Source organism: Delphinus delphis, chromosome 3 (assembly GCF_949987515.2).
Source record: "Delphinus delphis chromosome 3, mDelDel1.2, whole genome shotgun sequence".
Taxonomy (NCBI): Eukaryota; Metazoa; Chordata; class Mammalia; order Artiodactyla; family Delphinidae; genus Delphinus; species Delphinus delphis.
In genome coordinates, this window is record NC_082685.1 from 42,982,281 (window position 1) to 43,126,459 (window position 144,179).

Genomic DNA, 144,179 nt, shown 5'->3' on the forward strand with positions numbered 1-144,179 from the left:
CTAGACTGAACAGTAGTAGTTGATACATCTCTCCTCCCTTGGCTGCCCTCAGAAGCAACAGAAGCCATCAAAAATGAGAAAAGGAGGCCCTGTGGTCCATGTCACCTTTTTATTCACTTGAACTGCCCATCTTCTGCCTTCAACATGATCGACACCCATGCCTCTTATCGAAACTGCCTCCTAGGGGACCGTGACATTTTCTTAAGTTGAGGAAGATGCGGGAAGAAGAAAAACAAGCCCAGAGGTCAGTCAAATGTGCTTTTTCCAGCTCTGGCTTGAACTGCGCATTTCCTCTCAGCTTTCAGATGTCCTTTGGCAAGAAGGGAGCTTTTGTCTCTCGTCAAAACAGACCCAAATTCTTTCTCCCGTCACGTGCCTGGCCGAGCCAGTAGGCTGCTCCGTAACGTGATCACCTTGGCCAGCCTCCCAGCCTACCGACTAATAACAGGGTGAGGCGGCAGCACAGCGACAGCAGCTGCCAGCGTCGGGGCTGAAGGAAGAGAAAGCGGGCTTGAGCTGTGCCAGGACCTTGGAGGAGCTGGGACACAGCCCACTGCAGAGGTGAGCGGGAGCTGCTGGGCAGGGAAGCTGGTCGCCAAGGTCAGGACGCGTCCAAGTTCACTTAAAGAAAGGCAAAGCATACCCTTCTCACCTCTGCCACCTCTCTGTCCTCTCCACTTACAGGGCAGGTGAGATCTGCCTCTGAACAATGTCCTGGGATGTTTTCTTAGTACACAGAGTCCCTTTCTGTCTCACTAATGTCTGCCGTCCTCTGCCCATGTTTGTACAATCTACCTCCTCTGTAGTCTTGTTTTTCTAGCAATTGACAGGTAATTCTGTCAAATGGACTCGCTTTGGCTTCAAAACCACATGAAAGAGAAAATCCCAAATCAGAACTTGAAAATCCTACTGGAAAAAGACTGCCAGGAGGCAACTGTGGTTGAATTGCTTCTCCTCTCTAACCTGCCAGGGTCACCTGGAAGGGATGGGGCCAATTACAACAGTCTTAAAATCGCAAAGGCCCCAGGTCGATGTGGGGACTAGAAGGTGGACAACCATGTCAAAGCTGTTTTGATCGACATACCGGGATTTATCAACAGATGCTCCACTTTCAGACTTGCTGATGTCCTGGTGGTAGCTCAGGAAGGATTCCCACAGAGGTTACAGAGGGAGAGGAATACAGTGTGTGTAGACGGGTGTGAACAATGGGCCACTGGTTTTCAGGATGCTATACAGGTCTTTGGGGGCATAGGGCAAGCAAGACAAGACAGAGACTTGTAGGGTGCTTCAGTTTCATATGCAATTCCAACTAACTTTCGCTGGTTGGGATATAAAGATTCAATTCAATTTGGTAAAACAAATGCTCTGAGCGTTAGCTTCTGACCTTAGAAAGGTAAGTGTGTAGTATAGGAAAAGGTGCTGAAACGTTCAAGAGCAAATGTTGGACACATTCTGAGGGCAAAAAATAAGGCTTTTAATTCTTTTACCCTTCTTTTGTTTATTCAACAAATATTTCCTGAGTATCTGCTACATGCCAGGTTTGTGTTTGGTACTGTGGATCTCGTAGTAAACAAAATAGGCAGGCTTTCAGCTTCACGGGCATGCAGTCAACTGGGGCAGTAAATCATAAAGGGTATAAGTACCCAAGGCAAAAGCAGTGAAGGGAGCATTGCTAAAACTGTCCAAAGGGAGTAATTTTTTGTCTCAAAATTCAACCTTTTCCTTCATGCATTTTACCTTCTTGAATGAGTATCTTTCCCCTCTGTAAAAGTCTCACGTACGTACAGACCTTGGTCATAGCAGTTCCTCGAAACCCTCTTCATCAGAGGCTTTAAGCTAGAGGCAGGCTGTTCAGCTTTTCCCAAGAATACAAACAGCCTGAGAACAGAGGCTGAAGTAATGGGAGTTTCAGTCCTCAGGAGAGTAGTCCTCTCCCGTATGAAATAGAATTTATGCTATTCTGAAAACACATGTGGCACCAGGCAAAGCGTTAGGAAGCCTGGATTTTGCCAGAAACTGTGTGGAGTTTGGAACAAGTCAGTTCTGCTATCTAAGCCTATCTCTTTAGCGATAAAAATGGAAGAGGTAGACCAGATGGTCCATCAGGTCTTTTTTTTTTTTTTTTTTCTGATAATTTCATGAGATATTTACAAAGAAACCATGCACATTCACATAAAGATAATATATCTTGTACCTATAAAATGGGAACCTTCATCAACCATGCAGAATATCCAGGAAGCTAGAATCTGAAAGAATCAGGCTGCAGACAAATACAAATTAAAATTAAACTGTCTACTTCTCCCACCCTCATCCCATTCCCCTCCCCTGTCTTCAGATTTTTTTAGGTTGTGAACATGCACTATAGGCTCACTGTGCCATTTACCTAGATTGGGGATTCTGCAATAAATCATTGCTTTCAAAACAGTCAGAATCATCTGCTTTCAAAACAACCAAACTAAAAAGTATCTAATTTGGATAATCTTATAATATCTATCGAAATCCCTTTAAGGGAGAATCAATTCATTGTTATTAAGTATTAGAATATTTACTTTTAGTGCATTTAATTTCTTTCTCTCTCTGAATGCATTCTCATCATAAATGTTATTTCATATCCTCCTCCTACATACTTTCTCACTTGGAAAATCAAAGTTATATAGTATTACATTATTAAATAGGACCAAGAAGCATGTCTTATTCATGTTTGTATCCTCTGTAGCTAGCATTGTATCTGGCACACAATAAATTTTTTTTTTTTAAAACACATGTTTAGCTGGTGGCATTTATTTTTTTAATTTATTATTATTATTTTTTTTTTTTTGCGATACACGGGCCTCTCACTGTTGTGGCCTCTCCCGTTGCGGAGCACAGGCTCCGACGCGCAGGCTCAGCGGCCATGGCTCACGGGCCCAGCCACTCCATGGCATATGGGATCTTCCTGGACCAGGGCACGAACCCGCGTCCCCTGCACTGGCAGGCGGACTCTCAACCACTGCGCCACCAGGGAATCCCTAATAAATATTTCTTGAAAGAATGATTATTATCTTAGAAAAACCATGCTCTATTTTACCTTTTGTATTAAAAAAAAAAAGCACACACACACAATATCTAATCCATTGTTTGTGGCTGATAGAGGCTGATCTCATTCCTTTGTGTCCTTTTACAATCCAAATGCCCACCCTGCATTCACCAACATCAGCACATTCTATACCTTTTGCAGACTTAATCGGTATAATGAGCACTGAATTCAAGTTCTGCCACTAAATAACTGTAATTTGAAGCTGAATAATGAAAATTTCTATGCCTCCATTTCTTCAAATGGAACATGGGGGCATCAGAATAGATGAGCTTAAGACAACTTCTAGCTCTTAGATGGGAGACTTCAAAAGGTAGAGAAAAAGAGAGGAGGTACCATAAAAATGTAATGATTATAGTACCTTAACATAGTAAATATTTAATAATTGCTATTGTTGATTTTGTTTGCCAAAATTTCTAACTTGAACAATACCACTGGCAAACAATGTCAAGGAAATTCTTTGGGTGAAGACACATTGGCCCACCATGTTTGAGGTCCCCCATGGAATCTTTCTGACTGACTCTATTCAGTTAAAACTGAAAACAAGTCTACAGATGTAGAGAGGCACAGAAAACAAGCTGCTTTATCATAAAATATTCAGAAGAATGATACGGTTGTGTAGCTTAGAGGAGTCAGCTGCCTAGACAAACATCTCAGGAAATAGCATGTGGGCCTATTGGCTTAGCCGAAGAAAAATGGCATATCAGGAAATGTTTCATTGCTTCTAATGAAGTCAGATGTCAACAGATAAATGCTATGACTCCTGCAGCCATAGGGCCTTCCTACCACCAAAAGATAAAGAGTCACTTTCCCTTTGACCTGAAGGCTGCCGTTCCAAGGTCAAGCTTAGGTATCAGCCCCTAATCACTCAGTCTCAGCAAAGCAGTTTCTATGGCATGGACACAGCAGGCATCAGCACCCTGCCTGTGGCGTCAACAGAGCCGCCTCCTCCCAGGGTCTTATTGTACTGACAGCCTTCCTAGTCTCACTTAGGTGTTTAATTTTAATACCTACTTAATACTTTACATCCAGCCTCCATCTCAGAAGGGTTTGAGATAGCTTCCAGTAAAAGGATATACACAGAATAGTTGCAGAAAAATAAAAACTGATTAGAACCCATCAGGCACTCAATAAATACCTTTTATACTGTTTTGATGTGGGGGTGGGGGGCAGTGATCTGTAGAAAAAAGAACCAGGTGCTTTACTGCTATTGCTTTGCTTTTGGACCATGTAAAATCATTACCAAAAAAAAAAAAAAAAGAAGAAGAAGAAGAAACAGGGCACTGGTCCTTGTCATAGTTACCTTTGATAATCTAATGAATGCTATGAATATGAAAAATGAAATTTCAGGGGAGACAAAGATTTCCCAAAGCCCTTAAGGAACTGCAATTAATATGATGAAGAGTAAAGTAAAAATGAATTACTCTGTGAATCTTCAATAAAATATTTCCTATGAATGAGCACTGAATTCATTTAAAATTTTTTAATATTTCTGTAATTTTCTGAATAGGTAAAATATACTCATGGTACAAAATTCAAAAGGCAAAAAATAAGGCACGTGGTAGAAAGATAGCCTTCCTTCTGCCTTGACCCCCAGCCACCGAATTCACCTCACCAGAAGCCACCACTGTAACCAATTTCTTATATATTCTTCCAGCAATAGTCTAATATTTTATGTACTATTCTATGTATACATAAACAGCACACACACACACACACACACACACACACACACACACACACATGTTCCACACATTACTTTTTCACCTACGAGTTCTGGAAAGTACACACAGGGCTGCCTTATTCCTTTAATGGCTACAGAATATTTCATTACTAGATGTACTATAATTACTTAACCAACGCTTTATTGATGGAATTCAAGGTGTTTCCAATTCTTAGTCATTAAAAACAATGCCACAATGAACATCCTTGGACACACATCATTTTTTATATACTGGATTATATAAAAGGAAAAAACAATCCCAAGAAGTATAATTGAGCATTAAATTTAACTCTGAAATTACAGGCAGCCAAAGCAAAAAGGGGTGAGAAGGACCAAAATGGATTGCCTTTTTGCATTCCACAAGTAAGCATACCACTTCTTCCAAAGAGGAGAACTTCTTTTAAAAAAAAAAAAAAAAACTGATTTTTTTTATTGAAGTACAGTTGATTTACAATGTTGTGTTAATTTCTGCTGTACAGCAAAGTGATTCAGTTATACATATATATACATTCTTTCTTTTATATTCTTTTCCACTATGGTTTATCATAGAATATTGAATATAGTTCCCTGTGCTATACAGTAGGACCTTGTTGTTTATCCATTCTCTCTATATATATTAGTTTGCATCTGTTAACCCTAAACTCCCAATCCTTCCCTCCCCCATCCTCCTCCCCCTTAGCAACCACAAGTTTGCTCCCCAAGAGGAAAAGTCCTGTGCACTAATTTCTTTATAAGAATTTATCAGCTGTATTCTCATAAAAAGTGCACTACTTCATTTGGGGAACTAAACAACGGGGTAAGGAATATATTCGACGGCAGTTTTGATATTCATGTGGCAGATTCTTACATCTATCTTGATTTTTTTTAAAAAAGTATGATATAACTAAAACCCAGCATTCCTTGGATAAGCTAAAATGCAATTTAGGAGGAAAAGGCTTGGTTGTAAGGTTGGAGACCACGAGAAAGCCTGGGCACTGTCCTCCTTTAAAGATTTCTTGGGCATGCCAGATCTCCTGCCCTACTCAGTGTTTTCTTAGCTCTGGACCAGAACTTAGGCTAGCACTTTTCATATGGATTTTTGAAATGATGGGTTCATGTACCTAGACTGAGACTTTGCACCTCCAGGAATCCTTGTACATAGTAAGTTCTTCGTAAATGTTCCTGGAAGGAATAGAGGAGCTTCAAAAGGTCAAAGACCGTGTCTTATTAGCTTTGCAAGCTCTTGGCAAAGATAACGGTGATGATAAGATATCGGGGAAAAGCTAGATGAGACTTTGACTTGTAAGTGAAGTTCCTGTGGCATGGCACGGCAAAAAGAGTCCTGGTAGCTAAAGAAACAAACAGGCAAACAAAGAAACAAACCCCAAATCCCCTCAGCTTCCCTCCCAAACAGGATGGATATCTCGACAGGGTCCACAGAGCCTTTCACACTTCCTAACAAGCACTGAGGAGGGAAATGCATGGTGATGTGAAGGGTCTACCTTTCTGCACATGGTTTGCAGATATTAAGATCTCCAAGTCGTTCCCAACTTGAGGTGTTTCCTTTCATATTTGGTTCCTTGTCATTAAGACACTTTACAGGCTTAGCCCCCAAAGTACCTAGCACAACTAGGTACTTAAAGATCTGTGCTTTCTGGGACTCCAGGCAGAAGGCAAACTGCCAGATTGAAAATGACCCTGCTTCATCCCAGAATTCTACCACTGTGTGAAAGGTAACTTCATGAATGGGCCCGTATCCATCTTGAGGATGTGGGCCAAACTTGGGAATTGGGCCAATAGGAATTGTTCAGCACAATGAAGATGGAGAAAATCACTTTTTTTTTTTTAAATCACTACTTAAAGGAGAATTCTTAAGGACCTACTGTATACCACGGTGAACTCTACTCAATACTCTGTAATGACCTATATGGGAAAAGATCTAAAAAAAGAGTGGATGTATGTATATGTATAACTGATTCACTTTGCTGTACATCTGAAACTAACACAACACTGTAAATCAACTATACTCCAAAATACAATTTTTAACCTTTTTTAAAAAGGAGAATTCTTGGGAATCCTTATAAATTCAGGTTACTGAGTAACATCTGTGGTCCCCGATGTGGGGCAGGGCTGTTTACCATAGTTTGGGGCTGAGACTTGTCATCCTGAAACGCTTGTGCAGTTATCCTCTGGAAGCCTCAGGCGGTACAGAATATGACTATAGAGCACCCCTAACACTCAGGTAAGCAAAGGAATCCTGACTGCCCTCCTGGGTCAGAACAGGGAGTGAATGCCTGCAGCTTCACTTTATTCCTTCTCTTCTGTTGTGTGTTTTTCTTTCTTTTTTATTGAGAAGTCAGCACAAGGTAGAGCTCCACACCTCCAAGCTACAGCAGGTTCTCCTGCTGCCGGCCAGGCAACAAAGGGTGCTGGAGGAGGGAGTGGAGGTGACAAAGAAGCAGGCCTGGGGGGGGGGGGGCTGGGGGGGCTATAGTGCGGCTGAAATCCATTCCCCTGCCTCCAGGTAGAGACTGGGCTGACACTGCACCAAACATTCAGGTGCCTTTTCTTAAACCAGATGCTATCTCCCTGACCGGGAATCAAACCTCCCGGTATTCCTCCCTGACAGGCTTTTCCTCTGAGCTGACTGCCTCCCTTCTGCTGTGACGTGATTCACAGTGGAGCTGGTGAGCAGCTTATCACCTCCCTCTGCTGTCCTAACTTCTCAAACCCCTGGAGGCACTTTATATGTCACCATTCCTCTCTTCCCTTTTCCAGCCTAAGTATTCTGTAAGAAATGAGGGTCAAGGGGAAGCTGTATTTCCTAAGGTCAAAGCTGGTAAAAATGCATCTAGAATAATAAAACCAAGCATAAACATCCACAAAAGAATAAAACATCCTTAGAGATATTGGAAGCTGGGCCTGATCCTGGCTCTGCCATCTAGAAACTCACCTGGCCTCCTTTCTCTAAGTTCTCTCACCCTTGTCACATGGCAGGACGATGAACTGTAACGCTCCTCTTCAGCCAGGTCATGACACTATTCGATAGCGACAATAATAAGTGTTGGTGAGGATGTAGAGAAGTTGGAACCTCATACATTACTACTGTTGGGAATGTAAAATGGTGTAACCACTTAACGTTCCTCAAAAAGTTAAATATAGTTGCTATATGACCCAGCAATTCCACTCCTAGGCATATATCCAGGAGAAATAAAAACGTGTCTACACAAAAACTTATGCAAAATTGTTCATAACATTATTCATAACAGCCACAAAGTGGCAACAATCCAAATGTCCATCAACAGAGGCATGGATAAACAAAATATGATATATCCATATGACAGAATGTTATTTGGCAATAAAAAGGAGTGAAGTACTGATAGATACCACAACATGGATGAACCTTGAAAACATCATGCTAAGTATAAGAAGCCAACCACAAAGGACAACATATTGTAGGATTCCATTAATATGAAATGTCCAGAATAGGCAATTCCACAGAAACAGAAAGTGGCTTAGTGATTATCGCGGGCTAGAGGGGGGTGAGGATAGGGAGACAGGAAATTCATGGCTAAAGCGTGTAGGATTTCTCTTGGGATAATGAAAATATTCTAAAACTGACTGTGATGATGAATGTACAACTCTGTGAATATACTAAAAGCCATATATATGTACACTTTACATGGGTAAATTGTATTGTATGTGAATTTTATATCAATAAAGATGTTTTTAAAAAGAACAAATACAATTTTAAAGTCTCCTCAGCCTCATCAGCAGACCATGTGGCCAAACTTTTGGATTTTTGTCACGCTGGCAGGTGAGAAATAATATCTTATTATAGTTTTAATTCACATTTCTCTTATTATGGAGGAAGTTCAGCATCTTTTCCATTTAGAGTCCATTGATATTGATTTCTTTTTATTATATACTAAATTCCCATGTATATTTTAAGGTCTATTTGCAGACTTTCTAATCTGTTGTATATGTCTGCCTACTCATGTGCTAGCACACAATTTCAACTATTAAAACTTTATGATGGGGCTTCCCTGGTGGCGCAGTGGTTAAGAATCAGCCTGCCAGTGCAGGGGACATGGGTTCGAGCCCTGGTCCAGGAAGATCTCACATGCCACAGAGCAACTAAGCCTGTGCGCCACAACTACTGAACCTGCACTCTAGAGCCCATGAGCCACAACTACTGAGCCCACGTGCCACAACTACTGAAGCCCATGAGCCTAGAGCCCGTGCTCTGCAACAAGAGAAGCTACTACAATGAGAAGCCCGCGCACCTCAACGAAGAGTAGCCCCCGCTCTCAGTAAGTAGAGAAGCCTGCGCACAGCAATGAAGACCCAACGCAGCCAAAAATAAATTAATTAAATAAAAATTAAAAAAAAAAGAAAAAACCTTATGGTGGGACTTCCCTAGTGGTGCAGTAGTTAAGAATCTGCCTGCCAATGCAGGGGACACAGGTTTGAGCCCTGGTCCAGGAAGATCCCACATGCCACGGAGCAACTAAGCCCCTGAGCCACAACTACTGAGCCTGCGCTCTACAGCCCGCAAGCCACAACTACTGAGCCCGTGTGCCACAACTACTGAAGCCCGTATGCCTAGAGCCCGTGCTCCGCAACAAGAGAAGCCACCGCAATGAGAAGCCCGCATACCGCAACGAAGAGTAGACCCCACTTGCCACAAGTAGACAAAGCCTGTGTGCAGCAACGAAGACCTAACGCAGCCAAAATTAAAATAAATAAATAAATTTATTTAAAAAAACCCTTTATGGTAAGACAAGTAGGGGGACAGTCAACCAAGTCAAGCTGGGCAGCAACTCAGGGTAAGTGCAATCCCCAAGCACCCTCCCACCAAACCCAGCCACCGTCCCAGGCTGTCACCTTCACAGAGAAGTCATGGCTTTATTTCAAATATGGAGAAACACAAAGTTTGTTGCAAAACACTTAATAGAAATGCCAAGAAATGTGATAAAGAAGAGACTGAAAAAGGCCAAGATCTAAAAGGTCATTCAGATTGGCACAGAGAAGTCACAAGAACACACTCCAAAGACACAAACCATCAGAAAAACCTAGCACTTAATTTTGTGAGAATAAAGCCTAGGGTAAATGCTGTGGCAGCTGGAGACCAAACTGCAGTAGCAGTAAGCAAAGGCAAGTCTGGCAGGTGTAGTCAGATCTTTGGATGCTACATTGAGGAGTATGAACACGGACAAAGACTTCTGCCTTGACGGACAATTTGAACACCGGTTTGAAACATTGGATGTTCAAATGCGACAAATGGAAGACACAATGAATAGCATTTCAACCCTAACAACACCACAAAGCCAAGAGGCTATGTCTCCTCAAGAAACACACCAACAGCAACAACAACAAAAAGAAACAGCAGATGGCACTGGCCTTGACCTCACTATGGAGCCACCGCAGGGTCAGTCAGGTGGTGTTGGCACAAGAACAGGATGAACTGTCAGAGACGTACCCACATCCGTGATCAAGTGTAAGGTGTAAAGAACTGATGCTTCTGAAATATTCCCTGGGTGTATTATGTATATGAATGTGTTACACTAGAGTTACGTTGGAAACACTGCCTGAGTCAGCATGCATACTTGTCCACAATGCTTTCTTTTGGCTTGCTGTACCTTGAAAATACACTGGAAAATTCCAGAAAGTTTCTACCTTGCCAGATTTTATAGTTCTGTGCAGTATGTGTGTAAGTGTGGAGGATATACTTTTGTAGATGTTTTTGACAGTACAGAACTAGCTTGTAGTAAAAGGAATATCGTCCTCAAAACTTAGATCAAAACTCTAGTACCGGGCTTCCCTGGTGGCGCAGTGGTTAAGAATCCGCCTGTTTGGGCTTCCCTGGTGGCTCAGTGGTGGAGACTCCGCCTGCCGATGCAGGGGACACGGGTTCAAGCCCTGGTCTGGGAAGATCCCACATGCCATGGAGCAACTAAGCCCGTGCGCCACAACTACGGAGCCTGCGAGCCACAACTACTGAAGCCCGCGCACCTGGAGCCCATGCTCCGCGAAGAAAGAAGCCACCGCAATGAAAGCCTGCGTGCAGCAACGAAGACCCAATGCAGCTGTAAATTAATTAATTAATTAAAAATATTTTTTAAAAAAACCTCTAGTACCAAAGTATTGTATAATCTTTAGAATAAAGGTTTTTATATTTTAAGTCAAAAAAGTTTATCTCTGTATGCATTGACTTGTGATGCATAAAAATAAAAGCAGGGAAAAGCACACTTAATATGTTGACATGGCTATAAAAAGAAACAAAATTCAGTTATTTGTAGTGAGGTGGATGGACCTAGAGTCTGTCATACAGAGTGAAGTAAGTCAGAAAGAGAAAAACAAATACCGTATGCTAACACATATATATGGAATCTAAAAAAAAATGTTTCTGATGAACCTAAGGGCGGGACAGGAATAAAGACACAGAAGTAGAGAATGGACTTGAGGACACAGGGAGGGGGAAGGGTAAGCTGGGACGAAGTGAGAGAGTGGCATGGACATATATACACTACCAAATGTAAAATAGATAGCTAGTGGGAAGCAGCCGCATAGCACAGGGAGATCAGCTCGGTGCTTTGTGACCACCTAGAGGGGTGGGATAGGGAGGGTGGGAGATGCAAGAGGGAGGGGATATGGGGATATATGTACAGCTGATTCACTTTGTTATACAGCAGAAACTAACACAACACTGTAAAGCAATTATACTCCAATAAAGATGTTAAAAAAAATATGTTTACGTGGCCAAAAATATCTCATTCAGCATATATTATGGACAATGCCATTTTTTATCCTTTTTGTTTCATTTTGCTAAGTAGAGATGCAATTGGTTTTTAATCTGTGTTCACCACCTTTTGACATCAGAATTTTTATTCAGTTGTCTAATAACTACTATTTGGATTCCTTAAAATAACTTTTATTTTTCATTTGATCATTATCTTTATATAACCAGGAAAATTCTGCAACATCACATCAGAAAATAAAAATGATCAAGCCTTAATTTCTCTTATCTTATTAGATATTGGTTTTATTAAGACTTCCAGAAAGATTTACCCTGTCATACTGTCAAATGGAGATCTCAAACGCGTTTCTAATTATTCTCCTTCTAGCCAGTTCTTGTTTGACAGCATTTTAGAAGGAGTTTCATGCACCGCATTCCTATCCATCTACTTGGCCATAGAATTGTTGACCGGTTTCAGAAAAACCTTGGTTGTTGTTTTTAAACTGACAAATAATAACAAAGAATACACAACTGAACCAACTCAAGTTAGAGCTACTCTTTAAGTTCTGGTTAAGAGTCCACTGATATTCTTTTATCTCACAGGAACAACTCTTTACTACCTTGAAGAAGTGAGAAGAGCATAATTAAGTCTTTTAAAAAGCCTTATAATGTGTTTTAAGACTTGCTAGACCTAGTATCCCTCGTGCCCGTCCCTCCTCTACTCTTCTGCTGTATTCCTGGCTATTCTTGCTTATTTGTTTCTCCACGTAAATTTTAGAATCAGTTTGTCCGCCAGGGTTTTTTTTTGGTGGGTTTTTTTTTTTTTTTTTGTAACTCCCAGGTGATTTTAATGAGTTGCCGGCATTAAAAACCACTGCTGGCCATTCACCTTGACTCTCTCTATTCCTTACTTCCTTGGTTGCATGTGAAAATGACACCCAGGCTCACCTGTCCTTTTTCATTCCAGATGAAGGGAGAAGCTGGAAGTGTGCCACACAATGAGAAGCAAAAGCAGGTAAACGCGGGCACCTCACCCACCAAACTGGTGAGAACGCAGCCAGTGACCCTTTCCACATCTGCGGCTGCAGCATAACTGACAACACGCCCCCAAGGTTTCGGGATATAGCTGACACATCAGTGAAGTGCTCGCTTCAGTAGCTGAGCAGAATCACTTGACTCCAGCTGCCTGATTATAACTCAAGCCCCTTTGCCTGCATGAAGGTAGCTGAAGAGCCCCGTAGCTGTCCCACCAAGGTCTCTTGGCCCTTAGAATGCCCCAGGCTCAGGCCTTTGGAACCACCCCTTTCTACAGCTGCTCTGGGGACAAGAGAGGCCCACTGAGGGCTGGGAACTGGGGGGTGGGAACCAGCTGTTGAGCCCAGATAACTTCTGTGCTGCATGCTCCTGCCCTTCCCAGAGACCTTTGTCCTGTCACTTTACCTGGCCCTCACGCTGCTAGAGAGAGAAAACACCACGATCCCTGAAAACACATCTAATCTTACATGTGAAATCGAGGTTTTAAATTTGACTTGGCTTGATCTGATTAAACTCAAATGAAAAATTCCTAGTGAATCTGGAAAGCTCAGGAAAAGGGTCCTTTGAATCCTAAAAAAGGACTAATTGCAAAAGCCCAAGATGAACTGTCTGGCAAATTTGGGGGTGACCTTTGAGCAGCCTGTATAAAAGAACAAGTTTCTGTGGTCTTGGCGATCCAGCCCTTAACGGGGGGAGACAGAGAGAGAGAGAGGGAAACAGAACGTCATTTTCAGAGCTCAGAGAGAGAGAAGGTCATTTTTCAAACCTCAGGACCCGAGTAGACCTTTAAAAACATTTCACTAGCCATGGAAAACGACTTACTAACTTCTGATCAAAAGTGGGATAGGGTAATCAGAGAAGAAAAGAGTCAGTGCAGAGTCAGGTTGCTCTGAATGAGTCAGTCAAAACGGTCTGCTCCTTTAGATCTCCAAAGGCTGGATTAAAACCTGGCCCCCTATTAGATCAGCTTCCCCTACAACAGTGTATGTGACCTGGTTCACTAACTGCACACACGTATAGGGACCACCACCTCCAGTCCTCTCCCACGAAAGAATATTAGCAGACTGCATCTGGGCGTAGAAACATAGGCTGTGATGGACATTTGTCACTCCTGCCCAAGGTACTATAGAAATTGGTGACACACCTGGCAGCCAGGGTTTTCCTTCCGCAAGTCTGGGACCTGCTGGTTGACCATCGAGCTCGCAATGACCACTGTTTTAGGCTTTTGGAGGAGAACATGTAAGGACCGCCCAGTGATGGCCAGCGGTCTGTTCTTTGCCCCTAGAAGCCATCATTGTCCCGTTCAGCTGGCAGCCCAGCCTAATATCTCTGGAAGGCAGAGGACATATTACAAGTCAGAAAATATGTTTATTTACTCTTTTCTTCAAGGGCAAAAGGGTGATGGGCATGGGAAAATAGGCCTGGCTCAGGAACACAGTTGAAGTCCCTGTGGCCTCATCAAGGATTCTGCAGATCCTTCTGTGATGGCCATCCCAGCTCCGCCTGTCCATTGGAATTAGCTGGGGACCTTTAAAAGACAGGGAGGCCCAGCCCCACCTCCCCTGCCCTGGCAGAGACTCTTATGTAATCGGGCTGGGGAGTAACCCGGATACTGGGAGTTTTTGAAAGCTCCCAGGTGATTCCAATGTACAAATAATCTGCATCTCTGTTCAACAAGAAGACTGGTCATGGGAACATATGTATATGTATAACTGATTCACTTTGTTATAAAGCAGAAACTAACACACCATTGTAAAGTAATTATACCCCAATAAAGATGTTAATAAAAAAAAAAAAAAAAAAAAAAAAGAAGACTGGTCATGAAATCCCATGGCTCTCGGAAGGCTCACCTGTCCTTCTCCGGGTGACGCAACTGCATACTAGATTCTCTGGATCAGGTTTGCTCTCTTCCCTCCCCCAGCCTTAAGCTCTAACTTTCATACTCACCTCCGCACACAGCCTGAGAGCTCTTGATAAGGAAGAGCCTTCCCACGGAAGTTGGGAAAAGGTCAGCAGATGCGCCATGGTGGCACGATCGAGATCCTGATGCCACCTCACTCCTGCCGGGCTTCAGCAGTGAGCTGCGTGTGAAGGCAGGAGGCTTGCTGGGACCTGACGCTTTCTTGTCCTCCCCTAGGAGGGACACATCTGGGGCTCCATGAGGAGGACGGCTTTCATCCTGGGCTCTGGCCTTCTCTTGCTTGTGGCCCTCTGGAACTCAGTCACATGGTGAGTCTTCTCGGCCAGCTCTGATTCGGGAGCTGGGGGCTGTGCGGTGGCGGTCTATGGGCAGAGCATGGATTTAGGAGCTGTCCACCCACCAGTCTTCACCCAGAAACATGAATGAGTTTTCTTTCAAGGCATCTTCAGAGATTTTGGGGTGCTTCTGGCTACTTCTGGCAAGCCCAGTGGGAGAGGCTGCTGTCTACGTTCGAAGGGAAGGAGTGGCTCCTCTACATTCTAGGTGAGATTCCCAGACCACCAGCACTTAGGGTTTGGGTACATGGTTATAGCTTAATTCTTTTTCTTTTGTTCTCTACTTTGGGCATCTCAGTTTATTACCCTAAGGAATGAGGACTTAAAGTTTAAGGCAGTGGTAACCCCAGAGTGCTAAATTTGGGGGTTAATATGGAATGGATGTTTAAGGATATCTAAGAAAAGAAGTTGAGACACCTCCTCCATCCCCCCAAATAGAAAAATAAAAAAAGAAATCGTTTGTGTGAAAACGAATGCTTGTGAGAGCAGTAATCCTGCTTCTAGATGTCAGGTCCACAAGTGCAAAGGGCTGTTCTGTCTCATGTGAGGCTGTGTCCTTGGACCTGGTGCAATCTAGCTGGCTCTTGGGCCTTGACAGCAAGTGTTCACTCAAAATGTATTTACTGACAGTGCCAAAGCCTGAAAGCAAGCTCAAAACATAGTAGAAGAAAAAACCTATTTTAACATAGGTATTTATGACAGCATTATCTACAATAGTGACTGTCCGCCGTCATACATTCATTCACTCACATAATATTTATTAAGTTATTCTGTGCCAAACTCATTTGTAGGATATAGAGATATTTAAGATAAAATATTAAGGTAAAATGTCTACCCTATTAAAAAACTATGTCACCGTTTGACTGGAAGAAAATTAATAACTACAAAACAAACAAACCTCAACCAAAAACACTTTGTCACAGTCTAGAATGGGAGATTAAAAAGTGTCAGTTGTCACAAAGCAAACACAGAAATAAAATGTTTCTGATGATTGCTTTCTTCTAGGAAGAGAACTCCGAAAATGGGCTGAATATTAAACATGACAGGTTAATGGAATCTTAAGCACTCATTGAAAAGAACAATGCAGATTGCAAATATACATGGGGAGCGTGGTGGGAAAACATTTTATATGTTTCTGTTACGATGATGGGAAAACCACCTATCACCTCAGTGATAAGCAAATACCAGAGAGAAAATATATTTGCCATTTGAAATGTTAGAACTGGAAAACAGTTCAAGATCACCTCTTGTGATTTTCATTCGGTATATTCCTCCAGGAGCCCTTGGATTGACACGTAGGCAGGCACCTCGAAGGGTGGCCCGCTAGGCAACAACCAACCTAAGTTTTTTTTTTTTTCAAAATAAAGTTTCTTATTTCTGAGGATAAAAGTAAATACATGCTCACTTAAATAAAATAAATAAAAATCACACAATTCAAATAAGCATAAAGAAGGTGAAAATCACCTACCTCTCATATCCACGAAATAAGCACTGTTAGTATACTGCATATTTGGTTAAATTTAAAAGACATCTACTATTTTTTTTAATTTATTTATTTCTGGCTGCTTGTTTTGGATCTTCGTTGCCGCACACAGGTTTTCTCTAGTTGCAGAGAGAGGAGGCTAGTCTTCGTTGCGCTGTGCAGGCTTCTCATTGCGGTGGCTTCTCTTGTTGCGGAGCACAGGCTCTAGGTGCTCGAGCTTCAGGAGTTGTGGCTTGCGGGCTCTAGAGTGCAGGCTCAGTAGTTGTGGCTCACGGGCTTGGCTGCTCCTTGGCATGTGGGATCTTCCCAGACCAGGGCTCGAACCCGTGTCCCCTGCATCGGCAGGCGTATTCTTAACCACTGAGCCACCAGAGAAGTCCCGACATCTACTATTTTTTTTAACTTTTTTTCATTGAATTGATTATGGACATCTTTCCATATCAACTGATGTAGATTTGCTCAATATTGTAAGCTGTCCTGTCTATTCCATTGTGTGGAAATATTCTAATCAATTTAGTCCATTCTCTGGGAATTCGAGTGGTTAGGACTCCGTGCTTTCGCTGCCGTGGCCTGGATTCCATCCCTGGTCAGGGAACTAAGATCCGGGACATTTAGGTTACTTAAATGTTCTACTGTGCTTTTTTTTATTTGCTGAGATGGGCATTTATGTGCACGAGTGTGTGTATGTCTTTTCTTTCTTCCCCTCTTTCTGTCTTTGTCTCTCTGTCTCTGTCTTGGTCTGTCACTCTGATCTTTTCCTCACTTCAGATACTGCCAAACTGCCCTGAGGATGTTTGAGCCAATCCCATTTCCTCACAGTGCTAGCCAAGTATTTTTCAGGTATCAACTGCCACACGGCACAGTGATTGATGGAGCAAGAAGGGTACTGGAAGAAGAATGCAGAGACAGAGAATTAAGTTAAACAGCCTTGCTCCTTGGAATATTGCAATTAGAGGAGGCGGCAAATCAAGGAAAAATAAATTTAAGAGTACAAGAGTTAGGTAACACTACAACGTCACTTGAATAACTGCCAACGGGGGTGGACAAAGTGCTTATTTGTTCACAGGAGGAGAACAGAAATACTTGGGATGACTTCATGGAAAAGTGGGAAGTGGGGCAAAAAGCCCTATCTAGATTTGTGTTGATCGGTATTTTCTAAAATACCCGGCAGCACATCAGTTCTATCGGAGGTTAATGGGTGGGGAGACCATACGACTTATCATCGAAATGGGACATTGTGAGAATAAAGGAGGGGTTATTAATCATGATGGATATGATGGATACATACTGAAATTGTCCTGGGCAGACAGGGACGAATGGCCAGTCTATTCTCAGATGTTCTGAGAAGACAGAGTGCTGGGTAAAGAAAAGCCTGAGAAAGGTTGAATTTAACAAAGTCAAACAGGAATTCTCAGAGCTGTGACCACACTTGTCTGGACCCTGACTCTCCAAGAAGGTAGGGTGTGAAGACTGTTTTAACCAAGGAGCCCCTTGAGAGGTAGGTTTTCCACTTTGGAAAATGCTCACTGGATGCCTGAAGTACCCCTGCTCATGTCATCATAAGGTCATGGGGATTGGGGAACCCAAGTGCCCGTGGTGAGCTGCACCATACCAAACTCCTCCTCTGCTTCTCCCTTTGCTTCTCCCTTCCTTGGCTATTCTTAAAGGGCTCAGTGGGCACAGACGCCCAAATGTCAACCGAAATTCATTTCTGTTTGGAGTGTATCATACATCTTACCATAGTTTTGTGTTGTTTTTTTCTCCAACCGCCTAGAAGGTTGTTGTCCCCGTTCTACAGCTAAGAAAAGAAATAGAGACACTCCTTAAGTGACCCATTCCAGTCCCCACAGCTGGTTTGTCACCCCAAGACTGAAGGCAGGCCCCCAGCCCCGAGCACCCAGACACCAAGGCCCTGGCAAGGGCCTGCCTACGACGCAGCCTCAGTTACCACTGAGCATGTGTTCGGGGAATACGTGCGCCGCCAGCTCCTGAAGTTGTCCTGACGTTTCCTTCTTCTTCCCAACCTCAGGTGCCACCCAGGTGCCCGTTCTGCTCTTCTGGACCGTCAGTGGACTTCTACTGGTGGTTGACACAACTGGAAAGCCTAACTTCATCTCCCGCTACCGAATTCAGGTCGGCAAGAATGACCCTGTAAGTGTTGCTGCAGCTTCTCCTGGTCAAGGCACAGAACGCAGGGGCTAAAGCCACATTCTCCAAATTCTGCTGGCTGGCCCAGGAGAGACCGGGGCGGGTGGGAACCAAGTGATTCTGTACAAGGCTCCCTCAGGTTAGAAGATTAGAGAGAGGAAATAATATGACATTAGCCAGCCAGCCAAGACTAATGTCAGTCAAAACTAATCTTCTGGCTCCCAGGCCTGGCTCTCTACCTGCCTGTGCTGGCCTACGGCACTGTGGCCAGCATTTTAGGAACAGAAATGATTGTCTCAGCCCAGCACTGGACCGAGTCCCAGATATGTCAGGTAGGTCTCCACCTATCCATGGGAGAAGGGACAGCAATAACTAGATGCTGAAAACACGGATAACAGCTGCCCTTGTGAGAGAGGGACACAGCTGCTGAAACAACGCATAACCCCACTATCATATTAATTGTGAATGTGTCGGTGGTGGTGGTTTTTTAAGCAGGTCCTCCTTCCTGATTATTCAGTACCACCAATAGTACGTAGGTCATCCATGGTAAACAAGGCCTGGACCTTGCTGACAAGGAACTCCTGGCCCCGAAGGAGAGAAAAAGCCAAGCACGTATCTTGGATGGACACAGGCCGGGGAATTGAGCCCCACTGTTCACTGCTCCCTGAGCCTGGCTTGCCTGCTTAGCGCTCTGACAACCTCAGAAGCCTTTTCTTACACAACAAGGAAGAAGTTGATTCTTAAACCCAGATTTTTTTACCCCAGCTCCACCAAAACCACATCCTCGCTTCCTTCCCAGACAAGACAATCATTTTCTTTTCTTTTTTTTTTTTTATAAATTCACTTATTTATTTGTTTCTATTTTTGGCTGCGTTGGTTCTTCGTTGCTGTGCGCAGGCTTTCTCTAGTTGTGGCGAGCGGGGGCTACTCTGCGTTGCGGTGCGCCGGCTTCTCATTGCAGTGGCTTCTCTGGTTGCGGAGCACGGGCTCCAGGCTCTAGTTGTGGCACGTGGGCTCAGTAGTTGTGGCACACGGGCTTAGTTGCTCCGCGGCATGTGGGATCTTCCCGGACCAGGGCTCGAACCTGTGTCCCCTGCATCGGCAGGCAGATTCTTAACCACTGCACCACCAGGGAAGCCCAGACAATCATTTTTAATTATCTGTCCAGGTGCCTGAGTGAGTCACCTCAGCTCTCAGGGAATTCTACCCAGGCCAGCACTCTAGAAAGCAGAGTGGCTGAGAAATAGTGCCCTTGATCCAGGCTTTCAGGACCATCCCTTCCTGAACCAGAGCTACTGGCCTGGCTCACAGTTCCCCTCACTTGAGACGGCAGGGGCCTCCTCCATGTCCAGCTCAGCAGGCAGGGACCAGAGCCAAAGGGTTAAAAGCGGGGCTTGTTCCTTGAGAATGTTTCACCTGTCAGACCACGGAGGTCTCCTTACCAGGCACCACTGACTGAATGCGTACATTCAAGGCCAAGTACTGTAAACATCTTCATCATTCAGAAGAGAAAACAGAGGCTCTGAAATGTGACATGGCTTAGAACCATGATTCACACTCAAGTTTTGTGACACCAGGGCTTGTGCCCTGAACCACCAGGCCACATCAGCTCTCAAGAGAATCACCTAGCGCAATAAACTTCACAGTCTACCATGAATGGAGGGCCACACAGGGAAGGTCTCGTGGCATTTGGCAGAAGCTGAGGTTCAGAAAGGTGCACTGACTAGTTCAAGGTTAGACTGTTCTTGGAAAGCTCGTCTCATCTGCTCCTACACTGTGTGCACCTCAGGTAGTCACACAAGTAAGAAGGAAGCCCCAGATGCCATTTCATCTTCGGCCCATTCCAAGAAAGTCTGACCCCTGACCTAAGACATCAGAAACAGGTCATCGAGTGGGACCTGAACGCAACGGCATTCATAGGACACCACCAGCCACCCCCGCCGCCCGGCTCTGGGTACCCTCCCACTCTCCCGGACTGGATGGCTAGTTCACGCCTCTCCTCCCTCCTCAGATCCTCAACACCTCTGCGCGTCACCTCCTCCCAGAGGGTGGCCTTGCTTCAAGCAGAAGACAGCTCCCCCAGCCGTGCACCACCGCAGGCTGGGGGCAGCACTTGCGCACACGCTCTGACTGCCCACCTGCTGCAGCCCGTGGCCTCTCTCTGGTCCTACTCCAGCCCGTTCCTCCACTGTCTGCACGCTACACCCAGCACCTCTTGTTTACTCCAGCAAGTTGCTCCAGCAATTCTTCCTTCTCTTTCTTTTGTCCTTTTTTTTTCTTCCTCTTCTGGATTTTACTCTCTGGCTTATTACAAACCTGCTATAATTTTTCCCAGCTTAAAACCAAACCAAAACCAAAAACCTTGCGTCCATCTCCCATACTCACTCCCACTCATATTTTTGGTCCCCTTTGCAGCAAAGCTCTTTAAAGGGTTGTCTATACAGTTTCTGATTTCTCCCTGTCCACTGTCTTTTCCCAAAATTTCAGAATTATGAAAAATTGAAAACACGTATACAGAAGTGGAAAAGGTAGTAGTACCCTGATCACTCATTTATATACCACCTAGATTCTCCAGTCTTGTCTTAAACATTTTACAATATGTGCTTTTTCTGTATATAAAACTATAAATATCTATGCATCTATAATTTTTTGCTTCATCATTTGAAGCTAAGTTCAGACACCATAAAACTCTAAATCCTTCAGCCTGCACCTCCTAAAATAATCACAAAACAATCCTCTCACCTCCTCTAGAAACCTCCTAGCGTCAGGCCTTCACCTCCACCGCTCCACCACGATTGTCCTGGGCTAGGTCACCAGTGCTCCTGTCGCAGGCTTGTCTCATTAGACCTACCAGGGCCGTCTCCACAAGTTGCTCATGCCGCATCCTGTTGTAGCTTCTTATACCGGCTGCCAAGGCCCCCCTGTGTCCTCACAGCTCGCCACTCACCCCTTCACAGCCTCCTTTCTGGATCCTCCCCAGCCTAACCTCCCCACCCTGTTTACGCTGACGCCCAGGGCACAGCCTCGTCGTCTTCTGTCCTCATCCCCTCGGCGTCATTACTTTAAATAACCGCCTCAATGCCAACAGCTCGCCAATTTACCTCTCGAGCTCAGAACTCTCTCCCGGTGCAGGACTAAACATCCAAATGCCTCCCTGACATCTCCAATGCAACATGACCCAAGGAGAATTCCTGCTTTCCCAGCCCCCAAAGCCTTTGATACCCACAGCCTCCCCAGTCTCAGCTGGGGAGCCTTTCAGTCCAGAGGCCTTGGAGTCACCCCTGACGACTGTCTTTCCCTCATACACCACATCCAATCTATCAGGAAACCCTATTGGCGCAATTTCCAAAGGGATCCAGGATCCAGCCCTTTCCCACCACCTCCATTGCCACCATCCTCTTAAATGTGTACTTTAGCACTTCTAGTCTTCCCGTTTGTATTCTTGGTCTCCTACTGTCTATTCCCAGCACAGCAGCCAGAGTAACCCTGTAAGATCCTGTCACTTCTCCGCTCACAACCTTGGGATGACCCTCACTTCTCTTGGAATAAAAGCCAAGGTCCTCAAAGTGGCCTACGGGGCCCTGTACGCACTGGCTCCTCCCTGCCTCTCTGACCTCCCCTCCCACTTCTCCCCACCTCACACCTCACTCTTCTCCAGCCAAGTACGCCAGGAGTGTGGCCTATCGTGGAGCCTTTTCACCAGCTCTTCCCTTTGCCAGAAGACACTTCCCCCAGATACCTGTTTCCCTCATCTTTGTTCAGATCTCACCATCTCAGTGAAGCCTACCCTGACCATTCTACTTAAAACGATAAGAGTATAAACTCAGTGAGGGCAGGAATCTTTTTGTTCACTGCTTCCTTCCCAGCACATAGAACACTGCCTGACACACAGAGGGTGCTCGATATCAGCTGAGTGAATAATCGCATGTCACACTCACCTCCTGGTCAAGGCTGCTAGAAGAGGTGTATGGCTTCCTCTGTGGTGCTCTCAGACCAAGGCTGCCCAGACCTGGCTTCACCATGGGAGGAATTCTGGTCCATCAATACATGCAGGACATGGAAAAGGCAGAGGAACAGGCAGGCCTGAAGTATGAGGACCACGCTGAACCCGGCCGCACCTAGGAGCAGAAACCCTCCAGCTTGCAGACAGTTCTCAGGAGGGAATCCCCTTTGAGAATGCCAAACCAGTTCATCGGGACCAGCAAGTGACCTGTGGAGATGGGGCTATTCCCAGGAGCTCCAGGGCTCTGACAAAGGGAAGGGTCAGGGGTCACTGGTTCCCAAGGAAACGCTGGCTGTAGTCTTGAGGCTCGAAGGGATGAGCACGTAAGGCCAGCTCTCCACAGCGCTCGGGGGAGAATGCGCAGGCAGCCCCTCATCCTGACAGCCCCACCCTGAAAACCAGCAAGACCTGCTCACAGCAAGCGGGACAAGAGGCCAGATAGCAGCTCCCTGGCTCCCACCCAGGGAGGCTGGACCACACGAGGAGGCAGGCGACCCTGATCTCTGCACCTGGTCCTGGTCAAGGCTCTCTGGACGAGCAGGGACCAAAAGGCTGAAGAAGGAATGAAGCTGGGAGCCTTCTCCAAGCACCCTGGAGGCTCCCCAAGATGCCTGTCGGGAGTCCGTGGGGTTGGGCCTGGCCAGAGAAATGGGGAGGACGGTGGTGGAAGCTGCAGAAGCAGGAAGGAGCAGGCAGCTTCAGGCAGAAACTAAGGCCGGGGGAGGGGAGTTTCCAAAGGCAGGGCATTACCAGGCGGTTCCATCCCTGGGCCGGGCAGCACTCAGGGGTTGCTGGCTACAGGCAGACATCACTCCTAGCATCCAGCCCCGAGCGAGGGCCTCCCGAGAGCTGCTCACAGAGGAGCCTGGTTCCTAGAAGGGAAAGACCTACTTCCCACACTCTCATCCACCTCCTTTCTTCCTTCTCCCCCCCCCCCCCCGGGCAGGTGGACCCCATGAAACTACGCCAGTCTATCCACACGGTTCTCTTCAACCAGTTTGTGATCTCTTTCCCCATGATGGTCTGGCTCTATCCCATCCTCAAGTTGGGGGGCGACCCCTGCCGCCGAGAGCTACCCACCTTCCACTGGTTCCTCCTGGAGCTGGCAGTCTTCACGCTGACTGAGGAAGTGCTGTTCTACTATGCACACCGGTGAGCGCTTTCCTTCCTGAGCACAGCCAGCTCCTCACTCTCCCAGGTTCACCCACCAACGGGGGTGAAACCTGGCCTCCTCGGAGTTGTAGGGGTGCGACCAACAGCACCTGGCAGCAAGAGCCTCCCGCTAACTAGCTAACACGAAGACAACTCTTCGCTCCACCGCTGACGATGTGCGACCACCGACGAGGGTCCGGGATCTCCGTTCATGTGTGTGGCAGGGCAGTTTCCCATTCATCCCCTTGATTGAATCCTTTCTGGCCATCCTCCCTATTTTACAGCTCATACAACTGAGGTAGAGAGAGGCAACGTCACCAGAAGAACTCACAAGGCAGGGCTGTCGGAGGACCAATCCAGTGTGTTTTCACTGGATGTGAAACTTTGCTCCGTGGATATAACCCCAGTTCCTACCTTTGGTTTCTCGTGTTCTGGTGGGGCAGGGGGAGAGGGAGGTTGGCCGATTTATCAACTGTTAACTCTCTTCCCAGCCTCCTTCACCACCCAAAACTCTACAAGAAAATCCACAAGAAACACCACGAGTGGACAGCTCCCATTGGTGTGATCTCCCTCTACGCACATCCTATTGAGCATGTGGTGAGTAGAGCTCGGCTCCCCCAGAGGAAAGGGCAGCGGGCGCCAACCCCCTTCCCTAAGGTAGTCTCCTGCACAGAGCGGGATCACACTGGCTCTTTCTTCTGCCCATTCAACAGCTACCATTTGTTGTTGGCATATGCCGGGCGATGCTAGATGCCCAACATAAGTTATCTCATTTAATCCTCCCAACAACTGTGTAAATCCTCATTTTGCTAATGAGGAAGTTGAGGTTCAAACAGTTAATAACTTGTCCTAAGTTTCATGTCTGAAGGAGTCCAGCAAATCAAGTCCAGAAACTCATTCGGCTTCCCCAGATCTGGGTCAAGAAGTCTTCCCGGACACCCACCTGCGTCCCCTCCATCCCCTTGGGCCCCTCTTCGAACAGCCCTCTCCTTGCAGGTCTCCAACATGCTGCCGGCGATGGTGGGTCCCATCGTCATGGGATCCCACTTGTCCTCCATCACCATTTGGTTTTCTTTGGTCCTCATCATCACCATCATCTCCCACTGTGGCTACCACCTACCCTTCTTGCCTTCACCTGAATTCCATGACTACCACCATCTCAAGTAAGGCAACCCTCCCCACTGTGGGTCTCTGGGCAGTAGCCCCCACGTTGACTCCTAGAGCTCCTGACAGCAGACACCGGTGTCTCAGTTCAAATGCGGGTCTAGTGGAGAGCGAGGTCTGCAGGTGGGGACAAAGGTGACCATCCTGGGACCCAGATCACCTTGCCATTCTCTTTCTGTCTGATATTGGATCTTCCTGCCACTATGGGTCTTTAACCTGCATTTAGGTCCTGGACCCTTTGAGGATCTAGTGTAAGCCATGGGCACTACCAGGAAGATGCATACATGCATAGAATTCCCGTAGGCAATTCAACAGAAGCTGTCTGTGCACGCTCGGAAAGCCTCCAGGCTCGTCGGTGTGGCCTAGGAAACTCCTGCACCAGAATCACCTGAGATGCTTTCCTCAAATGCAGCCTCTTGGGTTCCACTCCAAATACACTGAATCAAAGCATCTGGGGGAGCAGGCCTTGGCACCTGCATTTAGTTGTGTTCCAGGGGATTCTGATGGAGGTGGTCCCAGAACCTACCTGAACAAGCTGGCTTTGCCCCAGGTTCTGAGTTGTGTGCGTCGAAATCACAGAGAGCTTTCCAAACGAAGAGCATAGCTTTTCAGTCTGGAATGGCCCCAGGAATATGTGCACCACCGCCTGGGTTAACCGGAAGCAGGTGGGCAGCATGGTGGGGATGGGTGTGGGATAGGAGGGCTCAGAAATGTGTGCGAGGCTGGCACAGGTGAAATGAGCGTGAGCTCGCCCGCCTACAGCACCCTCCTCTCTCCTCCAGGTTCAACCAGTGCTATGGGGTCCTGGGAGTGCTGGACCACCTCCACGGGACTGACACTGTGTTTAAGCAGACCAAGGCCTACGAGAGACACACGATCCTGCTGGGCTTCACCCCGCTCTCCGAGAGCATCCCTGATCCCCCGAAGAAGATGGACTAAGACACGGCCCGAGTGCCATCCTAGCCGTGCCCTCTGCACGGTCTGCTAAGGTGGCCCGAGGCCTCCTGGTCGCACCTACCAACTCGCTCCTTCAGCCACGCACTCTGATGACAAACCACGAGGGCAGGGGGGAGGTCAGCCTCCTGGAAAAGCAGGCCCAAGGAGGGGACCAGGGCTCCCCCAACTACCCCTATCATCCCAAAGGGGACCAGGGATTGGCGTAACGAAAAAATATAGCTCCTTGGAATGGAGACCAGTCAGAGGGAAGAAGCCACTTTGACAGGGCTCCTGGGGGGTCCCCCTGGTCCTCTGCTGTGGAAGGGGAGAGGGACACCAGATGACTCCTTGGTAGCCCTGCCAAGACAGAGAATGACAAAGGTGGCAGGAGGCCGTGTGGCTCCAGCCATAGCTCCTCCTGATGCCAGGGGGTGGGAGAACCAGAAGATACTGCTTTGCCCCTTCCTGTCCCCAAAAGCCTCTCTCATTCTGTACTCAGGCCAGGGCCAGGACACCCTGGCAACGGTTCTGGGATCAAGTCCCCACTGCTTCCCGACACACACGCGCGTACACACACACGCACGCGCACACGCACAGACACACAGCGTGATAAAGACCCCACTTCAACTCTGCCCCACTGCAATTGGACATCACCCCTCTCTGAAAATACCAATCACAGGAGCTCCTCCTGTGATTACAACTGAGATACCAAAAAGAGGCGCAGACCACATCTCAATACCTTCAGCCACAGGCGGAAACCAAGGGCCAAACCCTGTGGCCCCGCTCAGCTGGGGCCCCCTTTTAGCCACAGAGGGTAGGGTCAGAGTTGCTGACCTTTGGGGACACCCAACTGAGGCCCCTAATTAGGCTCTCTGAGGCAGGACCAAAGGAGCTAGAACCCTCTTCCTCCACTAAAGCAAGAAATACACGGCCGCACAGCGGGTAAAATCCTTATTTCCCCCTCAAATGATGAACCAGTTGTTTCAGCACCATTTTTACAGGATGACTTTAGCAGTAATGCCTTTTCCAATGAGACCTTATTGTCTACCACAAAACCACAGAGCTGCCCAGGTGGAAGCAGTCCCCACCCTGGGTTCGCTCAGCTGCTTCTGACATTGCCAGGAACCCTGTGGCTCCCAGTACCAACGTGAAGACACTGATTTGCAAGGCCACCATTATAGTTTCCAAAGTCTGATATTCTCCTGAACATTCAGTTCTCCTCTGTCCAGAAAACCACCCGCTGTAGTTTTACAAAATACTTTAACATCTGATAGGGCCACATCTCCAGGCAGAGCTATCAAAGAGGACGACCTCCTGCCACGGGCCCTATCTCCCCAGAGGACCTGCCCAAGAGGCCGACCAGGCGCTTAGCAGGCAGCGTCCTCCTCGGGCCTGGGTGGGCCCAGCCCCCTCCCTGGGACCGCATGCCCTTCGCTTGAGCACAGCTCCTGGTGCACCAGTGCTGGACGTGCTCATAGCTGCTGACCTGCACCCACAACCTGTCCTACGAATAAACAAACAGTTGGAAAACAGTCCCTCTTCAGTGCACTGAGCGAGGGTCGGGAATGAGGAGTGCGGAGGAAGAGGAAGAATGGCGGTCTCTCCTTTTAACATCTGTAGACCTGGAGGTACTGCTGGGGCGCAGAGGGGCGAGGGGCCTCGTTCTCTCACCCTTTTTCTTAGGCAGGTCGCTGGGCCTGGCCCCGACACTGGTTACCAAATAGCCTCAAGGAAAGGTCGAGGTCTCAACACTGGCAGCAGAGAATGTGCATGTGAATGGAGAAAGGATGGAAAACAAACCCGTCTCCTTTGCAGTGGATACTTGGGTTTTTGTCTCCCTACGTGAGTCGTTCCGGCATCACGACCACACGGTGTCTGTGCGCCACAGCAGCACAAGGAAATACTCTGTGGCTTCTTCCAGAGTATTCCCAGCAAGCTGTGGAAGGAATGAATGTCTTCCTCTTCCCAGAGCGGCCCGCAGAAGCCCTGCCCACTGTCTCCTAGCCTCACCTTTGGCCCCTGCGGGCCATCGGTGCTCTTAAAGTTCCTGTTCACCTGACACAAGGTGGAATTGTCTGGAAAACCATTTCAGATGGGAAGTCAAGTGCCAGGCCCAGGAGACAAACAGCTGTCAGGGAATGAGTAAACAAGGCTCACGTTCAGTTTTGTAATGACACCCCAAGGCCAGGCCGGCATTCAGACCGTTATCACGGCTGGTGCCTGGCCTCACGGGCCAGGGAGAGGCACCAGCGGCTCAGGGGCCGGTCCCGGTGGGAGCGCTCATCCTTCCTTCCCCGGCGTCAATCCTCAGGGCTCCGTGGCCGACCTGGATTCCACAGGGCCAGAGTGTTGGTCCCTCCTTTATACCCCGCAGGGAAGTCTGTCCAGTGAGGAGTCACAGCAACTTGTATCTTCCTGGCTGTGCCCTGACACCATGCCAAGCCACAGCCAGTGCCTGAAGTCCTGGAATTCCAGCTGCTGGAATGGTGTCGCTCTGGTCTGTGGCACTGCCTACAGCTGCCCCATCTCACTTGAGACACGAGGCGGACATGAATTCGAGGCTGGCAGAAGCTCTCCGTATCTCCGAGGAAACACCTGGAAGCACTAGCAGCCGTAGAAGCTGTGTCGGAGCCCCTGCCCTGGGCAGACTCCCCGACAGCACAGTGGCAGAGCCCCGCAGAGGTTTCCTGTGCACATCCCGAGCGCAGGCTCCTCTGCATCTGCGGTCGGAAGGAGAACCAGGCTCCACCCCACACCCCCAACAGCTGCACCCCTCATGGGAGACCAGCCAGGCTTTTGCCTTTTCAAGTTTTTATTTTTATACATTTTTTTGTATTAAAAAGAAAAGCATAATTACCACAAATTACAAACGACTAAAGCAGGACTAGAATAATGAATGAATCACTTCAGCCTGGAAAGCAGATACTCTCAATAATATTAATGTTATAATACAAGCTCATTCAAGTATTTTACATTTTTTTGTCCTTGTAAGTGTGATATCCTAGCACATGGTAAAGATAACGTACTATGAGCATAAGGTGGAACCTTCTCCGCAAAGCCGGTGACAAGTTTTCCTCTCCAGTCAGAAATGGGCTGTATGCTCTTATCTTCTCTGCCTCTGCTATCAACACGGCTGAAGGAGAGGGTGGGGCTGGGGCACATCCCGGGCCCTGCGCACACAGGAGAGACCTGGGGCCCCCGCTCAGGAGGCACCAGGCGATTCAGACCGCTCTACCCAGGCTTCTGGCAAAAAACCACCACCCTCCCTATAAGCTAGTTGTCCTTCCTGCCCCTCCTCCCCACTGCCAGGGCTTTCTGAGCAACTTTCTTTTCAAAAACCAATCATCAGGAAAGGGAAAAAAAGAGCTACAATAGAACAAAACAAAAACATAACAACTTTGACACGGGGGGCTCTGCACCTGGATCTGAGCCCAAGGGGTCCAGGCTGGGGCAGGGTCGGGCAGCCCCTCTCTCCTGGTAGTGCCTTTACTCCCAGATTCAGGAGAGCACGAGAGAAACCTGCCCCTTAGCAGGGCCGAGGTACACAGACCTTCTGATGTTTGATGCCCAAAGGCTGTGTTGGCATGGACCAATCTTGGAAGGGAACAGGATGAACAGAAGGATTTGGGCAGGCTGTTGCTTTGTGTCTCCGATCTTGGATCCCCATGGAGGATGGTGCTTGTCACAGATACATCGGTCCTAAATTCAAGTGTCTTCAGAAAGTGAAGATGTAAACTACTCTTTGCAACATTAACTCCGAACATGTTACAAAAAAAAAAAAAAAAGGAAAGAAAAAAAGGAAGAAAAAAGCCCCCCCAACCCCAGCCTGTGTTGAGATGACGTCCTCACCTCCCCACCCAAAAGGGGCTTCCTCTTTGTGGGGTGTCTGTGGGGAGGATCAGGGAGAGGATGGCAGCCCCCTGGCCTGGGAGTAAACTCTAGATAAGAACAGCCTTTCCCCATACTCCCAAGGCTTCCTTGTGCCCCCAAACCCAGCAGAGGACAAACACTGAGGTTTCTGTGGTGCTGGATACAGTACAGGGCCGAGCAACCCAAAGGAAAGAAAGAGGCAATGAAGGGAAGGAGGAGGGCGTCCAGTGTCTGGCACATTGTGGAGCAGGCACCAGATTGGGCAGGGAGAGGCCTCAAACCCCACTGTCAGAGCAGAGACCAGACACTCATCCTTGGCTTTCGAGACAACCGGCTCACAGGAACTAAGATGGGCTTCCCCATACTAACTGCTGGGAGGCCAGAGATGGGGGAGGGCACAGGCCAAAGCAATGAGGTGCCCAAGACACAGGGCAAGCCCTAGCCAGCCTGAGATACTGTCTCCGACTCCCAGCTTTAGGGCCCGACAGAGGAAGCAGTTGACAAGGGCCAAGAGGCGTGAGCACATGACCACCACCACCCTGTGGTGAGCGTGTTGGCATACCCGCACCCAGCCCCGTTTGTGAGGGTCAGTTTTGGGTCACCCTCCCTAGCTCTGGATGCCAGGAGACTCCAGCCATTCCACTGTCATTCACAGCCCAAGTCAAGCAGTCAGTGGCTGGAGAAGTCAGGTATACTCTATGTCCACATATACCTTCCTGCCACAGGGCTTCTCCAACTGGCAGGACCCCCCCCCCCACCCTCAAAGCCTCCTCAATCTCTCGTTCCCAGGCCGGGTCAACTGGAGGGTGGGCAGAGATGGCTTGCAGAGGGGGCGGGGCGCAAGATGGGGATACCCACCCGGCCCAAGGGAGGAGAACGGCATCTCTCTCCACCTTTTAAGAGACAAAGCCTCCTCGAGGTCTCAGAGATCTATCAAGGGAACGCAAGAAAGGTTTCCAAGCCTCAGCTGCCAAGTGTTCACCTTTCCCCTCTGAGGTAGGGGAGACAGTCAAGCCGAGGACGAGTGTGTCCCAGATCCAGGCCAACGCTGTCCTCCAACAGTCTGAAGCAAACTTGGCCTTGGCGTTCCAAGGGTAGGATGAAGGGTGTCACGGCAGGACGGGCCCTGGCGTGAGGCAACAGCAAGCAGAGCAAGGACACGACAGTGGCAGCAGTGTACAGACACGGGACGTCAGCTTCAAATGATGCAACAGCGGAGATATTCTGGGCACGGCTCTGATCTGAGCCGCCCCCAACTCTCTTGCCTACAGGCAGGAGGCACTGTACATGCAACTCAATCCAGAGACAGATTCTAGTCAATCCAGCCCAGGCACATCCAGAGAAGGTGGGAGCTCTTCGAGTTGACTCCACCGAGGAAAACAGGCATTTGGGTATTTCAGATTCCCACTCCACAATAAGGCAACTTTTAAAAAAATACTATTTCCAAGAACAAAACAAGAAAATTCCAAGGGTAGGGGAAAGACATCACTTTCTGTGGATTAGGTGGGGGTTTTCTGATGGTTTTTTTTGGTCTTTTATGGTCGATTTTGTCTTTTTTTTTTTTTTCTTTTCCATTTTCCCAAGGATGGAAAGGTCAGAGAAAAATAAAATAAATCATCTTTCAATAGTCTCTTCTGGTACGAGCAGCGTCTCTCTGGGCTGGGGAGTAAGGGGCATGGGGGGAGGGGAGTGGAGAGAGGCCGAAACCTTCCCCACCCCCACTCCTAGATCCTTTGGTTTCCTTCTCCCGGAAGATGGCAGGAGGGCGTGGTAGGGACAGCAGGGAGAGAACAAGGTGATGGCAAGCCCCAGATGATCAAGGGGCTGGTGCTCGTGGGGCCCAGGGACGCTGCCAGAGCCTTCTGTGAAACAGTGCTGGGCAATGGGGCCCACAGGGCCTTTCTGTGGGCTGCATAGTTGGCTGGCGGGGGAGCAGGACGCAGCTGTGGATGGGGACCAGGGTTGCGGCCTACCAGCCGCGGGCAGGGCTGCAGAGTGATTTTGGTAATCCAGACGAACTATCAATAATTTAAAACTTGATATATATATATGTATATATATATATATATAAAAAAAATTTCCCCCCTTACCCTCCCCCCCCCCCCAGAAGAAGCTAGGATGTGAAGAAGAGCCATGGAGAGAGAAGAGGGAAGGGGTGTGTGGAGGCTCCTGCCCAGGGGCGCCTCTGATAGCCCAAATGGTGTACACGCTGCTACTCAGCACAAAGGCCCATCCTAACGACTACAGGCCTGTCCCTTCTCTGTCCCCTCTCCTGGGACTGGGCACCCCCACAGACTCTCACCTACCCCCTCCATCCCTTCTCCCCACAAAACCCCAGGGCTAAAGGGTTTTTCACTTTCCCAAAGTCTGTGCGTCCGAGTGCTGGCTTGTCCATTTAGCGTCTTCTCGGATGGGCTGGCCGGTAGCTGGTGTGGGGGGTTGGCCGACCACGGCGGAGGGCCTGCCGGAAGACTGGGAGGGGCACCGCCTCCTGCCCTCGCCGCTGCCACCTCCTGCTGCCACTGGGTGTCGCTTGTGGTTGCCCTCCTCACCCATGGGGGGCTGCAACAGAGGAGGGAGTCAGAGGTGATGAGGGAGCACTACTACCCACACCCCCTTCCTTGCCAGAGCTGTCTAGAGACCCCCTAACTTCCTACCTCCCAGTGTAGATGATGAATAGGTTTATGACCCTAAAAGCTAGTCACCCGTTTCATTAAGCACATCTCTATGCCAAGAGGCCAAGCCTTGTGCTGGTTTATGCACATTCACTCCGGTGGTCTACACCACCCTTTGATGTAGACATGACCATCTGATTTCACAGATGAGGACAGCGAAGCATAGAAAAATAATTTGCCAAGGGTCCCAGAGCTTTTAACTGGTAAAGACAAAATCTGGACCAGGCCCATCGACCTCTGAAGCCCAGGCCTTTATCCATACAACTTTCTGCTCCCCTTCTGAGAAGAGGTCACTGCTCAGGAGATGGTACATGGAACGTGGCATGCAATATGCTGCAATGCCTCCGCTCAGAAGGCCCAGATGCTCCTGGGGACCGCCTCACGCCCCTCAAGGCCCTAAAAAGGACACTGATCTTGAGAGTCAGACCGGGATCCAGTCTAGCCTCACCACTGCCAAAGATCCTGTAATAACCCCGAGGACACTTCCTTCCCTTTCTGGGAGCCAAGAGTGGAGCCCTTCTTGCTCTACTCCCAATAGGTCTTCCTATTCTCTGCCCATGTACTCCCCGCTCCAGGCCCAGAAAGGAGGAAGACCTTAAGGATGGAAGACAACGGACTCATCTTTTTGTCAGGACACCTGAGCAGCGCTGCCACTATCTCACTGGCTGGCCATGGGCTCCAGTTCATCCACTGCTATAGTGATGATAACGGTAACCCTGCTTGCTTCATATTATAAAGGTTAAATGAGGTCAGTGTAAGTGCCTAGCGCTATCAGTGTCAATTTTTAAATAAATGTGAGGACTATTATTTACTTCTATTTGCTAAAAGGTTTCAAGGGAATAAGATGACTGGCATATCCCTACTACATTATAATCTCTCTGAAGGAAAAAGTTTTACTTATCTCCGGAGTCCCTGAAGCACCTAGCACGGAAGAGGAACCAGCAGTAATAACTTTGACCCACCACTGGATGTCACTGTCGAGTCACTGCTCCAAGAAGATGAAGTGGGCGGAGCAGGGAAGAATCGGACATATTTTATAAACTTCTGGGGTTAGAACTGACCTCCCCCAGAAAGACATTTACCTTGGGTACTCATCCTGATCACCTCTAACTAGGGCACAGCAGCAAGGAGGGTTAGAGATAATAGGGAAAGAACATTATGATGGTTTAGCCACATCCACCATGGGAAAGGGAGGAAGGAGCAACCATACACCCTCCAATTAGCCTTCACTGCCCAACTTCTCACACCCTCGGTTTAACAAAGAAACTGAGGTCCAAATGCGGGCAGGAAGGGTCCCTGAGCTAGTGGCACAGCTGGGATCAAAATCCAGGTATCCTGATGTCTGGTCCAGTTTTCTTTCTAGGACAATCAGGGTGGGAAAGAGGAGAGACATCCACTCACATCCACTCGGAAGTCTTCAAGACGTCGGAATTTGCCGAGGTATTCTTGAAGTTTGGGGTCAATGTCCAAATTTTTGGCTTTGGAATATTTCAAGAAGGCCCAGAACTTCTCCAGCCCATACAGCTGACCTGCAGGGAAAGAGGAGAAAGAGGTAGAGAGAGACTTGGTTCTGCGAAGTTGAGAATTGAGAGGCTCAGGAGAGGGAGGTATGACATGATACAGACAAGCCCAGGCAGAGCTAGGGGCCGAGAAGACTGAGATGACCAGGGCTCGCAGAGCCCCAATTCTTTGACTCTTACCAGCTTCATAGTCCTTCACGGTTTCCTCCTGAAAGTCCTTAAATATGTCCAGCCGGAACTTCTTTTCCAGGCCATAACTGTAGTATCGAAAAAGGCACTCCAAACCATATCTGTAGAAGAACACAAGCCAGTGAAATTGGGACAGTTTCTTTATCTGTAAGACAGGAAATGCACCTGGATGATAGATGAACTATGAAACAGTTTAAACACATGGATTATTGAGAAAATGGTAAGCATACTTTGAGAAGGCTAACATTTAATGCTAGTCTAAATGAGTCCAGCATTAAATGTTTGCCAAGGGTCAGCAAACTGAGGCCGAATGAACGACAGCATCCTGCCCACACCCATTTGCCTATGAAATATCACTGGGTGCTTTCTGCTACAAGAGCAGAGTATTTGAAACAGAGACTTTATGTCCCACAAAGCCCAAGATATTTGTTGTCTGTCCCTTATGCAAAGTTTGTCAAGCACTGGCATGAACTCTCTGCAAAGCCATTTGACCATGCCAATTAGTAGGTTTCTTCATTTACCTCAGAAATTTCAATTCTAGGAACATACACCAGGGAAATGACCAAAAATGTAGACTAAGATTGTATAGATGTACAAAATTGTTCATAGCAGCATTATTTTGAAAAATTTAAATGTCTTAGAGAAGCAATTAAGAAAAATCATGGTAACTTAGTACAAAAGAATAATATAATCTATTAAAAATTATAATGGGGCTTCCCTGGTGGCGCAGTGGTTGAGAGTCTGCCTGCCGATGCAGGGGACATGGGTTCGTGCCCCGGTCCGGGAAGATCCCACATGCCGCGGAGCAGCTGGGCCCGTGAGCCATGGCCGCTGAGCCTGCCCGTCCGGAGCCTGTGCTCCGCAACGGGAGAGGCCACAACAGTGAGAGGCCCGCGTACCGGGGGGAAAAAAAAAAAAAAAATTATAATGTAAATATACTACTGAGAGATGTTTACAATACATTATAAAGTAGAAAAAACACATTTCAAACTGCTATATGTAGAATAAACCCACTGTTGTAAAGAAATATGTAAAATGTATATCTATATATGCACACATAAAGTCTGGAAGGGCACAGACTACATATATTAAATATTATTGACACTGGTTATCTTTGGGAATTGGGATTTTCAAATGATCTTGTCTCATGTAACAACTTCTGTAAGAAGGCAAAAAGGTTAAGTATTTTAACAACATGGAAAAGTGCTCATGCTTATAAATGATAAATAAGACATAAAAGGCATTCCTTGCATGACCTAAATACACATAATATGGCAGAACGTTAACACTGGCTGTCTCTGTACTGAAGGACATTTTCCCCCAGCTTCTTTAAACATTTCTGTCCTTTTCAAATTGCTTACAGAGAAAACATTTTACTTGGGAGAAAAAGTGTCCCTTCAAAGGTTTTTGGGTTTTTTTTTGAATAGCAAAATGTTGAAAGCAACCGAAGTATCTATTAATAGGAGACTAGTTAAATAAATTATGGTACATCTATACAGTGTAAGACCATACAAGCTATAAAAAAAGAACAAGAAAGTCATTTATAAATGGATACAGAATGACCTCTAAAATATAGCCTTAAGTGAAAAAGTGAGGTGCAAAATAATATCTAATGGAGGCCATCTCTTGTGTAAACAAAAGAGGTGTGTGGGGAGACTCCCTAGGTCTGTTCTTGCTTACATAAGCAAAGTATTCTCAGAAAGGACTCACAAGAGTCTAACAATACTGGCTGCCTGTGGGGAAAGGAACTAGACGGCTGTAAAACTGGGATAAGGAGACTCCTCACTCGCTACATAACCTTCCGACTTCTTTGAATTTTGAATATATTACTCATTCAAAGTAATAATTTTTTACAAAGTACATGAAATATATATACAATAGATTTCCAATTACAGTTCTGGAAGTAGACCCAACGGAGAACCCTCACCACGCCCCCAAGCCCCAGCCAGAGCCTTCACCCCAATCCCACTCACCTGTAGCCTTCTTTGGCATCCTCCAGAGCCAGCTGCTTGAACTCCTCATACATCTTTTTGTTGAAGTGATCTCGGAGGAAGAAGGACCAGAAGCGGAAGAGAGTGTTCATCTCCTGAGACTGGCCAATGCCCAAGCGTTTCCGCTCTGATTGAGGAGGAAGGAGGAAAGATGTGTTTTAGAGCCAGGCTGCCTGTGCTTCAGGGGACAAATGATCCTGGGGCTCAAAGACATCGGTCTTTTCTCCTCCCAACTCCCTTCCTCATCACCTGCCCCCTTAAGTGTTTGGGGAAGTGTTTATTGAGGACTAACTACCCTGCGTCAGGCTCTGCTGCTGGGCACTGGGCCTGAGCACCCCCAGAAGTAGGTGGCATCAGCTTCAGAACCAGGTCATCCTGGTCTAGCTCTCCACCTCAAAGGTTACTGCTCTCAGTGTAGTTATATAACAAGGAAAAGCATGAACAAATAATTTGTGTACTCCAACAAATTATATTCTTCACTATATCATCAGTACCGATTATTTCAGCAGTCCTACAATGTTAACGAGTAAAAATGGTACCATTAAAAAATGTATGTAAAACACCCAAGAAACAAAAGGAAAAAACAGAAAAATCTAATATCACTAAAAAATTAAGAACCTTTGTTCTTAAAAGGACATGATCAACAAGGTGAAAAGACAACCCACAGAATGGGAAAAACTATTCGCTAATTATGTTATCTGATAAGGAGCTTGTACTTAGAATATATAAAGAATCATTACAACTTAATAATAAAGACAAACAATCCAGATAAAAAGTAGACAAAGGATCTGAACAGACATTTCTCCAAAGAAGACATTTCTTACAAATAGCCAATAGCACATGAAAAAATGCTCAACATTATTAGCTCTCAAAACCGTATCAAATCAAATCAAAACCATAAAAAGATATCACTGCATACCCACTAGGATGGCTATACTCAAAAAGATAGACTATAACAAGTTTTGGGAGGATGTGGAGAAATCAGAACCCTCATACACTGCTGTTAAGAATATAAAATAGTGCTGCCACTCTGGAAATCAGTCTTGCAGTTCTTCAAAAGGTTACACAGAGTTACACTATGATATGACCCAGGAATCCCACCTCTTCCACTCAAGATAAATGAAAACCTATGTCCACACAAAAACATGTACAGGAATGTTCAAAGCAGCATTACTCATGATAGACAAAAAGCAGAAACCCAAAATGTCCATTGATTGATGAATGGATAGACAAAATGTGGTACATCCACAGTGGAACGTTGTTTGATAATAAAAAGGAATGAAGTTCTGATACATGGTACAACATATAATGAACCTTGAAATTATTATGCTAAGGGAAAGAAGCCAGTCACAAAGGACTACATATTGTATGATTCCGTGTATATGAAAAGTCTAGAACAGGCAAATCCATAAAGACAGAGAGCAGAGTGGTGGTTGCACAGGCCTGGGAGGAGGTGGGGAGGTGGGGGGGTGGGGAGTGACTAGTAAGGGGCACAGGGTTTACTTCTAAGGTAATGAAAATGTTCTAAAACGGATTCTAGTGATGGACGCACAACTCCTAAATATACTAACAGCCACTGGCTGCACTGTACACTTTAAATGGATGAACTGTATGGTATGTAAATTGTATCTCCATAAATTACACACACACACACACACACACACACACACACACACACACACACACACACACACACACACACACACACACACACACACACACACACACACACACACACACACACACACACACACGAAGAGGGAAGTAAGGTAGATGAACCAAGCATTTAGCAGCCTTGTTTTGCTGAATAAAAGGGGATTGAGTGACTTAATAACTCCAAGTGAGCATTCAGACCGACTCTGAGCATCTTTAGAAACAACCTGACAGAAACCTACAGTTAAAAGCTATCTCCTCTGTGATGAAAGGTAACAGGTGAGAGCGTCTAGAGAGGCTCTCCTTGCAGTCTCATCTAGAGCAGGGGTCAGCCATCTCTTTTTCTGTGAGAGGCTGGAGAGTAAGTATTTTAGGCTTTGCAGGTCACATATGGTCTCTGTCATAAATTCTCTCCCTCCCCATCCCACAAACACTGAAAAATGTAAAAAACTGTTAGCTCCAGGGCTGTACAAAGATAGGCTGCTGGCTGGATTTGGTCCACAGGCCGTCACTGTTCTAGAGAATATATGCTGTCTCATGCACACCCTTTTGTGACACTGGTGGTCTTGCCAGACCCAGGAAAATTCTTGGTATTTTTTATATCAGTAGAGAAAGACCAAGGAACAGGAATGTTCTAAGCACCAGATTCTTTTTGCCTCCTGTATTCCAAAACTACCTGGCTATTATGTCCTATCACTTCTTGCTCTGAGGTTAGAGAAAATAGTCACCTGCTCCACCAGCCCTTACACTGGATCTAAGTAGTGGTCCAGGAAGCTCAGCCCTCTCCCTCTGTGCTTCTTACCGTTAAGGCAGCGCCTACGATACTTGTGGTAGACGTGTTGTGTGAAGCCGTTTTCCTTGAGCAGCTCGTGGGAAGGATGCTGGAACTTGGGCAGCGATTGAGGGGTACAGCCATAGCTGCCAACCGCAGGCGTGCCTTCTGAGGGGCTGGAGCTATAGAGACCATGAAACAGACAGTGTCACCAGGTTCCTCAGACCTGCCAGCCATCAAATAGGAGGGGCCTCTCTGGTCTCTTCCAGCAGCCAAGATCCAGCCTCTCACAGTGCAACAAACAAAGAGGCCCAGGTACTGTGCTAGGCCCGTAACTTATCATATATATCCATGGGTCTCACTCTTTGTACCGACCTTTGGATGCTCTTTTAACAAAGAGGTCACTGGGGCTCACAGAGACTGGGAGTCTTGCCCTGGGTCACAGAGCTAATATTTAACTTCCCAGATCTGTACAGTGCCCAAACCTGAGCTTTTAGCCATTTACTTATCCCGTGTTAACATTTGACTTTCCTTAATGAGCTGTAATGGGTTAACCCAAACGTATTTTTCTTAAAACCATGCCTATCTTTGCAGGGAGTAGACTGCACAGGTCAGTGGCTCCCAAATCTTGCTTTGGAACTGAGAACACGGGGGTAGTTTTCCTGAGAAAAAATAAAAAGGAATCTGGGCCCTACTCCCTGAAGCTCAGTCAGGAGATCTAGGGTGGGGTCCAGGAATCTGTATCTTTATTCAACTCCCTAGCTGTTGTGAGGGAGGCAGCAGACACCCACTTTGGAAATCAACTGAGCTGTCCTGTTGAGAGAACGCCGTGTGGCCGCCACACTTCAGAAGGCAGCCTCCCTCCTCCTGGGGTCTGGATTAAGCTCTCTAGACTCTGCTCCCGTTTTTTGGATTTGGATGAGGGCACCTTCCTTAAGTTTTCTTTAATTTGCAGACCAAAGACTTTCTCTCTTCTTGGTCCCATCAATGTCACGGCTCTGCTGCCCGCCCTGCAGTCAGCCTGACCTCCCTTCCCCACTGTCCCATACCTTATGGAAGCAGTCCGGGGCCTGTGCTCGCGGGAATCCATCACCCAGCCCACGTGACTCTCCAAGGGTGGGTTCGAGCTGTGTCTGGTCTTCCTTTTCCGAGGCATCTGCAAAGGTCAGTCCGGGACTCGTTACTAATTGTACTCATTCAACACTGAGGAGCATCAAGCATTTGTAGGACTAAGATTCCCTCCTAGGTGTGAGTTATCTCACAATTTATAAAGCATTTTCATGTCTATTTTCACATGATGTCCACAGCTGTAGGCTAGGAGCTGACACGCCTACTTCACAGATGAGGAGATCGAGGCTTGCTGGTGACATGATCTGCTCAAGGACCCACACCTGGTCAGTCCTCCTTAGGCCTTACCATGGCTACATGCGGCCACCACTCCCACGCCCAGTCCATCTTGCAGATGTGTCACTCAATCCTGGTGGGCCCACCAGCCTAAGAATACGGAGCAGGTGGGGGACGTGCCACTTTCTTGGCTCAAGGCAAGAGAGAGAAGCAGAGCCCTGGAATGCAGTGAAGTGAGCCCAAGACTCTTAGCAGCTCAGCAGGAACGCCTCACCTTAGCATCTAGCGTCCGACCTTCCTTCACCACTGGATAAAACCGTGACGTCTGGCTTGAGTCTTTGAGCTGCGGTGTCCGGGGAGTGCGAGGGGTCCTGGCGTTGCGATAGTTTGGCGACTCTGGGACAGTGGTTGGTAGAGAGCGGGCAATGGTGGAGGGCTCGGGGGCACCAAACAGCTTGTTGGCCAGGGCGTCAGTGGGAACTGCAGAGGCAGAGTGGGGACAGTAAGCAGAGGTAGGCCTGTGAATGCCTGTCCCTGTAAGGCCCCGTCGGACAGCTCCAGACCCTCCCACCCAGGCCAGGGTGGCAGGTGTCACCTCTCACCTTGCTGGAAGCGAGGTGGTCCAGGAGGGACCTCTTGGTTGGGATCCACAGGGGGCTCAGGGGTTAGTGTGTCAAACTGCTCCCGACTGATCATGTTGACTTTCTTGAAGTTCTCGACTTCTTGCTGCAGAGGATACGAGATTGGGGTGGGGCAGCGGGGGAGGGATGCTGGTAAGAAGACTGCCCTAGCCTGTTTAGGAATCAAGACATGCAAGAAGCTGAAGAGGGCAGCTCCTGCGACCACATACATGGAATTCTGGTCCCCAGGCTCTCAGCTGCCCCGTCACTATGCCTCAACCCCAGGTACCCAGGCATGGGTGTGCTAACCCAGAATGAGGGAGTACTTGCCCAGCCCTCTCTGCAGCAGCACTGAGGTCAGGACTCCGGTTCCCCAGGAACGTGCTGTAGACTCCCCCACCCCGATTCTCTTCGGGCAATTCTCTCATCTCCACCAAACACACTACTACTCACAACAGAGGCTCACCAAAGGCCAACCGACCCCCACACATACCCACTCTGTAAACACCTACTATACCAGTTTTGACTGTTCCCAGGTAGCAGTGATTTTTTAAAAGACCTATCTTTCCTCCACATTTCACCCTCAAAGCAAGTTCCTCAAAAGGCTTTTAAACTTTTATATATGCCTAACAGAAATGACGATCCAAGTCTTATCCTATTCCTCACCAAAGTGGCTAGCCAACTTAAGACATTAAACACGGACGCTCAAGAAGCAGAGTGACCAGCTCTTACACTGGCACAGTCCACCGTTCACGTCGAGCATCACCCCCTTTTGTTAGAGGAGGATGCTGAGGCTCTGTGCCCAAGGTCACACGGCTCGTCAGCCTTCCCCTTCCACACGTTACAGGCACCCCAGGCCCCACCACCACTGCTAGGCCCAAGACTCACCTTGATCTGGGAATACTCGGGTTCAAACTTCTCAGTCCACAGGTCCTGCTCGTAGTAGAAGAGCCCATCGTTAATGACCTTGGCCAGCTCAGCGCTCATCTTGGCACGCGAGGTGTGGTTGCCTGTGCGGTCCCCCCCCGGGTGCCGGCGCATGTAAGGTGGCGTCTGGGTGACAATGAGGATCTTGTTGACATCCCGGTCATCAATCTCATAGTCAGAGTCCTCATCAGACCAGGCGGTAAAGGTGTTCTTCCGCCCATCCATCTGCTCCATTTCCTCGTCAAACAGGAAATCCAGTTCCTCTTGCTCGTCTTGATCCTTGGACATCAGCTGCTGAGAGGGCAGCTGCTGAGGCAGAGTAGTCGGGTGGAGGAACCGGGGCTCCTCTGACTTCTAACATGGGGGCAGACCGAGGAGAAAGGGAATCACCAGGGAATCACCTTATACCAGGCCCTGTCGCTGTGCCCTGGGAGAAGCCCTGACCCCTCAACATGGGACTGTTACAACTGCGGCCCTGATAATGCCAGCAAGTCACAGCTGTCAGCCTCGGAGTCAGCCTCATGGAAAAAGGATGTCCCGTACGAGTCCAGGCTTCTCCGCTCACAGCTCACATCACAGTCACTGATAAACACTGAGATAACAACTTCCCTGCACGTAGGAACTGCACTCTCATTTACCTCCACAGCACCTGGCCTGAGAGTGGGTACAAGTTCAACAGGTTGATTCATCCATTTGTCCATCCCCAACACCTCCCAATAAACTGGAATCTTCATCAGGCACGAACCACAGCTGCCTTGCCTTCCATCCTATCCAGTACTTAGACTGGGATCTAGCAACAGCACATGTTCAACTACTTGATAAATGGGCAAGTACCCACTGGTACCAGGCCCTGTATGAAGACGCTAAAAGCAGAAAAAGAACAAGACCAGGTCCTTGAATTTATGGAGCTCTCAGTTTAGTGGGAGAAGAAGTCAACCAACCAACCAACTGCAGTGTGTTATGGTGAGGACTATAAATAGGCCTCGTGGAGCACATAGGGAGTAGCACTTAACCAGCTGGGGGTGGGAGTGGGGACAGTCGGGGAAGGCTTCCCAGAAGAAGTGACTATGAAAGGACGCGCATAAGTAAGCCAGATGAAGGCAGGGACAGAGACAGTGAGAGGCAAAAAGAAAACAAACAAAAACACAGCATGTCCCAAAGGCAAGAGAAAACAAGACTGTTTTCAGCCAAAACAAAGTATTCCAGAGTGCTGATAGGCTGAATTTATCTGAAATTTTGGAAGTAAAGCATCTGTCTACCCCATAATATATATCTAAACGTCAATTCCCTGCTGTGCAAAGCGCTTTCTGTATAAACTCTAACCCTATTCTCTTTTGGAAGGTTCACGATAGGTCAGGTGGGAGTCGGGGCTCGAATTCTGGAATGGGGGCTAAGCACGGGTCCACCTTTCCAAAGCCTTTGCAGTCTGCAGCACTGAACTGAACTCTGTCAGGTCCTTGTGCACTTACTACCCTACCCTCTCCTCATGACTCCAGCCTAACCTCTGACACTTTCTGGAAGACCGCAGCCAGAACAGGCTAGGAAGTCGGGGTATAAACAGGAAGGGAGGAAGAAGGAGTTGAGGGGGGTGGTCACAATGGAAAAGGGAGCACAGAATTCCATAAACCCAAAGTCCAAGGTCACCTCTGAGGCCTCCTCACAAGCCCCAGACCAAGAAGGTCTCCAAAGAAGGGATGGCAATGGGCAGGTGAATGGAGCAAAAGTCTGCTCCTGAAAAAGGGGCAGTAATTTTAGTTTGAGATTGAAACACTTCTCTAACAGGGGACTAAATGTGAGCTATTCATATATTGCTTTACTATTTCTAGAGCAGTCTAATCCCTCCTTACTTCCATCCGAAAACGGAGAAAATGAAGCCTTGAGATATTAAAGAAGCTTCCCAAGGTCAGCAGCCAGCAGTGACAGGAGACCTGTGTTCTAGTCTAGACTCTGTCCAGACTGTGTGTCTGCTCCCCATCCCTTCCCTCTTCAGAAGGTCTGAGGGGCTTATATATGGGACAGTGAGGACAAATTCAGGGGGAAGGCACTAAAAATGCAGCCCCAGGGATTTAGATGGGGTCAAAAGAACAGCCAAGGGACTTCCCTGGCAGCCCAGTGGTTAAGACTCCACTTTGCCACTGCAGGGAGCACGTGTTCGATCCCTGGTCGGGGAACTAAGATCCCGCATGCCACATGGAGTGGCCAAAACCAAAAAGAACAGGCATGTGTTAAGAAACACTTAATACTTAATGAGACACTGCTGCCAGAGGCTGCATCATCTCCTCCTGTGAAAAATGCCATTCAGGATCTCACGGAGCTAAGGTTGTCCTGAGGGGTGATCCCCACTGGAAATGGAAACAGGCCATATCAGCCTTCCTGCGGTCACTGGTGACCTCCAGCTCGCATTACAACCCTGAGCCACCCAGCGTGCCTGCCAGCCTCTACAAGCCCAGGGCTCTGTGCCTTTGCAACACCCCTCCCCACACTCCAGGCCAGGACCCTAGAACTCAGGTGCGTGGCAGGCCTCACTCACCTTGGGTCGTGCTGGGGAGGGCCGAGGTCTTTTCTTCACTTCAATCCAGTTCTCAGAATCCAGGTCAGGGAGGCTGGCAGACAGGCCCTTGGGCAGGGTCTTTAGGTTGCTGACCTCCTCTGTTTTAGTTGGCACTGGTGTGACAGCACGGGGAGAGCCAGGCGCCGACTCTAAAGGGTGGAAAGGGGAGATCCTCATCCCTCCAGCCCTCCTCCTGATGGCCAGAGGACAAGGGCCACAGGGAGGCATCCACATGCCAGCAGGGTACCTACCTGTCTCCTTCTGATAGTGCTGGCGGGGCACAAACTCTGGGCAGTTGAGAAGCTGGGAGAAATCAGTCTGGGAATAATCCACTATTGGGGGACCAGGAAGAGGCCATTTCTCTGGCTCCTCCCTTCGGCGGACTTTTTCATCAACGATCTCCACCACCTTGCTGTCCTTTAGGGCCTGCAGGGGAGAAAGAGGGAGAAGATGCAGAGGAAAGACATGGACGGACTGAGATCTTGGAAGCTGGTAGATGACTGAGCCCCATGAGCTCAGGGATAAGTCCAGTGCTGGCAGGAGTATAAGAAAACTGGTACCATCTTCCACGACCAGCGGACGGGTGAGATGTTCAAACTTGTAGGAGGGTACCAACATGAAAAACACACCTGCCCTTTGACCCTGCCATTCTACTTCCAGGAATCAGCCCCAGAGAAATACTTGCACAAACAGGTGACAACATAAGATCTGGATACAAGGCCATTCACAGCAACACTGTCTGTAAAAGGAAAAAACTGGAAACTACCTACGCTTGCCACCACATAAGCAATTTAAACCAATTATGGCACATCCATTCAATGGAACACTATTCAGGCTTTAAAATCAGCTTCAAATGTGCTGAGGTGGTAAGAGTCACAAAAAAGCAGGTGTAGGTCAGTGAGTTTAAGATCCCATTGGGGGACTTCCCTGGCAGTCCAGTGGTTAAGACTTCACCTTCCAGGGACTTCCCTGGTGGCGCAGTGGGTAAGACTCCACACTCCCAAAGCAGGGTGCCCAGGTTCAATCCCTCGTCGGGGAACTAGATCCCACATGCATGTTGCAACTTAAAGAGTTCACATGCCACAACCAAGGAGCCCATCTGCCTCAACTAAGGAGGCTGCCTGTCGCAACTAAGACCCAGCGCGACCAAATTAATTAATTAAAACGAAAAAAAGACTTTGACTTCCAATGCAGGGGGTGAGGGTTTGATCCCTGGTGGGGGAGCTAAGATCCCAAATGCCTTGAGGACAAAAAACCAAAACATAAAGCAGAAGCAGTATTGCAACAAATTAAATAAAGACTTAAAAAAACCCAAAAAGATCCCATTGGTGTTTGAATTTTTTGGTGTTTGAATTTTTAAGTAAAAACATACAAATGCACACGAATTTTTCTAGGATTCACAGGTAAAGTGCTACAGGTGTTTATCTCTGGGAAAAAGGGTGAAAAATGGAGGGGGGAGAAGAGTTTCCTTTTAAAAATCTTTTAGGGGCTTCCCTGGTGGTGCAGTGGTTAAGAATCTGCCTGCCAGAGCAGGGAACACAGGTTCCAGCCCTGGTCCGGGAAGATCCCACATACCACAGAGCAGCTAAGCCCGTGCGCCACAACGACTGAGCCTGCGCTCTAGAGCCCGCGAGCCACTACTGAAGCCTGTGCGCCTACAGCCTGTGCTCCGCAACAAGAGAAGCCACCGCAACAAGAGAAGCCCGCGCACCGCAACTAAGAGTAGCCCCCGCTCACCGCGACTAGAGAAAGCCCGCGCGCACAGCAACAAAGACCCAATGCAGTCAAAAATAAATAAAATAAAATAAATGAATTTATTAAAAATTAAAAAAAATAAAAATCTTTAAAATGGAAGAGGAAAACATTTTAACACGTGACAACATACTGTGTTGGTGAGGCTGAGGAAGAGGCACTCTCATATACTGCTGGTGAGAATGCAAAAGGCACACCCACTAGAAAGGGAATCAGGTAACAGCTAGCAAAATTACATATGCATTTGCCTTTCAGTTCAACCATCCCACTTCTAGAAATCTACACCAAAGACACGGGCTAAAACATGAAAAGATTATATATATATATATGCACCTGTAAATAAGAATGAGAGTACCTTTCTTCTACTACTACTACTACACGGTCAGCTCCCAGATATATTAAGAGAAAGCAAAAAAAGCGTGAAGAAATACATGCGCTATATGTTACCGTTCATCTAAGAAAGGGGAAGTATATAATACCCACAGAGGCATTTACTCAATTTTTTTAATAGAAAGATTCAAGAAAGGTTGCTTATAGTAAAAGAAAGGGAAAAAGGTGTAAATAAGAAAATTTTAAGTCGGGCTTCTATGAACATACCATCTGACTTTGGAACCACATAAATGTTTTCTATAAATGTAAAACAAACATGAAGACGTAAGAAAGCAATCCCCAAAACGTGAAAGCAAAGCGAAGCTAATGAAACTAATATATATTAAGTTAAAGAAACAACCACAAAAAAATTATTTCAAGTTGAAAATAGTCACTGACTGTATAAATAGGAAAAAAAACTTTTTAGGAGTGGGAGAGGTACTATAAGTATAATGTGTATAAACTGTAGAGTAAAACAAATGAATAGTTATGGTAATGTTGTTAGGAATTAGGATTTTTGGCATGGGAGAAAGTAGTAGTTACAGATTAAAGATACTTGGGGTTATGTGTATAGACCCTATAGAAATTTTAATAGAAATTATCAGTACAATCTCATGATGTATTTTATTAAAACAAACAAACAAAAAGCTCTAGAAACATCGACCAATCAAGTAGCAATAAACACCGCTACAACTCAAACTGTGTTATCTAAATACCAAAAACACCACTTCCCCAAAATAGAGGACCCAGAGTTCCTTAAAAAAAACGGCCAATTTCAGACCTGGGACAGGAAATGTACAAGATGAACCAGGGTCCCACTGGCCAAAGACACAACAATTTGATTCAGCATAATAACTACAATAATTTTGAAATAAACAAAATGTTTGAACCTACAAGTTTGTAATGATATTAAATGATACTAACACAAAAAAAACAAACTCGAAACGCACTGTTCACCTTTGAAGGTTATTAGGGATCAGCTCATAATTCTGAAAACTGGTTAACAAAGGAAAAGATCAAGCACTTATCTGCCCTTCCTGTACGAAGTATATACTTCTTGGTAACCAAATAGTTGATAATGCAAAGTACCTCCTTAAAGAGGTATTCCAGCTAACAAATAAAGACAGATTGACAGAATATAAACATTTTGTAGTCCCTAATGAAGTAACAGGCAGTGATTTGCAGTTTATATGGCAAAAAAGAGCACCAAGTGAAGCATTAAGTGACATCTGAGAGAATATATCACTATCTATAAAGTATTCTTGACGAGGAGGGAAAAAAACAAACAATCAACCAAAACCTGAATCTCATCAGGCTTCTCAAGAACCAATTTACCAAAAAATCTGGAGTACAGAAGAACATGTGAAATGATACCACTCTGTCCTATGGAAAATTCTACAAGATATACAATCTAGCATATTCAAAAAATAAACTGCAAGGAAAAAGAGAGGGAGAGGAGGAGACTTAATAAGACAATAATATTGGTCTTATCTGGATCCTGATTCTCATAAACTACGAAAACATTTTTGACAAGTGGGGTGAATTTGCAACTGATGAGATATTTGGTGATATTAAAGAACTGTTAATATTTTTACATGCAATAATCATATACTGATTTTTTTTTTTTAACAGGCCTTTATCTTTCAGACACAGATACTGAAACATGGATGAAATGTCAGATTACCGGAGAGTTCCTTCAAAGTAATCTGGGAAAGGGAACATGAGGAGACAGATGGAACAAGACTGGCTGGGAGCTGATAGATGCTGAGGCTGGGTAATGGGCTCATTATACCATTGTGTCTACTTTTGTAAATTTTCCATAATAAAGGGATGGGTGGGGGGAGGAGGGGGGGGAGAGAGAGAGAGAGAGAGAGGGGGAGAGAGAGAGAGAGGGGGAGGGGGAGGGGGAGGGGGAGGGGGAGGGGGAGGGGACGGGGAGGGGACGGGGAGGGGACGGGGAGGGGACGGGGAGGGAGAGAGAGGCTGGCCAAGCCTTGGAATCTTAGGGTAAGTAATGAGATGAGGACTCTTCCAGGGTTTTCTGCCTTGGCCCAAATTCCAGCTCCTTAAGTAAGGACCTTTCTTTCCTCTGCACCCCAGCCCCAGGGAGAGAGACATACCGCAAAAATGAGTGAAATGTCAGTGGTAAGGGCCTGTACTCGGTGGAAGGACGCAATAAGTGTGATGGGAAGGAAACCGTCAGCATCCATTTTCCGTCGCAGGAAGAAGTCTCGCTCTAAATTGTCCACGCTGAAGTAGTATTCACTAGGTGGAGGGGAGAAGAAGTATGATTGCTTCATCATTTGTGAATATGCCTTCCTTGTTCTGTACACTCCAGGAAGCTCACATAGCCTCTGACCAACCCTGTCCCTACTGTACTTACAGTCCTAAAGGCTGAAAAGAGATGATGTTATCCTTTCATGGCTCCCTAACCTTGGGTCAAACTTCTCTCTGCCCTTCAGCCTCTTTGTATGCCTGACAAGCTCCTCATCCTCCTTTAAAACCCAGTCCCAATACTGTTGGTCACTTTCTCTTCTGTTCCTGAGCCACTTATCACACTCTTCTGCAATGATCTACTTCCTTGTATGGCTCCCCCACTGGACTGAGAAACAACATATTAGAGAGGTTAGGAGTTAAGGTTTTGCAAATCAGACAGAAATAGACTCAAATCTGCGCCTTGTCACTTACCAGTTAGGCAAGTGACTGGGCCTGTATGCTCATCAATAAAAAGGGGATAAAACCCAGCTCATAAAAATTAAATAGACAACCACAGGACTAAATAAGAGAATGCCTATAAGGCACGGAGCACTGAGCCTCACCAATAATGCTAGCGTTCTCAATGCTGCCATTACAAATAAAGGGATAAAGTAGAGCAGAATCTAGACATTTTCTCTCCTTTTAAAAAAATTAACTAATTAATTTTTATAATGGTAGTACAGTTCTCTCAAGTTACCTTTTTCAGGTCCAGCCAGAGGCAGCAACTGCTGCTAGCACCAGAAGGGCCTGCACAGCCCTACTCTACCAGGCTACCATCCTCGGGCAGCCCCCAATCCTACCCATGTCTCCAGGAGGAAGGCGCCTGTCCACTTACATCTGGCGTTTGATGTAGTCTTTAAGCAGCTCCTGGTCCACGCTGTAAAGCTCAGTGCTGCTGACATTGTCAAAGTAGTAGGTGATGTTGTTCATGTACTTGGGGGTGCGCGGCCCCTCTGCACCGTCAAACTTTCGGTAGCCGAACTGGTAGTCAAAATGGGCTAAGGGGGAAACGGGTATCATGAGGGAGAGGATACCCCTGCCCGCCCCCCACCGCACTCCCTCGGACATCCCGGAGCCCAAAGGGGCCTCACGTACTTCGAGTGCCACCCCGGCCGCGTCCCCGGCCGCGACCACGCCCCCGTCCACGGCCACGGAAGGAAGCCCGCGCCCCACCAGCCCCATCACTCTTCACACTCGATGTCTCATCCTGGTCGTGCCAGGCAGGCTCCGATTTGGTCTCTGGTTGCCAGGCTGGGGTGGGGGGGGCCACGGGCACGGGCACGTAGGTGGCAGGCTCAGACCCTATGGGGAGAGGGGGCGCCGGGTCAGGCCTGAGGAGGAGCCTCATGCCCAGGCCCTCCGTAGTGGGAGGTGCATACCTTTGATCTCCCCGCGGTTGGCAGGTGTGTGTCGTGGCTCTGGCGGGCGAGTAGGGCGAGAGACCAGTTTCTCTCTGGGCACTTCAGGCTTCATGTCTATTTGCAACGGAACCCACTTGTGTTTGTTCCCTGGAGGACAGCATGGGTACAAGAAAGGCTTGAAGGAGAGGTCCCTCCTGGCCATCCCTACCCCCAACACTTCTGTCCCTGTCTGGGGTCTCAGGCCTGAATCACCATCTGGTGACCTTGGGCAGATTCCTTTCCCTCACTGGACCTCATTTTCATCTCTAAAATAAGAAGGTGGTGGACTTCACTGTGATGGACACTCTCGGTTGACTCCTAATATCAACTTCTCCACCGTCAAGAGAACCCCCTCTGGAACCAGACACATGGCAGCCCAGAATCAAGACTGCACCTTCAGGCTCCCTTAGACACGTGCCGAAATTCTACCCAGGGGAGCTGAGTGGAAGCAGTCAATTCCAGGGTGAGTCCCTAAAAGGCAGGGAGCTACTCCCCCCTTTCCCCATCCTGCTAGGTGGAGTGAGTCATCTGGAATGAGAAGAGCCAACACACAGCAAGACAAAGGAATCAAAGAGCTGCACCTGGCCTACTTCCACCCAGCTCTCAGGTGAGAGAAATAACCTTCCATCCTGGTCAGACCCCCTGTTCCTCTGGATATGTATGAGAGCAGCCAAACCTGTACTCTAGCCAGTTCAGCCAGAGCAATGGGAATTCCTGCCTTTTAAATGAAATCTAACACGGGACAGCAATACATCAAGACACACAAAGAACACTCTGAGGCAAAGACCCCGCCCCCGTCTTCTGCACTGCTAGAGCCCCAGTGCTGAGGACAGGGCTTACCAAATGCTTGTTAAAGAAAAGGAACTGATGGACAGATAGTTGGAGTGAAGCTTGCTGACCCAGTGGCCTACACCCATCAGCCTCCCAAGGACGTCTTGCGGGGGCTCCTGAGGTTGCTCCAGCAGCCCTGGCGTTCCGACATTTCTTGGTTCTGCCCTACCACCTTCTCCCGAGTCCTGATCCAAGCCACTCACCTTTCTTCTTCTGCCCGCCTCGCTGGTAGTCCTCATCCCCGTTCTTCTCCTCCCCCGATTCATCTGATTTGGTTTTCGGGCTCTCCTTACTATCACTCCCCTCTCCTTTCTCCTGTTCCTTCATGTCTTTTTTGGGTGGCAGCTTGCGGGCAGGCTGAGACTTGTGGGACTGTGGCTGCAGCGGGAAGTAGAGGAACAGGGAGGTGATGTGAGTCTGAGAGCCTCTTGGGATGGGAAAGAAGGGAGCTCCCTGTCACTGGAAGAACGGGGTTGAGGAGCTGGAGCATGTGACAGCAGGTTGGGCTGCATGGATTCTAAGGTCCTACTTTCACACCTGAGATGCTTTCGCTGGCAAGAGTTGTCAAACAGGCAGGAGGTAGAGGACAACCTGTCTCTCCAGCTTCCTTAAGTCTAAATGACAGAGACAACCCCCAGGGCCGGGGCTGCGGCCTGCAACGGGCAATTGTTTTACTCCCTACAACAGGATCACATAGTTCAGGTCACCTGTGGGACGGAGGAGATGCTGGCCCCTGTTCTGTCCACACCAACCCTGCTGTGAACTAAAGGCCAGTGTGGCCAGAGCCAGTGAGGGACCTAGCTGTCAGCCCAGAACGAAAGTGCTGGGAAGGAGAGGACTGACCAGGAGTCCATCTTCTGCTAGGGCTCAGGAAAGCTACATAAGCTTCCCCATGACCTGTGGTGTGGAGGCGGGTACCTGGCCTAATGATCACCTACAGGCAATCCAAGTGTAGTGATGGAGATCACAGGCTTTGAAACAATACAACACACCTGACTTCTAATCCCCACTTGGCCATCAAGGGCTAGTAATTAACCGTCCCCAGCCTCAGTGGCCTCATCTGTAAAATGGGAATTACTGAAGGACCTATCTAGAAGTCACTGAGGGTTAGATGAAATGATGAAAAAACAGCACTTGGCAGTCCCTGACACACAGCAAGGGCGCAAAGAATGATTCTTAGCTATTTCAATGTTGCCCATATGATACCAACCACTCCTCTTAAAAAAACAGAAAGGTAACAGCTGAGGCTCTGAAAGCTTGAGGCCAAATGTGAACATGTAGACAGAATTCAAACCTGCCCATCCCTCCCACAGACTCACCTGCACACTCTTGTGGGCTATCTCTCCAGGTGTTGGCCAGTTGATTGCATCTCCAAAGTCACCAACCTGCAAGGCACATTCTATGAGGGGTAACCCTGCCTCGACCATTCAGGCCCTCATCCAAAATACAGCTCCACTGAGAGATCAGAGGCCAAAATCAGTCTGTCCACGAGGACCATCCACAATGTACAGACCCAGAAAAAGTGCCCCTCCTATTCAGAGAGAACCCAGAAGTACCTCGCAGTCCAGAAGCACTCACTACAACAGAAAAGAGGCTCCCACCTCCAGGAAGTCCCTGCTTGGGTTGCCAACTCCTACTTCTTACCTTGCTACCTTTGCGCTGTTTAGGAACTGCTGCCCTCACCACCCTGGCCGGAGCAGCATGTTCTGTGGGAACAAGAAGGGAGGGAGAGTTACGCAGAGCCCATGGGAGGGGCCCACAACCACCTCCTCAGCCTCATCACTACCCCACTCCACCAAACAACCTGCAGGCTCCCAAAGGAGGAAGACGCGGTGGGGACGGGAAGGACACATGCTCAAACACCTCTTTCTGAAGAAATCATGGCAAGTGCGATCATGGAAGCAGCAAGCAGCCGAAACCCCGAGAACTCAACTCGGAGGACCCTCACCGCTCTATACCCTCTTGTGAAAAAGGGAACTGAGTCCATGCCAGGGTTTGCTCTGTAATTCAGGGCTCCCGAATCGACCCAGATTCCATAAAGGGATCTGAAAGACCCTCTCTGGCTCTAACATTCTAGAAGTCTGTGTGTGAGCAGACTTAGGAAGGCAAGATACAAACCCTAAGTGGGCAATCCAAGGACCTCTTCTAAGCCCCACATGTCAGGGCCAGCCCTGTCCTCAGTGACCTGTGGTCAACAGAAGAGTGAGCCATTCAGAGAAGATGTGCCTGCCTTCCAAGTTTCTAAAGAAAAAGTGAGACCCCCATTTGACTCAATGGTTCCACCTTTAGGGATTTATCCTAATGATACAAATTAGACAAGTGTTTAGGGTTATGTGCAAAGATGCTGAAAGGGCTATTCATAATTTCAAAAAAACTGAAAACAATACATGTCCAATAGCAGGCAACTGGCTAAATAAAAGTTCAACAACGTTTAGAATGGTCATAAAAAGATAACGATCTCTACTGATATGAGAAGATAAACACAATAAATGAGAAAAGTTATAACCCTAGTTTTGTAAAGTAAATAAAAAACGTATACGTACACATACACACAGTAGAAACTCTAGAAGGAGATATAACCGAGTATTACCAGGAGTTAAGTAGTATGTTTACAGTGATTTAATTTTGTTTGGGGTTCTCCAGTAGTTTCAACAAGGGCAGACCGGGATTTTTATTTTTTTATTTTTTTGGCTGCACTGCATAGCTGCAGGATCTTAGTTCCCCAGCCAGGGATCAAACCCACACCGCCTATAGTGGAAGTGCGGAGTCTTAACCACTGGACTGCCAGAGAAGTCCAGGGGCTTTTTAAAAAGAAAAAAAAAAAAAAAATTTTTTTAAGGCAGTGGCTCTAATAGGTCTGACCCTTCCTACACCTACCCTTATTTTTCCAACTTGGCTCTGAAGACCAAGAGTTTCTGAACCCTTCCTCCCCCAGAGATCCACGGGAAAAGATACACATCCTGGGGCTCTGCTCACCCACTGCTCGCCCGTCACTTTGCCTCCATTGTTGGCCAGCCATGCCAGGGGTCAGGAGCTGCCCCCAGTCCCTGAGCAGAGAAATTTGTCCGGCTGGTCTCAGAAGGAACGTTCTATGCCTTGATCAGACGCGTGTACCCTTAACGAGCAGAGAGAGTCCTTTCCTGACTCCTAACTGTGAGGCCACTGCATTCTTGGCTTCTACCCCATACCGGAGCCACTGCCCCCTCGAGACACCCCATATGCCACAGGAGGGCTGGGGCTCTGTAACCCAATCCACAGCATCCCCCATTCCCAGTGCTGAGCAGTGGAGAACGAGAAAAGCCCTCTCAGTCCCAAGAGGATGAAGCCCTTAGGCCCAGAGAACTACTTACTCCACACTGATTTTCTTGCTAATTCTGGTTTGGCCCAGAGAAGGCTAATACCACCTAGTTCCCTGACTAGGACCAGCAGGGGCAGCCACGAGAAGATCACCTCCCTCAGCTACACACGAGCTGTGACAGCAGTCACTTCTGCAGGGACCCAGCCTCCACACCCCAACAGCACCACCTGCATGCTACCAGAACGAGAGCATGCCCAAAGGCCTGCAACATCAACTTCATCAACACAAAGTTGGAAAAGAGGATCAGTCAGAGGGCCAGGTGTTCCTGAAAACTACTGGAAAAGGTTTAAGGCAAAGTTTTTCAGGTCACTGTCTATTTCCTCTAATAAAAACTCTTTCAAAATTGCGAGGCATCAGATCCTGTAATCACCCTGCCTGACATTCTGTTCACCAAGATCACAAAGGGACATGGTAAAGTACTAAAAGTTCAGTCTCCAATTAATGGGAGCGCTAAACTGCCACTGAAAGAGCCCACTGATTCCCTACTCCCCCACAATCCCAAGCTGACCAGGGGAACGTGACAACACGGGGGTTAGGGGCACCCACCCCCGACATAGTCGAAAAATCCAATCACACATCATGTGGTGCTTTTACTGTTGAAAAAAACCACATATAAGTGGACCCACACAGTTCAAACCTGTGTTGCTCAAAGGTCAACTATATTTTCTATACTGCTTGTTCCAGAAAGATCCTAAAGCTTATCTTTTGGAAAAAAAGCTACCTAGAAGGGCCAGATCTAGGAGGTCTAAGGAGCGGGAAACTAGGGGAGGTTTAGGGGGAGAAAGCACGTGGGTGAGTCAAACTCATCGGGTTGTGGTAAAAAGAACTGGTAAGAGGAGAGGAAAAGCTGGAAATGAAACAGGGATGAGCGTAGGTGAAGTGAGATGGGGCCGGGTAAGATGGGAGAAGGCCTTGCAGGATGGGGCTGGCCAGAGGGAACTACTAGATTTCAGGCCTTAGTGCCAGGAGAATAGGCGAAGGCCAAATATTTATTGTGGGGCTGGCATCATCTCCTAGAGATGAGTCAAGTATCTAAAAAGACTGAATTTACCCTGATTGCAAAGAACTTCTACCTTAGGGAACAAGGTAATTTGTAGGGGCTTAGGGGCTACATTACTGGAGTTCATACCCACCTGCTGCCATACACCTGGCCATTAGGTCAACCCCCTCGGAGGAGTCCAACCAGATCCTAGGCGAAGTGCCCTGGCTCTGCGCTCTCACTGCGTTGTGTTAGGTGCCCGGTTACTTATCCACCATGCAGCCCACCCCACCCCTTAAGAGCAAGTACCAGGGTGCTTTCATAGCAGTGATCCCAGAGTCTAGCTCAGGACCTAGCAACACGGCTGACGTTTGTTTAACGAACGGAGAGTTCACACACCCATCTCCTCTAGGATTTCACACTAGAGAAGAAAAGAAGCTTTGCTTTCCAAGTGCTTGTTCCTGAGTCTATGGCCTTAACCCTCAGCTGGAGCCTTCCCCCCGGCAGAGAAACAAGTATCCTAGGCACTGCTGGATCCCAGGGGAACCCACGTCCCAGCCCTGCCTTGACTCCAGAGGCAACTGATCACCTGAAATCAGTCTTGGGTCCTAGTCCAGACTCCAATACTCACCAGTTGTATAGCCTTGGAGATACTACATACCACCCCCTTCCTGGGGCCTCCCTCACTTTCCTCAACTGAACAAAGGAAATTCACACCTAGAGGTAGAGGGAAGAAAAGGTAAGATCTCAACCAATGAGACTTCTCATGAAAGCAGAAGAGATGCTAGCAACAAGCCGTGGTCATAGTATTAACGGAGTGAGCACTTACTAGATGCCATGCACTGTTCTGATGCTGAGTTAGTTTCTCTAATTGGTCTCATTTTCCAAATGAGAAAACCAAGGTACATGGTGGAAAGATTATTTACCAAGATCACAGCTAGCAAGCAACAGAACAGGATCGGAAGCTAAGCAATCAGACTCTAAAGCCTGTGCTCTCAGCCACTTGGAGGACGGTCCAAATTACCTCCTCATCGTGGCCAGCAGGGCAGGCCCTCAATGGCTGGGCTGCAGGATATCATTCTACACACTGGAGAAAACCAAGGCCCACTGCAGGGAAACCTAAAAGGTCATAGAGCAAGACAAGCGACACTCCTAGGATTGGACACTGGCAACCTGACAATCCCCTCTCCTGCACCCAGAGAGAGGCAAGGGAAATTGCCACCAAGCAGGCCCGGAGGAAGCCCCACATGTGGCACCCCCCAGTCCCGTGAGGAGAGAGGCGTTCAGGCCTGCTTCCCAGTCCCTCCACCTCAGCATCTGCCCCAGTGAGGATGGGGGTCGGGGGCGGGGGTAAGCATCCAGCTGACATGGATTCTGCCCCCACCACTGCCTGAACTACAGCCCAGGACCCTCACTGTGGAAGGCAGAGACACCATTTAAGGGCAGGGAGTGAAGCCAGTAGGAGTCTAGATTACATCACCCACCTGTGCCCGTCCCTCCCAGGCCAGCCTGGGGACAGAGTAAGAAAAGCCTGATGTATTTTCAGCTGTCATCCAGCCTGGGGGTGTGGTGGAGTCACAGAGGAGGAGGCTGGGGACCCGGTCTTTTCATCCCATCCTCACTGATCCCAACGCCACCCCCACCCCGGCAGGAACACTCTTCTACAGAATAAAAAAAAAAAAAATGCTGTGTTAACCATCCTCACCCTCTCCACTGATTCCTACCGCTGCCACCACCTCTCAGAAGCCTCTCTCTATCCAGCCTTCCCACCCCAAGTTCCCCCAGACCTGCAGGTGAAACACGGGAGGGGGCTGAAGGATGCCCTTATAGAAAGAACTGGACAGAGAAAAGAAACCTTCGGAAGGTCCGCTCACCTTGAGGCTTCGCTCAAAGGAAGCTTCTGAAGAGTCTGCGTCCCTCGGCCTGGGAGGAGGGGCAGGGGCAGCGGGCTCTGGTCACATGATACCACCTGGCCCAGCCCAGCTCAGGCTCAGGCCCCAGTCAACTATCTATAGCCTGCAGTGACTCTCCCTGCCCCAGACACGGACTCTGCTGTCCTGGGGTGGCTGTGGTCACTCCCGCTACTGGTACCAGTCCCTGAAGTCCTACCCCAAAGCTAATTAACTAATCGTCATCACAGCTGAAATATATCAGCAGGCAGTGAAGCCTCTGGCCTCCAAGCACCAGCTCCCTAACGCAGCCTTTCCGAAGAGCACATTTGGTTCTAGTTAGAACGGTAATCGTAATCACCACCTTTTACTGGGTAGTGGCTAGGTGCCAAAAACTGGTTTAACTTGCTACGTGTAATTTCACATAATTGTTTCAGAAAGACATTCCAGTTGTTCGGAAAATGAAATTGACGGAAGAGACTTGCCCAGGGTCGCACAGTATGTATTCTGTGTGACACACAGATCTCAGCATAAATTCTTCTCAAGCCCTTCCCTAATTGCCCAACTAGCAGCTCTGGATCAAGTTCTAATTCAGTCTATCATGTGGGATCTTCAGAGTACTCATTAGCCCCTGAAATGGTTGCACTTTTGTGCATCTCAACCCCACTAGACTAATCAATTGCTGAGTCCATATACTATCCACGCAAAATGCCAAAGTACTTCACATGCAGTAGCTCATTTATTTTTCACAACCACGCTAGGAGCTAGGAGGCAGGTAAGATGATGAAGACTCCCCGTTTACAGCTGAGGAAAATTGAGGCTCAGAGAGCCCACCTGCCTAGTAGGTAGCAGAGATGGATTGAAACCCAGGTACAGCCTGACTCCACCTTGGGCTTCACCAGCCGGCAACGTGCTGGATGTGTGGACGATGACTGGGAGTTCCACAAGGGTAGGGATCTTTTCTGCGTTTCTCATTGGCCGCTGGAACCCAAGACTGCAGCCTGTACATGGCTGGCCCACAGTAAATATTTGCTGAATTAAGAAATCTACATCAGCATGGGTGCTTCCTGAAGGACTTTCCAGAGCGTTCTTTTCTGGGAAAAGAGGTTAATTACCCCTTTGCATTATGTCTGAACAGCACAGCTCTGCAGCCTGGCAACTGCAACCCCTCTGGAGTCTAGACCTCTGCCCTGTTCTCCTTCAAGTTGGAATCAGTGTGCTTCAACCCAAACACCAGACGTCAGCTGTGGAAAACAGAACAGAGAGTGTGCAGCAAACAAAACAGCACAGGAACTCCCCAGAGGTCCCAGACGTAAGCCGCCAGGCCCCAGGCTACACCATAAATCACAAGGCTGGCTGGCTGGTTGGCTGGCATGGCAAGCTGGGAAGCACAGACACCAGCTAAGAGGGCAGCACCCACTCAAGAGCAGTCACAATGCCACCCATGAACACAAGCTTATGTTGCCAGAGCTTCCGAGTTTTCAAGAAAGGTAGAAAAATAAATTTGATATGGAAGGGAAATTTTCTGCTTTCTAAATATTGTTAATGAATTCACATTAAAAAACAAAATCCGGGCTTCCCTGGTGGTGCAGTGGTTGAGAGTCCGCCTGCCGATGCAGGGGACACGGGTTCGTGCCACGGTCCGGGAGGATCCCACATGCCGCGGAGCGGCTGGGCCCGTGAGCCATGGCCGCTGAGCCTGCACGTCCCGAGCCTGTGCTCCGCAACGGGAGAGGCCACAACAGTGAGAGGCCCGCGTACCACAAAAGAAAACAAAAAAACACCCAAAACCTTCTTCAAGCCACATCCAGCTTGTGGGCTCCTGCATGCTCTCCTAAGCGCTGCCTGAGGAGCAGGTTAATCACCCAGCAGCTGGGCCCTGGATTTCAGAGCCAATCTTCAGGCAGGCTGCAATGCTCTGCTGCCCCACTGACTCCACCGTCCTTCTGTGGGAGGCTGCTGACATCAAAGCTGGTTTTCCCTTGTCCCTGTGGTCACCCACCACACCTTAGTAATGCAAACTCATTTTTACCGTCCTAAGTCTAAGGCATTCTCTGCTGCACGAGGCTTCTGAATCTCCAAGAAATTACTGTGGATTATCCCTGTTATTGGAGTGAAGAGGCTGGAAGGGACCTGAGAACTCATGCCATTGTACAGATAGGAAAACTGAGGCCCAGGAGTGACCAGGCTGTGCCCAAAGTGACCAGTGAATTGTTGTGGAGCTGACAGTAAACATCGAGTTTCTGCCTAGTGATCCCGAGCTTTTCCCACAGGTCAGGAAGCCAATTTTCTCACTCAACAAAATATGCCCTGTGCACAACTACACGCACTCACAGGATGGAGAGCAGGGCCTCAGGGACCCAAGCATTCCAGGCACCACTCCCCACAACTACTGATGGTGCCTATAATAGAGTCCCAGAAAGTCCCCGTTTTTAAGAACGGCTTCTCACATGGAGCTGGGATACATAACAGAAAAGGAGGGGCACTCTGGTTGAAGTGGATCTGCAAGCGGGGCCCCACTTCTACCAGCGACTTAACTTCTTTGCACTTCTCCAGGGAAGGCTCTTGGCTCCATCTGGAAGACGTGGGGCAGGCAGGCTCTAGAGGTCCTAACCAGCCATCTATCTAGTGTGACAGGTTGGGTACCCTCACTAACCCTCAGTTTCCTGCTCTCTCAAATGGCTGGGTCCTAACAGCTCCAGCCCTGCAGGCTGGGGACACTCGGTAACAGGGAAAACTCCAGCAGAAATGGGAGAGACTTGCCAAGTGTCCCAGAAGCACATGGGGAATTGGAGTTCTTGGGTAAAGACTAGTTCCCCCAATCCAGTTCAGCCAGATTGGCCCTGCTCCCCAAAAGCCGCTGATTTGTCCCTGCTGCTGAGTTTGGGCAAGCCTTGGAGGCCCCTTCAGTGCTACTTATTATACTCCAACTGGGTAAGAAAAGAGCCCTGGGACGCCATGGACATGGAGACAGGCTGCCCCACCAGCAGACTCCCCGCCCTTGCTCACTGGTGCCCTATTTCACTCCCTCCCCCTTCAGCAAATGTAGAGGGGATGTGACCCCTACACTACCACCCCCCGTCCCCGCCCCACCCCACCCCAATTAGGCTGTTGGGCTAAGAGGCAGGACAGAGCAGCTGTTAACAGCATAGACTCTGGAGTCCACATGAGAATGCTCTAACAACCAGCTGCCATCAAACAAGTAACTCATAAGGCCAGGGGAGAAGGTCTTATCTGACCAACTCCTCATGCAGCTTGTAACTCGATAGGCATTAACAGGGCCACAGAGGAATGAAAGCCAAGCAAGCAGGTTCATCAGGAGGCAGAAAGGCACCCTGCATGGAAGATCCTAGAGTAAGACTTAACCTCTCATTTTCTGAAACTATGATAGGGGTTCAGGGTGGCTGCTAGGTAACAGGATTGTTTAAGAGTTTAAATATGGGCAGAGTTAAACAGAAAACTACCATAAATGCATTACAGTTATTTTTTTAAATCTCTTTGAATCAATTCTTGAATCTGTCTGGTGCTTTAAAAAAATTTTTAAGAAGGATTACAGTTGCCAGATTTAGCGAATTTCAGATAAACAACACTAATTTTTTAGATTATGTCCCACGTAATATTTGGGACACCTTATACTAAAAAAAAATATTTGCTGCTTACCTGAAAATCAAATTTAACTGGGCATGGTGTATTTTTAATTGCTCAATCTGGCCACAGTAGGAAGGAAGGACCATTGCCCCATGTTCCATGACAGTGAGTCAGTGTCCAGAGCACGGGGCTAGGAGCCGGGAGACTGACGCCAGTCCTGGTGCCGGCACTACAGCCCTCGCTATTGGAGCTTGGAAGAATTCCCCTCTGGGTGCCTTCAGTTTCTCTACTCAGAGGTCTGTTCTTGGGGTGTGGGGATCTGGTCATCTTCAGTCCTAACGCCCTTTAATTCTACCCTCACACTCACTGATCACCCTAACCCCAACCTTAGATGAAACCAGCTTTCCAGGGGTACAAGCTACCTCTGAAACTACTGCTACAAAGGACTTGGGCCCTAAGATTTCAGGATGCAAAAAAATTATCTATCTTCTGAGAAGCTTGTCAAAATGCAGATTCCTGGGTCCCACCCTCCAGAGATTCTTGCTCAGGAATGGTGGAGCCAGGAATCTGCTTAGTAATTCTAAGGGTGGTTTTCTCTGGACACACTTGCAGTTATCTTGATAGACCAAATGCGTTTCACCTGCTAATTCTGATAGGGGTTACTCAGAACCACACCACCGCATTTAGTATTTTTTAATTTTTTTATGGAAGCACAGTTGATTTACAATATTGTGTTAGTTTTAGGTTATAGCAAAGTGATTCAGTTATATATATATATTTCAGATTATTTTTCATTATAGGTTATTACAAGAAACTGAATATAGTGCCCTGTGCTATACTATACAGGAAATCCTTGTTGCTTATCTATTTTATGTGTAGTATTGTGCATCCGTTGATTTTATACTCCTTCTTCATCCCTCCCCTTCCCCCAAGCTTGTTTTCTGTATCTGTGAGTCTGTTTCTGTTTTGTAAATAAGTTCATTTGTATTATTTTTTAGATTCCACGTATAAGTGGTATCATGTAATATTTGTCTTTCTCTGTCTAACTAACGCCACTTTAGTATGATAATCTCTAGGTCCATCCATGTTGCTGCAAAATGCAGTATTTCTTCTTTGTTTAATGGCTGAGTAATATTCCATTGTATATATATCCCACATCTTCTTTATCCATTCATCTGTGGATGGACACTTCGGTTGTTTCCATGTCTTGGCTGTTGTAAATGGTGCTGCTATGAACACTGGGGTGCATGTATCTTTTCGAATTATAGTTTTGTCTATATACCCAGGAGTGAGATTGCTGGATCATATGGTAGCTCTGTTTTTAGTTTTTTAAGGAACCTCCATCCAGTTTACATTCCCACCAACAGTGTAGGAGGGTTCCTTTTTCTCCATACCCTCTCTAGCATTTATTTGTAGACTTTCTGATGACGGTCATTCTAACCCGTGTGAGGTGATACCTCACTGTGGTTATGATTTGCATTTCTCTAATAGTAAGTGACATTGAGCATCTTTTCATGTGCTTATTGGCCATCTGTATGTCTTCTTTGGAGAAATGCCTATCTAGGTCTTGTGCCCATTTTTTTGACTGGGTTGTTTCTTTTTTGATATTGAGCTGTATGAGCTGTTTGTATATTTTAGAAATTAACTCCTTGTCAGTTGCATTGTTTGCTAATATGTTCTCCCATTCCATAGGCTGTCTTTTCATTTTATGATTTCTTCTGCTGTGCAAAAAGCTTTTAAGTTTGATTAGGTTCCATTTGTTTATTTTTGCTTTATTTCTTTTGCCTTGGTAAACTGATCTACCCAATTAGTATTTTAAAATCAGGGCTGTGCTTCTTAAGAACTGGTAGTGGGTACATGGGTCCTTGTTTCAATGTTTCCTTCTTTTACATTTTTGTATTAAATAATACTTTCTTGAAAAGAAAACTAAATTGCAGAACTATTCTGGTGGAAATGGAACCCAAGCCCCCTTCTCACTCTACGTCCCATTCAGCTGGAGTCCCTGAGCAGAAGGCTGTTATGAAAACCCCTCAACTCATGCCTGTGGAAACTGGGACCAGTAAGCTAGCAGACTGGCAACACCACTTCCACAATCTAAGAACACCAGAGGAGGTGGGGGTGGGTGACCTTGGTTAAATGCAGATTCCTGCCTTCTCCCAAGCTCCAGAAAGCAGTTTGCCAAGAGGGCAGAGCATGAGCATCTGCATTTTTTAACAAGTTTCCTGTGCAAGGCTGGTGCCAATTAATGTTTGAGAACTGAGCTGCCAATGAGTGAGACTGGCGGTAAGGGACCCCCTGGTCTCCAAGCCCCAGTCCAGGGTCTCATATTTATGGACAGGGAGTGTAGACAGGAATTAACCGGCTCACAAGAGCAGGAAGGGAGCGTGCTTTAATTACACACACAGACAGCAGCCTGAGGAGGGATGTATGAGGAACTCACCACCACCCAATCTCCAGCATCAAGAACAAAGATTGGTCAGGCCAAGAAGCCACAAGCAGAGTGTCTGACAGACGTGAGCTCACAAAAAAATCAGCGTGGGCTGAGCTCGAGGTTGAGTTTTACAGTGAGCTCCCGACTATGGCTGTGCCAGAAGAATGAAGGCTTGAAGGGACCTGTCTGCCTCTTCCTTACAACCAAACAGCTTCTACTCTTCCCCCACACATCGCTGTTTGCGCACCCAAGGCCCTGAGGTCTGGATCTGTTAAATAATAATGGCTACCACTTACTAAGCATTTACCTCAGGCCTCCTGCTGCAGGCCTTTTGTGCATTTTCTAAACCTCGCAGGGGCAGAGCTATCCCAGTTTTAGAGGAGACTCAGATGCTAGGTGGCTAGCCAAAGGTCACACAGTGAGAAGGTAGCTGACCCCAAGGACCTGAAAGTTCAGGCTACCCTAGGCCTCTCAGCACTGCAGGAGACGACACTAGGTTCTTGAGGTCCCAAAGGGCTCCAGCTCAAGCTGACCCTACCATGGACTGAGGCCATCAGCACCAGAATCCACTTCTCTGAGCCTATTAGCTCACCTGCCAGGCGAGGACAATGCCACTCAGCATAGGGGACAGGAGCAAAGCACAGCCAGGAATCCAAGCACTATTAATTGCGAAGGCAACGCTCTAGGGTGGTCTGCAACCCAAAGGCCTGGGCTCTGGCTGCAACAAGCCCAGGAGAATTTTGCCCCCTCCAGCAGATCAGAAAGGAGAGCATGAAAGAAACTGCAGAACCCCCATCGGACAAAGGACAGACAGGAGGGAGAAAGGGGTGTAGAAAAGCAGAGATTTTGTGTAGGCTCTGCACCAGGGCACAGGGGAGAGCTGAGGAGAGCATAAACCAGCCATTCAGATAAATTACCCTTCCTTATCGTTGGTGACCAGGGCTAATCAGCTCGTAAGGTCTACCTCAACCATCACTGCATCTAAATCTCACAATTTCAGTTTGAGGTAGGAAGGGTGGAAATGGTTCTCCCCATATTACATAATAAGACAGAACTGAGACACAGTGAGCTTCCTGGCCTGTCCCAAGAATATCAACTTGTTTTTGAAGATGCCAGCCCTAGGCTCCTGCCACTCTTATCATGAAACGTCACCACTGACATGAGGGATTTTGTGTGTCAGGCACTGGGGAAGTAATGGTAAACAAGACAGTCCCTATTCTCTGAGGGCTCAGTTTATATAAAGTCTTAATCTTAACTCCACCTGTAATTGGTTGATCTCAACTGCCTGGGATGCTGTACTGAGGATCCTCAGTAAACAGGCTCAGGAAAAGCCTGTGATCAATTAGCCATGTCTTTTGTGGGCATGAGAAGGGACAGCAGTCACAAACGTATTTATAATTCCAGTTTGGTAACAACTGAAAAATGCTCTTCATCCCAACAACCATTTAGCCCATACTATGTATTATGAATACAAAAATGGGTAAGACTGCCAAGGGTCCAGCCCATGAAACTAATGACTGACATGAGAGCTGACATGGGTGCTGGTGGATTCAATGTACTTTCCCTCCAGGGACCACTCTGTCCTCACCCCCAGGTAAGACCTGCAACCCTTAGGCCTGGCCTCTCCCAGAGAGATTAAGGCAAGGCTCAGGAAGAACAAACTGCAGAAACACAAGTGAGAATTATGGAATGGGCGCCTCTGTGGAAAGCTCACCTGGCTGCTACTTCCCCAAGGTCAGCCCGGATCACCCCACTTCACTACCAGCAGCAGGGCAGTGCAATGGTTAAGAAACAGCCTGGGCTCCAGAGTCCCGGTTCTGCCAATCCTACCTCAGCGACTCTGGATTTCTGTAAATGGGAACAGAGTTTCTAACCTACTGGGATTCTGCAGATTAAATGAGTTGATATTTGTAAAGCACTTGGGGAAGCACACAGGAAGTACTCATTACTCGTTAGCTATTATTTGGAAGTTTATACATATCGCTGATTAAGGCCTTTGACAAATTTTTCCACCCCATCTCACTCATTGGTGAACCTGTTAAGTTACTTGATCCTGGCTGTTTGAGTGTTCCTCACCCCTCCTAGAACCATGCTTTACACTCTTTATGTTCTATCTTGAAGAGCTCATCAGTAAGGTAGAGTGGAAAGGGGCAGGTGCTGCTGTTACTGGGAAATTGAGAGCATTTCTGAGCAATACCTCCTCCATTTGGGCAGGCCTTCCCCGGCCTGCTCAGGGTGTGTCAACTGCTGGCCCAGTGTAGGGGAGGGAAGAGAGCTGAAAGCTTGTGTCTGGAGGAACAGGAGTCACAGCATCTGCACTGGGTCACCTTGGGGCACGTGCTGCCAGACCTAGTCCTCTTCTAATCTTCACTCCTACAGCACCAACCATTTGAAGGGCCTCCTATTTCTCTATCCTTGAAGAAACAAGGCTGAAGGAAGAGAGAACTAGCATGGGCATCCTGACTCCTTTGGTGCCACCCGGGAGACGTTGGCTAACAGATGACATCAGCTTTCTGCAAAATGAGAAGCGACCAGATGGCTTCCAAAAGTCCCTTTGGACTCTGGCCTTCCTCAACTCTAGGATCTGCAAAAAGCTGCCACCTCAGAGTGGCAATGGCAGTGACGATGCAAGCCAGGGGCTGGGACAGGGAAGACCTGGAATGGCAGAGACCATCCCAGAGCAACTGCAAGCCCAGCCACAGCCAATGGAGAACTTTAGCAGCCAGCCTCTCCATTCCCAGCCAGGAGTCTGGCATCCCCAGGCTGCCACGGCCCTCACACTCCTTTCCCCAAGAGAACCTCCCGCTCAGTAGACAAACTGCTATCCCCACAGCTCCTTGATCAAGTCAAGTATCTTTCTAAACAAATGATTATGCAGCTACTACTGAGCCCTTCAGTATGATCTGTCACTGTGCTAAGTGCCTCCTTTGCAATATCTTAATAGAAAGACTGATGCTTGGGATTTCCCTGGTAGTCAAGACTCTGCCTTCCAATGAAGGGGGTGCAGGTTCGAGCCCTGGTCAGGGAACTAAGATCCCACATGCCTCAGGGATAAAAAACCAAAACATAAAACAGAAGCAATATTGTAATAAATTCAATAAAGACTTTAAAAACTCCCACATGCCGCGGAGCAACTAAGCCTGTGCGCCACAACTATTGAGCCTGTGCTCTAGAGCCCGTGAGCCACAACTCCTGAACCCATGTGCCACAACTACTGAAGCCCGCGCGCCTAAAGCCCATGCTCCACAACAAGGGAAGCCACCGCCTACGCACCTCAACGAAGAGTAGCCCCCCGGCCGCCCAGCTCACTGCAACCAGAGAAAGCCCATGCGCAGCAACGAAGACCCAACACAGCCAAAAATAAATAAATAAAATAAATTTTTTAAAAGGTCCACATCAAAAAAAAAAGTAAGAAAGGAAGACTGATGCTTATCTTCTTTTTACTCTCCTTAATTTCTTCCATATTAGTTGTGCTTTAAAGGGGTGGGGGTTGGGGAGGGGGACTGGCTCTGCCAGTTTTTAACTCTCACCCTGGGCAGTCCCTTAATCTCCATAAGCCTATGGAGAAGGAATTTCTCCATAAAAGGGGGCCGATTACCACCCACCTCAAGGGTACTGTGAGATAAGAAGTGTTCTGTAAAGTCTAAAAGGCTATCCCAAACGCAGTACCAACCCTTGGAATCTAAGGACTTGATGAGTAAGACTAGACCCCAGGAGTAATCAAAGGATGGCGGCTTAGAATCCTCAGCTCTGGCAGGCCACCTTGGGCCGTGTCCCGCCTTAGGGCAATAGAGCTTCCAGGAGTATAAACCAGCTGCCTCCAAGGTACCTGAAACAAGCCCCTCCCAGCCTGTGGAGACTAGGCTCAGGGCTGCTGGATGCTACAGTGATGGGGGAAAAAGGCTGGATTCCCTGGATCCACCCAGTCTTCAAAACCTCAGTCATCAGGAATCTGATTACCTTACCTGAGGCCCAATCCAAGGTCTGCTGCTCAACCTCCTATGAGGGGGCAGGGGGTGGCCAGCAGCAGGCTAGTGATTTGCCTAGAATGCAGCCCCATTCTACAGGCTGAAAAACTGAGGCAAAGATTTGGGTGTGGGGGAAGAAGGAAAAAAATGACACCAGGCTCCTACAAACCTCAGACCTGCTAAGAAATGAGGTTCTTGCCACAAAAGCCGCCTGGTGTGAAGCATGTGTCCCTGCACTAGGGGGACAGCACTGTTTGACAAACTAATCAATTATTGAGAGATTTCTAAGTCCTGACCTCACCCAGTCCAACCCACGTTCCTTTCTGCACTCACTCTGGCCCTGCTGGTCTTTTTCCCATTGCTGGCCAGCTTCCACTTGGGATGTGCTGTGGCCTTTGGGGGTATCCCAGGGCAAACCCAAGTGGAGGGCTCTTCCCACCCCTCCCGGGCTTCCCCTTTGTACTTTGGCTAGTCGCAAACCCAAGCAGTAAGCTCTTGGAAACCAGCCGAGAGTGATGGAAAGAGCACTGAACTGGGCATCGGAGGGCCTGTATTTTAAACAATGCACCCCTGTACAACAGCCTCGGTCAGTAGCTTCCCCTGCGTGGGCCTGCTTCCCTCAGCAAAAGGGTGGTATGCATGCACATGTGCACAGGGTACGTGTGAATTCTGGCCGGGCTCAGTGGTCTCAGATCAACTCCAGGTGCCTGCAGGAGCAGGGGCCTCGGGTAGAGAGTGGGTGTGCGCGTCTGCCAGGCAGCAATGTAGTACTGGTCAGCTCCTTAACCTTTCTCACCAGGAAAATGTAACCTTCCTTTACCAAGGCTGCTTTGAGGGTTATAAGCAACTTTGAAAGCCTATGTTTTTAAGTGGGGGAAAAAATTTGGCTCACAAAATATCATGATCCCATTTTTTTTAAAGGTGTGTGTATATATACAAAATATACATATGTGTGTGTCTGTGTGTGTGTGTGACTCACAAAGAAAAATCTAGAAATGTGCTGTCCAATACAGCAGTCGCTAGCCACATGTGGATACTGAACACATGTAACGTGGCTAGTCTGAATTGAGAAGTACTTTAAGTGTAGAAGACATACCAGATTTCAAAGACTTAGTAGAATCAGTAATTTTTTATACTGACTATATGCTGAAATGATAATATTGTGATTATCCTAATACTGTGATATTATTTAAGTTGATTTCACCTGTCTTTACTTTTTAAAAATGTGGTTACCAGAAAAGTTTTAACTGTATACACGGCTTGCATTGTATTTCTATTAGGCAGCACTGATCTAAAAGGATATGGTTGCTCAGTAGTATTTCTGGTGGCTGGTGGAACAGATTATGAAGGGATTTGTTTTCTCTTCGCTAAAACACATTTGGACGTTTTTTCTACAATGAACTGATGCTGCTTGAATAAGGTGAAAAGATTTCCCCTTCGAAAGAAGTTAAAAGACCGAACACAAGGACTTCCCTGGTGGGTCCAGTGGTTAAGAATCCGCCTTCCAATGCAAGGGACGCAGGTTTGATCCCTGGTCAGGGAACTAAGATCCCACATGCCGCAGGGCAACTAAGCCCGCGCACTGCAACTACTGAGCCCACGCGCTGCAATGAAGAGCCCTAGTGCTGCAACTAAGACCCAACGCAGCCAAAAAGTAAGTAAATAAATAAGACCCAACACATAATCGTATTTTCCATCCGCTTTGACAACCCAGAGCCAGAGAACCTCCCAATGCCAGTAGAGAGCAGCCCCCACCCCTCCCACTGGCCCAGAGGCCATGCCCGAGAAACCACAAGGTCAGCAGGGCTCTTTCCAGCAGGCTGCATGTGGCCTGACAGAGCTGAAGAGGAACATCTCTGAGGGAAATAGGGCCAGGGCTCCCCAGCAGGATCAGAAGTTCCTGGGCCTGGCTCACACTCACTGAGGGTGGCCAGGGCAGGCAGAGCTGGGACCTCCAGGCTGGGCCACTGGGGCCCACACAGATTCCTGCTGTCTGAAGATTGTGTGGGTCCTCTCTCCCCAAGAAAGTTTTTCAGGTGAGATACGTATACTTCTGTGGTCTGGGAGAATGCAAAGCCAGACGGTAAGTCAGTCTGCCGTGAGCTGGAATCCCAGCTGCTAACAAACCACTATGCAGCCTTGAGCAAATTACTGAACCTCTCTGAACTCCTTTTTTCTGGTCTGTAAAATGAGGGCCATGACTGTAGCAGCTGGATCCCACAGGGATGTGAAAATGAACCAAGATCATGAACAAAATGTGTGTGATGGCTCAGAAGTTTGTTAATCACGGGAGACGTGGAAGCTCTCAGGCAGTCTGGCATGGCTCCCTGGGCCATCTGTCTTCAACAAGGCAAGCTACCCATGAGGCAGGTTCTAGAACACCTGGCTAAGCCCAGGGACAAGATAAAGGCACATCAGCAATGGATGAGAAATGCACTCATGAGCATGGGATCCAATCCCTTCATACAAGTCGTGAGAAATGAATGTCCAGCCAGGAGAAATGTGAGAGCGGGGCTGAAATCAGAACATGGATCTCCAGACTTCCAGCTCTGGCAGCTTGCTCTGACCCCACCCTGAAGTTCTTACCTGAAAGTTTCCAATAAGAAGTCAGGAATGGAAAACTGTGACCAAGAGAGCCCATGTCGGGCTCATTCCCTATCTCCAGGCCTCCCTGTGCCTGATGCCATGCTGTTCACCCACACGCTCCCTCCACCTCCACCCCGGAGCATGGAACCTGGGAGAGGCCAGGGGAAGCAGAGAAAACACTCATACTCCTCCGGGCTCTGGGGCTAAGAGACCCAGATCCAGGGGAAATATACCTGCCTGCCTCAGGCCACCCTTCTGATTAATGGACACAATACAACTGATCTGACTTCTGGACAGTACGAGAAGAGAGGAGCAAGTAAGAAATAGCAATCACAGAACGCCCTCTTTAAGTGGCCTAGTCTGGAGGAGGGGGGACAGGACAGGACACTAAGTTAGTTGGATGGCCCAAGTCACTACGCCATCGTCTGTTCCTTTCCATATCTTTCCTGGATGCCTGCCGAAGTCTCCGAGGGGCCTCCCTGCAACTAGCCGGGCCTCTTCCCGCCCCGACCCCAGTCCACTCTCCACAGAATGGACAAACCCTAAAGCAGAAGCCGGATCATGTCACCTCCTTCCCTGCTTTTAGAACAGCAGCCAAACTCCCTAAGCTGGCCTCCAAAAGCCTCCGTGTCAGTTGCTTGGAGAACTCTAAATTCATCACCACCTAGTACCTGCTGTTCCTCCAGGCTAGAGTGCTCATCAGCAGGCTCCTTACCGACCCCACCTGGCTCACCCTTAGAGGTATTCCCCGACACCCTGATTGAAGCTACCCTCACCCACACAACGCCCAACACTTCTCTATTAGTTTGTTTCTTTCACAGCACTCACCACTATCAGAAACTGCCAAGTAGTACTAGAGATGGTGGCAAACCGACATTCCTCCCATTGAAAAGCAGGGCCCATGTCCCCTCCCCTTCATTCTCAGCAGGGTCTGTGGCCTCTACCAACATCACGTGCCAAAAGTGATATTGTGCCAATGCTCAGGCCCAGCACCTTAGAATACTGACCACAGCTACTTCCTGTCTCTTGGAGCAGCTCTCCGGGAGCCCCAAGCCACTATGTAGTAAGTCCTACTACTCTGAAAACACCATGCTGGAGAGGGCACCTGAAGGCACTCCAGTTCTAGCTGAACCCAGCCATCTCTGTCAAGGTTCCAAACATGTGAGTGAAGCTGTGGTGGGCCCTGTATGTAGACCAGGACCTGCCTGCCACCTCTATCACTACCACAAAGAAAAGAAGAATCACCTGGCTGAGCCCTGTCCAAATCCTGCCCCATAAATCAGTGAATAAAAGGGCTGTTTTTGATATAACTAGTAGCCTCCCTTTCCCCACCCGCAACCCCCCAGTGAAGATGGCCGTGTGTCCTGCCCCCCATCCACCATACATGGTGGGGTATCACTCCAAGACCTTGCTTCAGACATGTAAGCTCCCCATCCATTAAACCACTGATGACTCTGTTGCTGACTCTGGGATCTTTCTTCAGTCTTGAAGCTGGGCAACAGAGGCCTTCAAGGCCTCCAGGGTGCAGCCCAACAACCAGCAAAGAAAGAAAGATCTGTGACAGGCTAGTTAATCTTCAGTCTTAGCAAACACCAAAATTACAACTAACTGCTGAACTACCATCGACAAAAAAGACCCAAAACAAACAAAAAACAACGCTGGAACTTACCAAAAAAGATACCCTACATCCAAAGACAAAGGAGCCACAACAAGATGGTAGGAGGGGCACAATTGTGATACAATCAAATCCCATACCTGTCAGGTGGGCGACTCATAAACTGGAAAACAATTATACCACAGAAGTTCTGCCATAAGAGTGAAAGTCCTGAGCCCCACGTCAGGCTTCGCAGCCTGGGAGTCCGGCAACAGGAGGAGCCCCCAGAGAATATGGCTTTGAAGGCCAGCGGGGTTTGATCTCAGGATTCCACGGGGCTGGGGGAAATAGAAACTCTACTCTTGGAGGGCGCACAAAAGGTCACATTCGCACCAGGATCCAGGCTGTTTTTGGGGTGATTTGTTAGGCAGCAACAGATAACCAGAACTACCTTGCTGGTTTACATTGTCACCCCACTAGAATGTAAACTATGTGGGCAGGCCCCTTCTGTCTTATTCCCATCAGTATTCCCATGGTCTAACACTTAGTAGGTTACTGAAATAAATGTGTTAAATGAATGATTTTCACTTTGGTGGCAGCCAAGTTAGTTCCTTCCAGGCAAACAAAGGTTAGGCTCAAGCCCTGGTGCTTCTCTAGATAAGCCTGAGGACTCTGAATACTCAAGACAATCTCTCTAGGGGAATTCCCTGGCAGTCCAGTGGTTAGGACTCTGCACTTCCACTGCAGGGAGCACGGGTTCAATCCCTGGTCAGGCAACTAAGATCCCGCATACTGCGTGGCCAAACCCCCCACGCCCCCACCAAAAACAGAGACTCTAAATGAAATAGTCCTGGGCTATAGTGCTCAGTTTGGCTCAAATAAACCTCTTAAAAAAAAAATGACAATCTCTCGAGATGGGCTGGCTTCCCCTCTCACTGACCTTAGTTGATACTTTGACCCTGGCCTCCACCAGTCCTAGGTTCTAAATCTCGGGGCCAGAAGGGGGTTCTCAGCAACTGCCCAAACTAACGAGGTACAGAACCTCCTCAACAACATTCCTGCCAAGGAATGAGCCACCACTTTTTGCACGCTGCTGGGGGCGCTCAACAACTTTCTGGGGCAGCTCACCTTGGCCCAGAACTTCCCAGAAGCCTAGGGCAGAATACCCCATGCCTAGGTAGAAGAATCCCACAGCCTTGGCCAACCTCTTGGGGATGACACTCTAAAGCTGGTCCAATCAGGTGGGGAAAAGCAATCCCCATTAGATAAAATCTTTCTCAAACTAGTCTTGACCTCTGATTTGATACATAGAACTTAATCCTAGTGGGAAAGGACCTTGAAAGGTCTTCTGGCTCGACCACGTTCATTTACAGAAAAGAGAAAGAAGTCCAAAGAGGTTCAGTCAGTCACCCAAGGTGTCTTAGCAATTGAGCCAAACATCTGGGACTAGAAGGCTGGTCCCAAATTCTCCTGCCCAGAGTTCTCTGTCCTAGGGCTCACACCTGTGGAGAAGCCTCTTTGCAGTGTCTGTTGCCCCAGAGGGAATTCAGTGCTCCAATGAGCCTTAGTTCCATTGCCCAAAGAGCAGGATCATGATGCACAAGGCCTCTAGCCAGCATCTTTCCCCTTTCCACCCGAAACACAGTAACATCTGCCTTAGCTGCTCTCATACCTGAAGGGTGTTTGAGCTAGAAAGGGCCTTAGAGATTGCTATCAAGGATGTTACACCCATTTCACAGATGCAGGGAGGGGAGTGAAGTCTCACTGGGGCCTAACATAACTGCAAGCTCACGCCTTAGCATTCAGACAGCTTTCTACTGCTGCTCTGGGGCCTCAGGCCACAATGCCCAGTGGTGTTCTGTCTCCCCATCACACCCGCTCTCCCTCAGAGAGGTGGGTACGGAGACCCCTCCAGGGACTGCATGCAATTCCTGCCCTTAGCCTTAAAGTCTTCCCCACCCTTTACTCTCAAATTCTTCTCGAATAAGGATGCTCTCAGCTTGTGGGCTGGACAGACTGCTGTCCTCCCTCCTTTGTATGATAAAATACACAAAGACTGAGCCCATAGGCCCGATGCAGGCATCCTCGTCTAAAGGGAGCTAGATCCTGACACTGGATAGTAGTCATAAAGGAACAGAGGCTCAGTGTGGCCAGGTCTTCTCATTTTTTTTCATAACAGCTTTACTGATATTATTCACATACCATGCTACTGACCCATTTAAAGTGTACAATTCATTATTATTATTATTATTTTGGTATATTCAGAGTCTGGCTTTTAAAAGAGGAGCTGCAAATCTCCAGGTTTCCAGATACATTTTCTTGATTTTAAAACACAGATGATTACTTTCAACTGTTTTTATTTATTTTTTATTTTATTTTATTTTTATTTTTTGCGGTACACGGGCCTCTCACTGTTGTGGCCTCTCCCGTTGCAGAGCGCAGGCTCCGGACGCACAGGATCAGCGGCCATGGCTCACGGGCCCAGCCGCTCCGCGGCATGTGGGATCTTCCCGGACCGGGGCACGAACCCGTGTCCCCTGCATCGGCAGGTGGACTCTCAACCACTGTGCCACCAGGGAAGCCCTCAACTGTTTTTGAGTGAAGGGTAATCAAACGCTGTCAGCAGGCTGAACTGGAATTGAGGCAGTAAAGGGAGTGGATACCCATTTGTAACTTCTACCTTTCAGGACAAAAGCTCCATCATGGCTTTTGTGTCTTATTTACCCCTGAATTCTGGAGCCTGATAGGTAACAAGTACTCAAAAATTTCGGAATGAACAAATCTAGGAAAGTACTTTGCAGATTTACAGCTGCAGAGCCCTACAGGAAACTGCCATCCAAACTCTTTAAATACTATCACCATGTCAAGGAACCCAGTACCTCCTGTGGCAGCTGAATCTGTCGGGGACACTACTGAAAGTTACTACTTGACCAGAGCCAAAACCTACTGACCCTCCACCTCCCACTTGCCATCAGAGCTTTAGCTGTAGGGCCACTTGAAGCAGATCTGTTCAAATGCTGTAGTTCAGAACAACCGGCATTTCCACCCACCCCAAGCTTTGATTCTCTGGGAAAAATAATCCTAGTTTCTTCAACCATCCCCTCCCTCTTCACAGTAAGGTGCATGCGTCCCAGTGAGCAGCCACCTCTTGTGTGTTCCTGATTTCCTGTCTCCCCCCACACTCCCTAGAAGCAGCATCCAGCCTCCCACACCCAACCATGTCCAAACTCCACCCCTACACTCGGCTCCACTTTGGACAAAACCTAAACTAGGCTATTCCATCCAGATAATTGGCCTCTCTTTCTTGTATCACTGTAAAGATATATGAAGAACAGGAAAAGCACAGACCTCCACTCCCCAAGCAAACCCAAAGCTGCAGAAAGATACCAAACATGGAGCAGGAAGGTTTCACTTCAAAGCACCTGAGGGGCTCCCTGGTGGCGCAGTGGTTAGGAATCCACCTGCCAATGCAGGGGACACGGGTTCGAGCCCTGGTCCGGGAAGATCCCACATGCCGTGGAGCAACTAAGCCCGTATGCCACAACTACTGAGTCTGCGCTCTAGAGCCCGCGAGCCACAACTACTGAGCTCGCGAGCCACAACTACTGAAGCCCGCGCGCCTAGGGCCCGTGCTCCGCAACGAGAGAAGCCACCGCAATGAGAAGCCTGCACGCCGTAACCAAGAGTAGCCCCCGCTCACCACAACTAGAGAAAGCCCGCATGCAGCAACAAAGACCCAACGCAGACAAAAATAAATAAAATAAAATTTTTTTAAAAAGCACCTGAGCTGTTCTCTCACAGACATTCTACCACTAGGGCACTCTCAAGTGCCACAATATGGGCTTCTCATGCAAGATTATAGCCCCAGTGATTCCTTAATTCCCCTTCACTATGGAGTTGTGTAACAGCCTAGGGCAGGGTAGGAAGAACTGGCTCTAAGTGACATGGGCGGCTTTCCTGTGTATGCTCAGGACCAAACAGCAGGGATAAGGGGCAGAGAGGACCCAGGAAGACACAGGAAGCCTGGCTTTAGCACTTGAGCTCTATTGGCAAATTGAAGACCTGGGTCAAATTCAAGACCTCGAAAGAAGAACCACCAAACACTCTTACGATTATCACTTATTATTTGCCAGGCTCTGGCTGAGCACTCCCCTTCCCCTAGCTCACACTCAGTGATCCTACGACGTGGGTACTCCAGATGTAACTCCATTTTACTGAAGCCCAGAAGTTACCAACCTTTCCAAGGGCACTCACTTGGTAGGTGGCTTGGCTAACTCAAACTGGATGACTAACTCCAAAGTCGACATTCTACCACCCAATATGCTATTTCTTCCTCCAGAGGAAAACAAAATCGGAGTAAACCCAAGAGACACAGGTTCAAGTCTCAGCCTTGCTTTGAACTGACTGTGATCTTGAGCAACTCTATTTCCTTTCTGGGCCTGAAGTACCTAACCTGTAAATCAATGGTTTAGATTCAATGACTTCTGGGGTCCCTTTCAGCTCTAAATACTCCTTCTCCTCTGAAAGGAGAGAAAGGAAATCCAAGCCCCTGAGGGCACAGCAATGGGAACAGAGTTGATAAACGGGCATTGGTCAGGGTAAGCCTGGCTCCCTAAAGCCCAGTATTCTCAGGAACTCACTACAGCAGCCCATCTATGGGCAAATGCAAACCCACTGTTAGCACAGGTATAAAAATGGCTGAATTCAGCTGAAGGGAGGTAGCTCTGACGGGAAGGAAACCTTGTGCACGTATCTATCTCTGGAAAAGCCCACAGAGCCAAGCTGCAGAGAGGCTGGTGGCAGGCAGCCTAGATGTGGACCTAGAAGTCCCACCACATGGGTGCTTTCCCTGGTGGAGGTGGGGATTCCCGTACGGAAGCCTATCCCCCTACCAGGGCCGCCTCCTCTTTCCAGCTAAACGGCTGCAGCAGCGCAAGCAGGCTGGGGCTCTTGGCTTAAGCATGGACTTAGCCTAGGCCAGTCCATCAGCAATTGTGATTCTCCCAGGAACTGAAACGCATTCCAGATAATCTGGCCTTCTGAAAGGTCAGAGGAATCCCCCACACTGGAGCTGCTCCCTATCCCTTAAGGATGACAGCTGATAACTGTCCTAGACATACACTTCAGGAAAGACTCGGAAGTCTGCTCCCTTTGTAATCCAGGAACCTTGCCCCAAAGGATCAGACAGGAAACCCCAAATCATCTATTCTTAACCTAAGAGGTTCTGCCACGTGGCAAAAGCAATCTTTCAAAAGCAAAAATCTGACCATGCCACTCCCTCACTTAAAATCTTCAAAAGCTCCCTACTGCCTTCCAGTTAAAATGAGAATTTATACTACTGCCACAGGGAGTTACTCAGTTCTCTGAACCTCATGGCCTTTCCTCAACCAAGACAGCTCTCTTTCCAGACCTTTTCTCAGATAAGTCCTACCTGTCCTTCCCATTTCAGGTTAGCCACTGCTTCCTCCAGAAGGACTTCTCTGACCTAGACTGAACTGGGTGCTCCCTGCTGCACTCCCAAAGAATCCCACAGCTTTCTTACACAGCACTTTCCATTATGGATTGTGAGTGTGTGTGTTCTTTGTCAACACAGATTTTTATTATTCACTGTGGTATTCCCCTATGCCAGACTCAAAATGTGAATGATGCTGTTAAAAGTACGAGATTCATTCATTCATTCATTAAATGTTCACTGAGCTGCCTACTATGTGCCAGGCATGCTTAGGTGCTGGGGATAAAGCAGTGGTCAAACACCAAAGACCCTCATCCAATGGTGATAAAAGCTAAGAAGAGGGCTTCCCTGGTGGCGCAATGGTTGAGAGTCCGCCTGCCGATGCAGGGGACACGGGTTCGTGCCCCGGTCTGGGAAGATCCCACGTGCCGCGGAGCGGCTGGGCCTGTGAGCCATGGCCGCTGAGCCTGCGCGTCCGGAGCCTGTGCTCCGCAATGGGAGAGGCCACAACAGTTGAGAGGCCCACGTACTGCCAAAAAAAAAAAAGCTAAGAAGAAAAATGAAGCAGGGTAAAGGGATGGGGATAGACAGTATGGGGTGCAGGCTTGCTATTTAATATAGGGTGGTCCGGGAAGGCCTCTCCATCTCAATGAATGGAACAGGAACCTGAAGAAAGTGAGGGTGTGGCCCATGCGGCTATCTGGGGGAAGAGCATCGCAGAACAAAAGCCCTGAAGCAGGAGGGTGCACAACATGCTCCAGGAAAAGCAAGGACCAATGTTGTTGGAAGAGGAAAGTGGTAAAAGATGAAGTCAGAGCTGAAGGTCAGGGCAAGGGGACGTCTGGGGAGCCAGATCAAGAAGAAACGCTACAGACTCTGAATTTTACTCCGCTATTGAAGCCATGAGAGGACTTTAAGCAGGAGTGACAGGAGACCAGTTCAGAGGTTCCTGCAACCTTCTAGCTGAGCAGTAATGGTATGTGGACCAGGCTGGCAGCCAAGGAGGTGGTAAAAAGAAAGCATTTACCTTTGGTCACAGTTTTTTGGAGCCAAAAGGATGTAATGGTAAATTAGATGTGAGGTGATAGAGAAACAGAGGTGCCAAGAATGACCCCAAGGTTTTTAGTCTGAGCAATCAGAAGGACAGAGCTGCTTATTAATCTCTCCTGAGTCTCACTTTCCTCATCTGTGAAGTGGGGATAAAAAGAGCACCTGCTGAGCAGGTTACACAGGATAATTGCAATATCACTACTACTTATAGTGGGGTTATCAGGAGTTTCAGTAAGCTAGGGTATGTGGAAAGGAGAGCAAAAACCAGAGCTCAGGCGGACCATGCATCCAGATGGCTCCTGGTAACTGTGGGACTGAATTCAGTTCCTCTGAAAAGCTTAGAACTTCATTTTAAAGGAAGGAAGAGAAAAGGCTACCTGGAGTTGCTGGACTGTATGTTCAGACGGGAAGGTGGTTACCACAACAAGCTTGGAGGGTTATTACAAAGTACCCTGTACACAGGCCTCCGATGGAGGGGCCATCTGGGTTTACCAATAGTACCTCAGATTGAGGCGGTAAAGCCCCTCACTGTATGTCAGATTTATGTGGCCGGCTTTACAAAATTCATCAGAAAAGCCCACATACCTCACCTTCCACACCGGCTTTGCCAGTCCAAAGGCACAGTCAAAGGAAAAGTGCCACATCAAGACTGTCCCTCTGATTCTGGGAAAGTCCCTCATGGAGATACCATAGGCTATCTGCCACGAAAAATTGGCCAGTTGGCCCTGGTAACTATTACATAGCACTGCTTGACAATGAAGTTAACTCCAGATTATCCATCCTCACTTAGGAAAGGCATGGATAACCCCTCAGAATGGGTAATTACCTCAAACTACATATACAGTTGACCCTCAATAACGCGGGGTTAGGGCGCCAACCCCCAGCTCAGTGGAAGATCCATGTGTAACTTTATAGGTTGTGCGGGCTATCTGCTGTTCCTCCCTATCTGCGGTTCTGCATGAGCATGGACTCAACCAACAGTGGAGAGTGTAGGACTCAACCAACAGTGGAGAGTGTAGGACTGAAGTATTTATGGAAAACAATCCACACGAGTGGACCCATGCACTCGTGTTGTTCAAGGGTCAACTGAACCTGGCTTTGGAATGCATCTTCTGGAAGCTAAACCACTTACATCTATCTGTGTGGGACATTTTAAGTCATGAACTGGGCTACCCCACAACGAGGTATCAATTTGATCCTCAAAACAACCTCAGCATAGGGGTTACTCCCATTCTGGGAACAAGAAAACCAGCATGTTCTGATTTAAATCCCATCACCTACCCCTGTGCTCCTTCATCTCGCTGTTTCCTGTGCTTTCATTAGCCAGTTATCAAAACTTATTTTCTTTCACAAACCCCCAGCAGGAAAACTGTCCTCTCTCCTGGCCACTCCCTTAGATCACTCTGGACGAGCCAGGGAGGTCTGTGAGCCCTCTGGAGGCCCCAACACCCTCATTACCCCCTTTTAGGTTGTCTGGGATTTTGCAAACAGGGGCACTCCCATCTGCCAAGCTCTGCGTGGTAAAGAGGTTTTTGTGGTTTCAGGTCCACTATTCCGCCTCCTCTCCCTGCCCGACTCCCACAGAGAGGGAAAGAGTGCTGAGTAACAGCTCTAAAATACTTACTCTAGCCTAGGTCCCACTGCAGACAGGGGCTGGGTCAGCCAAGAAAATCCCCCCTCCACTCCGCCCCCCAACCCTGGGAGGTTCAGAGTTCAGGACTGCTGAGACTGCCCCCTACCTGCCAAGGGCCTAGGACCACCTCCAAAGCACCTCTCCCTCCCTAACAGGCACTCATTTCCCGGTTAGGGTAAAACTCAAACTCCCTGCCCAGAACAGGGGGCAGGCAGCTGAAGGTTCCTGGAGAAGGCCTCCTTCCCTTCTCCCCTTCAGAGGGTGTCCTAATTGCGTGCTTTCTTCACAAGAGAAGAAAGTGATCTGAACTACAGGAAAAGAGCTTCAAGCCCTCGTTTACCAAGCCCAACCTAACAGTTATTTGCCAGAGGTGCACAATATAACCAGCTATGGAGTTTAAAACAAACAAAAAACAACCATAATGCCATTATCACCCTTGACAAATAATTCCTGAATATAATCGAAACTGATCAGTTATCCTCAATTGACACCAAAATTTCTTCTTATAGCCTGTTTGTTCGAATCAGGATTCAAACAAGATCCACACGAGGCATCTGACTAACGTCTCAACTCTTCATCCATAACAGTTCCCTCTTTTAAAAATGTTTATTTTTTTTAACTGAACGTGATGTACCATATTATATGTTACAGGTAGATAATACAGTGAGTCATGATTTTTAAAGGTTCTACTCCATTTATAGTTATTATAAAATATTGGCTATATTCCCTGTGTTGTACAATACATCCTTGTAGCTTATTTTATACATAGTAGTTTATACCTCTTAACCCCCTACCCCAATATTGCCCCTCCCTCCTTCCCTCTCTCCCCACTGGTAACCACTAGTTTGTTCTCTATATCTGTGAATCTGTTTCTTTTTGTTATGTTCACTAGTTTGTTGTATTTTTTTGAACGCCACTTATTTATTGACAAGATAATCTGTCTTGTAGAATTTCTCACATTCAGAAATTGGATAACTGCTACCTCATGGTCAATCAATGCGTTCCTCTAACCTCACAGACCTATGGTTCTATTAGGTGTGGGTTCAATTTTTATTTGGTGGAGGCAATTTTTATAGACAGCACTGTGTACTTTCTATTACCACATTCATTGTAAGGCACTTCATGCCTGGTTGCTACACAGGTTGCTCTGATATGAACCCCCAAGCAATTGGCTCAGGTTCCTGAAGCCAGAAGAGTATCTCCAGCACTCACAGAACCTGGATTCAAAACTGGAGTTCTTAACCACTATGGCAGATACGAATATACACACTTAAAAAGCTTTGCTTTGTAAAAATTGGGAATTACTGTTGTACACCTGAAACTTACATAATAATAATAATAAAAGGCTCTGCTTTGGTTTCTTTTGTGGGGAAGGGGTTTATCGGAGAAAGTGTTTTTGATACTAAAAAAACTTTGAAGACATATTCCAATTCCCTCATTTTACAGATGAAGAAACACAGGTACAGAGAAAGTATGGGGGTTGCTAGTGTCCACAATGCTGGACACAAGCAGAATTACAAGTGAAATGAACACTACTAACAATGGTGATCATTTATTATAGCTAGCACTTATTAGATGCTCTGTACCTGGCATTAAGCTAAAGGTTATGCTAAACATCTTGATTTTCACGACCCTATGAAATAGTTACTACCATTACTCCCATTTTGAGGAGGAAGGAACAATGGTTTAGAGAGGCTGAGTAATTTGCCCAAGATTGCACACCAAGTTAGAAGCAAAGCTGGGACTCAAAATTACAGACTGTGTAATTCCACCCAGTCCACTTCTAGTGGTGAGGAAGGAAGGAGCCAGGGTCTGAAGTAGCTCTGACACCGTGAGGTCTTCATGCAACGAAGACTGACTGATCCACATGGATGCCCCACAGAGTACAACCAGTTGTGGGGTTGGTGGGGGAGGGAAGATGGGAAAGGGCCCAAACCCAGGAAGAAAACTGAGACTGGGAGTGGAGGTTTATTTGGGGCCAGTTCAGTGTGGTGGCAGATTCCTGGGGTTGCCATGGGTTAGCTGGGATTATAACCCTTTTTTATTTTGTGTCACCAGTTAGCTGCACTTCAAAGAGACACAGAAAAAAATGATGCCCAGAATATAAATATTCAAGTCTCAGGCCCTGCCCCCGACTTTCCTCTAAAGAGAAATGAAGAAAAAGATCACAGTACTGGTGTTTTCTTACTACACAAAGTTAGAAGTGTCAGACAATCAACCCACTGATTCCCTGCTAGGGTTGCTGGAAGCTTGTGGGGATGATATGCTCTCAAGTCTCTACCTACTACATGTACACCAGCCACAGCAAATTTTTAGTTCAGTTAGGCTCGCCTTTCCCCACAGCCCTGAGAGCCCGTGAACACTCCGCCAAAAAGTAATCTTTACGAAAGGCAAATAAATTAAAACTTATTTTTAAAACATTCATCATAACACATTCCAAAGAAAAAACAGCCAATTACTTGGGTCATCAACCTTTAAGATTATCCATACCATGCCCTTCATGTCTGTGGATAAGCAAAAGCCCACTTTTAAGGAGACAGATCCCACATGTTTCAGGGAGTACTAATACAATGCCAGAAAAGGAAAGTACAACACTCTCCAACACCCTCATTTTACAGGTGGAGAAAACAGAGACCCAGAAAAAGTCGCAGAAAATCCCACAGTTTCAGTCTCCCAGACATGGTACAACAGAAAACACATGCCAGGCACCAAGCTAAATACTTCACACATATCATCACAGTGAATGCTCACAATAGCCCCATGAGGCAGATACATAATTTAATTTCTAGAATACAAATGGAGAGGCTGCGGCACAGAATGGTTCAGTAGCCTGCAGGAGGCACAGCTAAGCAAGTGGTTGAGTTGGCATTTGAACCCATGCAGTTTTGGTCCCAGAACCTTTGCTATGTATCACTTCTTTTTTTTTTTTTTTAATTAATTTATTTATTTTTGGCTGTGTTGGGTCTTCGTTTCTGTGCGAGGGCTTTCTCCAGTTGCGGCGAGTGGAGGCCACTCTTCATCGCAGTGCGCGGGCCTCTCACTGTCACGGCCTCTCCCGTTGTGGAGCACAGGCTCCAGACGCGCAGGCTCAGTAGTTGTGGCTCACGGGCTTAGTTGCTCCGCGGCATGTGGGATCTTCCCAGACCAGGGCTCGAACCCGTGTCCCCTGCATTGGCAGGCAGATTCTTAACCACTGCGCCACCAGGGAAGCCCTCACTTCTTTAACTAAGACATCTTGCCTCTCTCATACTTAAAGAGTTGTGGCTAAGATAAGGAAAAAATATTTAATGTTTTCAAAATATTCTAGGGGAAAAAAATACAAAAAACCAAAATGCAAATCCCAAGATTTAAAACTACTAAGACACAGAAGCTTAAACCAGACCAGAGAACCCCGCAAGAAAGGGGGGATATAGCAAAACATCTTTTATTACTAGTTACTGCATGTGTCCCTTAAAGAACTAAAATACTAGCATCTGAGCCAAAAGGAGAGCTAAAAATAGGCATTTGCAGCAAGCTTTGGAAAGCTTTTGGCTTGCTTATGAGGCACCCAAAACATATGCATCACAGAACACAAAATTTCCCAAGACCACACTGTCATTCCATCGGTGTCTCATTTAAACTTGTCCAAGCTGTAAATAAAATCAGGGCTGGAAAAGGGCCTTAGTGATCCACGTAAACTTCAAAGAAAGTGCCACCATCTACCCTGACCACAAAATTCTCCCTCAAAAAGCATCCAAGCCCTAACAACTGGCTTAAACAGAAAAGCTACTGAATTCAGAGTTTGTCTGTCAAAGACTATTCTGCAAGTTCAAAACCAATGAGTAGACAAGACACTTTCTTACCTAACAAGAACAGAGTAAATCTACCGGACTCAGAATTTTGCTGTGGGCACTTAAAGCAAGTTGGCTTTTCTAAGAACTCAGAGGTAAAGGCGAGATGCCAGCCAAGCTGTCCTCTTCCAACGATCAATAACCCCAGTGATGCACCCTATCAAGGGCCCCTGGACTTGCACAAAATGCCAGCTCAAGCACCCAATACCACCTGATGTCATGCTGATGTAAAACCCACAAGGTAGGTTCACCATTAGCTAAGCAGCAGCAGCCAGAGTGAGTAGCCCCATTTAAACTTCTGAGGAGTGCTCTCTCCTGGGCATGATTATACCTCCTTGAGTTTAAAGAGGGGGGAAGGACCAAAGAGTGTCTTAAAGTTGCTATTCCTCCCTCTGTGGGTGGATCAGGAGGGATTTGCAAGAAAATGGAGGTTTCAGCACTGCCCTTTGCATAAGAGGGTTCTGGAAGGAACGGGGGGAAGGGGAGGAGGGCAAAAGGAAGAGAACACGGTTTGAGGTACTATTAGTAAACGCCAAATGTCCCCTCCTCCAAATGAAGCAACCTTAAAAGAAATAAAAATTACAACATGCCATTTTCAGAATTCGCTGTTCTGGTTCCCCTAGGACTACAAGGGATTCTATTCCCTTGAATGTAAAGACATTAAGCTTCCCTTTCCCCATTTTGATGGTTTAAACCAGTCGGCCTCAACCAGCGCTACAGAAGGGGAGGAGTTTTGAAAAACCAATACGGCTATGGCCACAGGCCATCATTCTAGCTCCAAGCGTGTTTTAACACCGAACCACTACAGAAAGACCCTGACCGAAGAATCCAGCACCACTGTGCCTATACGCGCCGGCAAAGGGAGCAGGGCGGGCGCGCCCCCTACCAAAGCCGACGATCTATTTTTGGCAAAGGAAGGCCGAGCCGAACCTCCATATTCTGCACCGCCTCTCTCCCCCCAGCGCCACTGACAACGCTCTGCGGGGACTTCCCACCTTCCCCAAGAGGCCGGGTCCAAAAGGACCCAAAGCCGAGAAGGGAGAGGGAGGGCGCGCGGAGCGCCGGTCGGCAGTCACATGCCACTCGCCGCGCGGGGTGGCACCACGTTGTCCCGGCTGCGGAGGAATGCCGGGAAGGAGGAACGCGCACTCACACCCGCGCACACGCACACTCCTGGCCGCGCCGCCCGCCCGCACCCGCCTTCCACCCCGAGCGCCGAGGCGGGCCCCGAACGCCCAGGCCGAGCGGTCGCGAGCAGCCCGCGGGTCGGTGGCGCGGCGTAAGACGCCCAACTGTCACCCGCCCGCCCTCCCGGCCCTGCCACTCCCTCCCCCGCCGCCACACGCCCCTCGCGTCGCCGCATGCCCCCTTACTCGCCTCACATTTCCCCCTCACTGGATGCCCCGCACGCTCTCCATTCGGCTCCCTCTCAAGACGGAAGGTCCCCAGGATCAGGGAGGGAAAGCACCGAATTCAATGACACGTTGGGTTTCCTCTTCTCCCCATTCTGCCCGTAACCGACCCCTGAACCCATCGCCAATGGCCATTCTACCACCTAATACTATCTACTCGAGAACAAAACTTGTTAACTTTTAAATCCGGAATCTGTGTGGTCGGTATGAACTCATTGCCGGGCGTTTTGCTGCCTATGACATATACTTATTAAACATTTACAACATGGGGACGATCGCAACGCTACCAAAACGAGAAGCATGGGGCGGAGTGGTAAGAGGGGGCTTCCCCAGGAAGGTTCAGGCTGGAAACCGTCTCTTACACTAACATGCGGTAGGGGGAGAGAGCCCTTTTCACCGAAACCAGCGCCCACCCTCTCCCCGCGAGGTAGGCCCGGACCACGCCGTTGCCCACTAACCGCTGCGGCCCAGGCGGTGGCCGCAGCCTCCCGGAGGCCGGGCCCTCTGGCAGGGGCAGGTTCCTGAGTGTGCTGGGGGACAGGGCACGGCGACCCGAATGAGCCAGGAGATAATAAAAAACAAAAACCCCGAGTCACCACGACCAGCGGCGGACCCCCGGGCCCTGGAGGCCGCTGGGGGAGGGGACGCCTATGTCCCCGGAAGAGGCCCCGGACCCAGGATACCAAACAGAAAGACCCACCTGGAGGAGACTGTCCGTTCACGGTGGCCAGGACCGGCGGCAACGCGTTCTTAGTCCACGGGTTCACCTTGGGCGGAGGGGCCTCCACGAAGTCTCGGCGCCCGGCGCCCGCGGCTCCGGCAGCTCCTCCGCCAGCGGCCGGCTCGCCGCCGCCGCCCTCCTCCCCGTCGCTGACGGCCGGGCCCTCGGCGCCAGGCGGCTGCGGCGGCCGCGGGCTCTCGCGCTCCAGCTGCCCTGTGCCCTCCTTGTGTGGCTTGGCGCAGGGCGGCCGAGGTCTCCGGGCGCCGCCGTCCGGCTCCCCCCCTCCGACGTCGTTCGCCCCGGGCTCGCCCTTGCCCTCGGACGACGGCGGCGGCTTCTTCCTCACCAACCCCCCGTGCTCTTCGGCCTGCAAGAGTGGGGCGCCCCCCGGCAGCAGCGGCTCCACCTGAGTGGCCATCTGCGCGCCCGCCCCCCCGGAGAAGCCGGGCGCGCCCGAGGCTGCCTCCCCCGCCTCGAACTTGGCTCTCCGAGCGCCCGCGACGCCTTCCTCCGGGGCGCTGGGCCCCAGTCCCGGCGGAGAAGGGTCGGGGTTCACGCTAGGCGCGGCTCCCCTCCGGGTCGGATGCAGCCGCCGTAGATCCAAGGCCCGCTGGCCGGGCGGGGGGGGGGACGAAGGCCCCCCACTATGCGGTCCAGGCCTCCTCGGCGCGCGTCCCCCCCCGCCCGTTCCTCGCAAGGCGTCCCCACCCCGAGCCTGGCAGGCTTCTCGTCCCGTCCCTCCCTCCCCCCCGCCGCCGGGGCGGCCCGGGCTTCCCGGCTCGGGGGCTGCAGCAATATGGACGGACGGGGGAGAGGCGCGGCGAGCCGAGCTGACCACGCGATCCGCGGCAGGCGGCGGGCGGGCGCGCGCCTCGCGACGCAGCGGGCAAGGGGAGGGGAAGGCGCAACGGGGCCGCGCCCGCCGGAGCGGGCAGTGGGCGACGGGAGGGCGAAGGCGGCGGGAGCGCGCGCGCAGGGCCTCGCAGCCCCGCCCCTTGCCCCGCCCCTCGCCTCCGATTCCTCGGCGCACCTCGGGGCTGGTGGGTGAGGGGTACTCAGACCTGACGGGGGCGAGCACGTGCCTGATGCAATTCGGGAGCGGGCGGGGGCAGCGAGCCGGGCAGGAGAGAAGGGATGGTAAAGAGGGGGAAGTGTCTTAAAGAGCCAGCGCGTGAGAGCGGCCGCAGGTGGAGCACATGGGAGTGGGCCACGCGGCCGGCCGGGCCTGCTCGCGCTCTTTAGGTTGGCTGCTCCAGATTCCGAGAAAGGAGCCATTAATGTCACCCTCCACTTACAGGATGATGGAGGTGGGTGCTAACGGCTCCCTGGCGTCCCGTGGGCCTGCCCCTTGCAGGCCCCGCCTGAGTGACCTTGGGCCAGCCGGCCTTACCTCCGCGGACTGTGCTCGGCTCCTCCCAGGCGGCCCCGGCCGGGACACTGCCCGGAGTTGGTTTCGACGCCCGGCCTGGAAGGCGGGCCCTTAACCCTTGGGGGCATTGGGCGCCTACGAAAATGAACGGGAAATTACCAACAGACCCCAACCAGGCCAAGCTCCGAAACCGAGTATTTATGGGCAGAAAATTTTTTTCTCAAGTGGATTTCATTTACGAGGCTTGCTTGGGGCGGAGACGAAGAAATAAATGCCCGATTGGGACCCTGGAGAGAGATTTTATCCTGACCCTGGTTCTGCCCCTTACCAACTCTGCAGCAGCTGGGCCTCAGTTTCCCTAGTGTAAAATGAAGGAATGGTGTATGACAGGAGTTTCAAATTTTAGTACACATTCAATTAAATATTTACTGTAGGGGTTCTAGGAAACAGAGTTTGGAAATAAACCAGACTTATAATTTACATTCTAAGGTGGAGAAAGAGACAGTAAAACAACTTAAGTGATAAACAAGTGCTTGTCTCATAGGTTAGCCTAGATCAGCTACTTTGGATGCTGAGGGAAAACCTTGAATGCAGATTCCAAAGCATTTGGAATCAGGCATGTCTGGGATTGGACCCAGAAATCTGCATGTCTAGCAAGACCCCTTGGGTGCTTGTGGTCCCACACTTCACTTGGAGAAGTCCTGGCCTCTGGCTGGCTGTGATCCCACCTGCTTAAGACATAACAGCCTAAAGTGTTAGCCATCTCCAAAAGAAGGATTAGAACACCCGACCTGCTGGATAGAGGATAAAGCTTATTAAAAGGCTTCCTGAAACTGCCCCCAAGGGGTGAGGCCAGTTGTAGGGTTGCTGTAACAAGGACTACTGGGGGAGGGGTGCTCCTGGGCACAGCCAGGCAATCTGATGTTTAATCCCAACTCTTCCCTAACATGGCCTCCACACCTTGGCCAGCTCGCAGCACTTCCCTGGGCCCTCCCTTCCCTGGTGGAAAAATGGGGGTAAATTAAGCTTGACTTGCTTCTACCGTCTCAGCTTTTGTGAGGAGTCATGTGAGACAATGTCAGTCAAAATGCTGTGTATGTTATAGAGACTGAGGCCACTGCTTCAAAAGAGATACCAAGGAAGCTAATGATTAAAGGGATCTTGATGAATTAAAGCAGGATTCTTCATAATTACATTATATATACCCTTGATCAGAAGGTAAATTATTGTACATTGTCACCAGAATGCACTATTTTTTATTTTATTTATTGATAAATATTTCCTGAAGAGGATCCACATTAGAACCTCTCTGAACTTTTTAAAAGGGGACATAATGGTCATTGTTGGTCATTCTTTTCTATATTCCTTTTATTTTTATTTTATTTATTTTTGGGGCTGCGTTGGGTCTTTGTTGCTGTGCACGGGCTTTCTCCAGTTGCGACGAGCGGGGGCTACTCTTTGTTGCGGTGCGCAGGCTTCTCATTTCGGTGGCTTCTCTTGTTGCGGAGCACGGGCTCTAGGCACGCAGGCTTCAGTAGTTGTCGTGCACAGGCTCAGTAGTTGTGGCTCGCGGGCTTAGTTGCTCCGCGGCAGGTGCGATCTTCCCGGACTAGGGATCAAAACTGTGTCCCCTGCATTGGCAAGCGAATTCTTAACCACTGCGCCACCAGGGAAGTCATTCTATATTCCTATAATTGGAGGTAGAGGGGAGAAGTGCCCCCATACACTTTGTGAGGGGACCAGGACTCTGTGGGGACAAGTAACTTGTTCATGCTACCCAGTATTCAGTCTGAGCTGAACGAGCACCACCTGGCCCTGTGTGCAGGCTGGAGGGGCACTGAGATCTTCACACCCTGGGCCTGCCGTGCCCCCAGAGAGGGGCTCCTAAACACTCATGTGCCATTTTACAGATGGGCGAACTGGGGCCAGAGAATGTAAGAGAAGGTAACCTGCATGACACCACATCTTAAACTGAGGCTGTTAGAGTGGAAAAATGAATCTTAATGATTACTCAGTCCCCTTGTTTTTCAGGAAACTGAAGTTCAGAGAAGTCAAGTTCCTTAACCAAGGTCACACAGCTAGTCCATGGCAGAGTCAGGTCTCACACCTGAATCTCCTGATCCTAAATCCAGTAGCTTCTTCTACTGGAAATGATGGAATTGCAATTTGAATTCAGTTTTTTAAAAATTAATTAATTAATTGATTGATTTTTGGCTGCATTGGGTCTTTGTTGCTACACGCGGGCTTTCTCTAGTTGCAGTGAGTGGGGGCTACTCTTTGTTGCAGTGCGCGGGCTTCTCACTGCAGTGGCTTCTCTTATTGCGGAGCATGGGTTTCAGTAGTTGTGGCACGCAGGTTCAGTAGTTGTGGCTTGCGGGCTCTAGAGCACAGGCTCTGTAGTTGTGGTGCACGGGCTTAGTTGCTCCGCGGCATGTGGGATCTTCCCAGACCAGGGCTCGAACCCGTGTCCCCTGCACTGGCAGGGGGATTCTTAGCCATTGCGCCACCAGGGAAGTCCAGTTCTTGTTTTTTTAATTTCTGACCTGCTGTGGCATTCTATATGCATGTGTTCAGTTCTAAATACTACTAATGACCAAATTGTTCAGAGTAGCTACTTTTATTAAGTAACTACTACATGCTAAGTTCTATGAGAAATACTTGACATACATTATCTCATTTAATCCTCACATTAACCCTATGAGATAGGTATTAATTTTTTCCACAAATATCTATTGTGTCCCTACTATGTGCCAGGCATTGGAGCTGTTATTATCTTTGTTTACAAATGAAAACAACTGAAGTTCAGAAAAAGAAAGTAAGGTGGGTGCCTAGGGTCCCAGGCAGCAGCTAACTCCCAGGCCTGTTTTTACCTCCCATACCACACTGTAAGGCTGCCCCTCTTCCCTCCATTGCCATATCCACAGGTATTTATGAACTCATCAAATACATAGGACTGGGTAACATACTAAAAAAGTTGAATCCTGTCTCTCGAAAAGGTAATTTCTAATTGGGGGGAACCAAGTAATTAAGCAATAGGTGACCTCAAGCCAAAAAAGAAGTTGTTAAACAAGATATGCTTTAGGCAGAAAGCAACATGGATCAGACTAACTTTTTTTTTTTTTTTTTTTTTTTTTTTTAGCCACGCCGCACAGCTTACAGGATCTTGGTTCCCCGACCAGGGATTGAACCCAGGCCCATGGCACTGAAAGCACCAAGCCCTAACCACTGGACCACCAGGGAATTCCCAGGATCAGACCAGCTTGTGCTGTGCCCGTGGCTTCAACACATCCTAGGCTTAAAACTCACAGACACACAGAGAGAGAAAATCAAACTTAAAAAATAAAAATTATAAAGTAGGTCCAGGGACTTCCCTGGTGGCACAGTGGTTAAGACTCTGCACTCCCAATGCAGGGAGCCTGGGTTTGATCCCTGGTCAGGGAACTAGATCCCACATGCATGCCGCAACTAAGGAGCCCTCGAGCCGCAACGAAGGAGCCCACCTGCCGCAACTAAGACCCAGTGCAACCAAACAAATAAATAAATAAATATTTAAAAATAAATAGGGACTTCCCTGTTAGCACAGTCGTTGAGAATCCGCCTGCCAATGCAGGGGACACGGGTTCAATCCCTGGTCCGGGAAGATCCCACATGCCGTGGAGCAACTAAGCCCGTGTGCCACAGTTACTGAGCCTGCGCTCTAGAGCCCATGCGCAACAACTACTGAGCTCGCGTGCCACAACTACTGAAGCCCGTGCGCCTAGAGCCTGTGCTCTACAACAAGAGAAGCCACCACAATGAGAAGCCCACACACCGCAACGAAGAGTAGCCCCCGTTCTCTGCAACTAGAGAAAGCCTGCGTGTAGCAACAAAGACCCAGCACAGCCAAAAATAAATAAATAAATAATAAATTTAAATTAAAAAAAGAAAAGGAAACGTTTGCTTTAAAATAAATAAATAAAGTGGGTCCAAATACCTATTTATAATTATGTGCTTGTTTGCTCCTGGTGCTGACAACTTCCTAAAGAGATACAAGGAGGCTGAATGAGGGACTAGAGACAGAAGACCTGGTTTATAACCCGGTCCCGTCTCTGGCTTTGCTGAATGAGTTGGGGCAGCCTCCTGAGCCTTCCTGGGCTTCCATTTCTCTGTTCACAAAACAGGAAGCGTAATACCTGCCCATTGAGCTTATGGGTGTAAAGAAAGATACAGTTTCCCTGAAACTATTTTTCTGGGGGGAACACATGTAAAAGGGGGATGGTTCCTTTATCTGTGCTTGTTACCTGTGCTTGGTCGGAAGGAAAATTTAACATACTTGGACATTCACTTTTATTCCTCTTTGAGTTTGATTTTCCAAAGAAACTTTTGTTTCTGGAAGAACTTGGGCCGTATCACTTATCTTCTTCTGATACCAGGGGCTTCTGGGCTTGAGGCCTCTTTATACCAACATGGAAGAGTGGGTGGAGAGGGGAGGGGCATTGGCCAAACAGGGAGGGGCACTGGCCAAACAAACAGTATCAGCTAGAGAGTGTTTTCCAAAACCTGAAGACTTTTGGGCCTTATGGCACATGCCAAGAAATTTACTTCAGTTCACAAGAGCCTAGATCTCCTCTTGTCAAATAGATGCAAAAAGCAATAGTTCACATGTAAGGGGGCTAAGGAGTAGGGGAGGGTACTGACTGTTCCCATGATACACGGTTAACCCTCAGGGCAACCCTTTTCTGTAAGTGTGATTATCCCCATTTTACAGATGAGGAAGTAGGCTCAGGGACCGCCCAAGCCACCCCACGAGGCTGGTAAAAGAGGAGGACAGATTTGCAAAGAAGGTCTGATAGAAAATCAACTTTTAATACGTTCACCACTGAGTTCGAGACAGGCACCATCCCAGGACTCTTTCCACGCCATTCCACCTACACAGCCTATTCCCCCAGCCCCACTCCCCTCCCTGGTATTCCTGCACTGTCTCAAGTGGTCTCCTGATGTGCTTCCCCACCAACTAAATTCTCCTCCCTGCCATGCAGCCTACCACACTGCCTGAGCCAATTCTCTGGCTCTTTGATTGACGGGCCCTGCCTCTGCTTAAAATCTCCGCGTGCACATCCCTGCCTGTCCTACTGCCTTTAGCCACACAGGCCTACGCTCCAGCAACAGTGGACCACTCACTCTTTGTTTTATTCTTTCTTTCGACAAATATTTATTAAGCATCTATAATGTGCCAGCTACTGTCCAGGCCCTGGACATGGAGAGGAGGGCAAGACACACATTCCCTGCCTTTAGGAAGCTCCCATCTAATGCCCTGTGGGTCCCATGCTTTCCTGCCTCAAGTCATGTTATTTCTCTCACTCTGACATAGCTGTGAGGTCCTGAGCGTGAATCTCAGCTTGACCACCTCATGACCTCGGGAAAATATCCATCCTCTCTCTAAGCCTCAGTTTCCCCATCTGTCAATTGGAGATGATAATACTACTTTCCTCACAGAGCTTCAGTGAGACTTAAATGAGAGAATGTGTGTAATTTAAAAGCACAATGCCTGACACATAGTATATGCTAAGTAAATATTACCTTTCATTGCTTTAATTATTGCCAATGATGGCTTTCCATTTCCACTTGTCCAGAATTCTACTGGTCCTTCAAGGCTCAGCACAAAATGCCAACTTCTTCACAAAAATCTTATTTAACCTCCATAGTTCGAATAGATTTCTCCCCTCTCTTAACTCCTAGTGACAATTTCCCTAAAGCATTTACTACCTTCTGTCTTCAATTATGATTACTTATAAATATGCCTCATCCTCCATCTAGATTATAATATATTTCTTGAGGGCAAGGATTATACCCCATTCTTCTTAGTGTTGCTTATAGTAACCATCAGTGCTGCCTTTACACAGCTAGCCCCCAGTATGTTTTCTGGACAAAGGAATGATTGAATGAACGATGCAGGATCACTCCTGATCACATCAATGTGTTGGTAACCAAAGCAACACTGTCAAGGGCCAAGTGCTAAATTTTATATATTTATCTATATATAAACACTTAATATATATGTACTTAATGTATAATGCATATAATAAATATATTTATTATATATAATAAATATAAATTACAGATATACTTTCAAATGATAAGATATAGGGCTTCCCTGGTGGCGCAGTGGTTGAGAGTCCGCCTGCCGATGCAGGGGACACGAGATCGTGCCCCGGTCCGGGAGGATCCCACATGCCGCGCAGCGGCTGGGCCCGTGAGCCATGGCCGCTGAGCCTGCGCGTCCGGAGCCTGTTGCTCCGCAACGGGAGAGGCCGCAGTAGCGAGAGGCCCACGTACTGCAAAAAAAATAAATAAATTTTTTAAAAATGATAAGATATAATACAAAATGGGCTAACTTTTGCAAGTAGAAAAAAAAATTTAAGTCTAGCAAAGCAAAACCCACATATAAGCTCACAACCCAGAGGCAATCATAGGCAAGTTGGTGTATTCTAGTCTGTTTTCTGTTTGTATTTTACATAATTGAGAACATACTGCCCATTCAACAGCTTTATTTTTTGCTTTTTTTCCCCCTTAACATTGTATTATGAGTATTGTCTCCACATCGTGGCAAATCCCCTCCACATAGTCAGTGAGGTGTCATCTATTGAGCACCTATGGTATGCCTTACCTCACAGCAGCCCACCTTCTATTTGTACCACACTGCATTTCCCAAAGGGCTTTCACAGAGAGAGGACAGATGTGAATGTCCCCAGTTGGCAGCTGAAGAACTGAGCCCCACAGAAGTTCAGTGACTTGCTCCAGGATTCTGGGGCAGCAGAATCAAGATCAGAGCCCAGGTCTCTCCCCTCCCATTCCAGACCCCTGCATCACACCACAGGAAACAGAAATAGCACACATTGAAAACGCAAAACTCTCATAGCCAAACGAAGGTAACCATGTTTAAACATTCCAGGGTCAAGAAACATCCAAGTTCATGGGGGCAGGTGGGAATCAGCAGTCAAAATGAAGGCAGAAGGCAATTTTCTTGGCAACATGATCATAACTGAGCTCCAGGACAGAAGGGCCCTGAGCTAGGGACTGGAGTAGAAACAAGACAGGGCAAGACAGGATGGGAGGGGAGTTTGGGGGAGAATGGCTACATGTATATGTATGGCTGAGTTGCTTTGCTGTGCACCTGAAACCATCACAACATTGTTAATCAGCTTTACCCCAATATAAAATAAAAAGTTAAAAAAAACAAAAGAAAAAAGAAAGGGCAAGACATGTTTTCTGCCCTGGGGAACAAAACTCCCCATACCAGCACACTGTTCTCTTCACAGACCACTTGCCTGTCCTTTACATATGGCACAGAAAAAAGGGCAAAGGGTTTGGGGTCAAAGAATTGGGCTGAAGCTCAGGTTTGTCCACTTCCAAGCTGTGTGATATCAGGCAAGTTACTTCACTTCTCTGAGCTTCAGTGTCTCCATCTATAAAACGGTGAAAAGGGAAATACTTGCTTGATAAAATTCAGAGAACGTTAAATGAACCAGTATTTGTGTAAGGGTGTTATAGTCCCAGCTCTGCCACCCACCGCCTCTGTAACCTTGGGCAAGTTCTTTCACCTCTCTTTGCCTCAGTTTTGTCATCTGTAAAATGGAGATGATAACAGCACCTACCTCTTAGGGTTATTGTGGGGACTAAGTAAGTTAATACTTGTAAAATGCTTAGAACAGTGCCTGACAAATAGTAAGTGCTGAATAAATGTCTGTCATTATTAAAAAGGCTAGTGGTCACTGGCATAGAGTCAAGGCAACCATTCTTCAAATTTCATGAAGAAAGCAGAGCCAGTGTTACGCTAATTATAGATAAGGAAACTGGGGCTCAGAAAGATTAGGTATTTATCTGACTCACACTGCTAGTTGGTGGCTGCTCCAGGACTTCTAAAGATTCTAAATGCAATGCCTTCTCCTCCAGATAACATTCTAGCTGTTGCAAGCTGCCAGCCCGCTGGCCAATGTCAGCCCACAGCATGTTTTGTTTGGCCCACACAGTATTTTTTTTTTTTTAATTGAGTTTAACTGTGATTAGATGGGCCCAGCACACACTAGTGAGCCTCAGGTCCCAGCCTCCTCTGGTGTTTGTTACTCCCAGCCAACTACCCTCATTTAGATCTCTGCACAGGCTGATGCCATGCCAGTCACTAAATACATGGTACAGACAAGTTCAGGAGACTAAAGGGGAGGCAGAGAGGAGCACAGGCCAGAGGGACGGGGAAAAGGCAGTTAGGGAAGACTTCTTGGAGGTGGCTGTACTTGAGTTAGGACTTAAAATTGGAGAGTGGGGATTGTTTAGATTAAAAGGGAGGGTAGGAGGTAAGGCAGATTGATTTGGCATTCGGCGACCTTCAGGGATGTTTATGAGTTTCCCCGCCAAGACTTCCTCAGGCCTTTTCCTTGGTTGAGAAGAGGAAAGAAATGAGTTGCCCTTTATCGCAGATGAGGTCATGTGACTCAAGGAGGTCACATTGTCAAGGTTTGATGATTGGATTACTGATCTGTGTCATCATCCTTGAAGGCTCACTGCACTGCTCAAGGCACCAGGAAGGAGGTGTGGTCACAGGAGCCAAAGTACGAACTACGGCCTAACTATGGCCATCTAGAACTAAACTTCTTTCCATCCGAGCAGTCTTGATGGTAGTTTCTAACATTTCACACCTCTGTGGCAAAGAAGATGAGTGCTGGTCACAGAAACGCAATAGGGAAAGGCTGTGGCAAACTAATGAAGCTGCCTGACTGCCTGACTCAGTGACAGTCACTGGATCAGAGAGGTTTGCCAATTCCCACAGGGTCCCACAGCACTTAAGTCTCTGGATCTGCGACACATGGTAGGAATAGGGAACTTCAAGTAATGTTGAGTGGCCTAATTACCTAATGTGGGTAAAGTGCGTAGAGATCACCAAAGACAAGGTTTAGCCGGGCTCGTTTTGCACTGATAGCATTGCCTGCCGTGTTTTCTGCAAGCCTCCAGGGTGACAGGGCTCCCAAGGAGCCCCTCCACCGGGAAAAGCAGGAAATGTTACCGCACATCTGCCACTCCCATGCATAAAACCCTCCAATGGCTTCAGAGTGCAACAGAAATAAAGTCCAGACCTCTCCTCTCGGCCCACAAGACCCTGTGTGCTCCAGACTCCATCCACCTCAAATTTCCCCTCTGTGCTCCTCTCCCCTGCCCTTGCCCTGTGCCAGCTCCTCAAACGCCGGGAACTCATCCCCGCCTGGGGGCACCGCCTGGAACACATCCTCCCAACACACGCACACAAACAGCATGCACTTCTCATCCTTCAAGCCTCAGCTTAAATGGCCCCTTCCCAGAGAGACCTCCCTTGATCGACTTGGCTGAAGTACTTCATGTGCTTCATAGCACAGATCACAATCTCTGCTTTTTCCCATTTCCTCCACTAACATGTAAACTGTGAGCCTGGAGCTCATGGCTATTCTGTTCACCCTTAGTATTCCCAGTCACAAGCACAGTGCTTGGCACAGCAGACCCTTAATATTTTGCTGAAGGAATGCTGTGTGGTCTCTGACAAGTTGCTTCCCCTCTCTGGGCCTCAGTATCCCCACATGTGAAATGCAGTGGCTGGATAAGGGGCTGCTGAGGGCCCTTGGCGCTCTGACTGTGGTTCTGTGACTAACGTCTGGGCCTTGGGCCCAGGAGTGAGCCTGGCGTGCTGCATCTCCATAGCACTGGACGCTCGTGCTGATTTAATCAGGTGGCAGACACCCTGTAATCTAGTGCTCTGCTGTCCCTCCTCCCTAGTCCCTGGGCTGGAGACCATGCTGTCAGATTTCCAGGATGATCCATGCACAGCCACCTGTTCTCCCAACTCACTGATCCCAGAGTCTACGAGGAGGGGATGGTTGGCAGGCAGAACGGGCTGGGAGAGGATGTTCAAGCCAGAAGCTTGAGAGCCAGGAGGACTTGTCAATGTCATGAACTGAAAGATTGGGATCTGTGAGAGATTTCGTCAAACCCTACACTCTCTGGTTAGAAGGGACCTTCCAGGACAACTGACCAGCCCTCTGCCTAAACCCTACCTGCCCTAAACAGTGCTCAGTAATGATCACCATCACCTTGATTCCACTCGAAGTGCCCAGAATAAAGGCCTCACGCCCTCTCAGAGCTGCTCATCTTGTCAATCAACAGCTTTGTCAAATCAAAGCTCTTTACTCAGCAGCACGGTGCAACAGGAGGCAGTGCAGCATGGGGGCGAAGGGCCAGGGCTCTGAGCCAGGTGGCCTGGGCAGAATCTCAGCTCCACAACCTCCTTGCTTTGTGAGCGTGAGCAAGCCAGGAGCCCTCTTGGTGCCTCCATTTCCTCTTCTGTAAAACAGACAGAACACTCGTTGGGCTGTTGGGAGAACTGCAAGCGTTAATACCTAGTGGGAAGGCCATAAACGTTTGTTACTGTGAATTGCCACCTATGAATGCCCTTCTTGCTTTTGTTATTGTTTTTAGTTCTCCTTGGACTCTGTTCTCAGGGTTGGTTGATTTGTTTGCAAAAGAGTGGGGCACAGCCCAAAAACACAGGGCTGGGAAATCAGAGGGGTGTGCCCGTTGGTGACTGTAAGAACATTCACTTCATCCTTCCTGGCCTCAGGATCCTCACCTGAAAAAAGGGGAGGGATAATCCCTGTCCTGCTTTCTGTCATAGAACCGATGTACAGAACAAATAAGAAACAGACAAGAAGGCTTTGAAAAGTGAAAAATGCTATCTATAATGGGAGGGATTCATCTTATGTTGTCAGAGAAGCCCTTTCCTCTTTCAGCAAGGCACATTAGATTCCAAGCAGCAAAAGAGCTAAACTCAACGTACTTGGCAAACAGGGTGTTTTGGGTACTGGTGAAGTTGAAGCTAATCCTTTCAGAATCTTCTTTTATTAATGTACCAGAGCAAACAAATGTGAGAAGGGTTTACTTACAAGCATTTGATACATTCCTACAAGATGTAGGGCTTGGTGTGGCTGATTTCTGCCATCTTTGTTTATTGTTATAGTTATTGTTTCTTCAGTTTCTCTTCTTCAGCAATTTGATTGGCAGGATCCAGGTGATGCACATTCACTTTTGCAAATATCAGCAGGACACAGTAGCTCTGCATAATGTCAGGAATCTTGTGTGACCTTTGTTCAATACCTGTTATGCCACGTGGACCCAGAGAAAGCCTCTTCACTGAACAGATCAGAAACCAAGGCCTAGAGAGGCGAGGGCACAGGCCCAAAGTCACACAGCTGGTTAATGTGAGGCTTGACTTGGTAACCAGGTCTCTTGACTCCAAACTCCATTCTCTTTCCAGCAGCTCTGTGGACTCTTGCAATTTCTCTAAATTAGCTGACTGTGTATCAAAATCTTGTCATTCATAGGGGTTTATGTTTGTCAAAACTCATTGCACTGTAAACTTAAAATCTGTACACTAAAAAAAAAGCAAAAATGAGAAAATCTGTACAGTATATTGTTGTAAATTTAACACAATTTTTTTTTTTTTTTTTTGGCCGCGCTGCGTGGCAGGCGGAATCTTAGTTCCCCAACCAGGGATCGAACCCGTGCCCCCTTCAGTGGAATCGCAGAGTCTTAACAACTGGACCACCAGGGAGGTCTCAAACACAATTTTTAAAAATGATAAAATGGTATGGCGGAGTCCTATATCATGAGGGGATCAAAGTCTAAGGTCAGCATTTATGGCAAAAAAAAAAAAAGTATAATATAAAGGGCTCAAGAAAAGCCTTTAGAAAGGTAGCACATAGGAGCCAGCATGGTCTCTCAGACATGGTTTCTTTGGGCATTTTAACAGCCGACTGTTTCTTCAGAGGGTCCAGATTCGATGCTGACTGGCATATAGGGGTCAGGTTGTGAGAAAAAGAATGTGTCTCTACAATAGGGTGATATTCAGTGTGGTGAGATGCATACGTGGGAACCAAGTCTGCGAAGGGAATGACAGCTTGTAGTATCTCACCTTAGACACACACACACACACAGGCGCTCGCATGCACGCACATGCAAACCTCCCCCCACCCACCCGAGCAGGTTCCTGGATCAGGTTAACAAAGGGCCTGAAGCCAGAGACAAAGATCTGAGGGTTCCTGGGACCCAGCGTGTGAGTGAAGTAGGGGAATTTCAGGGCCTCTGCCAGGGAGGGCTGAGGGGAAGAGGTTGGAACCAGGCTGGAAAGTTGGAACAATGGAAAACACCTCATTCAAGAGGAGAGGGCAGGGATGGGAACCAGAGAAGGAGGAGGAGATTAAAGGCTTGGAGGAGATCAAAGAGAGAGACACTGGGAAGTTCGGTTTTTGAGAAGGAGAAAGCAAGTATCAAGGGCTGACCTGCTGCAAAATCACAAAACTAGGAACTGTCCTTCGATAAGTAAATACCCTAAAATTTGGAGTGATGGGAGGCTCATCCAAAAGCAGAATATGTTTGATGAGATTAAATTTTATAAGCTTCCGAAAGGTTGTTAGTCATTTATACATAAAAAGGAAGATTCCACATTTCTCAGTATCAAAAGGGTTTGCTCTTTTGAGGATTTTAAGCATTCCCCCTAGGATTGTGTTAAAACAATACATATGGGGCTTCCCTGGTGGCGCAGTGGTTGAGAGTCCGCCTGCCGATGCAGGGGACACGGGTTCGGGCCCCGGTCCGGGAAGATCCCACATGCCGCAGAGCGGCTGGGCCCGTGAGCCATGGCTGCTGAGCCTGCGCGTCCGGAGCCTGTGCTCCGCAACGGGAGAGGCCACAGCAGTGAGAAGCCCGCGTACCACAAAAAAAAAAAAAACAGTATATATGTTCACCTCATACCCATTATGATGGCTACTATCAAAAAAGAAAAAGAGGATGGTCACCTTATCTTTGATAAAGGAGGCAGGAATGTACAGTGGAGAAAGGACAGCCTCTTCAATAAGTGGTGCTGGGAAAACTGGACAGGTACATGTAAAAGTATCAGATTAGATCACTCCCTAACACCATACACAAAAATAAGCTCAAAATGGATTAAAGACCTAAACGTAAGGCCAGAAACTATCAAACTCTTAGAGGAAAACATAGGCAGAACACTCTATGACATAAATCACAGCAAGATCCTTTTTGACCCACCTCCTAGAGAAATGGAAATAAAAACAAAAATAAACAAATGGGACCTAATGAAACTTCAAAGCTTTTGCACAGCAAAGGAAACCATAAATAAGACCAAAAGACAACCCTCAGAATGGGAGAAAATATTTGCAAATGAAGCAACTGACAAAGGATTAAATCTCCAAAATTTACAAGCAGCTCATGCACCTCAATAACAAAAAAACAAACAACCCAATCCAAAAATGGGCAGAAGGCCTAAATAGACATTTCTCCAAAGAAGATATACAGACTGCAAACAAACACATGAAAGAATGCTCAACATCATTAATCATTAGAGAAATGCAAATCAAAACTACAATGAGATATCATCTCACACCAGTCAGAATGGCCATCATCAAACCATCTAGAAACAATAAATGCTGGAGAGGGTGTGGAGAAAAGGGAACACTCTTGCACTGCTGGTGGGAATGTGAATTGGTACAGCCACTATGGAGAACAGTATGGAGGTTCCTTAAAAAACTACAAGTAGACACCATATGACCCAGCAATCCCACTACTGGGCATATACCCTGAGAAAACCATAATTCAAAAAGAGTCATGTACCAAAATGTTCACTGCAGCTCTATTTACAATAGCCTGGAGATGGAAACAAAAACCTAACTGTCCATCATTGGATGAATGGATAAAGAAGATGTGGCACATATATACAATGGAATATTACTCAGCCATAAAAAGAAAAGGAAATTGAGCTATTTGTAATGAGGTGGATGGACCTAGAGTCTGTCATACAGAGTGAAGTAAGTCAGAAAGAGAAAGACAAATACCGTATGCTAACACGTATATATGGAATTTAAGAAAAGAAAAAAAAAGGTCATGAAGAACCCTGGGGTAAGACAGGAATAAAGACACAGACCTACTAGAGAATGGACTTCAGGACACGGGAGGGGGAAGGGTAAGCTGTGACAAAGTGAGAGAGAGGTATGGACATATATACACTACCAAACGTAAGGTAGATAGCTAGTGGGAAGCAGCCGCATAGCACAGGGAGATCAGCTCAGTGCTTTGTGACCACCTAGCGGGGTGGGATAGGGAGGGTGGGAGGGAGGGAGACGTAAGAGGGAAGAGATATGGGAACATATGTATATGTATAACTGATTCACTTTGTTATAAAGCAGAAACTAACACACCATTGTAAAGCAATTATACTCCAATAAAGATGTAAAAAAAAAAAAAATGTGGAAAAAAAAAAAGAAAAAGAGGGCTTCCCTGGTGGCGCAGTGTTTGAGAGTCCGCCTGCCGATGCAGGGGACACAGGTTCGTGCCCCGGTCCGGGAGGATCCCACATGCCGCAGAGCGGCCGGGCCCGTGAGCCATGGCCACTGAGCCTGCGTGTCCGGAGCTTGTGCTCCACAACGGGAGGGGCCACAACAGTGAGAGAGGCCCATGTACCGCAAAAAAAGAAAAAATGAAAAAGAAAGTAAGTGTTGGAGAGGATGTGGAGAAATAGGAACCCTTGTACACTGCTGATGAGAATGTAAAATGATGCAACCACTATGGAAAACAGTATGTAGCTGCCTCAAAAAATTAAAAATAGAACTACTATATGGGGACTTCCCTGGTGGCACAGTGGTTAAGACTCTGCACTCCCAATGCAGGGGGCCCATGTTCGATAGTCAGGGAACTAGATCCCACATGCACGCCACAACTAAGAGTTCGCATGCCATACTAAGGAGCCTGAGCGCCGCAACTAATGAGCCCACGTGCTGCAACTAAGGAGCCAGCGAGCCTCAACTAACGAGCCTACGAGCCACAACTAAGGAGCCCGCCTGCCGCAACTAAGACCCAGTGCAATCAAATAAATAAATAAATATTAAAAAAAAAAAAAGAACTGCTATATGATCCAGCAATCCCACTTTTGGGTATATATCCAAAGGAATGGAAAGCAGGGTCTTGTAGAGCTATTTGCATACCCACATTCACAGCAGCATTATTCATAATAGCCAAAAGGTAGAAACAGCAATAAAGTCCATCAGTGGAGGAATGGATAAACAAATGTGGTCCATACATGCAATGGAATACTATCCAGCCTTAAAATGGAAGGAAACTCTGCCACATGCTACAACATGGATGAAGCATGAGGACATTATGCTAAGTGAAATAAGCCAATCACAAAGCAACAGATACTGTATGATTCCACGTATATGGGGCATCTAAAATAGTCAAACTCAGAGAAACAGAAAGTAGAATGGTGGTTGCCAGGGGCTGGGGGAAGGGGGAAAGGAGAATTGTTTAGTGGGTACAGAGTTTCAGATTTGCAAGATGAAAAGCTCTGGAGATCTATTTTACAACAATGTGAATATACTTAACACTATTGAGCTGTACACTTTAAAATGGAAAATGTTATGTTAGGTGGCTTTTATTACAATAAGAAAAAAACCAGACAAAAACCCAGTACATTTGCCTGTAGACCTCCCTTTACTCATTGAAAAACAGCTGGCTATAAAACAGCTTGTTCAGTGTGATACTGTTTGTTTCAAATGTCCTTTTTTGTTTTAATACATGTAGGTCATCATCATGAGGATATACACCAAAAGATAAACAGTGGTTATTTCTGAGTACTGATTTTGTTCTTTTGGCCAATCTGTATTTTCTAACTTTTTTAAACAGAGCATTCTGTTACTTATTAAAAGAACAAAAAAAACTTCACCCCATTCCAGCCCCTGTCTTGATGTCCACAAAGTTTACAGAAGTTGAATTAGCATTTTTTAAAATTAATTAATTATTATTATTTTTTTTTTGGCTGCGTTGGGTCTTCGTTGATGCGCGCAGGCTTTCTCTTGTTGCGGCGAGCCGGGGCTACTCTTCGTTGTGGTGGCTTCTCTTGTTGTGGAACATGGGCTCTAGGCACACAGGCTTCATTAGTTGTGGCACGTGGGCTCAGTAGTTGTGGCTCACGGGCTCTAGAGCGCAGGCTCAGTAGGTGTGGTGCACGGGTTTAGTTGCTCCGCAGTATGTGGGATCTTCCCGGACCAGGGCTCGAACCCGTGTCCCCAGCCTTGGCAGGCGGATTCTCAACCACTGCACCACCAGAGAAGTCCCTGAATTCGTATTTTTTGAGTTTTATTTCATATATAATTAGAAATCACTGCTAATAATTATCTTTTTTTTTTTTTTTTTGCGGTACGCGGGCCTCTCACCACTGTGGTCTCTCCCACCGCAGAGCACAGGCTCCGAACGCACAGGCCCAGCGGCCACGGCTCACGGGCGCAGCCGCTCCGCGGCACGTGGGATCCTCCCGGACCGGGGCACGAACCCACGTCCCCCGCATCTGCAGGTGGACTCCCAACCACTGCGCCACCAGGGAAGCCCTAGTAATTATTTTTAAGATAATAATATTAATAGTAATATTTTCTATGTAGGGCAAGCTTAATCTGTGCCAGACACTTGTGCTTTTCATGAGTTATGTCACACAATAACCCTTTGAAGTAGGTACTATTATTAAACCCATTCTGCAGATGAGAAAACAGAGGTTAAGTGGCTGGTGCAAATTCATTTATAACTGTCAGAGATATGTTCAATCTCACAGCAGTCTGGTTCCAAAGCCTGCGTTATTGACAGCCTGACTATTCCGCTAGACCCACATGATGTGCTTATCTGTCATCCAGCTTATGAGTGCCTTGTCAGCCACAAACATAGAATTTATGTGCCACTTAGGCTGTTCAAACAATACCTTTCACTCTCCCACAGGTTATAGGATATTTGTTTCAAAGATAACACAAAGATCAACCTCCCTCCAGAAATCCCAAGCCATGTAACATTCCAGGTGAGTCCCGACAGAGCTAATGAGCCAATCTTGGGGACTCGGAGCGGTCTGGGACCCTGGTACTGTACCCAGGACTTTCCCCTTCTTCACCTATATACTAACTCCACTGCCCGCTACACCAATCAGGATACACACTCACTTCCTGGGACCAACTTCAACTGGAGGGGAGGGGAATGTGCGACAGGAAAGGCTGTCAAATGTGGCAACTGGCATAATACGATTTATCTCAAAAGAACATTTACAATTATGTAATTAGCACTTTGTATCCAGATATTTTCATCTCTAAGGATCTCTGGAAGTCTTACAGATAACTTAAATATATATCACATACATTGCTGGAGACGAAGTCTATAGTTTCAGAAGATAATTAAAACTCCTTCCCCTTTGGAATTAAGAGAATTGCCTATGGGAAGAATATTATGCCCACCAAACACGAATAGATCGAAACCCAGGAACTCTGAACACAGGGCTGGCAAGGATCTTGAAGAGGAATATGTCCAGGAAAGACAAATACATTTCTAATAAACATAATACCAATTTCAAATCCCCTGCTCATGGCAGGAATTATTAATCAACCATAGCACCCTTCCCCACTAAGCTTGGCCTTGTCCTCAGAATCTTTCTTAACACAGCACTCAAGGCAGCCGCCACCACCTAATCAGAGTTGAACCCTATTTGCCACGCAGGAAATTAGTCCACTGTCATCCCTCCAATGTGACAGACAGGGAACTGAAGTTCAGAGAGGCAAATTAACTTGCTCAAAGTTATATAGCTGGTAATACAAAGCTGAAGTTTCCAAATGTTTGGTTTTTTTTCTTAATCTCTTCCCCTGCTCTTCGCTCTGTTCAAAATATACTTGGATTTTATGCTTTGCACCAGATTTCTCCTTCTTGAATGAGCTGTTTAGGATGCCTCTTCCAAAGATTTGCTGAGTGACAATGGGCCTATTGCTTAACCCTTCCAGCGTCAAGTGCTTTCAAATTGAAAATGGAGATGGTAATCTGGGTTCAGATCCCTGCCTTCTTACTGGCAAACTGGGATACTCTTTTTTTTTTTTTTTTTTTGGGATACTCTTTTGAGAAATGTGAGTTGCTGCTGAAATTTATATGACTATAGGGAAAGGATCAGACATTTTGACAGCACCTTCTCTAGGTAAGGTACTGTGTTCTGCTGCAATGTGGTTTTGTCCTAGAAAGTGTAAAAATGAAGTAAGACACTGGCTGGCTATGGTGATCTGGCTATGTTATTTGGAAGACTACTTGGAAGGAGGTGGCATTTGAGTAAGATTTTGGAGATCAACAGGATTAAGTGTTTCTTTTGATTATAAAAGAGTACATGATATACAACTACTGGGAAAGACAGTATGTCAAGAGGAAAAAAATCACCCCCATTTCCTTTATAAACCATGTCAACATTTTGTTTTATTTTTCTCTTCTAATATCTTCTTTACTCCATGCATAGGTATTTATGTTTTTCCCTCCTTTCCTATGGTGGTTGTTAATCTATGCATACCACTTTATATTTTGATTTTTAAAAAGTTTTAATATACTGTGAGAGTGCTCCATAAGCCAATAATTCTACTCCTAAGAATAACCAACAGAAGTACATACATACATATGTTCACCAAAAGGCACGTGCCAGTAGTACTTTTCGTAATAGGGCCAAACTAGAAACAACCTGAATATCCACCAATAAAATAGATAAATAAACTGTAGTATGTTCACCAAATTGAAAACTACACAGTGATGAGAATAAACTATAGCTACACAAAGCAATGGGGATGGATCTCACAGATATAATTTTGAGCAAAAGAAGCCAGACACAAAAGAGAACACACGGTATGATCTATTGACATTAAGTGCAAAACCAGGCAAAACCTACCATGGTAGAAGAAGTCAGAAGAGTGCTTATCCTTGGGGGCATGGCTAGTGACTGGACTGGGGCATGGGGGCAGGCATCTGACTGTAGTTTACAAAGCATAATCAACTGGTGGAAATGTATCAAGCTGTAGGTTTATGACGTGTACTTTTCTACATATATGCTGTAAGTCAATAAAACATTAATTAATTAAGTAGTTGCAGGAAAATACATTCATTAGGCAGACAGGGCCAAGAACATCACTTTGGGCAGAGGGAACTGTACAGACTCAAGAGTGGGAAATGGAAAACATTCCAGATGACTCACGACGTTGGTATTACAATAGTTTGCATAAACAAACTACCTCAAAACTTAGGGCTTGGGACTCCCCTGGTGGCGCAGTGGTTAAGAATCCACCTGCCAATGCAGGGGACACAGATTCAAGCCCTGGTCCGGGAAGATCCCACATACTGCGGAGCAACTAAGCCCGTGTGCCACAACTACTGAAGCCCACGCACCTAGAGCCTGTGCTCTGCAACAAGAGAAACCACCACAATGAGAGACCCGCGCACTGCAATGAAGAGTAGCCCCCGCAACTAGAAAAAGCCCACTTGCAGCAATGAAGGCCCAACGCAGCCAAAAATAGAATAAATAAATAAATAAATGATTTATTTATTAAAAAACAAAAAAACAGGGCTTAAAAACAACGGCATTCATTTGCACATAATTCTGAGAGTTGGCAGTTTGGGCTGGGTTCAGCTAGAGAGTGCTGCTAGGATCATCTGGGTCGCTCATGCAGTTATAGTCATGGAGACTGACTGGGGCCGGATAGTCCAAATGGCCTTGCTGTTCACCCTTTTTGCCTGCTCTAGGAAAATGAATCTGGGCCCTTTAAATATCCTTTTCTTGGCATGCTGCTTAATTTTGTCAGTAGAGGGAACTGGAGAGACATTAAAGTAAGAAAGGTTTTTTGCTTCCTGGTTTCAGCGTGCAGGCTCACCAGGCTCCTGCGCTGCATGTGGGTCTCCCATGCCCAGCTCCTCCAAAAGATGGCTTCTCCAGCGTCAGGCTCCTGCAGTTCACAGCAGCCAGAGGCTTCCTGGGGAGTTCTTGTCAAGTGATTTTTGTAGCAAAGCGTCTCTGGGGAGACATTTCTCTATGAATGTTTCTTGGTAACTGAGATGGCACATTTCCAGCAACTTTCAGAGGATGATTTCTACCAAGTCCACTGGCGTGACATGGTACCACAGTGACTTCTCTACCATTCAGTGGGCACAGCCATGTCCTCTCCAACGAGATCTGGATCTCAGCCCTGGGGCACAGGGGGAGGCTCTTCCTCAGGTGCTCTCTGTCAGCTCTAGGGATAGTTGCTGCTCCTTATACCTGCTATTCCTATATCCTTTAGAGTTCTCTTTACTTCTTAGTAGCAAGTCCCTTGTTTCTCCAAACCTCCTGTTATAACGAATAATTATTTATATTAAACTTTCCCTGTTCAAATACTGTGTAGTTTCTCTGTCCTGGTTGGACCCAGACAGATCCATGCCTCACTCATCTATCTGGTGATTGGTGCTTGCTACTGGCTGTGCCTTGCTCCCCACATGTCTCCAGCAGGATAGGCTCAATTTTTTTTTTACATGGCAGCTGGACTCCAAAAGGGTTAATGCTGAAAATGCAAGGCCTCTTGAGGCCAAGGCTCAGACGTCCCATAATATCACTTCAACTGTTATCTATTAGTCAAAGTGAGCCATACGGCAAACCCAGATTCAAAGGAGAAAAAATAAACTCTATTTCTTGTGGCAAAGTCATACTACAAATGGGCATGGGTACAGGAATGGCAGGAACTGTTGCTCCCATCACTGCTAACAACTACCACAGACCCACTGCATCAGAAGCAGCAGAATACTTCCTGAAAGCAGATTCCTTGACTCTACTCTAGAGCTGCTAAATCCAAATATCTGGGGCAGAATATGAGAATGTAAAATGTTAACACTCCTCTCCCTATCCCAGCCTAGGTGATTCATACTCATATTAAAACTTAAGAACCATTCATCTATACTCACACAATATTGATACTCACTTGTCACTTTGAAGATATCTTTCTATTGCCTTCTGGCTTTCATAACTTCTGTTGAGAACCTGTCAGTATTATTGCTGCTGCCTTCAAAAATTTCCCCCTTATCTTTGGTTTTTAGAAGTTATAACATAGTAGGCCCTAGTTCAGTTTCTCTATATTTGTTTTGCTTGGGGTTGAAAGTGATTCTTAAATCTGTGGCTTAATGTCTTTCACCGGCTTTGGAAAATCATCGACCATCAAATACTGCTTCTGGTATCACTTCAATTCTCTTCAAGTCTCTCCCCTCCACCTCTACCTCCCCATTCTCCTTCTCCTTTCTTCCTTCATCCTTTTCTTCCTTCTTCTTCTATTCCTTCTCTTCCTCTTCCTCCTCCTCTTTCTTCATCTTTTCCCTCTCTCCTTCTCTCTGCCTCCCTCCCAATGGGACTTCAATTATTTGTATTTAGACATTTTCACCAAGTTCCATATGGCTTGTATTACATGTGCTGTAGTTTAAATATTTTCTACTGATCTGTTTTTCAGTTCACTAATTTCATCTTTAGCTGTACTGTATACTGTAATCTTACATACATCTTTTGAGTTCTTAATTTCAGTTATTGTATTTCAGGCTTAGAATTTCCATTTGATTCTCCTTGATAGATTTTAGTTCTCTGCTGAAATTCTCCATCTTCTCATATAATGTCTTAAACATATTAATCACGTTTTATTTATTTATTTATTTTAATATTTATTTATTTGGCTGTGCCAGGTCTTAGTTGCGGCACACAGGATCTCCATTGCAGCAATGCAGGATCTTTTGTCGCAGCATGCAGGCTCTTCGTTGTGGCATGTGGGCTTCTCTCTAGTTGTGGTGCGCTGGCTCCAGAGCACGCAGGCTCAGTAGTTGCAGCATGTGGGCTCTCTAGTTGTGGCGCACGGGCTATAGAGCACGCAGGCTCAGTAGTTGCGGCACAAAGTCTTAGTTGCCCTGCAGCAAGTGGGATCTTATTTCCCCAACCACGGAACCCAAGTCCCTTGCATTGGAAGGCAGATTTTTAAACACTGGACCACCAGGGAATTCCCCTTAATCACATGTTTTAAAGTCCATGTCTTATAATGCCAATATCTGGATCTTCTGTGGGCCTATTTTGATTGTCTATTTTTTCCTCTTGGTTTTCAACCATTTGGTCTTGTCTACTGAGATGTCAGGTAAATTGTGATTGAATGCTAAATATTGCATATGAAAAAAATTATAGGAAAATTTGAGGCCCTTGATGGTATCATCTTCCTTCAGAGAGATTTGTACTTCTGCTTCTGGCAGGCATTTACACCTAAGTCATACAAAGGAGATTTAACTGATTAGATGTTAGTCTTCAGTTCTGTTGGGGCTGGTCAATTTCTAATTGACTTCTACTCCTAGGGAGTAGCCCTTTGGGGGTTACATTTGAAAACTTGGAGTGTTTATTAGGGACACTCCTGCTTGGTAGACCTTGAAATCCAATTTTTATACCCCATCTTCATAACATCTCCAGAGGCTCTGCTCAGATTCTTAGCCATCTCTTGAGAAACAGCACACTGAAGGGCAAAGTGGCAGCTGGATATGGGGCTTACCTCTCTGCATTTCCCTTCCCCCTGGAATCTTTGCCCCTCAGGTCATTCTTGTTTTGGTAGTTCTCCAACATCTTCAAATACACATACATAGACACATTTATTTTGTTCAGCTATTTTAACAATTTCCAGTGAGAGGGTGTATCTTCAATCAGCTACCATAATTATTAGAAATAAAAGACTCTTGTTCACCTAACATTTATGTTATACTTTCAGTGGGCTGGAACCATGCCTTATTCTTCTTTGCAGTGCCAAGTCCTCACTTGCTTTAAGTTCTTAAGAGACACTATTTGAATACATGGATAACAGTTTGTAAGTTGCTTTCAATTTCATAATTTTACACTGTAGGCAGAATTAGAATTACCTTTATATAATCCTAGATATTGGGCCCAGAGAAGACTTGCCCAAAGGTTCCCTGACTAAAGTCCATTAAGAAGTCACTGGCCTACCTGGGGCTTGACTCCAGATCCAGAAGAGGGCTTTTCCCCACTCTGCCATATTGCACTACAATACAATGGTCAAGAGCCTCATGGGCTTGGGTGTCAAGGAGACCTGAGTTTAAATCCCAGTTCTGTCATTTACCAACTGTGTGGTCTTGGAAAAGTTCCACGAACTTTTGGAGCTTTAGACTCTCATCTGGTAAAGTGGCGATGATAATAACAGGAAACACTCAAGATAGCACTGTTGAGAAGATGAAAGTGAGCCAATGTGTATAATAAGGTACTTGGCTGAATCACTGCATCTATAAATAGAGGTTATTTTTTAACGGAGGGTCGGCATGGTGAACAAGGTGCCTTATTTCCATGAGTTTCAGAGGTAGTGCGGCACCCAATGATGTCTTACTACCTTTCCCTCCCTTGGGTGTGGGGACTCTACTGCAGGATCATGGTTTTCTTCATGCAAAACACCCACCCCAAGTCCTGCTGATAATCTCACACCCATGAAGGCAAGGGTCGGGGCAGTCTTTACTTCTTTGGGATCTTCAGGACTCTACTGCCTGCTTCCCTCCTGAGAAAGGCCTCCCCTTTCGCAGACTGGGCCTCCCCTTTCCTGGCAGACTCGGGTGGTTGGAGACTCAGCACCCCTGATGTCAGGGAACTAGGATTGAAAGGCCCCAAATCTTTCTCTGCCACTAGTCCCCAAACATGTCCATATGGCAGAGCAGTTAAGAGCGCAGAATCCCGAGAAAGACAGACTCAGACTCAAATCTAAGTTCCACCCCTCCCTAGTTGTGGGATCTTGGCTAAGTCCCTTTATTTCCCTGACTCAGTTTCCTCATCTGTATAATGGAGCTGATAATAATACCTACTTAAAGAACTCTTTGAAAGATTAAGTGAGGCACAATAAAAAGTACCTCTTATTTTTTTCTGTTATCCCCCCCTACCGCACCCAGAATATACAAGTTAGAAGGAAACAGTACAGCTAGAACTAGAACCTGTGTCTTCAGACTCCCCCTCTCCCCACCTTCGCCCACACCACCCCTAAAAGTACTTGTGCCTTGGAGTGAAGACAGTGCTTCCTGACTTTTCCCATCACAGTACATGATAACATTTGGATACCCGCTGGGCTAACCTAATGAGCCTGTTTGAGGCCTGCAGGTGACTGTCCCAATGGAGTTGGGGGCTCTGGCTACCCTGGGCTCCACCTGGGACCTGAGGGTGCTATATCTCCACTTGTAACCTGTCTCTGGGGACCTTTAGGTTAAGGTGTTGACAACCCGTGGTAAGAGCCAGCATTGCATTGCCTAGAAGTGACACATTAAACCACTGTTGGTAAATCAGTCCTGGGCCAGTTATTCAGTCTCAAGGTAGGAGTTCAGAGGCCAGAGCTGAGGAGATGGAGACTGGGAAGAAAATCAGACATCAGCCCCAGTCCAGGCTCTGCCTCAAACTCGTATGGCCCTGGGCAAGTCATTGACCGTTTCTGGGCTTAACCTTTCTGTTTGAAGCAGAAAGGAGTTAGACTAGAGGAAACATCCATAGGGTCCCTTCTAGCTCTGACATTCTAAGAATCAGGGATTCTATGAATTCCCCATTGCTCAGCTGTATTCTGCTCCTGGTGACCTGGTTTTTGCCTCTGGTTTGGATAAGCATAGCAAATGGTCGACTCTCCCTGACTGGGCAAGGTGCTCCCAACTCTCTGCACCGTTACTGGCTGGTCTCTGAAAATAACCCCTGTCTGGCCCAGACAGAGGACAGAGCCACACCTGTCCCCTGCCCCTATCAGCAGAACTCCTTGGAGTCCTCTGCACGTGCCACTCCCCTGCCCATCACATCAGCCTCTGGTTTCCCGAATCCTCTAGTCTTCCCCAGCTCCCAGGGCTTGCACTATTGTCTGGGCTCAGGAAGAAGGCAGGGAAGCCTCCAGAAACACTGCAGCAGTTCCCCTGCAAGAGGAGGTGGGGATGCTAGAAAAGGGAGGGTGGGAGAGGCTGCAGGCAGATCCTGAGGAGTCTGGGTTGCCATGCTCTGGAGGCAGGACTTGGCCTTGTGTGCAGTGAGGAGACATCACAGGCCTTGAAGCAGAAGGACATGGTCAAAACTTATGGTCAGAATGTGTCTGGGCTCCGTGGAAGGCAGACTGGAGCAGAGAGAGAGACTGGGGGCTGTTAGAGAAATGCAGGCCAGAGATCATGACACAGCAGCAGGGACAACAAAGAGGAGGAATTGAGGAGGTCAACTAGCAGACGAGGTGACTGGCCGATTGGCTGTTCAGCCACAAATCTGACTGCATCAGTGTGCTCGGTGACTGGGGTTGTACTGTGTGGGAGAGAGGGTTTGTTGGTGTTGGGAAAAAGACCCCAAGGGAGAGTTGAGAAAAGGGTCTCAGGCTTAGAGACAAATGTATTAAAATCCTTTCAATAGTTCTTTGTGTTTCTTAAAACTTTCTCATTTTGCAAATACTGTATGATATCACTTATATGTGGAACCTAAAAAATACAACAAACTAGTGAATATAACAAAAAAGAGGACTTCCATGGTGGCGCAGTGGTTAAGAATCCGCCTGCCAAGGCAGGGGATGCGGGTTCGAGCCCGGGTCCAGGAAGGTCCCACATGCCGCGGAGCAACTAAGCCTGTGCGCCACAATTACTGACCCTGCGCTCTAGAGCCCTCGAGTCACAACTATGGAAGCCCGCATGCCTAGAGCCCATGCTCTGCGGCAAGAGAAGCCACCGCAATGAGCAGCCGGTGCACCGCAATGAAGAGTAGCCCCCGCTCGCCGCAACTAGAGAAAGCCCGCGTGCAGCAACGAAGAACCAACGCAGCCAAAAATAAATAAATAAAATCTACATTTAAAAAAAAGAAAAAAAAAAGAAGCAGATTCACAGACATAGAGAACAAACCAGTGGTTACCAGTGGGGAGAGGGGAATGGGCAGGTAAGAGGTACAAACTTACCTCTTACAAAGAGGTATAAAATAAGCTACAAGGATATATTGTACAACACAGGGAATACAGCCAATATTTTATAATAACTATAAATGGAGTATAATCTTTAAAAATTGTGAATCACTATATTGTACACCTGTAACATATAACAGCAACTATACTTCAGTAAAAAAACAAAAAAAAACCCAAAACCTTTCCATTTCGTCCTCTCAATATCCATATATCGTTGTCTCCAAGAAGCTCCAGGTTGTGTCAGATCTAGGGCCCCGAATCAAGGTCTCCTGACTCTTGGTCCCGCACCTGGCCCCAGCCGACTGCTTCCTTGGAACAGTTCACAGGCAGAGGTAGCAGGAAGTTCACCCTGACCCAGCTGCTTCCCACCACCTCCTTGGACTCCACAGCCCGACCCTGCCACCACACGCCATGTGCCTCCAGCACCCTTCACTGCTCTAGGCCTTGGCTTTACTTTCTGTCACAGGAAGAGGCAGGCAGGGCTAAGTGAAGGTTTTTGACATTCAGACAGGAACAAGTGAACCCTTTTTTACAAAGGGGTCTCATATGAACCATAAAAATGAACTCAAATAAAAAAACCTGCTCAGGCAAGGCAGAGGTGGTGGATTCAGAGGCTGTTTGTCTAGTTGGACAGTGGTCCTCCTTTTCTCCATACGTTGGCAGCCTCTGAGACACTCCCCAACCCAAATCCCCAGTGTTCCATGGCCCACAGTTTGCAAACCACTGGACTGGCAGACTCCCGATTAAACATCCTAGAGCAAGGGAGTCTCAGCCTGGGACCACAGACAGAATTCAGGGTGTCTCTGAGTTTGCATGGGAAAACTTCCATCTTTATTTTCACTAACCTCTAACTCAAGTTAAGTACTTTGTTCCATTTGAATGTAGGCAATGACCACAGTAATTCTGATGGTTCCTGTGACTGTGAAGCCAAGAGAAATCACAGGTATTTTTCTATCACATTACAGTTGTCATAGATCTTTTATGCTCATTATTACTCTAAAATTACAATGGTTATTATATCTGCTGCCCAATATCATTTTAAATGTATTAATGAAGTACATACCATATCATAAACAATTTTAAAACTATCTTGTTAACTATATTTCAGTATGATTGGTTTCCTCTGTAGTCCTATGTATTTTATTTTATGCATTTAAAAACACTCTGAGAAGGGGTCTGTAGGCTTCACCAGATTGCCAGAGGAATCCATGGCATCAATAAGGTTAAGAACCTGTGTCCTAGGACTTCTCTTCCAGAACAGAGGGGGCTGGGGAGCTCGTTCCCAAAAGAGGGCATGTAGGACTCAGGATCCCAGGAGGCGACATGCACTCTCCGAGCCTGAGGAAAATGAGACAGGAAACTGGGGCAGGAGCAAAGGGACTCTAAGAAGTGGAGCAGAAGCCAACAGGTCATCTGGCAGGGCTCAGTCTAGTGGGACAGAACTGAATTCCTTAGCTCCAACCCCAGCCACGCTTCTTGGGGGAGACAGGACTCCTGGGTCCTCAGCTTGCTTCTGTCATTTTCCCTCCTATTCTCAGTTTCCTTCTCTGAATTAATATAGTGGAAGCAATAGTGGCTTGCAGGTCAAGAAAGATCCTGCTTCTGGATCTGACTTTTCCTTGTCTTGCCGAGTATTCCGGGTAAGTCATCTCCCCTTCCCAGCCCAGTTTTCGTATCTGTATAATTTCTGGCATAAGTACTGCTACAACCCCTTGTCATGCCCACAGTAGCTATTGCTGACAGATCTCAGTATATGACCATTCCATGCTCATATGTAGCTTCAGAAGTCTTTTCAATGTTCTACTGATTGACAGGAATCAGCAAACGAAGTAAAATATATTTGCTATTATTGGACTAGATGATCTACACATTTCCATCTCTACTATTCCATGGCTCTAAAGATCTGATCTCAGAAATATGAACAAGACACTAGATAGATGGGAAGACCTATAAAGCATGGCTATTTCTGAACCATGTGTGTGTATGTGTGTGTGTGTACGTGCGCGCATGTGTGTGTGTGTTTAACAGAGAAAGAGAGGACATTCTCAGCTGGGATGTAGATTTTCTCTCACGCACCCTATAGTGAAAATGGGGTCAGAAGAAGATACTCAGATTTTGAAATCTCAATCTGGCTTTCTGGAACAGGTAAACAGAGGCACATGGAAGTCAGACTCTTTGATCACAGTGTTAGGAATGGGCACCACACCAGGAATGGTGCCACCAGGCCCTACCTCTTGCCAAATGTCCTGTCACCAGGGACATCACACATGTAGTGCAGTGGAATGATGGTGACAAAGAGCAAATAACACCAGCCGCTCCTGGAGTAATGTACACAGACTCAGATCCTGCACAGCCAGGTCACCAAAATGTGGATGTGCTGGAGACTTAGGGCTTTTCCCCCAAGCAGCACAGAAAGCCACTTAGGATGTTATTTCAGAGGGTTACCTAGCCCAGGTTACAGCTACAGCCCAGATAGATGCCATTACTTATTTGAAGTCATAGCCAGTTCAAGTGCTAGGACCAGAACCCAGATAGCCACAGGCCCATGGGGCCAGGCTGGTACCATAAACGGGAAAGTGGATTGGATGGAAGAGTAGGGAGTGGTGAGGACTGTGGCAAACTAGAGGTCACACGCCCTGTTTAAAGGCAGCTGCTGGTCATCAGTTCTAGTTGACTGCTGGCTATGAGAATGTGGACCCATAGTGCCACGTCTTCCTTCTGATCTTTAAAGAGAAATCAGAACCTAGATTTTTATGTTAAATAGCTGCATTTTCAAAGGTTGGCATCTAAATTTTTTAAATGTTACAACGAAACAAAACACTGTGTAAGCCAAACAAAATGCACCTGGGAACTTTAGTATTTGGCCTGATTTGCAACTACCAGTGGAATGGGTAAAAGACCAGGCTCTGGATGTAGACGTATAAAGAGCTGAATCACAGTTCTGCCACTTGTTAGCTGAGCAATCTTATTCAAGATTTGTAGCCTCGGGACTTCCCTGGTGGTCCAGTGGTTAAGAATTCGCCTTCCAATGCAGGGGATGCAGGTTCGATCCCTGGTAGAAGAACTAAGATCCCACATGCCACGGGGCAACTAAGCCTGTGCACCACAACTACTGAGCATGCAGGCCACAACTAGGGAGCCTGCGTGCCACAACTACTGAGCCTGCATACCACATGTAGAGAGAAGCCAGTGCACCACAATTAAGGCCCGATGCAGCCAAAACAAACAAACGAAAAGATCTGTAGCCTCTCTGAGCCTCAGTGTTCTCATCTGTAAAATGGGAATAATAAAAGGGGCTATTGTGAGGATTAAATGAGGTAATGAGTTTAAAACACCTAGCACAATCATTAGCTCACAAGAGGCACCCCATAAATGTAGCTCCTCCAAAGTGCCTCTAAACTTCATGGTGATTGGAGAAAACCTCAAAGCCCTCACTGCACTGCAGTCCCTCCACCTCATACTTGTTTTTCTGCAAGGTCTGAGTGCTCAGTGCCCATGGAACTCTAACTCAGACACCCAAGGCCCTCAAACATGCACACACACAGCCTGCACGCACCCGGGGGAGGGTTTTGAGATGCCATGGCTAGTTACCAAGGAAAGATGTTTAGAAGACTTCCCTGGGGTACAGCTGCAACCTTCTTGTGTTGGATAGAAGCGACTCCTGCCCAGAGCAGGCGGCTGGCTAACATGACCTCTGGGGGCCTTCACACTCTTAGAATTTTTCAACTTGAATTTTGTTAGCTCGTGTGCACACACACTCACACTCTCACACACCTTCTGCCCAAAGCCTGGACAAGAGGGGCTCCCTTTCCCTTTCCCGGAAAGCTTCTATTCCAGTTCTCACTCCACCTCATCCTCCTGCAGCCTCGCTGGGAGGGGAGACACTGTCACGACCCCTGAACTTCATTCCCTGTGATTGATGTGCTCAGCAGGGAGCTGCAGGAGAGGGGATAACAGGGTGAGGAGGCTCAAATGACCAAACAGAAGGGGCTAGGACCTTGGCTGGGCCCCCAAAGCAAGGAGCAGCAATAGCCCCATGCACTCGGGGGAATTTACTGGTTCCAAGCACTTGCTTCTCCAGCATCTCCCTGGAGCCTCCTTCTGCCCCAGGAGGTGACAAGGGTGTGAGGGGCCCCAGATGGGGAAACTGACCGCAGTGTCTTGCCCTGAATCAGTTTATCTGGCCCACTTGAATCTCCAAGGGTCAGGAGCCCTCTGGATCTGGGCATCTCTAGTGGAACATATATGTGGGTGCTGAGTCCCTATCCTAAGTTAAACCCCAACTTATCAACAACGATGTCAGCCAGGACTTGTGACATTCCCCCCATGCCATTTTAGAGTTTAGAAGAGACTGAAGCATAGAAAAGCACAGTGACTTACACCCAAGGCCACCAGTAAGTCTCCCAGCCTGCATTTGAACCCAACATTGCCTAACTCCGAAGTGCACGTTCTAACCACATATCATACTGCCTCACGTACTAGGACCACATTCCAGGCCTCGGTTTCAGTTCCAGAAGTCATTAGAAAATACCATTACTCAATGAGCTGTTCCGCACTGCGTTTTGTTTATGAGTCTACGTTTCAAAAAATCCCAATAAACGGTACTTTTAAAAAGGAAAAGAAACAACAAGCAGTCACCATTCCCTCATCACTGAAATAATTCTTTATCATGGACGTCACATTTTACAAAACATCCATTACTCTATTGCATCCATTCTAAAATGCATGTTTGTGGTTCCTTTAATCTCTGAATTTTGGATGCATTTTAAAGACTGAAATTTAAGCTTCCATGAAATACACAATATTATTTGGCTCTAAGAATAATGCTGGTAGGTGAACATTGCCAAGATTATAATCCCCATTTTACAGCTGGGAAAACTGAGGTTCAAAGAGGTTAGGAGACTAGCCTGAGGCCACAGAGCTAGTCAATGCAGATTAGCCCTCTTTCCTGATTCCCCGCACAAGGCACAAGCTGTGTCCACCATACACTCCTGGCTTTCAGGCCCTGCGCTCACAGTAACTTGTTCCCATCACCTCCTCCACCTCCCCACCCCCACCCCCACCCCCACCCCGGGCTACCCACCAGCAGAGGCCTGAGGGAGACGTCAGTTCCCCAACCCAGGGTTCCCCAGCCTCACTCAGAGCTGGGGAATGAACCCAGTGTGCGGACACCTGGGAACAGTCCAACCCCACATAGGAAGTTTTCAGGCCAAAGGATCCCACTTTCAAGAATGCATCCCATGTGGCAGGCAGCATTGTAGAGATCAAAGCTGGGCTTGGGGTGTGAAGTCAGTATTTCTGCCTGGTACCCTCACACACCATGCAAGCTAGATCTAGGGGCTTCTCACCTAGGGTCCCCGTTCTCTGGAACTACTTGCCATGCCCTATTTCTCCTATTTCAAGAGGCCAAATGAAAATCAAAGATTGCTTCTAGATAAGATCGCACAGACTAAAACACCACATTTCTTTGCTATCGTTAAACTTACATCAGCTCAGTGGTAATGCCAGGGTTTGTTCCTGCTGACCAGAAAACACTGATTGATTGTGATAGGGCCCCAATTAACATACAAGGGGAAAAACCAATTAACGACTTATGTAACAGGTACTGCTTGGCAGACAAAAATCTTTCAAAACAAAGAGTGTGACAGGCGAAAGTAATACAAGGGGCAAGCTGACGTGGAAGTGTGAGCTCCTCATTTTCCCAGATGGCACATGTGAGGTTGGGAGAGCTGGAGTGACTTGCTCAAGGTCACAGAGCAGGGCTGGAACTGGCACCCAAGGTTTCTGCCCCTCAGGAGAGGCATCTTCCCACCCCACCCTTCTGGGATGAGGTTCGAGAAGGCCAGAGCATCAGGACTCACCAGGGTTGCTGAAGGGGATCAGGACAGGGAAATGGCTTCTCCCTGGCACCTGTGGGCTCCTTCCTGGCCGGCGGCTGCCAAGGCCACGCTGTCTTTCCTCCCCAGGTGTCTGCCGAGGCAGCTAGGCGTGGGAGGCTCCTGGAAAGCCTGCTCTGGGCAAGGCAGGGGAGGCCTCCCTGAAGAAAGCACCCTCCAGGACGTGGAGTGACCAGGCCTGGGGTCACAGCGTGGCCATAGAGGGCTTCGCTACATCTAGCTTGCACAGCTGCCTCCTGGCATCTGCCTGGGAGCTCTCCAGATCGCAGGGCTGGTTTTCCTGCCAACTGCCGGGTGCCTTTAAGAGAAGGACAGCAGTTCATTGGCTGAGCAAGGCTGCTCCTACCTCTTTACCTGAGCAGGTGAGAGCTGCTAGGCTAGGGGCAGACCAGGGAGTAAACAGACTGTGGCAACCAGCTGGCTCGCCCCTCCTCCACAGCCCTGGTCCTGGGCTTCCTTCCCCTCCCCAGCCCCCAACTCCGGGAATTAAATGGGAGTAAAGAAAGGGCAAAACATTCTGCAAAATGCTTAGTATTGTTCAGTTTAGGAAGCTTCATTATTTCACAGTCACCCTAGACCAGAGTTGACAGTAAGCCTTCTCTTTCAGATGGAAAAATCGTGCTGGGAGAGGTAAAGGGCTTGTTGAGTTTGCCTGGCTATTCAAAGGAAAGTTGATGGAGTAGGATGGTGTGAGGACCCAAACCTGAATCCCCTGCTTTTGACGTCCCATACAGTGCTCTAGACCACACCACTGCCTTCTCTGTGAAACCTCTGGCAAGTCACTCACTGCCTCAGTTTCCACATCTGTAAAATGGCAAAGTCATGCTTGTGTGTAAGTTCACACTCACTGTATTGTATATTGTATTACACTCACACTTAGAGCTAAACAGGACTTTGGAGATTCTCTAAGCCAACTATTCATTTACCAAGAATTCACTGATTCAATAGGCATCACTATTCAGCAACTATTTTGCGCCTGCCTGGCCTGTTTTAGGGCCTAGGGGTACATCAGTGAACAAGAAAGTCAAGGATCCTACTCCTATTGAGCTTGCATTCTAGAAAGAGGGGAGCTAGACCTAAACAAGTAAACAGATCAGATAGGTAACAGTCCCCTGAAGAAAGGAAACAGGCGATACGATCAAGTAATGGCTGTTGCTATTGTACATTATGTGGGCAGAGAGGCTCTCTCTGAGGAGGTGATATTGAAGGTGAGACTTGAGTAATGACAAGGAACCAATCACTGGAAGAGCTGGATAGAGAGTGTTCCAGACACAGGGAACTACAAGTGCAAAGGCCCTGAGCAGGTGTGTTTGGAGAACAGAAAGAAAACTGCTATGGCGAGAGTAAAGTCCAATCCCTGCCCCCCTTTTTTAATAGATAAGGAAATGATTCAGAGGGATGACTTGATTGCCCCAAAGCCCCTCCTGCAAATATCTCCTTCCTCTCTTTATCCTCATGTATTAGGGAGGGAAACTGAAGCCTGGAGCTTACCAGCATACGTGGGTTACCAACCCAACAATCATCTCACCAGCCTACATTGCTATAACCTCCTGTTTCTCCATTCTCTAGACACTTAAAAGGGTAAAAACTATGATTTTAAGAGTTGATCACACTGAAGAACAAAATCCTGACCAACAGAATACAGTATTAAAAATTCCAGCAGTGGACTTCCCTGGTGGTGCAGTCGTTGAGAGTCCGCCTGCCGATGAAGGGCACACGGGTTCGTGCCCTGGTCCAGGAGGATCCTACATGCCGCAGAGCGGCTGGACCCGTGAACCATGGCCGCTGAGCCTGCGCGTCCGGAGCCTCTGCTCCGCAACGGGAGAGGCCACAACAGTGAGAGGCCCGCGTACCGCAAAAAAAAAAAAAAAAAAAAAAAAAAAATTCCAGCAGTAATGCAAACTGCCACACAGTTATATGGGGTCAGCACAGACCCTTCCTGCTGAGGTCCTCTCCTGTTTCATTTTCAGAATTTTTCACTCTGGTGTTTATAAAGGGCTGCCGGTTTTCAGTCATCGTATTGTTAGCGGCAGCACTGCAATTGTTATTCTGGGACTGTCGGCTAGGTAATGTGGGATGAAGCAAATGAGTTCTGATGCTGCTGGTGTTGAGAACCAGGACTTGGTTCCAGAGAAAGGAGATACATATGAAGGATGAAAGGGGTTCCGTGAAAATCTTATGATTCTGGGTTTAAAATGGAAGTTTCAGTGTGAATTTTTGATGCAGCTGACCTGAAAACAGACACATATTCCCTAGCGCTGCCTACTGTTTTCAGGTCTAGAAACAATGAGCGACACTTTAGAAAGCAACTTCATTGTCCAGACTGTAGTCTCTAAATACTATTTCACACTAAAAGGAACCAGGCTCCTCAATAAACAAACAAACAAACAAATAAACAGCTGATACCAGCTTTAGGACAGAAGATGCACAATATGTACTTAGACTATCTTTTAATGCCAGAAATCAAGGAAGCTAGTTATGGCAAAGAGACTCAGCGGGCAACCGAAGAGTCTCGGTTGGCCAAAGTCAGGACAATTTGAGCATCAGTAAAGAAAATAACTGCAATCAGTTGAAAAACATCAAATATATTTTAATCCACGGGTCTACAATGATATATTAAAAATAAACAAAAACTTCAGTGATCATCTTCAGAAGATATTAAGAAATCAATTCATTATTTTGAAAACTAGTAAATAAAGGGAAACAATTAAGCACTTGTTCTGTCTTTCCTGTAAGAACTGTGCCTCAGGCAACCAAATAGTAAAGGAGAGGAAGCTGCTCTTTCCATAAGCATTCCAACAAATAAAATGAAAAAGGAATGAAGAAGGATTGACTTGGGACATCATCACTTGTTATGAATTAGCTGATCTAACTGAAAATATTACAAAAACAGAAACAACTTGACATAATGGGCCTTTTGATGGAATCAATACCACCTTCTATGAAGAAATCATGCCTCCAAAATCAAGCAGGAGTCTGGCCAAGACTTTAGACGCAGGGGTTGACAAACTTTCTCTCTAAAGGGCCAGGTAACAAATATTTTAAACTTTACAGGTTATATAGCTCTAATCTCTGTTGCAACTATTCAGCTCTGCTGTTGAATAGTACAAATACCAGGCATAGACAATAACTAAACAAATGGGCATGGCTGTGTTCCAACAAAACTCTGTTTACAAAACAGAGTAGGGGCTAGATAGGACCCATGGGCTATAGCTTGTTAACCCCTGTTCTTGACCTGACTACCAGCTTACAGGAAATACAGGGACTGCGGAACACATGAAATGACACCCCAAGGATGCATTTAGCAAAAGCTAATCTAGGAAGAAGTCTAACAGGAAAATCAATCTGATTTCTTTAACAAATAAATGTCAAGATACTAAAAAAGAGAGACAGAGGTTTAATGTATACATTAAAAGAAACTTAGCAAATATTAACCAAACACAATGTATGGACCTTGGGACTTCCCTGGTGGTACAGCGGTTAAGACTCTGCACTTCCACCACAGGGGGCGCGGGTTCAATCCCTGGTCGGGAAACTAAGATCCCACATGCCACACAGTGTGGCCAAAAAATTAAAAAAAATAATAAAAATGTATGGACCTTGTTTGAATCCCAATTCAAACAAATATAAAAAAAAGTGTAATTGGAGAAATGTGAACATTGACTCAAATATTTGATAATATTAAGGAATTGTTGACATTTGGTGCTGTTTGATGATGTACTGTGGTTGTGTTTAAAAAGGGGAGGTCTTATCTTTTAGAGATGTTGCTGAAATATTTACAGATGAAATGGTATGACATTTGGGATTCAGTTAAAAATAATGGGTGGTAGAATAGAAAGGGAACAAAATTGATAAGGAGTTATTAATTGTTGAAGGTAAATAATAGGTACAGTAGAAGTTCATTGTACTATTCTTTCTACTATTGTGTAAATACTTGAAATTTTCCACTATGAAAAGTTAAAATATATTTATGCCACTTCACACTCAGCCAACTGACAAAATTTTTAAAATCTGACAAACTTCAGTTTTGGAAGGATATGGGGAAAGGGTAGCTCTTACACATGGTGGGAATGGAAATTCCTACGACAACTTTTGAGAGGGATTTGTGTACACCCCACGACCCAAAAACTCCACATCTGGATATACACTAAGTGACACTTTAGTCCATTAAGAGACATGCAGGATAGTAAAAAGAGAGAGACATACAGGAACATTTTTTTTTTTTTTAAGAAGAAAAATTTTATTTCAAACAGATTCAGTGGGATGTGTGCTACAGCAAAGGCTGGTTGTAGCAGTTTCCTTTCAAACCTGCACTGATGTATAAATTAGACATTATTTGGGAATGATTAGTTTCTGGTAAAATGTAGATTCAATCCAACATTATGCCATTTTTACATTTATTGTAGACCCTATTTTAGAGGTTAACTTTTCATCACTAAAAAATGAGAATAACCTTACAGCTACTCCTAAGGTAATGAGCTGTGAAATTAATTCCTCACTATTGCTTTGAAAATATACCCCTAGGTGAAGAGAAATTCCGACTTCATCCAAATCTGTTATTTAATTCTTCAGTCATCACCTACTGTTGGCTTGACTGTCACTCCTCTTCTTATTTGACCCCAACCAATTAAACACCAGTGTTTCTCAACTCTTCGGCTAAAGGCAATTTTTTCTCCTACTTCTGTGCACACAGGATTAGTCAAAACGATTTTGCCCAAATCAGCCGTGACCGCGCTAACTCTTCCTCCTGTCGACAGGGATCCTAGGTTCACCATAAGCACTTCATTCTTAGGCAGCTTTTGCACTTTTGCTGCTTTCTTGTCTCCTTCAGTGCGTGCACCTAGAAGCCGTCTAAGCCGGAAATAGGAAATTTCCAATTCTGTGAAGATCTCAGGTAAAGCTCCAACTGCACCAAGCACCTGCCCCACCATTCTGTCAGCCCGGCGCAAAGTGGGGCCAGTTTCTGTTCCCACTCCAAAAGACCTCCTGGAGCAGCAAACTGAAGATCATTATGCTCTGCGAAATGCGATACAATTTCGGAAAAGATGGGTTTACACATGAGCTTTCCTTCACTATCTTTGGAAACAATACCAGGTCTGACTTCTATCTCCTGGCCCACCTTTAATACTCCTTTTAGAATACTACCACCAGCTACACCCCCCTTAAGGTCATCAACTTCACAGCCAGGTTTGTTGACATCAAAGGATCTAACAACAATAAGTCGGGGTTCTGAAGTAAAGTCTCTTGGGGGTACTGGAATTTTCTTTACTAGGTACTCGCAGACAACTTCAATATCGTATTTTAGCTGAGCAGAAATTGGAGTAATAGGAGCTCCTTCTGCTACCGTACCTTGTACAAATGCAAGGATCTGTTCATACTGTTCTTTTAGCCTGGCTTTCTTTTACCAAATCAATTTTATTTTGTATAATCAAAATATGCTTCCGTTTCATGATTTCTATAGCAGCCAGGTATTTGAAAGTCTGAGGCTGAGGACAAGACTCGTTCCCAGCTATCAACAGGAGAGCTGCTTCCATCACTGCGGCACCGTTCAGCATAATAGCCATCAAAATATCGTGGCCAGGACAGTCAACAAAGGAAACATGTCTGACTAATTTGAAGTTCCCTTTGGTCCCTGGAATATCTGTAGGACACTCATCAGGTGTACTACTTCCACAGGATCTATAACATTCTGGCCAAGGAAAACTTGGGTCGTCAAGTTTATAAATCTTAGCATTAGCATAGCCAAGTTTGATTGTAATGTTTCTTTCTAGTTCATTTTTGAACCTGACAGTGTGAACTCCAGAAACAGCTTTTACAACCGTAGATTGCCCATGAGCTACATGACCAATTGTACCTATATTGATTGTGGCCTGTCTGCTGATAACTTCATGTGAAAGTGACGTCAACTTGGTAACATCCAAAGTGTTGAGATCTTGCCGAGAAAGGTGCGGCTGCCCTAAAGTCACACCAGCCTCGCACCCCGCCATCTTGTCTGGAGAGGAAGGAAGGCGTCTGGGTGGCTGCCTGACCATTCGCAAGCCCCCTTGTGCAGGGCGGGGCAGGGGAGGCGGGAGGGCCAACTAGGGCCCAGGCCTGGGAGAAGAGGATGGCCGGTGCAGCGGAGGCCTCACTGCTTGGACTTTTCTCCCCATGGATTTGTACAGTGCCTGCCGGCAGAATGACCGTGTGGCAGGCTGACCGCGTGGCAGAGTTCCACTTTGCAACGACAGCGGACGGATCCCCCTGGCGGCAGGCCCCACCTCCCTGGGCCAGTAACATTTTTTTTTAATACGAAAAATGGAAAACAATCAAAATGGATAAATTATGGTATCTTTGGATGGGGGAGGCTATGAAATGCAGAGATTTGGAAATGGCAACTACTTGTGGAGCTAAGAGCTGGGGCCCCATCAGGATAGATTTAGCTCAACAGACGTGGACTTAGACCCACTCTGGGCCAGGCCCTCTGCTAGGTGCTGGGGATACATAAGTGATATCCTTCAAGGGGTTCAAAGTCTAGATATCAGAGACGGAGGGGGCCTAACACATCATCTAGCTCAACCTGTCCATTTCACAGATGTGGAAAATGAGGCCCAGAAAAGTTAACCGACTTGCCAAGGGCACACCGTTGGTTCATGGAGGAACCAGGAATTGAGCCAGGTCTCTGATGCTCAGAGAATCAAGAGATCTTGGAGCCACGCATTCTTAAGTTGAATCCTGGCTCTGTAACTCACTAGCTGTGACCTTGGCCAAGTTATTTAATGTCTCTCTCCTCAGAAGGATAATAATACCTATTCACGGCTTGATGTGAGGATTAAATGAAATGATATACATAAAGCCCTTGCCTCAGTGACTGAAAAGAAATAAGACCTTGGGGCTTCCCTGGTGGCGCAGTGGTTGAGAGTCCGCCTGCCGATGCAGGGGACGTGGGTTCGTGCCCTGGTCCGGGAAGATCCCACATGTCACGGAGCGGCTGGGCCCGTGAGCCATGGCCGCTGAGCCTGCGCGTCCAGAGCCTGTGCTCCGCAACGGGAGAGGCCACAACAGTGAGAGGCCCCCGTGTACCGCAAACAAACAAACAAACAAAAATAAGACCTTAATGGATTGGTTATGTACTTGTATTATTATTGATATAAAGTAAGGCCTTAGCGAAGCGACAAAATGCTACATTCTATGTTATTCTCCAAATAGTTAATGTCATACTTCTTAGAGCCAGGATGGTCAAGGCTCTGTACCAAGTTGAAGGCTTGTCCCAGGAGTTAGCTGCTTTCTATTCCAGGCTCCACCCCAAGCAGCCACATGTAAGAGAATCCTCACCACCCTCCCACTCTGCTGACTGTCTGCTCTCTGAGGGCCATGCTGACACGACAGGGTAGCACAGCTTTGTAATCTCTGTGGATCCTCCTCCACTACCCTGAGCCTCAGCTACCTATAAAATGAGAATAATAGCAGAACTTATCACATGGGGTTGTTGTGAGGATTAAATGAACTAATGCCTAGCATATAGTAAGCCCTCAACATATGAGATACAAGACACCTGTCCCAGGGCATCAGGCTTGGGAGATACAAAAAAGAATCAGCTGCATTCCCCACCCTCTAAGTGCTCCAGTCCAGGGAGGATACAGTCAGAGGCCACTCCCTTCCCATTTCTCCCCACCCTGTCACATTTCAGGCCTGGATTAGGGCCCAGGGGGCCAAGTGATTCTGGCTGCTTTGCGGGAGGCTAGCTCTAAAAAGGACTGAGCCAAACCTCCTGTGTCTGAAACCACCCACATGCTCACCTCTGCTGCTGAGAACCCAGCTCTGCAGAATCGCTGACTGTCTCCGGCTATTGGAGCCAAAGCATCTTATGCTCTGAATAATGAAGCCATCCAGAAAGTTCCCCGTGGCGAGCTGGGAACACACTCCAGTTCATACCCTTGGGGCCAGGCAGCCAGAAATATCACCAAAGGCCTGCCATCAAAGCCAAGCTCCTGTCCTCAGCAGGCTGGAGCCACAAGGCCCAGGGAGTTTCAATCCCCAGTCCCTTCCCTTTCCTGATGCCTTCTTCTCCCAATGAGACCATGTGTATTTTTCACCCAAGACCCTATTTTTACAGAGCATCATAAAACATTCTCAATAAGCTCAGTGACCATTTGTCCCAATTTTTCCAACCCTTGAGAGCAAAAGTCACTGAGGGTCACAGAAAGACATAGTAAGACCAATATGAGGCCAATGGAACTAGTCAAATATATTTGGTTCACCTGTGGAAGCAGGCATGGCATTATTCTTTCAAGTGGATGTCAAAGCTGTAAACTTGCAGCTTCTCAGAGAGCTGGTCAGATGGTGTATTTGTTGTGCATGGCAAGATCCTTGTGGGCAGGGGCTGAGCCTTGTTCCCCTCTCTGTCCAGCACTCAGCAGCAAACACAGTGCCTAGCACTGAGCAGTCAATCCAAACACACCTGTCAAATGAATAAAGTTGCTTAGTTAGTCCGCCAATGGGTTTAAGATGCTTCTATTGCACATTCTCATATCAGCCTGAACTTTTCCTTCTCCTTGCTTACCCTACTTGTAATTAAATGATTCCATGTGCAATTATTTGTTTAATACATGCCTCCTTGACAAGACTGTCAGCTCCCTGGAGGCAGAGACTGCCCCCAGTTTTGTTCAACATTTGTATCCTCAGTGCTGAGAACGGGATCTGGCATATAGCTGGCACTCAATCAATGTTTGTTGAATAAATAAATGAACAAAGATGGCAAAGACGGCCACGGTCAGTGAGTCGACCCACCCACTAATTTTTTGTTTGTTCTGTTTTGTTTTGATTTTACTGGAGTATAGTTGATTTACAGTGTTGTGTTAGTTTCAGGTGTACAGCAAAGTGATTCAGTTATACACGTACATATAGTCATTCTTTTCTAGATTCTTTTCTCATATAGGCCACCGCTGTGCTGTGGCACTGAGCTTCACTCCCAGGTCAAAGGAAGCTGGCCTAAGGTTTTTTACTTCAAGATGCTGACAGTGCTACGGGAAAGTGTGGGGATACGGGTTTGTTAACACCCAGGCTCAGCTGTTCTTAGAAACAGTCTGCCTCCTAGAAAGTCTATCCATTTACGAAAGAGCACAATGGAGTGGGAAGCAGGCTCATTTGCTGGTTAACCGGGGCCTTCCCTTTGCCTCTAGTTGGTGATTTGGGACATTTGGCTTGGGGATGGATGGACCAGATTTCAGCCTGGAGTTAGTAATGGAATCTACTTTGTAGAGTTGTTATAGGAGAAAATGAGTATATAGGTGTGTAAATATTTACCACAGGACCCGACAGTGGCACTACTGCTCAGTAATGGTATCTAGAGTTGTTGTTGTTACCAATACTCTGCCTTCTAAGGCTGCCCTTGGATGAAGGATGCCATCACCTGGATGAAGATCTTCAGGATGGAAGTCTGGGGCTGGGCTTCTCCAAGGCATCTCCCAGGGACAACCTGGACAGACTGCAGGGAAGGAGTGAATCAGCTATGTGACAGAGACAATACTCCAACTGACTTGGGCAAAAGTTGGCCCACACTTCCCTTAAGTCCAGAGTGTAGAATTGCCTTGTGCACAGCTGGATCCAGGAGCTCAAGTAATATCACCAGGACGTTTCTTCCTTGCCTCTATCTGCTGCTGTCCACCTTGCAGCCTTCTGTGTCTCAGAGAGGCTGCCCGAGGTGGCTTACATCCCGTCCTCTCAGCTACCAGAGAAAAGAGAAAGTCTCCCTTTCCTGAAGTTCAGACCAGACCTCCAGAATCGAGTCTCATTGGCTGTAACTGAGTCACATGACCACTCCCGAACCAATCATTGTGGCCAGGGGATGCGAGCCTCTGATTGGCAGAGCTGAGTCACATGCCGACCTCTAGGCTATGGGCTGGAGTCAGCTGCACAGATGGGGAGGGAATGAACCGGAACAATTTAACAATTACTGTTGCCAGAGAGGGGAGAATGTTGCTGGGTCAGCAAAACAAATATCCCCTGCAGATTACAAACCTCTCTGCAGGTCAAGTGGCAAGGGCAATGTCACAGTGAGACCAAACAAACATCAGTTCCATCAGACAAATAAAGTGGTAGGATCTGGAGGGATTCCCAGAGGACAATGGGGCATTTACTCAGCAATCTGCCAAGAGACCTGTTCTATAGGACCAAGATTAGGGCGAGGCAAATGAGGCACCTGCCTCAGGCACCAAGTTAAGGGAAACGCAAAAAAACTTAGTAACCTAGATAAATAATACTTGAATACAATATTTTATTATTAAAAAAAAAAACCTGGGCTTCCCTGGTGGCGCAGTGGTTGAGTCCGCCTGCCGATGCAGGGGACACGGGTTCGTGCCCCGGTCCGGGAAGATCCCACATGCCGCGGAGCGGCTGGGCCCGTGAGCCATGGCCGCTGAGCCTGCGCGTCCGGAGCCTGTGCTCCGCAACGGGAGACGCCACAACAGCGAGAGGCCCGCGTACTGCAGAAAAATAAATAAATAAATCTATTTATTTATTTATTTATGCCTGCATTGGGTCTTCATTGCTGCACACAGGTTTTCTCTAGTTGGGGCGAGCGGGGGCTACTCTTCGTTGCGGTGCGCGGGCTTCTCATCGCGGTGGCTTCTCTTGTTGCGGAGCACGGGCTCTTGGCGCGTGGGCTTCAGTAGTTGTGGTTCGCGGGCTCTAGAGCGCAGGCTCAGTAGCGGTGGCGCACAGGATTAGTTGATCCGCAGCATGTGGGATCTTCTCAGACCAGTGCTCGAACCCATGTCCCCTGCATTGGCAGGCGGATTCTTAACCAGGGAAGTTCAAATATAATATTTTAAAAATAAAATTAATGCCCAAAATCCATGATGAACAAAATACCAAAACTTTAAATGAAAGCAGGATAAGTAATAGTGCTGTAGAAAGCCATATTGAAGCTTGGGGCAAAAGGAAAAATCAGAACTACTGATTTCACTTTTATGTAAAATTTTGGTATTTTGTTCATCATGAATTTTTTGGCATTAATTTTGATTTTTAATATATTGCATTAAAATATTATTTGTCTTGATTTCTGAATTTTGGGGCACCCCCCTAAATTTTGTGCTGGAGGCAGGATGCCTCAATTCCTCTTACCCTAGTCTAGGCCCTGCTGTCTTCTGTGGGATTTGCTGCAGGCAGAGAGGGAAAGCCACCCTGAGATGAAGAGATGTGTCCAAACTGGCATTCCCTGGTGGGAAGGGCCCTGGGCTGGAAGTGAAGCCCTGGTAGCAGCCCTGGTTCTGCCATCCGTGTGCTGTCACTCTGCTACCCTGGGAAAATACTTTCCTCTCTAGTCCTCAGTTTTTCCACTTGCATATGAGGGACAGGGCATGATTAATGGCATTCAAGCAATAGAACCCAATATCTTAGTTTAGAAAAAAAAATGGAAATAGAGCTGTTAAAGGGGCATGTGGGGGCTTCCCTGGTGGCGCAGTGGTTGAGAATCTGCCTGCTAATGCAGGTGATACGGGTTCGAGCCCTGGTCTGGGAGGATCCCACATGCCGCGGAGCAACTAGGCCCGTGAGCCACAACTACTGAGCCTGCGCGTCTGGAGCCTGTGGTCTGCAACAGGAGAGGCCGCGATAGTGAGAGGCCCGCGCACCGCTATGAAGAGTGGCCCTCACTTGCCACAACTAGAGAAAGCCCTCGCACAGAAACGAAGACACAATACAGCAAAAATAAATTAATTAATAAACTCCTACCCCCAACATCTTCTAATAAATAAATAAATAAATAAATAACAAAAAGAAAAAGGGGCACGTGCTGAGGTAGACCTATCTGCACCTCTGTACCTCCACCAACTCAACAGCCCCTCCAAGTGCTCCACGGAGTCCTTAGGAGTTCCAGGGGGCACAGCATGAAAACCTTTAAATTCCATGATCTCTAAGATCCCTCAGCAAACCCATTTTTCTGCCTGAGATAATGTACACATTTCAGTTCCTCCTGTCTATGCTTTATTTAGGTCAGTGTTTCTCATATGGCCAGGCTTCCCCTGTATCAAGGACACCGCAGATGCTTTATTTAAAACGCAGTTTCTATGGCCCCACCCTAGTTGAACTGAATCTGAATCTCCCAGGTATGAGGCCCGAAGCAACATTTTGAACAAGCAAACTTCCCTGCCAGTTGACGGATACCCACTGAAGTGTTTGGGTCCTTCCCTATTATTTCCACAGAACCTCATAAAGTATTTTATCCTGGAGCTTTCATTTACAACCATCCTTCTGAATGACCAGGGCAAGGAGAAAAAAAACACAGGAATAGTCAGATGAGTCCAAATAAATGAATCTAGGTTTGCCAAGTAGAAACAGATCACAGTGAGATCTCCACGACCCTTCCCAGACAGAACATCCTGGCATCTCCTTGTTCAGCAATCCCACAGTTTGTATCTGAAAGAAATCATCTGTGCATTTCTCTTTTCTTCTGGAGTAGCACTGGCAACCTCAGGAATTATTTATTGAATTATCAGGTTTCTTAGTATATAATTGAGTTCCTGGGAGCTAAGAGTGAGCATGCCTGTAAGGCTGTCAAGGAAATTCATTTTAGACTTCGGAAATACGGAAGATTTTTGTCATTTGCAATGGAAACAGCCATTCATTCATTCATTCATTCTTTTTTCACTCAACTAGCTTGGCAGATTCACTGATGCATAAGATATTTCCTCTGCTTTTTTTTCCAGCTTTATTGAGATACAATTGTCACACAATACAATTCACCCATTTAAATTGTAAATTCAATTGTTTTTGATATATTGAGTGTGCAACCTTCACCACAATCAATCGTAGAATATTTTTATCACCTCAAAAAGAATTCTTGGACCCTTTAGCTATCACCTCCCAATCCTCCAACCCCTTAGCCCTAATCAACCACTACTCTACTTTCTATCTCTATGGATTTGCTTATTCTGGACATTTCATTTAAATGGAATCACATATTATGTGTTCTTTTGAGATGCGTTTCTTTTTAAAAAATATTTATTTATTTATTTTGGCTGCGTCGGGTCTTAGTTGCAGCACGCAGGATCTTTCATTACAGAGTGCGGTCTCTTCGTTGTGGCGCCTGGGCTTCTCTCTAGTTGTGGTTGTGCGGGTTTTCCCTCTCTAGTTGTGGCGTGTGGACTCGAAGGCACGTGGGCTCAGTAGTTGTGGTGCACAGGTTTGGTTGCCCCGCAGCATGTGGGATCTTAGTTCCCTGACCAGGTATCAAAGTCGCATCCCTTGCATTGGAAGGTGGATTCTTTACCACTGGGCCACCAAGGAAGTCCCCGAGATGGGCTTCTTTCGCTTAGTGTAATGTGCTCGAGATTTATGCATGTTGTAGACTGTATCAGTACTTCATTCCTTCTTAGGGCTGAATAATATTCCATTGTGTGGATATACCACATTTTGTTTATCCATTCATCAAGTTGATGTACATTTGGGCTGTTTTCATTCCTTGACTATTCTCAATAATGCTGTTATTAATATTTGTATACAAGTTTTTGTGTAGACATGTTTTCTTTCCTCTGCCTTTGAAGGGCTCCTAGTTCAGCAGAGGTAGGTACTAAAACACGTACCTACATAATTACCTGTGCCAGTAGGATTGTGCCAGAGAGGGACAAGGCAACATAGTGTAATGGTTAGAACCACATGCTTCTGCCATTACTGAGTGATCTTAGGGGCAAGTTTCTTCACCTCTCTGTGTATCAGTTTCCTCACGTGTAAAATGGGATCAATATTTTTCCGACTGCTGTGAGGGTTACATGAGATAATGCATGTTAGGGACTTAGCACCAAGCCTGGCACATAGTAAGTGCTTGATTAAATTTTGTCATTATCCTTTTCATTCTGGAGATTACCAAGTAAGTTTATTGATGGACAATGCACTGTAGCACGAGTAAAGTCTTCGTTCATTGAACAAATGTTTATTGAGTATTTATTATGAACTTGGCACTGTGAGAAATAAAGTTGATCCAGACTTCGGATCCTACTGCCAGGAGTTTGTAATCTGTAATCTGAATGGCAAGACTCACTGGCATATGTCGCCTCCATATATTGTGATTTGTTCTTTAATAAAGGTCTAAAAACTTGCTGTGGGAGTCCTGGAGAAGGAAAACTTTAAATAAATAAATAAAAAGACCTTTTTATTCTGAAAATGTTGACACATACTGGAAAGTAGGAAGAATTATAAAATGAATACCTACGTATAATCGCATAGATTCAACAACTGTCAACATTTTACCATATTTACTTCATCTTACTATATGTTAAATTTGTGGCTGAACTATTTTAAAGTTTAGCGCAGATACTCTAACACTTCAGCCCTAAACACTTAAGCATGCATTTCCAAAAAATAAGGATTCTCCTCCATAACCACAATACACTTACCACACCTCACAAAATTAATAATTTCCTTATATCATCTAATACGCACTTCATAGTCAGATGTCCCCCACTGTCTAAAAACTTGGTCTTTATAGCTTTTTTAAAAAGAAAACAAGCCAAGATACAATCAAGAATCACACCTTGGGCTTCCCTGGTGGCACAGTGGTTGAGAGTCCGCCTGCCGATGCAGGGGATACGGGTTCGTGCCCCGGTCCAGGAAGATCCCACATGTCGCGGAGCGGCTGGGCCCGTGAGCCATCGCCGCTGAGCCTGCGAGTCCGGAGCCTGTGCACCACAACGGGAGAGGCCACAACAGTGAGAGGCCCGCGTACCGCAAAAAAAAAAAAAAAATCACATCTTACATTTACTTGTTAGACTCTAGGATCTCTTTGAATCTAGAACCTCCTCCTCCAGTGCATTTGCTTTTGTTCTGTTTTCACGATGTTAACTTTTACGAAGAAATCACACCAGTTGCCTTATAAACTGTCCCACATTCTGGACTTGCCTGATTGCTTCTCTGTGGGTTACATGACGTGTTCCTCTACCCCCTGAAATTCTTGTAAACTGAAGCCAGCTCTGAAGACCTGATTAGGTTCAGGCTCAATATTTTTGGCAGGAGCAAAATTAGATGGAGTCGTGTAGTCTACTGCATCCTACCGAGAGGTGTGTAATGCTGGTTGTTCCACCATAAGTGACAGTAAGCATGGCCCCTGGGATACAGTGCTGACAAGCAGAGAGAGGAGGAAGGAAGTGGGAAGGAGGGAAATGTCTTCACAGGCAATGCTTTTGAATAGGGCTTGAAAGAATGTGTAGGAGCCTGCTGGGTGGAGAAGAGGGACAGGGAAGGGCTTTCCAGGTATGGAGACAGTGTTGGGAAAGAGTGCTGAGCTTCAGGAAGTAGGAGGTGGTAGCCAAATGAGGCTGAGAATTGTTACAATAATAAGGACAGGCACTTAAGCCCTATTAGAGTTTACCACGTTCTAGGAACCATGCTAAGTGATTCATTTAATTTCTCACACAGTCCTATGGAATGGGTGCTACCACCCCCATTTTAATGGTGTGGAAATCAAGGTTTAGTGATGTGTGGTAACTTGCCTAAAGATCATAAAGCCAGGAACAGGAAGACTCAGGAGATTTGAATCCAGGTGCCCCTACTTTTAAAACCACAAAGCTCTACATTAAGGTGACAGGGCAAAAGAGTTGGAGAGGCAGGTTGGGGTAGGTGGAAGCAGGCCTTCTCTGCCATTCTGAGGAGCCTGGATGTTATTCCTGGGGCAGTGGGGAGCCAGCGAAGGTTTCCTCGTAGGGGCAGGCATGGCTGTGCCTGAGAATCACCGGCTGCCCGGTGAAGGTGGAGTGGAGCTGCTGGGCTGAGCTAGCAGACCCAAGGCTGGGCGCCCCTTCAGGTGACTTGGGCCCTGGGGAGCAGAGATCTTAGGAAGGAATTCAAGTGCCTCCAACCATGTGCATGTCCTCACTTCCAAGTGCACTGCCCAGGGATGCAGCTGGGCTGGGCTCTCCCCAGGACACCCGAGAGCCTTCCTGCGCACGCAAACGCTGGGGTGCGGGGCAAAAGCAGGGTGGGCGCAGCACCCACGCACCCCTGCACATGGCGAACAGCTCCAGTTTCCACCGAGTCATCCCTAAGGCCCAGCATTTTTTTGGCCACAGCGCGCTGGAATGTGAACTGCAAAGACCAGGTGAAAGGACCAGCTTTAATCCCCGAGACACAGAGGGAAAGTAACTGGCCCAAGATCACACAAACAGATAGTGGCTGAGGCAGGACTAGAACGCAAGTCGTCCTGTAGATTCTATCCTTTCAGGCTGGAGTTTATTTTGGAATCAAAAGAAGAATCAAGAAACAGTCACTGAGGAATGGCCACGGGATGCCTAATGCTCCGGGGAATTTTTTATTTATATTTTCCCACTTTAGGAATCCTCTCGGAGGGCTCCGGGCGCCCTCCCCGGCTGGCTGTTGTCTCACAGTCCCCAAAACGGCGCAGCATCCCCGGCACTGCCTGTGCGTCCCTCGGTCCCTTGAGCACAACCCGTCAGCTGTCAGTGACGGGCGGTGGTACAAAGCCTGGGCCTTGCTGCTCAACCTTCAAGCTTCAGGCAGGGAGGGTGTGTGGATGGAACGCGGTAACTGCTCTGGGGCCAGGATACCTGCGTCCAAACCTCTGCCCTGGTACTGACTAGCTGTGAGGCCTCCCCGCTCTATGCTTGTTTCTTCATTATTATTATTTTAATTTGTATTTTCTGGCCATGCTGCCTATGGGATCTTAGTTTCCCACCAGAGACCGAACCAGTGCCCCCTGCAGTGGGAGCGCAGAGTCTTAACCAGTGGACTGCCAGGGAAGTCCCCATGTTTCTTCATTTTTAAATCAATGAAAATAGCAGTGCTTCACACAGTTGGGTGTGAGGATTAAGTAACATAAGCGTGTTCAAGGGCTTAGTAAGGCTTGCCACAAGATAAAGCCCGGTATTACTGTTCACTTGGGAATCAGTAGGCTTGGGTGCCTGCCACTGACTTATCTGTTTATTGGACAAACCTTCCAGATGCTGCATAAAATCTGCCTCTTCCACGAAGTATACTCGGATTAACTGTGCTCACTTTAAAGCCTCCTTGATTCCCAGAATTTAAAGCACAGCTGGGGACTTCCCTGGTGACGCAGTGGTTAAGACTCCGCTCTCCCAATGCAGGGGGCCCGAGTTTGATGCCTGGTCAGGGAACTAGATCCCACATGCATGCTGCAACTAAGAAGCCCACATGCCTCAACTAAGAGTGTGCATGCCACCACTAGGGAGCTGGTGAGCCGCAACTAAGACCTAGCGCAACCAAATAAATAAATAAATATTTTAAAAAGATAAAGGGACTTCCCTGGTGGCACAGTGGTTAAGAATCCACCTGTCAATGCAGGGGACATGGGTTCGATCCCTGGTCTGGGAAGATCCCACATGCCGCAAAGCAACTAAGCCTGTGCCACAACTACTGAGCCTGTGCTCTAGAGCCCACGCACCACAAATGCTGAGCCCACGTGCCACAACTACTGAAGCCCGCGCACCTAGAGCCCATGCTCCGCAACAAGAGAAGCCACCGCAATGAGAAGCCCGCACAACGCAACTAGAGAAAGCCCACTCACAGCAAGGAAGACCCAGTGCAGCCAAAAATTAAAAAAAAAGAAAATAACTTAAAATAAATAAGTTAATTAATTAAAAAATAAAGCACAGCTGGCATTCTCTAAACTAAAGGTAATGGCAGTGGGGAAGCGCAGTCTGTGTATCCCCCCTCCTCTCACAGCACTAAGCCAGACTCAGAAGGCCTGGGGCTTAGTAGTCTTACCCTGGACTAGCTGCTGACTAATCAATTCGGGGTAAATGATTTCATCTTTGTGACTCATTTTCTTCAGTAAAATAAGGGTGATAGTATCTGTTTTGCATGATGAAAAAAAGTCAGATTCCTGACCACACTTTGAGAATGGGAAGAAACAAAGAGGCAAAATGTTTTTTCAAAGCATATTTCATAAACCAGAAAAATGCTCATATATAGTGTTTTTCTTTTCTGAATTTTACCTTATTTAAAAGTTTTATAAGAAGATGCATTAATACATTCTCATGGTGAAAGATTCATAGCATTAGTCAAAAAAGGGCAATCAGTTATATGTGAAATGTGACCCCAACTTTGTTTAAAAAAGCACAAATACACTGAAAAAATAAACAAGGAAATCCACCAACATGTTAACAATGGTGGTAGGATTACTGGTGATTATTATTTTCATTTCATTTTTCTACATTTTCCATTTTTTCCTAATGAGGATATATTATTTTTATAAACAGAAGAAAAGTACAATTATTTTTAAAGCAAAATAATGTATTTGCAAATATTCAAGGCTAAGCAAAAGCAAGTTGGATGTCATCTACGTGTGAGTCATTAGAAACCTTTAAGATTAAAATTCTACCTTTTGGAAGTACCTGTCCCCCAACTATGAGTCAGTCCATGGTTTTTTTTCCCTCATTGAAAGCCTCACGCAGAGCTCCCCACTCCTTCAGTTTCCAGAACTTCACCAGCCTCCTTGCCTGAGGGTCCTCTTTTTGAACTCGGGCCTAGCTGTGGTCTGTGGAGCTGAAGACCCTTGAAATCCCTGCAGTTACAAGCTTACCTCATTAGACGAGAAGGCCTGTTATTCACCAGTTTAAAAAAAAAAAAGTCGTGGCATCCATGCCCCTGCTCTGGGTTATTGTGCCTCTTTTTACAGTCCATGTGGATCTTCTTAAAGTCCATCACAGCCTTACTGAACCTAGAAGCTCAAAAACCTTCAATGGCTCCTCGTTTCCTTTAGGGTGGGTACTGGCCAACGTCCTTAGTCTGGTGTTTGACTTGTAAGATGGGAGCCACTTGTCCTTACAACTCCCATTAAGCCAATCAAATGGTCTGCTAGCCAGCTGCACAGCCAGGCCAGGAAGGGACAAAAATGAGCGAAGGGAGCTGGGTATAGGAATGCAATGGGGGGGACTTCCCTGGTGGTGTGGCGCAGTGGTTAAGAATCCGCCTGCCTGGGGCATGGGTTTGATCCCTGGCCTGGGAAGATCCCACATGCCGCGGAGCAACTAAGCCCATGCGCCACAACTACTGAGCCTGCGCTCTAGAGCCCATGAGCCACAACTACTGAGCCCGTGTGCCACAGCTACTGAGCCCATGTGCCACAACTACTGAAGCCCACGCGCCTAGAGCCTATGCTCTGCAACAAGAGAAGCCACCGCAATGAGAAGCCCGCACACCACAACAAAGAGTAGCTCCTGCTCACCACAACTAGAGAAAGCCCGCACGCAGCAACGAAGACCCAATGAAGCCAAAAATAAATAAAAATTTAAAAAATAATAAATATGTATATATTTTTAAAAAAACAATGCCACGGGGAAAGGCGTGGACTATGGCAAACAGGAGCAAAAGCATATGCCTTCTAAAGGGACTGTCACTTCTTTTTTTAAATTAATTTATTTCATTTATTTATTTTTGGCTGCATTGGGTCTTCGTTGCTGCATGCGGGCTTTCTCTAATTGCAGAGAGCGGGGGCTACTCTTCATTGCAGTGCACGGGCTTCTCATTGCGGTGGCTTCTCTTGTTGTGTAACACGAGTTCTAGAGCACAGGCTCAGTAGTTGTGGCACACTGGCTCAGTAGCTGTGGCTCACGGGCTCTAGAGCGCAGGCTCAGTAGTTGTGGCGCACAGGCTTAGTTGCTCCACGGCATGTGGGATCTTCCCTGCCCAGGGATCAAACCCGGGTCCCCTGCATTGGCAGGCGAATTCTTAACCACTGCGCCACCAGGGAAGCCCCAGGACTGTCACTTCTTGATGTCAATCAATTACTGCCTGTTGGGATCTTTCAATTTTTCAAGAGAATTGAGAAATCTGGATCTATATGTGAAATCTTATTTTTAAATATTAGCAGCTAATTCACAATACACATTTGGCCAGTCTGCTGATCACAATTTGTGACCTGTCAAAGGAACACAATGAACTTTTCTCCCTCCGTACCTTTGCTTTTGCTGTTCCCACTGCCAAGAACACCCTCGCACTCATGTGGGTCTCATGAACTCCACCTATTCTGTTAGGCTCAGCAGAAACACCACCTCTTTTGTGAGCATTCCCAGATGACCTCAGCTAGAAGTGACACCTCCCTCCCCGGGGCTGCAACATTTAGTCCCCATCTCGTGCAGTGGTTATTTTGATGAGTCCTACCTCTCTTGGTAGATAATGAGCCCCTAAAATACAGCTGACCCTCAAGCAACACAGGATTTAGGGGCACTGACCATCCCTCTAATGGAAAATCCGCATATAACTTGATACCTGCCCTCTTTATCTGCAGTTCTGCATCCTCAGATTCTACCTACTGTGGCTCATATAGTACTACAGTAGTATTTATTGAAAAAAATTCAGGTATAAGTGGACCCACGCAGTTCAAACCTGTGTTGTTCAAGAGTCAACTATATTCAGCAAATAGTTATGGCGCACCTGCTTTGTTACAGGCACCAGGCTAGGCACTGGGGATACAGCCTAGAGCAAGATGGATAGTCTCTGCCTGGATGGAATATAGAGTCTAGAACAGGGGACTGTATTTTTAAATTAACCATTCTCAAGACACCTAATTCCGATGTGTGATGAGTTTTATGGAGTGAAGAGAGTTTCTAAAAGGAACTTAATCCAGGCAGGAAGATTAAGCTGGTCATCACGAGGCTGCTCAGGGAAGCATTAGCACTAAGGCTGCACAGTTTGTATACCGCACAAAGGTAACAGGTGGAGAGGGCAGGCGAGAGCGGAGATCCAGTCCTGCCCAAACTGTGCCTTTTTCTTTTGTCTTTCTTGGCTGTGCCGCACAGCTCACAGGATCTCAGTTCCCCTATCAGGGACTGAACCCAGGCCACGGTAGTGAGAGCCGGGAATCCTAACCACTAGGCCACCAGGGAATTCCCAATGCTGTGCCTTTTTCTAATTTGCGAAGAAGCATTTTGTAGTCTAACAGGGGCAGTGTTTAGTTCCTCCTCCCCTCCGACCACCTCCTCCCCAAAAAGCTGCTCTAAATAAACACAGACTCTATTAAAAACAGTGAACTCTCTCTCTCTTTTCATATATATATATATATATATATATATCCTCAAGAGATGTCCCCTGTACTCCCTTTCTACCAGAACACACCCTCTAAATCCTTACTTTAAAGACTTTGGGGATCAAGGAAGGCATCGCTGAGGAAGTGAATAGGAGCTGAGACTGAAGGTAAGAAGGGGCCAGGCAGCTAAAGCATGAGGAGCACCACGTACGAGGCCTCTGAGGACAGAAAGTACATAGCTGAAGAATGTATTACTAATAGGCAGCCAGTGTGGCTGAAGTGTGGATAGACAGGGAGTGCGGCAAGGGTGGGCTGGGTAGTGACCATACCACCCAGGGCCTGTAAGGCCACATTAAGGGGTTCGATCCTCATCCTGAAATGTCCCATATTTCCCCCTCCCTGACCATGTTGCTTATGGGTGTCACTGCCCATGGGCAATCCCACAGAGAGCATGATAACACAAACTACCTTTCCAGAGCTCCTACCATGAGCCACGCGCTGCGGTGAGGCCACATGTCCGGTTCACTCTTCCTTCCCTATCCTCCTAAGCAAGTAAGTATTCTTTGATTCCAACTGAGCAGATGAGAAAATGGAGGCGCAGAGAGGATGAGCAGCCTGCCCAAGGTTACCTGGCTATTAAAAGGTGGGCTGGGATTCCAGGTCTCTGATTCTGAGCCCTTCCTCTTGGCTGCCTTGTAACAAAGACCCTTGCAAATAAACAGAAGGCACGAGGAGTTCAGAGCCTGGCTACTCAAAGAGAGGTCTGGGAGCTTGTAGCATTGGCATCACCTGGAAGCTTGTCAGAAATGTAGGAGCTTCAGTTCCATCACCGTCCTAGTGAATCAATTCTCCTCTTACAAAAATCATGTGCATTCCAGACTGAGAAGCCCTACACTAGAGAATAATCCAAGCAAGCTGGCACACTGTCTTTGCAACCCTTATACAACAGTCTAGTATCTCAAAGGCCAAGTTTCCAGTGACTTGAAAACAACTTCTTATAACCAAATTTGCCAGAATTGCCAACTGTGCCATCCATCCACTTACCCTAGTTCTGTATTCCACTCCAACTCCAAGGGAAAGATCCTGAGAAGCTACCATCACCTCCAGTGTCAGGCTGCTGTACACTCTACTTCTGCTCAATTCCTTAGTACAGATCTGCCCTGATATAGAAAGAAATCTGAAGTTGTACCCTTCTCTGGTTTTTTCTGTTCCAGAAAATCTTCTATTTGGCGTCCACCCTGATCTCCAGATCGTTTCCTGGGACCCACTTTTCACAAGCCAATTCCTGCATTGGAAAGGAAGCATTGCATTCCTGCAATGCTTGCATTCCTGCATTCCAAAGGAAGCAAAATGGTTTGGTGGAAGATTGGTAGGTGAGGGAAAGCTGGATTCTCCTTCTGCATTAAGGCCACATGTTGTGTGACTGGGAAACTCCCACCTCCATTTCCTCATTCCCATCTGAGAAATTAGTAGCATGGACTAGATAGATTAGGAATCGCTAAATCAGGGGCTTCACAGGTAACAGAAAGCAAGTTCAATGGCTTAGGTGAAAAAGGAAGGAGTAGTGGGGAATGTGGGGAATTCGAGGACGCAATGCCTTGACTAAAGAAGCAGCTCCACTCAGCAGGACGCTACTGTTGTCATGGGAAATACTGGCCCAGTGTTGACATATATTCTAATTTTTCAAGACTTGGGAATCAGACTTCCCCCCCTATGAAATATCCTGTGGTGTTTAAACACTGGCATCTGGCTAAACCTTAAACAAACAACACTGTGTAGGCCAAATAAAGATCAGGTGCAGGCCAAACCTGCCCGTGGGCCGCCAGTTTGCGATGCCTGGCCTGGATGCCACCTAATGTTACGCTTAGATTCCATCCTATGTGCAGCTCTTCAAAATGCTGCTGTAAGGGAGGCGGAATCAGCGCCTTCCGGGGCCCGTCGCTCCTCCCCATCGCGATCCTGGGCCCTGTCCGTGCCTCTTCAGGCCTCTCGGGGAGAGGGCCATGCGCCGGGACTCAGCCTTGTTCGTGGTGGCGGTCACGGGTCGCACAGGGTCGCTTTCTTCACAATCTCCCTACCTGCTCGCCAGCTCTCCGGGCAGCGTCCGCGGCGATGACTCAGCCTCGGGCAGCCTGAGCCACGAGGGAGGGGAGGGGAAGGAGGCGGGGGAGGGGAAGGGGCGGGCGTGGCCGGGCCGACGGAGGAGGGAGGGGAGCGAGGAGGAAGGAGGATAGAGGGGAAAGGGAGGGAGGCGGAGGAAGGGAGGGGGAGGGGAGGCCGAAAGCCCAGCTCCCGCGTCCTCCCGCTCGCAGCCAGACGACTTAGGGCTGGGTGGGTGCTGGCGGGCCTGAGAAGAGCGGAGTGGAGGGTGGGGGTGGTGAGGTGGGGGAGGCACCAAAGGGAAGGTCTTGAGCTTCCAGCACTCATCCCCCATCCCGGAGTGTCCTTGCTGGCAGGCGGTTCCTAGCCACACCCGCGGACCCGCCCCTGCCGCGGTTGGATTAGTGCTGGGAAAGGCACCTTTAGACATGGACCCTTAGTGATCACCTCCCTCCCTGTGGAGGCCTTGGAGCACTGGGTAGTTAGAAAGGGACGGAGATGAGGGAGCCGGGGCCCTGCTAACCCGGGTCTTGCAAGGCAGAGAGAAAATCCACATAGCCTACCCACAAGTGGAAATTTAAAGGGAGAAATGATCTACTGGTACATTCTGCTGGGCTACACAGTAGCTATAATGCAAGGTTGAATTTGGAAGGTGGCCCAAGGAAGTTTCCTTAGCAATTTTTAAAAATATAAATAAATTGATGAATGAACGAAATGTGCTACAGGAGCATATCTGTGTGCATAGAGAGGACAGGTTTTCTTTTTGTTGTAATGTCTTTGTGTGTGTGTTTGGGAGGATGTATAGGAGTCTGTATGTGTATCTCTTTTTTTAAATTAATTAATTTATTTATGGCTGCATTGGGTCTTCGTTGCTATGTGCAGGCTTCCTCTAGTTGCAGTGAGCGGGGCTACTCTTTGTTGCAGTGTGCGGGCTTCTCATTGTGGTGGCTTCTCTTGTTGTGGAGCACGGGCTCTAGGGGCACAGGTTTTAGTAGTTGTGGCTCATGGACTCAGTAGTTGTGGCTGGCGGGTTCTAGAGCGCAGGCTCAGTAGTTGTGGCACACGGGCTTAGTTGCCCCAAGGCATGTGGGATCTTCCCGGGCCAGGGCTTGAACTGATGTCCCCTGCACTGGCAGGCAGATGCTCGACCACTGCACCACCAGGGAAGTCCTGTATGTGTATCTTGTATGTATGCATATGTATGCTTACAGATATAAGCACATTGATAGCTGTATATGAGCATGTGTGCTCAGAACGTGTCTCTGTGTATATGTACGGATACTTTTATATGCCTAAATGTTAAACAAGTGTGTATATATATGAGATCTATGGGCTTTCCTGAGCTTGCATGTACATATGTGTATGGACATGAATTTGTGGGTTTGTGAGTGTGACAGCATGTACTTGGGTATGTATTGCTATTGTGTGCCAGTGGTGTGTGTGTGTGTGTGTGTGTGTGTACAGGACTCCATGTGCCTTGGTGAGATTGCATTACGGTTGTGTATGTGTGTTCGTGAGCGTATGGGAATACATTTGTGAGTCTGTGGCCAGGGCTGGGGTGTGCCTTGAGGTTGCTTGTGTGTTCAGATGAGAACAGGTGTGTTTTTCCAAGCCTGAGTGGATATGACTGTAATGAGTCTGGGTATCTCTATAGCCAGCCTATTGATTCAGTCTGTGATAAGGGCCACGTGATTCTTAAGGGTTGGGCTGGTCAAGGTACCTCTTGGAGGAGAAGGTCCTCAGAGGGTGGGGGCTGTGGAAGTAGGAAGAGCTCCGGGTGTCCTGGCCCAGTGACCATCCAGAGCAGTGGGAGGCAGGGTGAGCAATGTAGGCTGCAGCAAGACACGGTGACCTTGAATGCCAGAACGGGCTGTCCTCCAGGTCGTCAGGGCCTCCACCCTCTCAAGTCTGCTTCTCTTGTGGCCTCCTCGCTGTCTACCTTGTCAGTGCTCTTCTGCAGAGGCATGCCCTCGGTCATTAACAATAGCAACAGTATATAAATAGACATTTCTCTAAAGAAGACATACAGATGGCCAAAAAGCACATGAAAAGATGCTCAACGTCACTAATTATCAGAGAAAGGCAACTCAAAACTACAATGAGGTTTCACCTCACCCTGGTCTGAATGGCCATCATCAAAAAGTCTACAAACAATAGGGCTTCCCTGGTGGCGCAATGGTTGAGAATCTGCCTGCCAATGCAGGGGACAAGGGTTCGATCCCTGGTCCAGGATAATCCCACATGCTGCAGAGCAACTAAGCCCTGTGCGCTACAACTACTGAGCCTGTGCTCTAGAGCCTGAGAGCCACAACTACTGAGCCTGTGTGCTGCAACTACTGGAGCCCGTGAGCCTAGAGCCCGTGCTCTGCAACAAGAGAAGCCACCGCCGTAAAAAGCCCGCACACCGCAACAGAGTAGCCCCCGCTCACGGCAACTAGAGAAACCCTGTGCGCAGCAACAAAGACCCAACACAGCCAAAAATAAATAACTAAAATAAATAAATTTATAAAATAAAAAGAAGTCTACAAACAATAAATGCTGGAGAGGGTGTGGAGAAAAGGGAACTCTCCTACACTGTTGGTGGGGATGTAAATTGGTACAACCACTATGGAGAACAGTATGGAGGTTCCTTAAAAAACTAAAAATAGGGGCTTCCCTGGTGGTGCAGTGGTTAAGAACCTGCCTGCCAACGCAGGGGACACGGGTTCAAGCCCTGGTCTGGGAAGATCCCACATGCTGCGGAGCAACTAAGCCCGTGCACCACAACTACTGAGCCTGCGCTCTAGAGCCCACATGCCACAGCTACTGAGCCTGCGTGCCACAACTACTGAAGCCCGCATGCCTAGAGCCCGTGCTCTGCAACAAGAGAAGCCACCACAATGAGAAGCCCGCTCACCGCAACAAAGAGTAGCCCCCACTCACTGCAACTGGAGAAAATCCCACACGCAGCTACCAAGACCCAACACAGCCAAAAATAAATAAATAAATAAATTTATTAAAAAAACCAAAAAAAACTAAAAATAGAATTACCATGTGACCCAACAGTCCCACTCCTGGGCATGTATCTGTAGAAAAACATAATTCAAAAAGATATATGCACCCCAATGTTCATTGCAG

The 144,179-nt window shown here is 47.3% G+C and overlaps 2 protein-coding genes and 1 pseudogene across 2 annotated transcripts; 1 reads left to right on the plus strand and 2 right to left on the minus strand.

The window, feature by feature from the left end:
• The first annotated feature begins 449 nt into the window (after window positions 1-449).
• On the plus strand, window positions 450-27,491 carry FAXDC2 (fatty acid hydroxylase domain containing 2). The gene is made up of 9 exons (XM_060008472.1): window positions 450-561; window positions 12,482-12,529; window positions 14,687-14,778; window positions 14,910-15,013; window positions 18,318-18,439; window positions 23,386-23,591; window positions 24,083-24,188; window positions 24,588-24,754; window positions 25,538-27,491. The coding sequence occupies exons 2-9, from the start codon at window positions 12,482-12,484 to the stop codon at window positions 25,692-25,694; spliced, it is 1,002 nt and encodes a 333-aa protein (XP_059864455.1). The 5' UTR covers window positions 450-561; the 3' UTR covers window positions 25,695-27,491.
• Window positions 27,492-28,485: 994 nt separating this feature from the next.
• LARP1 (La ribonucleoprotein 1, translational regulator) lies at window positions 28,486-85,782 on the minus strand. The gene is made up of 19 exons (XM_060008471.1): window positions 84,882-85,782; window positions 52,056-52,117; window positions 51,731-51,796; window positions 50,615-50,789; window positions 49,560-49,688; window positions 49,276-49,482; window positions 49,016-49,178; window positions 48,045-48,189; window positions 44,055-44,229; window positions 43,783-43,952; window positions 41,214-41,606; window positions 40,308-40,431; window positions 39,980-40,185; window positions 39,411-39,517; window positions 38,392-38,543; window positions 35,919-36,063; window positions 33,937-34,046; window positions 33,638-33,765; window positions 28,486-32,123 (listed from the first exon to the last, which is right to left on the minus strand). The coding sequence occupies exons 1-19, from the start codon at window positions 85,318-85,320 to the stop codon at window positions 31,914-31,916; spliced, it is 3,306 nt and encodes a 1,101-aa protein (XP_059864454.1). The 5' UTR covers window positions 85,321-85,782; the 3' UTR covers window positions 28,486-31,913.
• A 36,067-nt stretch (window positions 85,783-121,849) lies between these two features.
• On the minus strand, window positions 121,850-141,189 carry LOC132423113 (eukaryotic translation initiation factor 2 subunit 3 pseudogene; annotated as a pseudogene).
• Between the last annotated feature and the right edge of the window lie 2,990 nt (window positions 141,190-144,179).

Coding starts and splice junctions, on each gene's coding strand:
- LARP1 (XM_060008471.1), bottom strand. CDS start 85,320: ATGGCCACTCAGGTGGAGCCGCTGCTGCCGGGGGGCGCCCCACTCTTG. Junction 51,797..52,055: donor AACAGCGCAAAGGTAGCAAG/GTAAGAAGTAGG, acceptor TGTGCCTTGCAG/GTTGGTGACTTTGGAGATGC. Junction 43,953..44,054: donor GCACTATCAGAAGGAGACAG/GTAGGTACCCTG, acceptor TCCACCCTTTAG/AGTCGGCGCCTGGCTCTCCC.
- FAXDC2 (XM_060008472.1), top strand. CDS start 12,482: ATGAAGGGAGAAGCTGGAAGTGTGCCACACAATGAGAAGCAAAAGCAG. Junction 14,779..14,909: donor CTCTGGAACTCAGTCACATG/GTGAGTCTTCTC, acceptor TTTTCTTTCAAG/GCATCTTCAGAGATTTTGGG. Junction 24,755..25,537: donor CATGACTACCACCATCTCAA/GTAAGGCAACCC, acceptor TCTCTCCTCCAG/GTTCAACCAGTGCTATGGGG.